The 112103-nt window shown below is 44.6% G+C and overlaps 2 protein-coding genes and 1 pseudogene across 4 annotated transcripts; all 3 read left to right on the forward strand.

Annotated features, from left to right (window-relative positions):
• Positions 1–14208: 14208 nt before the first annotated feature.
• MCM6 (minichromosome maintenance complex component 6) lies at positions 14209–54905 on the forward strand. The gene is given in 18 exon segments (XM_079783060.1): positions 14209–14402; positions 18482–18628; positions 26554–26664; positions 27294–27543; positions 29961–30126; positions 30409–30554; positions 31577–31727; positions 33488–33629; positions 37214–37355; positions 38531–38638; positions 40135–40290; positions 41990–42118; positions 45014–45175; positions 47544–47600; positions 47602–47680; positions 48758–48913; positions 51106–51245; positions 54392–54905. Coding segments are annotated over 18 exon segments (2466 nt in total). The 5' UTR covers positions 14209–14295; the 3' UTR covers positions 54509–54905.
• Positions 33654–37196, forward strand: LOC307106475 (NADH dehydrogenase [ubiquinone] 1 beta subcomplex subunit 5, mitochondrial-like; annotated as a pseudogene). Its single transcript has one exon. The product of its transcript is annotated as an NADH dehydrogenase [ubiquinone] 1 beta subcomplex subunit 5, mitochondrial-like (transcript).
• A 6004-nt stretch (positions 54906–60909) lies between the features above and the next one.
• LCT (lactase) lies at positions 60910–111605 on the forward strand (the record flags this gene model as incomplete). Of its 2 annotated transcripts, none has more annotated exons than XM_079781895.1 (17): positions 60910–61522; positions 71577–71656; positions 74087–74170; positions 77083–77185; positions 78695–78773; positions 82406–83132; positions 85846–86491; positions 88759–90309; positions 91417–91685; positions 95527–95817; positions 98070–98268; positions 99444–99646; positions 102542–102651; positions 104931–105065; positions 107720–107943; positions 108703–108930; positions 109527–111605. In XM_079781895.1, the coding sequence occupies 17 exons, from the start codon at positions 60910–60912 to the stop codon at positions 109745–109747; spliced, it is 5763 nt and encodes a 1920-aa protein (XP_079638021.1). In that variant the 3' UTR covers positions 109748–111605. The 2 variants fall into 2 exon arrangements, with proteins under 2 accessions (XP_079638021.1, XP_079638022.1); XM_079781896.1 differs by having other exon boundaries at positions 82409–83132; positions 109527–111604.
• Between the last annotated feature and the right edge of the window lie 498 nt (positions 111606–112103).

Below are 112103 nucleotides of genomic sequence, written 5' to 3' on the forward strand. Positions count from 1 at the left end.
CATGCTGTCTCAAAGGGTAAGAGAGTCTTCTTTTTTAGTGCTGCATAGTATTCCATGGTATAAATGTACCATAGCTTTTTTATCCACGCATCTACTAATGGGCACAGGGGCTATTTCCAGAGCTTAGCTATTATAAATTGTGCTGCTATGAACATAAGGGTGCATACATTCTTTCTGATTGGTGTTCCGGGTTTCTTAGGATATATTCCTAGAAGTGGGATCACTAGGTCAAATGGTAGTTCCATATTTAATTTTTTGAGGAAACTCCATACTCTTTTTCATAATGGCTGCATCAGTCTGCATTCCCACCAGCAGTGCACTAGGGTTACCTTTTCTCCACATCCTCTCCAGCACTTATTATTTGATTTGTTGATAGTAGCCATTCTGACATGTGTGAGGTGATACTTCATTGTCAGTTTAATTTGCATCTCTCTGATAAGTGACTTCGAGCATTTTTTCATATGGCTCTTGGCCATCTGTATGTCCACTTTGGAGAAATGTCTATTTAGGTCCTTTGCCCATTTTTTTATTGGATTGTCTTTCTTTTGTTAAGTTGTATGAGTTTCTTATATATTTTGGATATTAACCCTTTATCAGATGTATCATTGCCAAATATGTTCTCCCATATAGTGGGTTCCCTTTTCATTTTGTTGATGATTTCTTTTGCTGTGCAGAAGCTTTTTATTTTGATGTAGGTCCCATTTGTTTATTTTCTCCTTTGTTTCCTTTGCCCTAGGACAGTGATGGCGAACCTATGACACGCGTGTCAGCACTGACACGCGTAGCCATTTCTGATGACACGCGGTGGCATGCCGAGGATGAAACATTTGCTGCTCCTGAGGATGAAACATTTGCGACTAGAGTCTTGGAGTTAGTTTTTTCCTCAAAGTGACACACTACCCGAGTTATGCTCAGTTTTTTGGCGAAGTTTGACACACCAAGCTCAAAAGGTTGCCCATCACTGCCCTAGGAGATGTATCCATAAACACATTGTTACAAGAGATGTCTGAGATTTTGCTGCCTATGGTTTCTTCTAGGATTTTTATGGTTTTCCTGATCTATGTTTGAGTCTTTTATCCACTTTGAGTTTATTCTTGTGTATGGTGTAAGTTGGTGGTCTAGTTTCACTTTTTTTGCATTTAACTGTCCAATTTTCCCAACATCATTTATTGAAGAGACTGTCAGGATTTGAATCCTGTTTGTTTGTTTGTTTTGTTTTGTTTGTTCTAGTTTTATCAGTTGCTGAAATCAGACAGTTTCGGAACTATTTCTCCCTGTAATTCTATATATTTTTGATTCATGTATTTTGAAACTTTATTAGTAGGCATGTACACTTACGAATGTTAAGTCTCCCTGATGACTTGGCTGTTGCATCTGATGAAACCCCCCTTTGTAACTCTGGTAACTCTTGAAATCTGGTTTATCTGACCATAATATAGATATTCCCATCTTCTTGTGCATGTTCTATCTTTTAACCTAATTCACCTTTAGCCCATCTGTGTCTTTATTTTGAGTGAGTTTCTTATTTTGAGACAGCATATATTTATCCATTTTGGGTCTTATTTATCCATTCTGACCATCTCTACTTTAATTGAAGAGTTTATCACAAAAGGTTTAATGTAGTTATTTATATGGTTAGATTTGTATCACTATTATTTCCTACTTGCCTCCTCTGGTGTTTTTTTTTCTTCTTCGTTTTTGCTTGCCTGTCTTTTTTTTAAATGACTAAATATTTTTTAGAATTTTATTTTAGTTTTCCAATTGGTGTTTGAACTAAACTTCTTTGAAATGTTTTTATGCTTGCTCTCAAGATTATAGTTAATGTGCACTTAACTTTTACAGTTCACTTATAGGTGTTAATTTATATTTAAGGATTTTATATATGTTTATAACCATAATTTTCCTTTTTCTTTTTTTCTCTTCCTATTTGGATATCTCATTTCCAGCCTGGTTGGTTGGTTGGTTGGTTTTAGAGAGAAACATCAATTTGTTGTCCTACTTATTTATGCATTTACTGGTTGCTTATATGTGCCCTGACCAGGGATTGAACCCACAACTTTAGTGTATCGAGACAACTTTTTAACCAACTGAGCTACCTGGCCAGGGCCTACCAGCCTGGTTTTTGAAATAGTTTGTTTGAGACAGAGAAAACTTTATATTTAATGGGATAATGTTCATAGTATTCTCTAATGTCTTTAATCTCAACTTTTTTTAGTTTTTTGATCTTTTCTGTTCTGTTTTTTAGTTCATAAATTTATGCTCTTCCTGGTTTCTTTAAGGCTTTTCTCCTAGTTTGCTAAGTTTCAGTTTTCTTTTTTATTGTCATAGTTAATGAAATATATACTGACTTGTATCAAGTTTTGTGCTCACCATTGTTTCTTACATCTGTATATTTCCATCTGGGTTCACTTTTCTTCTTACTAAAGTACCTCCTTTAATGTTTCTTTAAGTTAGGGTCTGTTAGTTATAAACTCTAAAGTGTCCTGTACTCTTGAATAATAGTTTGGCTCAAGATAAAATTCTAGGTTAGCAATTATTTTCGCTTAGCACTTTGAAATATTAGACCATTAAATTCTCTTTGTTGCCTATGAGCAGTTTGCTGTCAGTATAGTTGTTTTTTATTTGTAGATAATCTGGCCTCTTTCCATGGAAGCTTTTAAGTTGCCTCTTTATCTTTGATATTCTACCAATTCTTTGTAATCTGTTCAACAGTTATCTTGCTTATTCAGCATACTTTTGGTCTAGGAGCCACATTTGTTTTCAATTATGGAAAATTATCTGCAAGTATTTCTTCACATATTGCTTATTTACCATTTTTTTCTTTCTCTCTCTTTTTAACTCCAAATAGCTAAATTTGGGATTCTAACTACTTATGTGTCATCCCAAAATTTCTACTTCTTTATTCTTACATTTTTTGGTGGCAGTTATGCCATCATTTATGCCTTTTGATAAATTCTTTATCATACTGTCTTACAAAATATTTTTGCCTATGTCTTATTTTATTTTTGTCCATTCTTGACATGTGTTCACATAGAAGGGATTATCACATGTAAACTCATTTGACCATCTTAAAAAATTATAATATGGAAGAAAATAATATTTAAATAATAAGTAGATGCTATCTCCTAGCATAGTAGTTTTCAAGCTAAGTTGTGGATATTTGCAACGGCTACGGGTGGTAGGCGTCATAGGAAGTTCTCTCTTTGCCTTTGCCTATTGCCTGGAACAACCAAGAGTTCTGCTAGGGCAGTCAAATTCGTATTGAGGCTCTGTCATGGATCATCTCTTGTATTGCATAACTTCCTGCATTTCAGGTTTTTTCTATTTCTCTTTAACATATTTCTAATAAGAGCATTTCTGAAATAAAACTTTAACTCAAGCTGAAACAAGTTTAAGACTTTAAAAAAACATTTTCCTTTAAGTGAATGTTTGCAAAGTTATACCTTTTGTACACTCTTCAAATCATTGTTTGTTTGTACCTTGATCAATTAAAATGAGGCACCAGACTCTTAATTATTACCCAGAATTATTGTTGCTGTTTCTCATAGATTAAGATACCATTGTGTCCCTAGAGCAAATAAATGTTCTAATTTCAACATCAGTAATCTTTTATTAAGGAACTATTTTTACAAATAACTTTTTAAAAGCTGATCTCTTCAAGATGTTCATCTTCCCTGGCAATTCAATTGAAACACCAGTGAGATATCAAACTGGCAATGGTGATAAACATGCTTATTATTTGCAACAAGATGGAGAGTTGGTAACTTCGAGGTACTGTTGTAGAATATAAACGGGCTCTCAGCCAGCCTTTCTGGAAACAGGTTAGCAATATGTATCAAAATGTGAATGTACATAGCCTTTGACCCCGCAAACCTTCACTCTGAGAATTTATCCTAAGAATACAGGTGCACAAAATGATGTTATAAGGATATTTATTGCAGTAGTGCTTATACTAGTGAAAAAAATTGGAAACAACCTAAATTTCCATGAATGGGGCATTAAATACTTTATCCATATTATGGGATGTTAATCATTAAAAAGCATAATATAGGCAGTCCTTGTTTTGCACAATTGTGGAGGACTCTAAAAATGACCATATAGCCCTAGTCGGTTTGGCTCAGTGGATAGAGCATCGGCCTGCAGACTGAAAGTTCCTGGGTTTGATTCCAATCAAGGGCACATGCCCAGGTTGCGGGCTCGATCCCTAGTGGGGAGTGTGCAGGAGGCAGCCGATCAATGGTTCTCTCTCATCATTGATGTTTCTCTCTTCCTCTCTGAAATCAATAACAATATATTTTTAAAAAATAAAAATGACCATATAAACCAAAACTGTGCAAAGCAATGTTAGTAATTAAAGGCAAAAGAAACAAGTTACTGTTAAACATTGAAGGAAGAACCTGCCATTGTTCCACATCTGGGTGTTGCTGTTTACCTTCCTGTGTGGAGCCTATGTCTTCATAAGCTTTTCAGCAAGTATATGTGGAACACTTCTGTTTCATGGTCAAGACAGGATCAGAGGCCATGAATACTAACAACAAATTGGTCTGTTTTATTCGGTCTTTTTTCATGACTATACTGCCTCGTCTTGACTTATAAGCAAAACCTAGAAAACCTACAAAAATGTGTTTTGTGGTTTATCTAGGAAAAATACAGAAAATATTGCTGTTATTTTTGGTTAAGAAAGTCAATTTTGTACAGTTTATTTCGATGTAAATAAGCTGTGAATTTGTTTAAAAAAATAGTTAAAGGTGAAAAATACGATTGTTCTATGACTTTTAAAACTTGTCAAACATTAAAAATTCTCTTAATATGGTTATAAATTTATAGGGAAATAAATAATAAAACTAATAATTATTTAGTACATTATAATTTAAAACAGAAGCATTGTGAATTAAAGTGCCTTATTGCTTTGTAAAAAAAAAAGTCTTGCCAAGAGAAATGTAAACAGTGCTTTGCTTCCCTTCTTGTCTCATAACTTTCAGTATGGAGGGACCATCTCTCCTGTTCTTTGGTGAATTGTCATACTCTTCCTAAGTCCATACATAACAGCTTCTAACACTTTATCCTTTTTACCTGGAATATCATGAAATATCTCCAAGCGTTCCTTCAATGTAAAGTTTTTTGCTTTTGTCACTTCCTCTGAAATATTACTTGTTTATGTCAATAAGTTCATCTTTACTAAGTTCCTCTGGCTGCACATCTGGAGTTTCTCAAACATTGGCAATATAAGCACTCCCACAGCCAGCTTACATAGTACATTGGATTCAAATGTCACGTATGGAGTTACCACTTTTTGTTTCTTTTCTGCACTTTAATCTGTAGGCCAATTTCTTCTTTCAATTGTCTGTTTTTGTAACAGATGAGTCCATCTTCATCAGTGGAAGACAAAGTGGCAACACACCTACACACTTTGCTGTCTGTGAACTGAATAATATGTGCAGTGACCAATCACTGACAGACTTGGGAAGAAGTGACATGATTGGTCAGTGATCATTATGAACATCTGTTATTTACTGCGTGATCTGTGGACTGAAGAGCTAGCAGTGAAGTTTGTACAGTTATTCCGTTAATATACCAATTTGTTAGGGGAATGGTGTAATTTAACAAAACTGTGATAACTGGAAGTTATACTTATCAGAACCATGCAAAACCAGGACTACATACATGTATATTCATTGTCATCAAAAGCTCTTCATGTGAACTGGACATTCTCTTTTCCCCTTTCCCCTCCCCACTCACTGCCCTTTTCCACTTTGCTGTGTGCCCTGGGAGGCTAACCTCATGGACTGCATCATCCAGGACCCTTCCCAATGGCTTCTAATTGGGTTTGTCATTGGAAGACACCACTAGGAGATCAGATGAGAGGAGAAGAGAAAGGTCAGGAGAGTTATTTTCCTTCTCTGCTGGGCCACATTTTGGGCCTGGCTTGTCTCTCAAGGTCACAGCTTTTTCCCAGGTCCCAGGAACTACTCCCTCTGTCCCTCAGGCCTAGAGGTGGTAATCGCTTCACAAAGTTGCTAGCTCCAGGGTGCTTCACCACCCCAAGCTTCCCAAACCTTTGTTCACGTCTTCTCCACGAAACTCCCTTCAAGCAAACTTCTCCTGAGCGTGCCATGCTTCTCACCTAGTCACCAGGCCACACTGTTCATGGCAAATCATGTGTACATATCCAAACGTGCATGTACTCAGAGTTCTGAAAGGAGATAAGTAGCAACATTACTTTTAACACTTTGTATTTTTCCTATCTGCTTTTTAAAATAAGAAAAAATATATAAGGGAAAGAAAAAAATTAATTTCATATATTAAAGGATCATTTTAGCTTCAAAGTAGTTATTTTTCTTTTTTTTTTATGCATGACATTCTCTTATGCAGGGGTCCTCAAACTTTTTAAACAGGGGGCCAGTTCACTGTCCCTCAGATCGTTGGAGGGCCGGACTATAGTTTAAAAAAAACTATGAACAAATTCCTATGCACACTGCACATATCTTATTTTGAAGTAAAAAAACAAAACGGCAAAAACACCTGCTTGTGGCCCACAGGCCGTAGTTTGAGGACGCCTGGTTTAAAGTATTACAAGTAGTAGTACATATGTCTCCTTTTTTTCCCCATTGACCTTCCCCCGGCCTGCCCTACCCCCCGGTACATGCCCTCACACCCCCCCCCCCCCCAGTGTCTTGTGTCCATTGGTTATGCTTATATGCATGCATACAAGTCCTTCGGTTGATCTCTTACCCTCCCCCAACACTCCCCAGCCTTCCTGCTGTAATTTGACAGTCTGTTCGATGCTTCTCTGCCTCTGTATCTATCTTTTTGTTCATCAGTTTATAATGTTCTTTATTATCCATAAATGAGTGAGATCATGTGGTATTTTTCTTTCACTGCCTGACTTATTCCACTTAGCATAATGCTCTCCAGTTCCATCCATGCTGCTGTAAATGGTAAGAATTCCTTCTTTTTTACCGCAGTGTAGTATTCCATTATGTAGATGTACCATAGTTTTCTAATCCACTCATCTGCTGATGGGCACTTAGGCTGTTTCCAAATCTTAGCTATTGTAAATTGTGCTGATATGAACATAGGGGTGCATATATCCTTTCTGATTGGTGTTTCTGTTTTCTTGGGTTATATACCTAGAAGTGGGATTACTGCGTCAAATGGGAGTTCCATTTTTAGTTTTTTGAGGAAACTCCATACTGTTCTCCACAATGGCTGCACCAGTCTGCATTCCCACCAGCAGTGCACGAGGGTTCCTTTTTCTCCACATCTTCGCCAGCACTTGTCCTTTGTTGATTTGTTGATGATAGCCATTCTGACAGGTGTGAGGTGGTACCTCATTGTTGTTTTGATTTGCATCTCTCGAATGATTAGTGACTTTGAGCATGTTTTCATGTGTCTCTTGGCTTTTTTAATGTCCTCTTTCTAAAAGTGTCTATTTAGGTCCTTTGCCCATTTTTTTACTGGGTTGTTTATCTTCCTTTTGTTAAGTTGTATGAGTTCCCTGTAAATTTTGGATATTAAACCCTTATCAGAGATAACATTGGCAAATATGTTCTCCCATGCAGTGTGCTTTCTTGTTGTTTTCTTGTGCTTTTTTGTTGATGGTTCAAAGTAGTTATTTTTCTAATTTAGCCAAATCTTTGTAGTTCTCAAATTAATTACTTTTTACCATTCAGCCTGCCATATCTGATTGAGGGTCTTTAAAACTGTTCTAATAAAGAAGAGTTGATCATGCAGCAATTCCTATTAAGGAACTGCTGAAGAGAGACAAGTTTCAGGAATTAAATGAGATTAGTTGTCTGCTGTCTTAGAACATGCTGTATGCCCTAACAGACGCCAGCATCTGGGCTGTCGCTGGATCCAATTTAGGATAGCTAACATTTCCAATTGAAGAAAAACCAATGACATACAAAGATAGCTTCATTACTACTCTGACTGGTTATCAATCAAAGCTCCACATATTCAACTTAGTATTTCCTTCAGAACTAAACCTAATTGAAAATTCCACTTGTGAGAAGCATTAAAATGCTAACTGCAAAGTTCCTTTTTGTATTCTTATTGCTGTCACCAGAATATTTAACAAGGCCAGCAGATATGGTGGCCGCTAAATATATACAAACTGGACTTTGAAAATGCTTTTGTGACTTTATCGTTTGAAATGCTTAAGGTGTGTTTTTTTAATGTTAGTTCATGTTTTTATTGATCCATATACAATTAATTGTCTTCCAGTTTGTTGAATCAATAGGTCAGATATTTGTCACAATAATACTCATCAAAGTAGCTGGCCATGAAATCTCCAGCACCACATTCTTCTGAAGGGCACTCCCGACCAAGACGACCGACTTTGCCATTCTCCTGCCCTGCGGTATTTCAGGACCGCAGCCTAGCCGTTTCCTCCCGGGCTTATTCTTCTTGGCGGCGGTGCAAGACTTACCTTCTTTTCTTAGCACCACCACGAAGTCTCAACACAAGATGAAGAGTGGACTCCTTTTGAATGTTCTAGTCAGACAAAGTACATCCATCTCCCAGTTGCTTGCCAGCAAAGATCAGTCTTTGCTGACCAGGAGGAATTCCTTCCTTATCCTGGATATTGGCCTTAACATTTTCTGTTGTAGCCGAGGGTTCAGCCTCAAGAGTGATGATCTTCCCTGTAAGGGTTTTCATAAAAATCTGCCTCTTGGCGGTGTTTACACCACAGATGGTGGATGGGAAAAGCTGAAATGAAGGTTTGGTTGGTTGGTTGGTTTGGGTTTTTTTTGTTTTAATATTTTTAAATATATTTTTATTGACTTCACAGACGAAGGGAGAGAAAGAGAGAGAGCTAGAAACATAAATGATGAGAGAGAATCATTAATCAGCTGCCTCCTGCACACCCCCATGGGATGGAGCCCACAACCTGGGCATGTACCCTTCACCAGAATCGAACGTGGGGGCCCTACAATCCGCAGGCCAATGCTCTATCCACTGAGATAAACCAGCTAGGGCTGGTTTGTTTTAAGGTGGTAAGAAAGTAAAACATTTCTTGAATGTTTTTAAGAAACCTATCATAGAAGAGCACCCTAAAAGATCAGTTCACTGGAATTTGCTCTTACAGTTGCAAAATGTACTGTGGGTTAAAGAGAGATTTCCTCCATAACATTTTTACAAATGCCCCACTTTTTATGACATTCAAAAAGTATAATAATAATAAAACCCTACTTTATTTTTACTTTCCAAGTCTAGAATACATGGAACTAAAATTATTCAACAGAACACTGTGCTGACCTATCTACATGGAGTGCTGTCAGGTTTGAGTGGTTCCTGGGACAGGAGAGGCTCTTACTCAGGTCCAGACTGTGGTTCAAGCAGCGGAACCCACAGTTCTAATGGTATCAGTGGTAGGAAAAGGCACCATGTGGAGTTTATAGGAGCCCTATCATAGACCCCTTAGCTCTGGAGCAAAGCTATGCCATCTGCATCAGAAAAGTGTACACCATTCAATAAATAGCCCTGGCTTGCTACACGGTTCTGGTGGAGATAAAGCACTTGCCGGTAGGACATCAAGTGACCACGCGGCCAGAGCTTCCCATTATGTGGTGAGTTCTATCAGATCCACCAAATTTTAAGGGCCAAAAACAATCCATCAAAAGACAGTGGTTAGTACATGTGGGGCTGGACAGGGATAGAAAAAAGGCTGGATAATCAGGACTCCCAAAGCCCCTTGTCATTACCCTGTTGCTTTGGTGCTTCTCAGCTTAAACTTATGGCCTGGGTGGGGAAGATAAGAGATCAACCAAAGGACTTGTATGCATGCATATAAACATAACCAATGGACGCAAAACTCTGGGGGGTGAGGGCATATATGGGAGTGGGGTGGGGGTGGGGCAATGGTAAGATATGTATACATATAAATTGGGGGGAAAAAAGAAACAATATGAAGTAACAATAAAAAAATAATAATAATAAAAAATAAACTTATGGCCTGTGTGGGGGTGGAGGGGACAAAGGAGACTCCCTTAGGACCAGCTGTAAAGTTGTGCTGCAGACCCTCTCAAAGAACCCTGCCAGCCCTATCCTGTTTGGCTCAGCCTGCGGACTCAGTGAGCACCAAAGCCCCACTAAATCAAATCCTGCTCCATAGGGGTGTCTCCTGCACAGCAGCTCTTCTGCTGAGTTGCAGCAGGTCCTCACAGCCAATTGGCCTAAGGGGTTAATTCCTCCTGGTGATACCAACAGCAATCAAGGCCCAACTACAACAGGACAGTGTACACAGACCACACAGGGATACACCTAGAGTGCCCAGTTCAGGTGATTGGGGAGACTGGGCCACTGGGCCCTACAGGACATCTACTACACAAGGCCACTCTACCAATTCCAGGAGATACAGCAGCTCTACCTAATATATAGAAACAAACAGAGGGAAGCAGCCAGAATGCAGAGACAAAGAAACATGTCACAAATGAAAGAACAGAAGGAATTTCCAGAAAAAGAAATGAAATGAAAGCAAGCAAACTACTAGATGCAGAGTTCAAAACAATGGTTACAAGGATGCTCAAGAAACTTAATAAGAGTTTCAAGGAACTTAGAGTTTCAAATAAATTAGTGAGAACAACAAAAACATGAAAAAGGACCAGTCAGAAATGAAGGATACACTAACTGAAATGAATAATTTACAGGAATCAACAGCAGAGTAGAAGATGCCAAGAATCAAATCAGTGATTTGTAATATGAGAAAGCAAAAAACACCCAATCAGAAGAGCAAAAAGAAAAAAAAAAGAATTAAAAAATATAGTGTAAGGAACCTCTAAAGACAACTTCAAGGGTACCAGCATTTGCATTATGGGGGTGCCAGAAGGAGAAGAGAGAGAGTAAGATATTGAAAACCTATTTGAAAAAATAATGACAGAAAACTTCCCCTACCTGGTGGAAGAATTAGACTTATAAGTCCAGGAAGCACAGAGTCCCAAATAAGAGAAACCCAAAGAGTCCCACACCAAGACACATCATAATTAAAATGCCAAGGGTTAAAAACAAAGAGAGAAACTTTTTTTTTTAATTGATTTCAGAGAGGAAGGGAAAGGGAGAGAAAGAGAGAAACATCAATGATGAGAGAGAATCATTGATCAGCTGCCTCCTGCATGCCCCCTACTGGGGATTGAGCCCATAACCCAGGCATGTGCCCTTGACTGGAATAAAACCCAGGACCCCTCAGTCCACAGGCCAGTGCTCTATCCACTGAGTCAAACCAGCTAGGGCCAAAGAGAGAATCTTAAAAACAGTAGTTAGTTACCTACAAGGGAGCATAAATACTACTGTCAGCTGATTTCTCAACAGAAACTTTGCAGGCCAGAAGGGAGTGGCAAGAAATATTCAAAGTGATGAATAGCAAGGACCTACAACCAAGATTACTCTACCCAGCAAAGTTATCTTTTTGAATTAAAGGTCAGATAAAGAGCTTCACATACAAAAAAAAAGTTAAGGGAGGGCCCAGCCGGCATGGCTCAGTGGTTGAGTGTTTTTTTTACAAAAGCTAAAGGAGTATTACTTAATGTAATTTAAGTGTTGAAGAATCTTCTTGAAGAAGAAAAAGAAGATAAAAAACATAGCACAATAAAATGGCAGTGAATACATATCTATCAACAACTGAATCTAAAAATCAAAATAAATGTACAAGGAATCTAATGAAGAAAAGAAACTGATGAATAAAATAGAACTATAGACATAGAAACATGGAATAGACTGATGAATATCAGAAGGAAGGGGAGGAGGGGACAGTAAAAGACTAACTAAAGGACTTATATGCAGTCGCCCTTTCCTCTGCCCTTTTAAGGTTGACTCAGTGCCTTAAGAGGCTAACACAGAAGGGTAAAGTTAGTCTCCATAAAACCCAGAGAACAGATGGTAAAACTCCTCTTGGGATCCTGTCTGGAGTCACAGCAAAAAGAAAAGAAAAAGAACTTATATGCATATATGCATTACCCATGGACACAGACAATAGGGTGGTAAAGGTCTAGGGTGGGGTGGGATCTGGGTGAAAGAGGGCAATGGGGAGATAAAAAGGGAGGGGACATCTGTAATACTCTCAACAATAAAGATATTAAATAAGTAAATAAATAAAATATGAATTTTCAGGCCTGGCCATAGGCTTTCCCTGGCAGGACTCACAGGGGTAAGCTGCCTTCTCCACACTAAGTGGATCACTGGAATTGATGGCGAACAGGGCCACTCCTTCCACCTCTTGAATCTCGGACCCTTGTATTCTACCTAACAGGCACCATGCATGTTACAATGGTTATTGATTTAGGGTTACATACCACATCCTGGAGGTGATATCTCCAGTGGTCATACTCCTCACATATTTATGTTCATTCTTTCCTGGGTCTCTTTTTCTGAGGCCCTGGGCAGAAGTCTTCTTCAGGTACCTCCTGTGAGACCTCCTTATAGAAGAGAGGAGAGAGAAACCTTGAAGATGGAATTAATACACAAAGCAAGTGAATCTGAGAGGTGCAAGGGTGAGCTGTGGTTGATGCTGTTGTTACTGCTTGGGGTTACCAGCTGGGAGATGACAAGAAGAGGAGATGAGGAGACATTGGTTTTTGTCTTCTTGAGGGAGATTTCAATCAAGAGACAAAGCGTAGAAAAGCAAGCAAGAATTTTTTATTGCAGCAAAAATATACTTAGGAGAGTGAAACAAGGAAGGGCATGGAAGAAGCAACAGATGAATGTAGGCTGGGCTGCGTTTGCTCACTGGGAAGTCAGAGAATAGGGGGCCTTGAAGACAGGTTCAGGGAGTTAGCCTGGACAAGCTGCTGCTGCCCGTTGCTGCCCTGGTTGCAAGTCTCATGAGGTCCCTTACAAGTTAGGGCATACATTCCTGTGGGGGAAGGAGAAGGGGAAGGGAATGTTCCTTGGAGGGATAGCACCCTGGGACTGAGCAGCTGCTGTCCATTGCTCCTCTGGTTGCAAGTCATATGCGGTCCCTTAGAGGTTAGGGCATACGTGGTGGGTGAGGGGGAACCTTCATTTTCAGGGGTTTTAAAGGCTGGGCATTTAGGGATTTAGGGGAGGTCTTAGGGTTGGATCAATAGAATAGTCATCAGCTTTATGTTGATGTACCAAAATGAGATTTATTCTCTTGTCTGTCCTTGGGTATGGTTGGCAAATAGCACTAATTGTATTTCTGTTGTCTCCCTGAGTAGGGTAATTTAAGCTATCTACCCTCTGGGGAGGAGTGCAAACCATTGACTCTCAAGTGTCCTTGGTTTAAGGAAGATAGGATTTACTAGGTGTCTGCAAACTGCTCTTTAACTATCTGTCCTAGTTTCCCCATTCTGCTTGTCCTGGAATTTTTCTAGCTTCTTACTATTCTATAACACTGTGATGTGCCACCCAGATACCCTCTTCAGAAGTTCATTGCCCACCAGCCACTGGGACTGTTGGCTGTTGAAGGCTAAAAGCCATAGCCTCTGGGAATTGCCTTTGACCAACATAAGCTGCTTCACTTAGTTACACTTCTTCCCCAAGGGCATCCCGCATTCAATAACTGGTTGATGCGGGAGTCAAAGGCCCAGTCCCCTTACCTTGATTTTCCCAGGTCAGCATTACCAGAATAACTATGCCAACTCTCCCCTGAGTACGCATCCCACTGGGGATCAAGCCTGCAACCTTGATGGACCAATCAAGCCTGTACATGCATTTGACCGGAATTGAACCTGGGACCCTTGAGTCCACAGGCCTATGCTCTATCCACTGAGCCAAACCGGCTAGGGCGAACCTGGGACCCTTTAGTCCACAGGCCTATGCTCTATCCACTGAGCCAAACCGGCTAGGGCTAGGCTCTTTTCGTTTTACCAGCTGGTGTACAGTTTACTTCCTCCAATTAGACAACTCAAGCAGGAGGTCTAAATCTTACTTGTTTTTCTCTTCCACAGAGCTTTACGCCTACTGTTCAATTGATATAAGTGGAATGATTTGAAGAACATTTAAAAAACCACCCAAAGACCCGGCCTTGCTCTAGAAACCAAATTCCCCAGGGACCCGACCACACTGCGCAGGCGCAAAAGCTGAACTCCCGCTTCCTTCGGGTCTTTGCATTTGGCGCGAAATCCCTGCGACGTGGGCGGGGCTGGGGAAGAAGCCGTGCTCATTGGGCAGGCTTGGCGCGAAATCGCCGATCCCTGCGCCACGATTGGCTCCGGCCGACGAGGAGGCGGGGCTGAGACGGCGGCGGCGGCGGCGGCGCGCGCAAAGCGGCGGCGGGGGAGACGCGACTAGAGGCGGCCGAGTGTGACTGCGGTGGCCCCTCAGCCCTAAGCAGCGATGGACCTCGCGGCGGCCGCGGAGCCGGGCGCCGGCAGCCAGCACGTAGTAGTGCGCGACGAGGTGGCCGAGAAGTGCCAGAAGCTCTTCCTGGACTTCCTAGAGGAGTAAGTCGCGGGCTGCCCTTCTTGGCGGAACTTCCCGAGCCGCCCCTCTCTACTTCCGGAGCCCGGGGAGCCCCGTGCCCGGCGCGTGGGGCCCGCGCGAGTTCGGAACCGAGGGGTCGCGCGCCTCGGGGAGCGGCCCACCGCCCACATGGTGCTTAACCGGCCCTCGGCGAGGCGCCTGGGGCAGGCCGGGCTGGTTTCCTGGCGTGAAACCCCGGCGAGCCCTTCCTCCAACTCTTCCTGTGCCCAGGCCCGTGCTGAGCGCTTTGCTCCCGTCACTCATTCCCGCCTCGGCGGTCGTGCAGCCCCAGGTTGCCTGTGCAGAAACCGGCGCGGCGGGGTCAAGTACCTGTCCAGCTGGGCCGCACGTTGGCAGGTTCGAGCGGGAGGCCGAGCTGGCGTTGGAAGCCTGGCAGAGGCCTGATGGGACCAGACAGCCAGGACCCCGGTGTTAGGGGCCCCGAGGACCTTGGCAGCCCGTGGCGCCTGGAGAGGAAAGGACTAGAGTGGACCCTGTGGTTTGGCAGGTGCTCGGGTGCGCCCTGCCCTGCTGTAAACGTAGCTGAACATGCTCCCGGCTCCCGCCATCCCTCCTTCTTTCCAGCCTCTATCCCCACCTTTTCCTTTCCCCTTCTGGGCCCCTGGCCTCTCCCAACCCCCTCCCGGGCTTTCCGCCACCGCCACCAGTTACTGCTTTACGGATAGTGCAGATACTCCCTTTTATAGCGTGGCCTCGGCTGCCTCCGGGATGACGTGTAAACACTGTGGAATGTCCTATGAAATTCTTTTTATTACTGTTATTGTTATGTAAAATATACATAGCATAAAGTTTACCACTTTAACCTTTTGTAAGCGTAGAGTTCGGTGGCTTTCACCTTATTCGTGCAGCCATCATCGCCATTCTCCAGAACTCTTCCTCTTCCCACAGTCTAACTCTGCACCCATTAAACAACAACTCCCCTTTCCCTCCACCCCCAATACTTGGCAACCTCCATTCTACTTTCTGCCTGTGAACTTGACAGTGCCTCATATGCTTGCAGTCACACGGTATTTGTCCTTTTGTGACCAGCTTATTTCACTTAGCGTGATGTCAAGGTGCATCCATGTTATAGCATGTGCCAGAATTTCCTTTTTATTATTTTTTACTTACTTATTTTTTAAATATATTTTTATTGGTTTCATAGAGTAAGGGAGAGGGAGAGAGATCGAAACATCAATGATGAGAAAGAATCGCTGATTGGCTGCCTCCTGCATGCTCCCCACCGGGGATGGAGCCTGGAACCCGTGCAAGTGCCCTGACTGGATACCGAACCCTGACCTCTTGGTTCATAGGTTGATGCTCAACGGCTGAACCCCGCTGGCTGGGCCAGAATTTCCTTTTTAAAACTGAATAGTATTCCATTACATGTATATAGCATGTATATACACATTTTGTGTGTCTTTTCATCTGTCCATGGACACTTGGGTTTTCACACTTTGACATTCGTGAGTAAGTCTGCTGTCCTCTGAAATTCTGATATACTTAAAACCGTAATTGTATTTATATTTCCCTACCTGTGGCAGTGTTATTTTCTGCCTGTCAGGTATTCATCCTTCAAAGCCCAGCTAGACTCATAGACTCACATCTCCTGTGAAACTGTATAAACCTTTCAGGCAGCACCAGTCCTTGCTTCCTTTATGTTCCCAATCTACCGTTTCCCATTATATCTGCTAATAAAACTTCTTATATATATCTTTACCTGTCAGCCACTTCATCTTCATTGTAAATCCCATCCTTAACCCCACCTAGCCACCACACCATATTACAAAGATTAGGGTTTTGTTTTAACAAATAATATAATTGCCTTCACAACCTTGCAGTTAACATACACCTAGATGCTGGGGATAATGATGAACAAGACAGTCCTTGTACTTTGTTGGAGAATAAAATGTTACTTCCTTTCAAAATACCAACTTTGGTTTGCCATTGCTTATGGAAAAAGCTCAAATTCTTCACAGCTCTTTTTCCGTTTCATCTTCCCCATCCAGACTGCTGTCCACGCTCCTCCCATACCTTTTCTGACCACCATGTATTTGCAGACATCTGTAGCTAGTCTATCTACCACGTCTTATCCTTTCGGATTTTAAGTCTATCAAGGCTAAATTTCCAGTGCCACCTTTTATATGCATGAGGCCTTTCTAGATGTTAGGTAGGATTAGTTAATAATCCCCTATCACATTTCTTGTACTTTTTTTTTACCTTTTCCCCTCTTTTATTTTATTATGGAAAGAACACACGAGGTTTACCTTCTTAACAAATTTTTAACTATACAATATCTTATTGTTGAATATAGGTACAATGTTAGATCATATTCATCATCTTTCTTGACTGAAACTTTATACCGGTTGATTAGCATTTTCCTCTTCCTTCATCCCCTGGCAACCACCATTACAGTTTTTATTATAAATTTGACTATTTTAGATATCTTGTAAGTAGAATCAAGCAGTATTTATCTTTTTGGTGATTGCCTTATTTCACTTAGCATAATGTCTTCAAGCTTCATGCATATTGACACATTGCAGAATTTCCTTTTTTAAGGCTGAGTAGTATTCAATGTATGTGTATACCACATTTTCTTTAATTATTTGTGATGGATATTTAGGTTATCCAGTACCACTTTTTAGTAGGAGTATCTCTTATGAAACTGTCAACCCTAGGATAGGAACATTGTCATTTTCATCTGTAGTTACTTCTGGTATAATGCTTTGCAGATAGATGATGTTCAGTAAATATTTAACAGAACATGCTGTATTTGAAGGAGGAATTGATTTTTGCTTCAAAAACTAATCTTCGCCCTAGCCAGTTTGGCTCAGTGAATAGAGTGTCGGTCTGTGGACTGAAGGGTGCCAGTTTGATTCCGTTCAAAGGCATGTACTTCAGTTGCAGGGTCCTCCTGGGCCGGGACCCTGGTTGGGGTGCATGCAGCAGGCAATTGATGTTTCTTTCACATCGATATTTCTCTCTGTCTTTCCCTCTCCCATTCTCTCTAAAAATCAATGGAAAAATATCCTCGGGTGATGCTTAAAAAACAACAACAAATCATGTCATGTTAAAAGAACAAAAAGCAGGCCCGGCTGGTGTGGTTCAGTGGTTGAGCATCGACCCAGAAATCAAGAGATCACCGGTTGGAATCCCAGTCAGGTCACATGCCTGGGTTTCAGGCTCACTCACTGCAGTATGGGGTGTGCAGGAGGCAGCTGATTGATGATACTTCACTCTCATTGATGTTTCTATCTCTATCCCTTAATACTTAAAGAAAAATATTTTTATTGATTTCAGAGAGGAAGGAAGAGGGGGAGACAGAAATATCAATGATGAGAGAGAATCATTGATTGGCTGCCTCCTGCACGCTCCACACTGGGGATCCAAACTGAGGATCGAGCCTGCAACCAGGAATCGAACTGTGACCTCTGGTTCATAGGTCAACACTCAACCACTGAGCCATGCCAGCCAGGTGATAAAAACATTTTTTTAAAAAAAAAAGAACAAAAAATAAATATGTTTGTATGATACTCCTTTTAGAAAAAAAACAAAAACATTTATTTTGTGTGTATATATTTATTTTTATTCTGGTTCATAAACCAAAAACACACCTATCAGTTTTCCCTATAGAAATTGAGTTTTTAGATTTTGACCTGAATTTCTTGGTTGAACATTTCCTCATTTTAGTTATATATAACAATAATAAAAGAATAGTTAGCATTTGTTGATTAGAAAATATTAAAACACAGTTTTTCTGTGTTCTAGGCTCTGCATAAAACATTTTACAGGCATTTTCTCATTTAATATTCACAGTAATCTTATGAGATAAAGTGATGTCATTATCTGCTTTATTTCATTTTGTTTTAATTTTTTTCAAATAGGAGAGGGGCAGGTTTAGGAGGATAAGTAACTTGCCCCAAGTTACACAACTGTGAAAATGGGCCTGTCTGACCCTAAAGCTGATGATCTTTAATCAATACACTGAATTACCAGGCATTTGGATTCTTTTTTTTACTGCCTAGTTCTTCAATTTAATCTGATTTGCATGTATCTGCAGGTTCCAGAACAGTGATGGAGAAACTAAGTACTTGCAGTTAGCAGAAGAGCTAATTCGTCCTGAGAGAAACACATTGGTTGTAAGTTTTGTGGACCTGGAGCAGTTTAATCAGCAACTTTCCACCACCATTCAAGAGGAGTTCTATAGGTATGGTATATTAATCTTCTTTCTGGGAGGCCAGTTCTGTTTGGACTGGAAGTGTTCATTAGTGAGGCAGAAGGGCAGCTGTGATAGAGGCCCTTTGATACAGCCAGTGGTCATGTTAGTATTGCTCTGAACTAACTTAGGCCCGAAGCTGAATATTTTTCACATGCAAATGTTGAAAACCTTTGCTTTCTATATAGTTTTCCTAAGTTTTAAGAGGACCATTTACTTTGTGTCAGGTATTCCATGCTATTGCTGTCATTCGATTCCCCACCCCTACCCACCCCATAGGAGTTTTGAGAAAGTGTGTGGATCCTGTCCTATCTATCTATCTATCTATCTATTTATTTATTTATTTATTTTTAATTTTTTAATAAATCTTTATTGTTCAGATTATTACAATTGTTTCTCTTTTCCCCCCCATAGCTCCCCTCCACCCGGTTCCCACCCCACCTCTGCCCTTACCCCCCCCCCACCCCACCCCCGCACTGTCCTCATCCAGAGGTGTACGATTTTTGTCCAGTCTCTTCCTGTACCCCCCACACCCCTCTCCCCCAAGAATTGTCAGTCCACTCCCTTTCTATGCCCCTGATTCTATTATATTCACCAGTTTATTCTGTTCATCAGATTTTTAATTCACTTGATTTTTAGATTCACTTGTTGATAGACGTGTATTTGTTGTTCATAATTTTTATCTTTACCTTTTTCTTCTTCTTCCTCTTCTTAAAGAATACCTTTCAGCATTTCATATAATACTGGTTTGGCGGTGATGAACTCCTTTAGCTTTTTTTTTTTTTTTTTTTTTTTTTTTTTTTAATAAATCTTTATTGTTCAGATTTTTACAATTGTTTCTCCTTTTTTCCCCCCATATCTCCCCATCATCCAGTTCCCTCCCCCCCGTTGTCGTTATCCATAGGTGTATGATTTTTGTCCAGTCTCTTCCCATACCCCACACACAGACACCCCTTTCCCCCTGAGAATTATCAATCCACTCCCATTCTATGCCTCTGATTCTATTATATTCACCAGTTTATTCTGTTCCTCAGATTTTTAATTCACTTGATTTTTAGAATCACTTGTTGATAGATATGTATTTGTTGTTCATAATTTTTATCTTTACTCTTTTCCTTTTCCTCTTTTTAAAGAATACCTTTCAGCATTTCATATAATACTGGTTTGGTGGTGATGAACTCCTATAGCTTTTTCTTATCTGGGAAGCTCTTTATCTGCCCTTCAATTCTGAATGCTAACTTTGCTGGGTAGAGTAGTCTTGGTTGTAGGTTCTTGCTATTCATCACTTTGAATATTTCTTGCCATTCCCATCTGGCCTGCATAGTTTCTGTTGAGAAATCAGCTGACAGTCGTATGGGTGCTCCCTTGTAGGTAACTAACTGTTCTTCTCTTGCTGCTTGTAAGATTCTCTCTTTGTCTTTTGCCCTTGGCATTTTAATTATGATGTGTCTTAGTGTGGTCCTCTTTGGATTCCTCTTGTTTGGGGTTCTTTGCGCTTCCTGAACCTGTAAGTCTATTTCTTTCACCAGGTGGGGGAAGTTTTCTGTCATTATTTCTTCAAATGGGTTTTCAGTATCTTGCTCTCTTCTGGCACCCCAAAAATTCGGATATTGGTATGCTTAAAGCCATCCCGGAGGCTCCTTATGCTATCCTCACACTTTTGGATTCTTCTTTCTTCCCACCTCTCTGGTTGGGTGTTTTTTTCTTCCTCATATTCCAGATCTTTGGTTTGACTCTTCGGGTGCGGTGGTCTACTCTGTATATTCTTTATTTCAGACAGTGTATGCATAATTTCTGACTGGTCCTTTTCCATTTTTTTGGTATTCTCATTTAGGTCCTTGAAGGTCTCTCCAAGTTTCTCAGCGGTTTTTAGAAGATTCTTGAGTAACCTTATAAATATGGTTCTGAACACTGTGTCGTCCATTAGTTTGCTTTCATCTATCTCTCCTACTTCTGACATACTTCGATGTCTCCACATTTTGGCTGCCTCCCTGTGTTGATGGAGTGGCTTTGTGTGGTTGGTGACCTATAGGGGCCGGTAGCTCAGTTTCCCCAATCACCCTAGGTGGTCGCTCTTGGTACCCCCCTTTGTGGGCTGAGTGGAAAGTCTTGGTGTAGTTAAAAGCCCTGATTGCTGTTGGTACACTGGGAGGAATTGACCTCCGGTCCAATTAGTTGTGAGGGCCTGCTGTGTCTATAACGGAAGAATTGCTGTGCTGGAGACACAGTAGGGCTTTGGTGCTCACTGAGTCTGCCTCTTGAATGTGTCCCTTATGAGAGTGGTTGAAATCTGGTGTCGTTCACACCGACAGAAAAGTCACTCTCACTCTCCGACCGATGGCCGAGAGTCCCGTAGGCATCTGGGTTCCCCCGCGTGTCCCCAGAAACTGGAGTTCAGAGTGGTTGGGATTGTTGGTATCACTGGCAGGAGTTGATCTCCAAGCCAGTTGGCTGTGAGGATCAGCAGTGTCTCCGCTGGGAGAGCTTCTGTGCTCAGCTTGGATGGGGCGGAGTCTCAGGGTGGCGCAGACAAGCTTTGGTTTCCCGTCTGCTCCGCCCTAAGAGGGCCGGTTTCTCCGTGCCCGAATTAATGGCTGCGCGCCTATGAGAGAAAGCAGCTTTCGAGCCTCTCCCGCTGCCTAACAGACCAGTTTCTCCCCAGCTGGGGCTGGATTTCATTGCAGACCGGAGGTTTTGTTTTTCTCCCGAACGAGAAATCCAGCCACTGGGAGGGCTGTGCTCAGCTTGGATGGGGCGGAGTCTCAGAATGACGCAGACAAACTTGGTTTCCATCCGCGCCGCCCTAAGAGGGCCCGTTTCTCCGTGCCCTAATCAATGGCTGCGCGCCTCTGAGAGAAGGCAGCTTTCAAGCCTCGCCCGCTGCCAAACAGACCAGTTTCTCCCCGACTGCAGCTGGATTTCAGTGCAGTCGGGAGGTTTTGTTTTTCTCCCAAACGAGAAAGCTAGCCACGCAGCGTCTGTTGCCCTCCCTCTCCGCGCGCGCGCTGCGAGCAAGCCTGCCGTGTATTCAGCCGCCTGCCCTTTCCGCGCTCACGGATCTCCGCACCTCCACAGCTCCTGAGGCTCAGCGTCCCCTTCTCTTTTTTCTCTAGTTGTATGTTTTCCACTCTGCCAGCTTTCCGGTGGTTCTGGACGGTGTGCGCTCTGTTTTTCAGTTGTAGTTTCAAAATTGTTGTGGTAGGCAACAATTAGGTGTTTACCTTATGCCGCCATCTTGGTTTCTGTCCCCTCCTTTTAGCTTTTTCTTATCTGTGAAGCTCTTTGTCTGACCTTCAATTCTGAATGATAGCTTTGCTGGGTAGAGTAATCGTGGTTGTAGGTTCTTGCTATTCATCACTTTGAATATTTCTTGCCACTCCCTTCTGGCCTGCATAGTTTCTGTTGAGAAATCAGCTGACAGTCGTATGGGTGCTCCCTTGTAGGTAACTAACTGTTTTTCTCTTACTGCTTTTAATATTCTCTCTTTGTCTTTTGCTCTTGGCATTTTAATTATGATGTGTCTTGATGTGGTCCTCTTTGGATTCCTTTTGTTTGGGGTTCTTTGCGCTTCCTGGACTTGTAAGTCTATTTCTTTCACCAGGTGGGGGAAATTTTCTGTCATTATTTCTTCAAATAGGTTTTCAATATCTTGCTCTCTCTCTTCTTCTGGCACCCCCATAATTCGGATGTTGGTACGCTTGAAGTTGTCCCAGAGGCTTCTTACACTATCTTCAAATTTTTGGATTCTTTTTGCTTTTTGCTTTTTGCTTTTCTTGTTGGGTGTTTTTTGCTTCTTTGTATTTAAAATCTTTGATTTGATTCTTGCGGTCCTCTACAGTCTGCTGTTGGATCTCTGTATATTATTTTTTATTTCAGTCAGTGTATGCTTAATTTCTAGTTGGTCCTTTTTCATATCCTCGAGGGTCTCACTAAATTTATCAGCCTTTTCTAGAAAATTCTTGAAAACCCTTATAACCATGGTTTTGAATTCTATATCCAGTCGTTTGCTTTCCTCAATTTCTGTCATTTGTGACCTGTTTCTTTGTCTCCGCATTTTGGCTGCTTCCCTGAGTTGATAGAGTGGCTTTGTGTGCTAGGTGTCCTATAGGGCCCAGTGGCTCAGCTTCCCCAGTTACCTGAGGTGGACACTCTTGGTGCACCCCTTTGTGGGCTGTGTGCACAGTCTTGTTGTAGTTAAGCCTTGATTGTTGTTGGTATCACTGGGAGGAATTGACCTCCAGGCCAATTGGCTGTGAGGGTCAGCTGGGTCTACGATGGGAGAACTTCTGTGCTGGAGACACCCTTATGAGACAAGACTTGCTTCAGTGGGGCTTTGGTGCTCACTGAGTCTGCCCCCTGAGTGTGTCCCTTATGGATCTGAGGAATTGTAATCTGGATGGTCCCACTTTGATCCTTGAGTACACTGACTCTTGGATCTCTAAGGAGGTGCTAATTTAGCCTCTGCCTGAAGCCACCCTGCAGGAGCTACGGAGAGATCTGCAGATTCCTCTTCTTTGTTTGGGTTTTGGAGGTGCCCAGATGAGGCCCAGCTGTGAAGCAGTGCAAGCTGCTGTGGGGCCTTGGGCCTTCTTTTGGATGTTCTTGGTCTCTCTGACTCAGATACAGTCTATTAGGTAAAATTTTAGATTTTAAAGGACCAGGCCATTCATATGCAAAAGCCTCTGCGCACAGCTTGGATGGGGTGGAGTCTCAGGACGGAGCAAACAGCAATGGCTTCCCATCAGCCCTGCCCTAAGAGGCCCCCGGGTCTCAGTGTCCCTTGGTAATCGCTGCAAGCACCTCTGAGAGAAAGCTGCCCTCGAGTTCCACCCGCTGCCAGACAGTCCAGTTTCTCCCCATATGAGTCTGGGTCCCCAGAGTCTCGCCCGGAACTGGAGTTCAGAGCAGTCCGGAGTTTGTGTCTCCCTGCGGGTTGAAAAAGACAGCCGTGTACCCAGTTGCTAGCCCTCTCCACGTGCACGCGCCTCCGTACCTCTGCACTTTACTTCCGCAGCTCCTGAGTCTCAGTGTGCTTTTCTCTTTCCTTCTAGTTGTAGAATTTCCACTCAGCCAGCCTTCCTGTGGTTCTGGATGATGTCCGTTTTGTCTTTTAGTTGTAGTTTTGAAGTTGTTGTGCAAGGCAGCAGTTTGGGTGTTTACGTATGGCGCCATCTTGGTTTCTCATCCTCTGGATACTGTTCTTAATCAGAGATGTCTTTACAGCAGTAACGTTGTTCTCTTAAAATTTAAATTTTTTTTCTGATTATAAAAGTAATATATAATGTAGAAAATTTAGAAAATAGAGAAAAGTAGGGAGAGTAAAATCATCTGTACATTTGTAATCCGCCACCCATAGTTAACTATCATTAACAGGTCTGTGCCAACAAAGTTCCAGGAGCCTTCTAGGTCTTCAAGTGCAGAGCTTCCTAAGGATCTCTTGACACATTTTTATGTATTTCTGCGTATCTGTAATTATTTGGATCATACTATCAGTAGAGCATCCTGTCCTTTTCACTTAACAGTATAACATTTTTCTATGTCATATAAAATCCTTTGAAAATATTTTAAGAGCAGATTGATATTTTTTTGGTAGAAATTAGTTATATTTAATAATGTAGGCTTCAATTTTGTTTCTGATTGCTACATAAAACGAGAAGCATTTTCTAACATACCTTTTTATTTGGATTAATAAATGTGACAGTCTGTATAAATAAAATTGGGTTAAATTAAATATTGTGGACCATTGTGAAAGAAATGGAGGCCCAGGAGTAAGGAGACACAGCCCTGTTCCTTTACCTGGTGAACTATGAAGTGGTGGAGGACTTGTCTTCATGTTTTTAGTCATATCTGACCATGAGGAATGGTTGGAGAGATAAGCAGCAGTTTATTGTGAAAGTATGCAGCGGTAAAGTTGTACTGACAAGTAAGAGGGAGGTAGAAAATCAGGGCTGGTGATAGAAATACCCATGCCCATACCTCATGCACGGGTCATGCAATAATTCTGTCTCATGAAAGCAGCTAATTTTTCAAAGGATTCCAGGTCCCTCCTTCAGCCAGGATGCAGCAGCTGTTGGGACTTCTATCAAGAGGACATGGGCCACTTCAGTCTAACCAGTCAAATGGACCATTTCTGCTGATATTTGATGTACACACATTCCTCCCCTGACCTCATCCATTTTTTAAAAAAATATATTTTATTGATTTTTTACAGAGAGGAAGGGAGAGGGATAGAGAGTTAGAAACATCGATGAGAGAGAAACATCGATCAGCTGCTTCTTGCACACCCTGTACTGGGCAACCAAAGTACATGCCCTTGACTGGAATCGAACCTGGGACCCTTCAGTCTGCAGGCTGATGCTCTATCCACTGAGCCAAACCAGTTAGGGCTCATCCATTTTTTACCAATCAAGAATTAAACCTAGAAAAATTAATTGTGGCCTCGACACCAAATGAAAAGCTGCCGTGGTAGATTGTAACTCCCTCCTTCCAGATTTTTCAGATAGAGTCTTCTTGGACAGAGAAGTGGCCTACAGTGTGGTTCTAAATAATTATTTAAAGACTAGAGGCCCGGTGCACGAAATTCGTGCACGGAGGGGGGGGGTGTCCCTCAGCCCAGCCTGTACCCTCTCCAATCTGGGACCCCTGGGATCGGGCCTAAACGGGCAGTCGGACATTCCTCTCACAAACCAGGACTGCTGGCTCCCAACTGCTCGCCTGCCTGCCAGCCTGATCACCCCCTAACCACTCTGCTGCCAGCCTGATTGATGCCTAACTGCTCCTCTGCCAGCCTGTTTGCCCCCAACTTCCCTCCTCTGCCGGCCCGGTCACCCCTAACTGCCCTCCCCTGCAGGGTTGATCGCCTCCAACTGCCCTCCCTTGCAGGCCAGGTGCCTCCCAACTGCCCTCCCCTGCTGGCCATCTTGTGGTGGCCATCTTGTGTCCACATGGGGGCAGGATCTTTGACCACATGGGGGAAGCCATATTATGTGTTGGAGTGATGGTCAATCTGCATATTACTCTTTTATTAGATAGTATAGAGGCCTGGTGCAGGAGTGGGGGCCAGCTGGTTTGCCCTGAAGGATGTCCCGGATCAGGGTGGGGGTTCCCTTGGGGCATGGGGCGGCCTGAGCAAGGGGCCTGTGGTGTGTTTGCAGGCTGGCCACACCCCCTGGCGACCCAAGCAGAGGCCCTGGTATCTGGAATTTATTTACCTTCTACAATTGAAACTTTGTAGCCTGGAGCGGGGCCAAGTCTCCTGCATGCTCCACGGCCGGCAGCCATTTCTGTTTGCGTTAATTCACCTTCTATAATTGAAACTTTGTAGCCTTAAGCGGAGGGTATGTGGAAAGCTTTGCTTTCTCCGTTGCTGTGGGCAACCCTGGCCTGGTCTCTCCATCTCCGTGCTGCTGCCATTCTGTTTGAATTTGTTTACCTTCTATAATTGAAACTTTGTAGCTTGAGTGGAGGCTTAGGCCTGGCAAGGGCATGCGGAAAGCTTGGCTTCCTCTGTTGCCTGGGAAACCTTGCTCTCTGTGGCTGTAGCCATCTTGGTTGGGTTAATTTGCATACTCGCTCCTGATTGGCTGGTGGGCGTGGCTTGGGCGTAGCAAAGGTGCGGTCAATTTGCATATTACCATTTTATTAGGTAGGCTCATGAGTATTCGGGCATAGCATTTTATATTTGGTATTTCTACTGTCTTAGATCTATTTTTGGAGGGATAAGAGAGGATTGAAATAGGCTCTCAAACCTGAACTAGATAATATAAGTATCCTGTGTAGTTAAATTCTAAGGCTTGGGTGTAACCAGATGAAATGACTTAGTCTCAGCTGTTGGCAAGCATGAAGGGGGAAGGAGGCCTTGGTAATAATAAGCCTCTTGAAGATGTCAGTTGATCTTTTTTTTGTTTGCTTTTTAGAGTTTATCCCTACCTATGTCGGGCCTTAAAAACTTTCGTCAAAGACCGTAAAGAGATTCCTCTTGCCAAGGATTTTTATGTGGCATTCCAAGACCTACCTACCAGACACAAGTAAGAAACCCTTCTTTGGAAGAAAAGAAACTTACCAAATAGTATAGGCATCACTTAATTGTCAGAAAACTCAGGAGGTTGTAGTCTTAGATTTGTAAAGTTTTGCCTAGTTATCCAAAAAATTTAGTTTTGGAGAAATGTATTTTTCTAGGGAGATAGGATGAGAAGTAAGTTAAGTGAAGCAATTTCTGAGTATTGTCTTATTTTAGAATACCTTTGAGGGATATTTGGGGGGAAATTAGTCAAGTGAGAAAATTTGAAAACAAACAGTCACAGAAATTCATGAATCTGTGGAAAATTTTGTCAGAGCTTAAATGGCATACCGTTTAAAGAACTTAAATAATTGTTTAAGAAATCGAAGTGATATTTTGAAAATAACTACTGAAATTACTTATAAAGTTACCAAGTTATTTAATATAAAATGGGTTTGTGCAGTAAAATGTTTCTGAACTTCTGAATTTTTCCCCCATGATAACTTTATTTTGAAAATACTTTAATACATATTTATTTAGAAATTGTAAATAAGCAAAAAATATTTGCATATAAACAAAAATATGATTATCCCGTTTTATAATTACTTATTTCTTTGGTGTGCTTTGTTCACCAATGGGACATTTATCCTTAAACAGAATTCGAGAACTCACCTCATCCAGAATTGGTTTGCTCACTCGAATCAGTGGGCAGGTGGTACGGACACACCCAGTTCACCCAGAGCTTGTGAGTGGAACTTTCCTGTGCTTGGACTGTCAGACAGTAATCAAGGATGTAGAACAGCAGTTCAAATACACACAGCCAAACATCTGCCGAAATCCAGTTTGTGCCAACAGAAAGAGATTCCTGCTAGATACAAATAAATCAAGATTTGTTGATTTTCAGAAGGTAATTATTAAATTTTTGTTAAGTTCAGATTTAGCCTATGCTAATAATTCCCTTCTAGGCACCTGTAATTATTATTTAAAAGCTTATTTAGACAGTGTTAAACTCGGTTTTTATTTTAAGTCAAGGATCATCAAATGTGACCACAGATTTAAGCCAAAAACTCTTAATGCAAATTTTGGTTATCAGTTTATAAATGTGTTTTAACCTTCAATAACCTGGATTGGAAGCCTCTTCAGGCTGTGACAAAACGTATTTGTTAAAGAATAAATAGTAATTATTACCAATATTAACTAGAGTTAAGAGGACTTTGGAGAAGTACAGACTTGTTGGTGTAAGACTTTGAGTAGGTGGTTAGGAGAGAGACGACATGAATAATAGGATAGGTGCAAATGGACATGTTTCTCAGTAGCAGTGAGGATTACCATGATTGAAGTAGAGGAGCCAAATTGGAGATTATCTAAGAGATGATTTGGTATGAGGCATAATGGTACTTGGAGCCTTAACTCTCAGATTTGGACCTATCTTAATAAATAAGGGAAATATATTTCAGAGGATATGATTTTTTTTTTATTTTTTAAGGAAGATTAATGGGACACTGGTTTGTAGTATTTAACAAGAGACTAGTAATTAGGCAGTTGTAGTGATTTGGGCAATAGTTGTTTGGTAGCAGTAGGTGTAGGGGCTCTTATCTCTGTAGGACTTAGTAACTCTGGGACATGCAAAGGGGAAAAAAAGTTGTAGCAGTTCAAGCATTAGAGCATGGAGGAATGAGTACCAGTCTAAAATAATATTTAATTCAGTTTTCAATCCTCACTTAGTATTTCTAATATTCTTATACTTGGTTTTTAAGAAGTACAATAGTCTATCAACAACTTTTGATAGGAGATACTTTATATTTAAAAAAGAACGTGATAACAACCCCATTGGGTCTTGGTTTGAAAAGAAAACAGAACACCTGTAATAAAGGATATTTTTGACAATTGGCGAAATTTATTTATTTATTTATTTATTTATTTATTTATTTATTTATTTATAAATATATTTTATTGATTTTTTACAGAGAGGAAGGGAGAGGGATAGAGAGAGCCAGAAACATCAATGAGAGAGAAACATCGACCAGCTGCCTCCTGCACACCCCCTACCGGGGATGTGCCCGCAACCAATGTACATGCCCTTGGGCCGGAATCGAACCTGGGACCTTTCAGTCCACAGACCAACGCTCTATCCACTGAGCCAAACCGGTTTCAGCAACAATTGGCGAAATTTAAAGTTGGACTGAATAATAGACATGGAATTAAATATTATTTAATCCTCTTGGTGGGATAAGGATATTGTGGTTACATAGGAGATTGTCTTTATTTGTAGGAGCTGAGTGCTTAAATATTTAGGGGTGAAGTATCTTGATACTTACATTTAAAATCTATACTAATAAAAGGGTAATATGCTAATTAGACCGGACATCTTCCGGACAAAGCCACGGTGGCAGGGGCCGAGGCAGAGGCAGTTAGGGGCAATCAGGCCAGCAGGGGGGCGGCAAGGGGTGATCAGGCCGGCGGGGGGGGGGGGGCAGTTAGGGGATGGTCAGGTCGGCAGAGGGGCAGTTAGGGGGTGATCAGGCCGGCAGGCAGAGGTGGTTAGGGGCGATCAGGCAGTCAGGCGAGCAGTTAGGAGCCAGTGGTCCTGGATTGCGAGAGTGATGTCTGTCTACCTACGGGATCGGGCCTAAACTGGCAGTTGGACATCCCCCAGGGGGTCCTGATTGGAGAGGGTGCAGGCCAGGCTGAGGGACACACCCCTGTGCATGAATTTTCTGCACTGGGCCTCTAGTATAATAATAATATAGTAAAAGTATGAGTGTCTAAGTAATGTTAACAGTTGCATTGAGATGGAGAGTATAAATTATGAAACACAGAACAGATATATAACTACATAGTCAATTTGAACAAAGAGGAAACAAGAAACAATGCTTTTTAATGAGAGAAAAATGAAGATTTTAAATAGATATAATCTTGCCCTAGCCGGTTTGGCTCAGTGGATGGAGCTTCAGCCTGCGGACTGAAGGGTCCCAGGTTCGATTCTGGTCAGGGACACATGCCTGGGTTGCAGGCTCAATCCTCATTGGGTGGAGTGCCGGAGGCAGCTGATCAATGATTCTTACTTATCATTGATGTCTCTATCTCTCATTCTCCCTTCCTCTCTGAAATCAATAAAAATATATTTAAATAAATAGATAGATAGAATCTTTTACCAAATTGAAAGGAGTTTTAGGGTAGATAATTTTTATGCTAAATGATGGCACATGTCAAAAGTGCAAATTGTAAGATAGTTTAAAATATGTAAATATTTGTGGCATTTAATTTAGATTGTATGACATTTGAACAAGATCTCTTATTCTTGGCCATTTTTCTTTGTTATAGGTTCGTATTCAAGAGACTCAAGCTGAGCTTCCTCGAGGAAGTATCCCACGCAGTTTAGAAGTGATCTTGAGGGCTGAAGCTGTGGAGTCAGCTCAAGCTGGTGACAAGTGTGACTTTACAGGGACGCTGATTGTTGTGCCTGATGTCTCTAAGCTTAGCACACCAGGTTGGTAATCTGAGGCTCAAATCTAACTAATTCTGTTACCTGAACTGCAGAGTATCTAGCTTCTTGTATCTTCCTTATCTTATTTTGGCCTACCAATCAAAGGGTAAACAGGGAAGTATGATGAGATTAAAGACTAATGGATTTTGTTACAGAAGGTACTGATCTGAAAAAAAATCAGTCTAAATGAAATCTTTGGATTTATAGGTTTTGTGTATTTGAGCAATTTTTACTTAGCACCTTCAATATTTGAGCTGTGAAACTACTTATCATTCAATCTTTCAGGAGCACGTGCAGAAACTAACTCTCGTGTCAGTGGTGTTGATGGATATGAGACAGAAGGCATTCGAGGACTCCGGGCCCTTGGTGTTAGGGACCTTTCATACAGGCTGGTCTTTCTTGCCTGTTGTGTTGCACCAACCAACCCAAGGGTGAGTCTTAGTAGAATAGCAAAGCTTGAGAAAGATGTCCCCCAAGGCTGCCACGAAGTTATAGGTTTCTGAAACCTCTCAGTTATCTAGTTAATGTTAGAGATATGGGTTGTTGAGATTTGATTTTTTTAAATTTTAAAATCAAATCTTTTCATGTCTCTCTGACAAGGAAAAATCTTGTTTTCATGTAAGAGCTCATTGCTTTAATAGCACTGGTACAAGTAATCCATGGTGGGGTTTATGTTTTTCAATTATCATGGTTCCTCTCATGCTCTTGGAGAAAGTGCAAATAGAAAGATTTAGTAATCTGGAAAGTAAAGTAAATTGCTTTCTGAGAGTGATGGGCTCTGTGTATTATAGTTGTTCAGAACTTGATCCTGTGTCCTGAATGGAAAAGCAGGTAGAAAGAGTTTGGAAAATCATCCAGTTTTGGAAAAAGAAATGAACATAATAACTATTCTGTCACTTCTTTTTGTTGTTGTTGTTATATTTTTCCATTGATTTTTAGGGAGAGTGAAAGAGAGAGGAAAGACAGAGAGAAACATCGATGTGAGAGAAACACATCAATTGGTTGCCTCCTGCATGCCACCACCTAGGGCCCAGGCCAGGTAGGAGCCTGCAATCAAGGTACATGCCCTTGACTGGAATCGAACCGAGGACCCTGTGGTCCACAGGCCGACGCTCTATTCACTGAGCAAAACCATCTAGGGCTGTCACTTCTTTTTGATCTTTGCATCATTGGACTAGCATTTTAGTATGGCTCATCTTGCCCATTCACATAAATTTAGATAGCAATATAAAACAGTGGTGGTGGCTTTTGTTTTTTTAATTCACAGGACAAATGACATACTCTCTTAATTAACTTAGAACTTACTAGTTGAGGATTTTTAAAAAACCTTTATAGTCAACAGATTCTGAAGTTGACCTCCCAGACTATAATTGTTTGTAGTGCAGTGTCTTCTCTTTCACGTTATTTTGACTGTTTCTGTACTAATATTTTTCCTTTCTCCTCTATCCCTCAGTTTGGAGGGAAAGAGCTCCGAGATGAGGAACAGACAGCTGAGAGCATTAAGAACCAAATGACTGTGAAGGAATGGGAAAAAGTGTTTGAAATGAGTCAAGATAAAAATCTGTACCACAATCTTTGTACTAGCCTATTCCCTACTATACATGGTAAGAGTTCTATCCATTTGTGCCATAAACTTGAAATTCAAGATAATGATTCAAGATAAAACAGCAACATATGATTTCTTAAAGCATACAAATCAAATCATGAAAGTTTTTTTGTAGGTTTAGAAGGTTTCTTTTTAAGTCATTTATGAAAGGAAAATATATGACTCCACTTAAAACGAAGTACCTAGAATAGGCAAATTCATAGAGACAGAAAGAGGTTACCTGGGGGAGAGGAATGGGGAGTTACTATTTAATGGATAGAGTTCCTGTTTGGTAAGATGAATAGCTCTAGAAATTGATAGGGATGATAATTATAAAACATAGTGAATGTACTTAATTCCACTGAAATGTACACTTAAAAATGGTTGAAATGGGGGGAAATGGTTGAAATGGTAAATTTTATGTTGTGTATACTTTACCACAATTTTTTTTAAAAAGAAAAAGGGATCATGTAGTCTTCTTTTTCTGACTTTAGGACAGAACTGGACTTCAGTATACTCCAATATGCTAGTTTAATATCTGTGGGGCTTTTTAAATTTTTAGAGCTGGAGATTTCTTGATGTTTCTTGGTTACATGTACATGTCTATACATTTGGTCGTTTCTTCTTTCATGTTTTTTTGACTCTTGGTTGCTAGCTGCTTGCTGTTATTAAAATCCTCTTGTGTGTTGAAGAGTATAACTAAATTTTTAGGTCTCATAATATAGTGGGTTCTTTCTTAGGTATATATTTTTTAATCATTACAATTAACCTGTTTTTCTACCTAAATATTTGATAAATGAAATTAAACTGAAATCCTTTATGTTAATAATTGTTTATGGATTTTAGAGTGTCTTCCTTTAATAATGAATAGGGTAAAAAATTTTATGCTGCTTCACTTTTCCCGTAAATTATTGCTTTGTAACAAATTATCCCAAAATTTAGTGGCTTAAAATAGCAAACATTATCTCATACAGTCTGTGGGTCAGAAATTGACAGGGGCTTAGCTGGGTGGTTCTGCTCAGTCTTTCAGGAGGTTTCAGCCAAGACATCAGCTGGGGCTGCAGTCATCTGAAGGCTTTTCTGGGGTCAGAGGATCCACTTATGAGTGGCTCACTTAGGAGGCTTATAGGTCAGAGTAGTGTTGGTTGTGGAATGGGTTTTTAAATTTTCTATGTTTAACAAGTGGTTTTTGTAAATCTGCCTAGCACTTCATTGATGGAATTCATAGAAAGTCATTTCTAAAGATCCATTGTTTTCTAATTATGCATTTCCTTCTTATATTGGATTTATATAGTTCTTTGAAGCATTTTGTCTAATCCCTCTGAGTTCAGTTAGCATGAATTTATATTCAGCACTGGTCACTGTTGGTAACACAAAAGAAGTAAGTCATGGACCATTTCTCAAACTGTTGATTGGCATGCCATTAGAAAGAACTAGCAAATATGATAGATAAGCTGAGGGGGACATTTATGGGGAGAGATATTTGAGGACTACCACATAGAGAAAAGCTTTGTATAAGGTAGTGGGACTTGTGATCAAGGAAAGCCTCTTAGAAGGGTGAGCATTGGCTGGCACCTGTGACACCTGCAGTATAGGTGAAGACATTGGTTAGGGGAATTCAAGTTCCAGAGCAAGAATCAAGATTAGGAGCCAGGTATTTTTACCTCAGTCTTGTGCTTTGCTTCACTTTTATCTACTCTTGGTTGATAAACATGCCTTTGGAATTTCCTGTGATATGTTTAGCTTCATGTTGAAAAATACCTTGGGTTTTTGTTTCAGGCAATGATGAAGTAAAACGGGGTGTCCTGCTGATGCTCTTTGGTGGTGTTCCAAAGACAACAGGGGAAGGAACCTCTCTTCGGGGGGACATAAATGTTTGCATTGTTGGTGACCCAAGTACAGCTAAGAGCCAGTTTCTCAAGTAAGTGTTTGCCCGTAGTAGTGCAGCAGGAAAAACTGTGCATAGTTCAGGCTCTGTGCTACCAGGAGTGCAGTCAGTGTGCCTGTACTAGAGCAGGAGTATAAATTAGGACTGTGTTGAATATGTAACTCACTTGGATTCAAAACACCTTAATTTTTTTTAATAGAATGTAACAATATTTTATAATTTTGGAATAGGGAAAAAATTGCCTGCAATCCTATTCCCATGTAGAACTCTTTTAATCTTTGTATAATGTCCTTGTATAATCTTTGAATACATAAATATGTATTTTCATTTTAATATACCCTAAATATTTTTCCATCTTCTTTACTTTCACAATTTTTTTTGTTGGTGTACTATAACTTACAAAATCATTTCCCTAGCCTGTCGTTTATTTTAATGATTATATAGATATTGATAGAGTGAGTACCATGATGTGTAGAACTTTTTATTTAAATTTTTTTTCTTTCCTATGAGTAAATTCCAACTATAAAATTGATGAGATTAAGAATACAAATATCTTTAAGGTTCTTAAACAGGACACACTTTGCCAAAGCAGTGCTATAAGCATGAGACATTTTTTGCCAAACTTATCAGCATGTGTATTGCAAGAACTTGTTTACTTTTAATTTTTTAAGAAACTTAGAGGTCAAAATAATAGCAACCCGTTTTGAGCACTGTCTGTGTTCTTGGTACTGTAAATATGTGTATATTATGTCTTATCCAACAGTACCCAGACCAACATGTATTGTCTATTTTCAAGGAGGCAAACAAAATCCTCATATTATGTCTATTCTTAGACCAGGCCAACACTATCTTGAACACTAAAGCTTTGTAATAAGTTTTAAAATCAGAAAATCTGAGTTGCCCAATTCTTCCAGATTGTTTTAGCTATTCTGGTCCTTTGAGTTTCTACGTGAATTTTAGGATCATCTTGTCAGTTTCTACAAAGAAGCCAGTTGTGATATTAATAGGGGTTGTGTTGAATCTGTAGATCCATTTGAGGTGTATTGGCATTTTTTTTTTAAGAGGGAGAGGAGGAGTAGCCATGGCGGCCTTGAGCTTGCTGCAGCGGACTTCGGTCACCGCTGACCATGCTCTCTGGCCACCGCCTGGGCACATGGCTTGGATCCAGGGCCTTTCTCACTTGGGGCTTTCCAAAGGCTATTGTTCCTGTAAGACACAGTGGAGACCATGAGAAAAGACTTATCAAACCTTCTGGATTCTATGATAGGCGTTCTTTGAATTTACTGAAATTCTACATTATGTTGACTGGGATTCCAGTAGTAATTGGCATAACTCTGGTGAATGTTTTCGTTGGTGAAACTCAATTAGCAGAAATTCCAGAAGGCTATATCCCAGAACACTGGGAATATTACAAGCATCCTATATCAGGATGGATTGCCCGAACTTTCTGTGATAGTCCTGAAAAGAATTATGAATGAACAATAGCTATCCTTCACATTGAAGCTGAAAACGCTGAATTATGGCTACAGGAGCTGGAAGTATGAAGATTAATGCGTATGAGAGACAATGGTCCCTGGTATCAGGAACTAACCATTGATAAGAGACTTGTTGATGATGCTCCAAAAACAAATTCTAACAACTGATTTTTTATTTCTCTAAATACAAAGTACATTTTCTTTATGGGAAAATAAAATAATAAATGTATTCTGTACTTTTGCTCAGAGTGATGAATAAAATACTTCCATTGCTCTGTTTCCCAGTGTTGGTTCAGACTAAGGCTTTTTCTATAGTGGATTTTAACTTTTTCAGCTTTGTGAGGCATAACTAACAAAAATTGTAAGATATTTAAAGTGTACATTGTGATTATTTGATAATATGGGTACATTGTGAGTGGCAGATTAAGGCTTTTGATTTGGGAGTTTCAGTTTCCTCCTCTTTTTTTTTTCTTTAAATATATTTTATTGATTTTTTACAGAGAGGAAGGGAGAGGGAGAGAGAGCCAGAAACATCAATGAGAGAGAAACATCCATCAGCTGCCTCCTACACACCCCCTACTGGGGACTCGCCCGCAACCAAGGTACATGCCCCTGACCAGAATCGAACCTGGGACCCTTCAGTCCGCAGGCCGACGCTCTATCCACTGAGCCAAACCGGTTAGGGCTCAGCTTCCTCTTTTAAGAGGTTTAAACAATTTTTTAAAGTTGGAGAAATAGGAATTTGTGAACTCCTTAAAGGTGTAACTTTGAAAGGTTAATGTTTTACTTAGTTGATAAATGGAAGTTAGAGCAATCTGAATATGTTAAGTATCAGGAAGTATAGTAGTTTATGTCAACATTGTGGACATCTGGATTATTCAGGGGCAACTCAGAGTTTTAAATTATACAAATATTGAACCAACTAGATAAAACAATAACACCTTAATAAACATTTTCAATGAACAAAAAAAGAGAGAGAGATTTATTGTTCTACTTATTTATGCATTCATTGGTTATTTCTTGTATGTGCTCTTACTAGGAATCAAACCTGCATCCTTGTTGTATCAGGATGCTTCAGCCAACTGAGCTACCCTGCCAGGGTGTATATTGGCTTTTAACAATATTGTCTTCTGATCCATAAACATGGGACATCTTCCCATTTATTTAGGCCTTTAATTTCTTTGAACAATGTTTTATAGTTTTCAGGGTATAAGCTTGCACTTCTTTTGTTAAACCTATTCCTAAGTATTTTAATCTTTTTGATGGTGTTGTTTTCTTTTCATTTTGGGGTTGTTCATTGCACATGTATATGAATGAAATTGATCTTTTGTCTCACAACCTTATAAGAACTCTTTTATTAGTTGTAACATTTTTGTAGATTCCATAGGATTTTCTGTCTATCAGATCATGTTATCTGCAAATAGTGATAATTCTTTCAAACTGGCTGCCTTTTGCTTTTCCTTGCCTAATTGTACCTGCTACACTTTTGAGTATAATGTTGAATAGAAGTGGTAGAGTTAACATCTGTGTCTCATTTTCCTAATCTTAGGGGGAAAGCATTCAGCCTTTAACCTTCAAGAATGATGTTAGCTGTGGGTTTTTATAGATGCTATATCAGGTTGAAGGAAAGTCTCTTCTATTCCTCATTTGTTGAGTTTTTATCATGAAGGGTGTTGGATTTTGTCACATGTTTTTTTCTGAAACCATTGAGATGGTTTTTATCTTTATTAATGTGGCATATTATTAATTTTTAGCTGTTAAACCAACCTTGCCTTTTTACAATAAATCTCAGCTAGTTTTATTTTATTTTTTAAGTGCAAGGCCTTCTAATAGATCATTATTGCTAAACTTTTATTATTAAAGACTTTTAAAGTTGATATTTTTGTCATGTATGAACTTCATCTTACATTTGACAGGAATGGATTTAAATCTATCTAAAAGGCCAAAGGAGAATGGCTTTATGTTCAGTCTGTGGTTTCATATTCAGTCTATTAGAGGTATCTCTGGATTGCTTATGATTAATGCCTTTCTCAGTTTTTAAAAAAATAAATTTAAATTCTTAATTGACAAATGCTGTTAGGTGATATTCCTGCACAGAATGTTTTATAGTCACATATTAATGAATATGATAACCTTGAATAGGCATGTGGAGGAGTTCACCCCCAGAGCTGTCTACACCAGTGGCAAAGCATCCAGTGCTGCTGGCTTAACAGCAGCTGTTGTGAGAGATGAAGAATCTCATGAATTTGTCATTGAAGCTGGAGCTTTGATGCTGGCTGATAATGTAAGAACATTTTATACTCTTGGATATAAAGAAATCAGACTATTCCCTACCATGTCAGTAAAGTCCTATAAGTTTCCATTAAAAAGATGTCCTTTAACCTTTTGCATTCAGATGTCGAGTGTGACTCGACATGGTTAGCATTAGAATAAAGGAATCGAGAAAAAAGCAAGCGAGTGCAAAGGGTTAAAAAGGGCATTTTTAGTAAATAATCTGTATTTGACATTGATTAATTAGATCTGTAAAGGCATGTAAGTTGTAGCTATATCTATATATATAAAAGGCTAAGTGACCATCCGACCAACCAGTAGGTATGATGTGCACTGACCACCAGGGGGCAGATGCTCAACACAGGAGCTGCTGAGTGACAGCAACTTTGCAGAGTGCCTTCTCACACTCTGGGACCCCTCAAGGGATGTCAGAGAGCCAGTTTTAGCCTGATCCCTGCAGGTCAGGCCAAGGGGTCCCACCTACCGGAAGCACTCTTCAAGCTGCAGCGCTGCCCCAGGTGCAGCCGGCCAGGGAGGGACCGTGGGAGGTTGGCTCCAGGGTGTGCGTGTCCGGCTCTTCTCTCCCAGTCCCGCCCCGCTGGCCTCCTTCTAATTAATTTCCTTTCCATCTGCACAAATCTATGCACTGGGTCACTAGTGTGCTTATAAACATTATGTTTCAATTTCACTCTTCACTTCTGCAGCCAAAAATCAATGTTGAAGTGACCCAAAATATTTTGATCCTGAGATTTACACAGGTTTTTTTTTTAATATATCTGTACTGATTTCACAGAGGAAGGGAGAGGGAGAGAGGGAGAAACATAAATGATGAGAGAGAATAATTGATCGGCTGCCTCCTGCATACCTGCTATGAGGTCAGGCATGTGCCATTGACCGGAATCGAACCTGTGACTCTTCAGTCCACAGGCTGACACTCCATCCACTGAGCCAAACCAGCCTGGCAAGGCTTTTATGTTGAGTAAAAGTGCAGTAAATGTAAGTTTTTAGTTTTAGTCTAAAACAAGTCAAAAGCACATGGTTCCTTCTAGCTCTGGGATCTACTGTACTCTAGTAGAGGGAATTAGGATTACTTGTTTACCTATCTTACAGTATAGGTGCAAACTTTGACTTTACTTGCCATTTGACACCTAAAAGGCAGTTCCTTATGCTAGATTTGTTTGGTTACAGGGTGTATGTTGTATTGATGAATTTGATAAGATGGAAGTGCGGGATCAAGTTGCTATTCACGAGGCTATGGAACAGCAGACTATCTCCATCACTAAAGCAGGCGTGAAGGTACATGTGTCCACTTCTGTTCCACTGCATCATGCCTTGTAGATTGATGTAGTTCTAGAGACATTCACCTGGATAAAATGCATTATTTCAACATAAAATGTTATTCGTTGAAATGGAAAACACAGCCCTGAGGATTATTAATCCAAATTATAGGTACTGTGAAAATGTGACGCTATGACAGAAAGTAGGGGGTTTTGGTGAAAATTTTAGCATTTTACAGCTCAAAATTTTCACAAAGCTTCTATATTTTTTGATAAAGCAGGTTTTCAATTATAACAAAAATAATCTAAGTGAAAATAATAGGTACAGTCATGTTCCACATAATGTTTTGGTCAAGGATGGACCACATATGTGATGGTGGTCCCATGAGATTATATTAGAGCTGAAAAATTCCTGTCACCTAGTGACGTCTTAGTCGTAGTAATATCTTAGCACATCACATTACTCACATGTTTGTGGTGATGCTGGTGCAAACAGACCTACTGTGCCGCCAATTGTATAAAATAGAGCACATACAATTATGTACAGTACATAATACTGGGTATTATTGTTTTAGAGTGTTCTCTTTATACTTATAAAAAAAGGTTAGCTATAAAACGGTAAGCCATACTACTCAGGCAACAGCCTCATACATCTTGTGTTTACATCTCTTGATTGCATCATCTTCTCATGCTTGATTGAATCTCATGTTGTTTTATACAGTAGGCTATACCATCTAGGTTTGTGTAAGTGCACTCTATGATCTTTGAACAACCATAGAATTGCCTAACAACTCATTTCTCAGAACCTACCCCCATCATTAGTGATAGAAGACTGTACAATATTGTGACTTAACATTCGAGAGAATCGAACTTTTTAAATAAAGTAATACGTTCAAGTAGTGAGGAAAATTTAAGCAGTACTCTAAAATATAAGGAAGAGAAATCTTCCCCTGCAACTCCCAGCACTAATAAATATTCAGAAATACCTGCTGAGTTTATGCCCCTTTTAGGAATATTTTATATAGAAACAAGCATAATACATATAGTTTTGTTCCTTACTCATTTAACGTCATAATTTTATTTTGGCAATCTTTCTATATTGGCACATATTACATCCACTTTGGGTTGTTTTTTTTTACTGCATGGTTTTCAGTTGTATGTACCCCAATTAGACACGTACAGAGTGATATTTGGGTCCTTTACAGCCTTTTGATTAAAAGCAATATTGTAGGTGTCCTTGAACACACATCTTGTACCTAGCTGCAAGATAAATTTCTAACAAGAAATCTCAGGCTTAATGGGTATGCACAGCATTTCGCCATCATCATATGGGACTACCTGTGCGCTGTGTGTTATTAGATTTTACTTTTAATGATCCAGTAGGTGAAAAATGATATCTTAGTATTTTGGTTAGCATTTATTTCATTATGAAAGAGATCAAGCATTTTGTCATATGTTTATTGGCCGTTCCAGATGTCTTTTTAAACCTATCACAATTCTTTCTTTTGTGGTCAGGCTACTCTGAATGCCAGAACATCCATTTTGGCAGCAGCAAACCCAATCGGTGGACACTATGACAGATCAAAGTCGTTGAAACAGAATATAAATTTGTCAGCTCCCATCATGTCCCGATTTGATCTCTTCTTTATACTTGTGGATGAATGTAATGAGGTAACCAACATTATCTATCACTCTTAGCTTATTTTGTTATTTCCAATATGAATAACTGAGTGAGTTAGGCTTGAATGTATAATCCTGAACATGTGTTTGCACTGATCTTTCGTTTCTCACCAATTGGGCAAAGGTGTATTAAGCAATTCAAAATAAAGTCACTTGAATTGCTGGTTCCACTTAATTGTTTTGAGGAATATAATGTCTTTTGTTTTTGCTACTGTTTGTTGTTTTTTTGTTTTAATTTTCAAAGGAAAAAGGACATGGTCAATATACAGATCTTATAACATAGAAACCCACACCTGAAACCTGTATGTTCATATTGACCAATGTCACCCCAATAAATTTAATAAATTTAATAAGAAAAAAGGAAACATTATAATTAATTCTCAATCATTCTCTTTAAGATTTTTATAAGAATTTTTTTGTTTTGTTAGGGATCTTTTTAGTAAGCATGAAAAAATTGGAATATCAAAGAAATTTCTTCCTTTTTTCTCCTCCAAATCAGGAGTCATTACTCTTCCTATATTTTCTCATAAAGTTGAGTTTGTATCACTTTTTCGCCTTGATTATAGAATAATTTGAAGATTGAGTGTAAAGTGGTGGATGTAGTTGGATTCGGACATGTTAACTATTAGAGTTATTTATACTTAATCTTAAATATTTAACAATACTGCACAGCTCAGATGGGCATAGAACTACAAAGTGACATTCTGTAGAAGCTAATATTATAGGCTGTACTGTTAATTACTGAGCATGGGGATCCTGTATTGCATTAGGCACAATGCATACTCTTGCTTACAGCAAAACTTTAAATATAATCTAAATAAAAGCTGCCTTCCATTAGTTTTTTATGTTTTGGTTTGTTTTTATCCCTTTACAAATCCATATAAATATTTAACCCATCTACCCATAGTTGGGAGTTATCTGATTTCATTATTTCTGTTGGTACATGATCCATTAAATTAGTTTTTTAACTGTTGGAAATAATTTCAGACTTACAGGAATGTTGCAAGAAATATAATAGTGCACATGGTACCCATATACCTTTTATTCTATTCACATATTAACATGTTGCCCTATTTGCTGTATCATTTGTTCTCGTTACATCTACATGGTTTTTCTGTATCATTTAAGAGTAAATTGCTTATTTTTTGTATGATTTTTTGTCAATATTAATTCTGTGATGATTACCTTTACATATTTACAAATCGTAATACAATGTAGTGGCCAAGACCATGGACTCTGAAGCTGGACTGTTCGAATCTTGGCTCCATTTCTTGCTGTGATATGGACTAGTGATTTAACCTCTCTGAGCCTCAATTTACTCATCTGTAAAATAGGGGTAATAACTACCTACGTAATAAGGTTTTGGTGAAGGTTGTATGAGTTAAGGCTTCTATACACACTTAGGCAATAGTGGCTGGCATATACTAAGGGCCCTAGAAATCTGCTATTGTTATTAAAGTCAATTAATTCCTTCAGGAATATTCTTGGAGTGGAGCAAAAGTAAACATTTTAATTTGGTTTTAAATGAAACTGGTACCAAACTTTCCTCAGAAACGTTGTACCTATGAATACATCTTTCAGTAGCATATTAGAGCTTATTTTTGCTATGAATAATTTCTTAATGCCTAGGATAGTCTGGAGTGGATATTGATGTGACTGATCAAAGTGATTTTGTTTTGTTTTGAATTAGGTTACAGATTATGCCATTGCAAGGCGTATAGTAGACTTGCATTCAAGGATTGAAGATTCGATTGATCGTGTTTATTCCCTTGATGATATCAGGAGGTATCTTCTCTTTGCAAGGCAGTTTAAACCAAAGGTAACCTGCATTTTTTATACTAGAATAGAGCATCATGGGTATATTTTAAATGGCATTTAGACAAAAGGGTTACATGGAGAAATCTGAACCTGTACTTGTTTGGGTTTTTTGTTTATGTTGGGGGTTTTGTTTGTTTAGAACTGTTTGTTTCTTCAGAGAGTTGAGAAAAGGGCATTTTAAAAATATCTGAATAATTCCATTTCTTTTCCTTGTTAGTTGCTAATAACAAGTTTTTGTGGGTGAAGAGTTTTATTTTGTTTGTTAATATATTTTTATTGATTTCACAGAGGAAGGGAGAGCAAAAGAGAGAGAGAAACTTCAATGATGAGTGAGAATCATTGATTGGCTGCCTCCTACACACCCTCTACTGGAGATCAAGCCCTCAACCTGGGCATGTGCCCTGACTGGGAATTGAACCTGCAACCTTATTGGTGCATAGGACAATACTCCCAACTGAGCCACCTGGCTGCGGCAGACATTCTTTTATTTTAACCATTCCTAAGAATCATAAAACTGTGTATGTGTTTAGTAGTCTACTGAGTGCTCTCATATCTTTCTCTGAGGAAAAACTTGGATTCCTCTGGATAATTATGAATGAACATGATTGTTATTTTATAGTAGTTGATGTAGTTCATTAGGTTGAATCTGCACTGGATCCAGGATAGTTACTTAATATTTATTTTTAAAATAAGCCTCCATTTAATAGCCCAGCTGAAGTGGCTCAGTGGTTGAACCAGGAAGTCACAGTTTAATTCCTCGTCTGGGCACATGCCCAGGTTTTGGGCTTGATCCCTGGTAGGGGGCATACAGGAGGCAGACAATTAATGATTCTTGCTTATTGATGTTTCTATCTCTCTTTCCTTCTCCCTTCTCTCTGAAAATCAACTTAAAAAATAATAATAATAAATGAATAAACCTCCAGTTGGCAGTTTCCTAAGATAGAGTATGGAAAGAAAAAAATTTTGGTTGATTCTAGGTTTTTACATATTATTGTCTGGCTTGATTTTTGGAAGTTATTCTTTTTTTAATGTGCCCTAAAGGTTGTAGGAATTGAACCAGCAACCTTTTGGTTAACAGGATGACACTCCAACCAACTGAGCCATCCGGCCAGGGCTTAGAAGTTATTCTGAGATTTTAATTATTTATCACTTTCACTTAGTTATCCTATGTAAAAAAAAAAAAAGCCTAGTATGCAAATAGACCAAACTGCAGGTGGAACAACCGGTTGCTGTGATGCGCACTGACCACCAGGGGGCAGACACTCAATGCAGGAGCTGCCCCCAGCCTGCAGGCCCCAGGGCAGCCAAGGCAGGTGACAGTGGGGGGCCCCTGATTGCCCTGCCAGTCACCCCACAGAGGGAGGCGACCAGCGGCGGCGGTGGTAGCAGTGGGGCGAGCGGGCAGTGCAAGGCCGGCCAAGGCGGGTGCCAGCGGGGGCCCCCCAATTGCCCTGCCAGTCGCCCCACAGATCGGCCCTGATTGCCGGCCAGGCCTAGGGACCCTACCCATGCACGAATTTTGTGTACCGGGCCTCTAGTTTATAATATTGGGATTGACTCTCACTGTCTCAGAAGAAGTTTAATGAGTTTGCTCTAACTGGTTTGGCTCAGTGGATTGAGCATCGGCCTGCGGATTGAAGGGGCCTGGGTTTGATTCCGGTCAAGGGCAAATGCCCAGGTTGTGTGTTCGATCCCCAGTAGGGGCCATGCAGGTGACAGCTGATCAATGATTCACTCACATCATTAATGTTTCTCTCTCCCTCTTCCTTCCTCTTTGAAATCAATAAGATATATTAAGAATGATCCTCTTATTTACTTAATTTCTTTTTTTGATCGATCCTCTTTAAAAAAACTAAGGGTTCTTTGTTATTATTTGAAAAGTAATAAGGTTTACTGAAATAGCTAGTGTATAATATATATGTGTATTGTCCTTTGTTCTTAAAGACAACATAAATTAATTTAATCTCAAGAATAGCCTGAGCATTAATTTGTTTAATGGGTTCTGGCATCCTGGGTGAAAAGATTACAACCTATCCCATTGCTTCAGCTTGTTACATATCTTCTATATATATAAAAGGCTAAGTGTCTGTCCATCCGACCAGTAGCTATCATGCGCACTGACAACGAGGGAGCAGACACTCAACGCAGGATCTGCTATGATGCACACTGGCCATTTAAAAATAAATGGCACCATGGACCTGGTGCTGACAAACCAACACTCGGCCTCCCCCAAGTGGGACACAGGCCCTGCCACCACCACCACTCCCCCACCACCCCCTATGGCACAAAATGCAGCCCAAGCCCAGCCCAGCCTGGAAATGGTGGCTGTGGACGTTGTGTAATGACATCACATAGCAACATCCGGCTTTCTCTCCCTAGCGACTAGCATCTTTGGAGTTTCTTCAGCCCAGGAACCCGACTTGCTTTGTAGCCAGGTGCAAACATTTTACAGTTTAACCAAATGTTTGTGAAACGTTTTCTCATGCCTCATCTCATTGATCCTCAGAGATGTCCTGGAGTAGGTAGATAGGAGACTCAGTAGAATCCTGTTTTCTTTTCATTAGCAAGATGTGAATAGCAATATTAAAATATTTCTTCTAATTAATTTCCTTTTAATGTGCGTGAATCCGTGCACCGGGACACTAGTCTTTTAGAAATTGTCATTTTCCTTAAATACTAATCCTGCTGCCTTCCTGTTTATAAAATAGTACATGGAATCCACAGGCCTTCTTAGTTTCTGTTGAAGGGCATTTCAGTGTTAATTCCGTGTCATTGGCTTCAAAGTTTTGACTTTCTCAGTTCCCCTAATGTCTCCACCTGGAAGGCTCTTAAACCTCTCATTAACACAGCTCCCGTCAAGTAGAAATGCTCTGACGTAAGTGATGTTCTGAAACAGATTTCCAGAGAGTCAGAGGACTTCATTGTGGAACAGTATAAACGTCTCCGCCAGAGGGATGGTTCTGGAGTAAGCAAGTCGTCCTGGAGGATTACAGTTCGGCAGCTTGAGAGCATGATCCGTCTCTCGGAAGCAATGGCTCGGATGCACTGCTGTGATGAGGTATCAAAGTCACTTTAACATAATGGATGGAAAGAGAAATTGATTTGTCAGCTTATAAGCAATTTTTTATCTTTGGTTTGGGACATACTAGCATTATATAACTGTTGAGTGCTCATAAGATATGTGACCTTGGGATTTCTCCCTTGAAGAAGGTTGCTGTCAAGCATTTATTGAGTGTAGTAAAATAGTAATGAGATAATCATGTTATAGATTATGTAATACTTATAGAGTGAGTTACTGTTAATGCTATTCATTCAAGAAACTGCTTATATATGCATTTCTGATATCCAGAAAGTTTGTATTTTATTTTAGTGGTAACTTTTATTATAGCTTTATATTATGCCCTTGCTTATCTATTGATTCCCTACTATGAACAGTGATAAAACCAGCATGTTTCATATTTCCTACTCCCCTACCTCTCAACCATCTAATTTTAGAAAATAACATCTTAACGTTTACCTTTGTGCAGTCAGATATGCTTACCTATCACTTGATTTATCATATTTTGACTGGTACAGATGAGAGGCAATCAGCACATTTATCTCTCAGGTCTCCCTGTTCTCTTCTGTTCCCTTCCCGTTTCTATATATCATTTCATCTGAATAATAGCCTGGCTTGATATACAACCTTTGACTCATATTTTCTTTTTTTGTGAATTTTTCTACTGTATCCTGACATTAACTGTTGCTGTGGGGAAATCTGAGGCCAGCCTTGATTAATTTTGCTCCCATAAATAACTTGATCTTTCTCTTTTTCCTAGGTATTTTTTTTTTATTTTTCTAGGCCAGTAAGTTTATTAGGATATGTCTTGATATTGACTGTTCTTAAATGACTTAGTGTCTTTGTTAATAGTTTTTTGTCTTTTTAAAAAATTGCTCTGCTGGGGTTTATCTTGTTATGGGGCTCATCTGGTTAGGGAGGGAGATTTAGAGAGACTGTAGGTTATTTAAAAAGTACTTGAAGTAATCACCTCCCCAAAAAAAACAAAAACAAAAACATGGACATGTCATTTTTCTTTTAAATAAGCTTTTTTTATTGAAGCAGAACATACGTATAGAAAAGTACAAAAATTGTAAGTGTACAACTCATTTAACTTTCAGTGAGCATGCCTGTGTAACCTAATTTCACTTAGCATAATGTCCTCAAGGTTCATCAATGTTATAGCATGGACAGGATTTCCTTCCATGTAACATTCCATTGTATGTATTTACCACATTTTTTAAATCCATCTATCAGTGGATATTTGGGTTGCTTCCAACAGTTAATATCTTATGTTTTAGATATTAACCCCCATCATATATATCATTTGCAAATATTTTCTCCCATTCTGTAGGTTGCCTTTTTTATTCTATTATTTCCTCAACTCAGGAGTTTTTGAATTGGATGTAGTCTCATTTGTCAACTTTATTTTTTTGTTGCCTGTGCTTTATTTTTATTGATTTCACAGAGGAAGGGAGAGGGAGATAGAAACATCAATGATGAGAGAGAATCATTGATCGGCTGCCTCCTGCATGCCCTATACTGGGGGTCGATCCCACAACCTGGGCATATGTCCTGATCGGGAATTGAACAGACCTCCTGGTTCATAGGTCGACACTCAACCACTGAGCCCCACCGGCCAGGCTGTTGCCTGTGCTTTTGATGTCATATCCCAGAAACCATTACTAAATCCAATGTCATGAAGCTTTTCCCCTGTTTTCTTATAGATTGTTTTTTATAGTTTTAGGTCTTTAATTTATTTTGAGTTAATTTATTATTTTGAGTTTTATTCTTCTGTATATGACACCCAGTTTTCTCAGCACCATTTGTTGAAGAGACTATCCTTTCCCCAATGGGTGGTCTTGACACCTTTGTCAAAGATTATTTGACCACATACATAGGTAGTTCCATTTTCATTGCTATGTGATCTATCAATGAATATATCACAGTGACTCACCAATTATTCTGTTAATGAATACTTAGTTTCCAATTTGGGTTCTTATGGGATATACATATCTTTTGATCATAGATGTATATATATATATATATACATTTCTGTTGGGTATATATATATTTAGGAGTGGGATTGTTAGGTCTTAGGTTGTACAGTTTAGTAAAGATTGCCAAAAGTGGTTTTCCATGGTGCTTTTATCAATTTATATTTCCATCAGCGACGAATGAAAGTTGTTCTACATTTTTTTTCAACATTCAATATTGTTGGTCTTTTTAGCCATGTTGGTGATTTTATGGTACTATGCCATATTTTATGTCTGTGAGAGGGAGGGAGAGTGTGAGTAAACAAAATATCGCTGTGATTTTGTCTGGAGAAAATCTGTTTGCTAAACCAAGAAGACTGACTTACTGATTTACCTCATCTTGATTGGTTTAGGTCCAACCTAAACATGTGAAGGAAGCTTTCAGGTTACTGAACAAATCCATCATCCGTTGTAGAAACACCTGATGTCAATCTAGATCAAGACGAAGAAGTCCAAATGGAAGTCGATGAGAGCCCAGATGGCATCAATGGTGAGACGCTTGTTTATAAATCTGTTCTGGAATTAGAGTCCAGAATGCCCTCTGAGATGCCATGGTGAAAGTGTACTTGTTGATGGTTTTGAAGTCTCTGTGGCAAAAGGGAAAAGTGGATATTGAACTGTAATTAACTGTTTACAAGTTAAAATTTAAGTAATTAAAATAAAAATGTATTCTTATAAGACAAAATACACCAAATGGTGATAGTGGACTTAATTCCCCAGCCTTATTTGTATTGTTATTTTGCTTTTAAATTAAAAACATTTTCTCAAATACATTAAAACAGAAAATCATCAGAATTTAAAGTTTTACATAAAAGAATAAAATAAAAATTGCATATAATATTATAGATGGATTTTAGATCATGAAATCTTTTTTTTTATTGATTTCAGAGAGAAAAGGAGAGAGAGAGAGAGAGAGAGAGAAACATCAATGATGAGAGAGAATCATTGATCTGCTGCCGCCTGCACACCCCTTACTGGGGATTGAGCTTGCAACCTGGGCATGTGCCCTTGACCAGAATCAAACCCAGGACCCTTCAGTCCACAGGCTGACTCTCCACTGAGCCAAACCAGCTAGGACTAGATCATGAAATCTTTATATCTCTCATCCTTCCCATTTCTTCTAACTTAGTTGTCTTTACTAATAGCACTTACAAATTTGCCCCTTTTTTTGTTTGTTAATCCTCACCCGAGGATATTTTTCCATTGATTTTTAGAGAGAGTGGAAAGGAGGGAGAGAGAGAGAGACATCGAAGTGAGAGAAAGACATTAATTGGTTACCTCCCTCATGCACCCCGACCCAGGCCAGGGAAGGAGCTTGCAACTGAGGTATGTGCCCCTTAACCGGAATGGAACCTGAGACTCTTTAGTCCGCATGCTGATGCTCTATCCACTGAGCCAAACTGGCTAGGGCTGCTTTTAATTTTTATTTGTAAAATTACTAAATACCAAATATACCTATATGTTTGTTTTGGAATTAGTATTACAATATTAGTCTCTGTATAAACATTTGATGCGGGGAGTTTGGGAGGAACAGAAGGAAGACTCAGGTGGTTGATGTTTCCCTTAGGTCACGCTGACAGCCCTCCTCCTGTGAATGGAATCAACGGCCACAGTGACGACACAGACCGCGATTCTGTTCCGAAAGCCTCCTTAAGGCTGGGCTTCTCCGAGTACTGCCGGATCTCTAACCTCATTGTGCTGCACCTCAGAAAGATGGAAGAAGGTGAGGCACCAGGCTCAGCATTTACATAAACCACTTCTGATTGCTAAAGATTGTGTTTTGTCAGGAGAGATGATAAATTGTTAGACAAAGCTTACCTTGGCAGGGTGTCAGCCTGTACTTTTCCCCACAAGTTCATTGTCAGACAAGACTTATGGTTTATTCTTATTAAATTGCCAATTTTAATAGTTTTGAAGCAGAATTTGGGATTCTGTAATACAAAAAGAAGTCCTTTATAATGTTTTTACAGATGCAAAATCACTATTCCTTACTATAGCTTTATTTTAAATGTATGAACTGAACTCCTAGGTTATTTATATTTCATAGGCAAGTAATTGAACTCAAAAGACTGTATCAGCACAAATACATCCCAGACTAGGAATGAACTCATTTCTCCATAGATAAAGTGTGATATCTGGACAGTAGTGCATTTCTTACCCGTAACTGCTTTCCCACAAGTAGAAGGAAAAATAATGAAATCAAGGAGTCAAGCTTAAAACTTTAATTGGTGATTGACCATCAGACATTTCTTATGTAAAAGTTCCAATATTCCGGCTTTTGGACAGATGCTGTCATCACAGCATCCTATCTGAGGTGGAGTAAAGGAAGACCAGAGACTGTCTTGGCTTACTAAGGTGTGAGCCCTGTAACCTCTGCTCTCTTTCCCCCGATAACTGGCCAGTGGGCGGGAGGGGAGAAGATAGTAAAGAAGCCACGAGGACAGACCAGGTGCTCCCTTTTCGTTTAAAAAGGTTTGGGAGCCTACATGTTCTTGTGTTCACATTATACTTTATTATTCTAGTTCTCTCGCGCACAACAAGTTTTAAACACGGCAGACCATTGATGGGGCAAAGATATGATTAGCACCCAGATAGTCTGCATTCCATGGATAAATTCTGCTAGGTCTTCCTTTCTTAAAAAAAAGAAAAAAAGTCACTGTTCACCCGGCCAATTAGATGTTTTAATTAAAATTGCAGAACCTATTGACGATGTTAAGCGAGTACTTACTGTACAGCCATAATAAACTTTTCAAAGGCAGTTGTCAGTAAAGCTAGAATTTTCCAATTTTTATTTTGCATTTGATTAGCAATTGCTAGAATCAAGACTAAGTAGACTTTTTTTTTTTTAGGTTATATATACTATATGTATATATATTTTTTTATATTTTACTGATTTCTTACAGAGAGGAAGGGAGAGGGATAGAGAGTTCGAAACATCGATCAGCTGCCTCCTGCACACCCCCTTCTGGGGATGTGCCCGCAACCAAGTACATGTCCTTGACCGGAATCGAACCTGGTACCCTTCACTCCACAGGCCGATGCTCTATCCACTGAGACAACCTGGTTAGGGCTAGGTTGTATTTTATTTCTGTGTTATAATATTATGCAGGTTCCAACTTTTCTTGGTGAATTTAGAATTCTGCTTTGGACTCTTAGAACCACACAGTTCAGTCAGTATGAATAGACCTTGCTGTGATAAATTGTTATTTTTTTATTTTGAGTAAATTCCTATGGTTTTGTTTTTTTTGTTTGTTTTAAATGTTTTTATTGATTTCAGAGAGGAAGAGAGAAGGAGAGATATATAAACATCAGTGATGAGAGAAAATCATTAATCGGCTGCCTCCTGCACATCCCCTACTGGAGATCGAGTCTATAACCTGGGCATGTGCCCTGATCAAGATTCAAACCCCGGACCTCCTGGTTCATGGGTTGACGCTCAACCACTGAGCCACAACGGCTGGGCAATTCCCATGGTTTTTGCTTCTCAGTTGACCTCAATTCCAGTCTTTCTTTTTCCAAAGAAGAAAAGTTATATTTAAGAAGTTTTACTTGCTGTTGTTTCATTCCTAATTTATGCCTTCAGTTGCTGTTGGCAGACATTCTCTTAGATGATGAAGCATAAAAAGGTGAAGGAAACACCTTATACTCTGAAATATTACTAGCTTTAAGACTTGTTTCTTATCATCTCTATTTAATTTGATTTTTCTCTTCAGGATAAAGTCAAGCATACAAGTAGTATGACAGGTATTTCAGGCTTATGCTGGAACATTGCAAATTTACTTCGGCAGATGTACTTTCTGACTGGTTGGTGGTTATCTAATCTGTACATATCTTGTGTGTGCAAACCCCCAGGATTGACAGTATAATTTGCTAGAAAGATAATTTAATCCTTTTTAAATGTATTTTTTGTTGCAGAAGAGGATGAGTCTGCATTAAAGAGGAGTGAGCTTGTTAACTGGTACTTGAAGGAAATTGAATCAGAAATAGATTCTGAAGAGGAACTTATAAATAAGAAGAGGATCATAGAGAAAGTAATTTATCGACTCACCCACTATGTACGTACAGAACTTCGCTTGCTTGGGTTTTCTCTTGTGTAGGTCCGTTAGATGTTCATTTATTTTGAATCATTGGGTCTAGTGAGAATTATGAATTGTAACAGAATTAACAGCATTTGATTGACTTATTTACTCTAAAAGCAGAATGTAAGTCAAATCTGGGAAGGTGGATTTAGGGTCTTATTATTTGAGTGTTTTTAACCTTTGTTTTCTCTCTCATTACTACAAACTTTCAAGCATCAACCACTATTACCTAATTTTTATATTTCACCTTCCTCAGATCCTTACCTTCATTATCCAGTTTACATTCTCATAATCACTCTTTTCTTTTACCTTCAACTTCATTCTCTGTGTTACTTGTTTGGCCAGACCCCGGTCTTGGTTAAATCTAATTCTTTATATCCATATCCAGGCATTTAAAAATATCTAGAGAAAAACATGCAACCATGTGCCCATTCTTATTTAAATGCATGCCCACAAGTCTCCAGTGGACAATTCTGTATCTTATAGACTTTACAGTAGCCCTGCCGGTGCTGTTACTTTTCCCTAGTCACTTCACTTTCCCACTCTGTTAAAGGACCATTATATACATACTTTCTCTCTGCTCAAATTAATTGACCCTTCTCAGTATTCAACCTGTCAGCAGCATTTGTCACAGTTGGTCTTTCCTCCTGGAAATACTTGTTCCCTTGGCTTCTGAGTCACCATATTCCCCTGGGTCTTCTCCTGTCTCACTGGTTATTTCTCTTTAGTCTCTTTTTCTGAATCTTTTTCTTTGTCACTTTTTAAATGGAGTACTGTGCTCATTCCTCAGACCTCTTTTCTATTTACATTCACTACCTAAGTGATCTCATTTAGTTCTGTGAATTTAAACCCAGCTGTCGATGATTCCCAGATATAAATTTCCAGCTCTCACCTTCCCTCTATACTCCAGATGTATGTGCCAGCTGTCTATTTGCAAAATAATAGGCATCTCCCATTTAATGTGTTCAAAACAATCCCCCTTCCCCCAATTGATCCCATTTACTCGGTTAGTTTAGGCCAGACACCTTAGAATCATTCTTGATTCCACTTTTCCCTCAAAACTTCTCTTTTAGCAGCAAATTCTATGAGCCTTGCCTTCAGTATGTGTATTTTCTGTTCTTTTCTCACCACCTTATGTCTGTCCCCCTTTCTGCCCAGTAGCTAGGCATCTTTTAACAAGTCAAATTATTTTAGTGCCCTCCCTTCCAGTTCTTCCCTTCCATTTAGAATAAAATCCAGTTGCCAATACCATGGCCTGCAGGAGCCTACACAGACGAGCGTCTGTCTGTCTTGTTCACTTCATTTTATTGCCCCTTTCTCTTCCCAGTCTACTCAGTGACATTGGCCTTGTCACGGTTCCTTTGACACACCAAACATGAAGGCCTTCGCACTCGCCCTTTGCACTTGCCCAGATCCCCTCCTCTATCCTGAAGGAGGCTTTTATTGCCCAGCCTGTTGAAATAGCCTCCTTGCTGTCACCCCCTTGCCCTGCTTTGTGGTTCTTCCTAGTGCTTATTGCCTGGTAGTATATTCCTTATTTGTTTCCTTTGTCTCTCTCGTTAGAAGGCAGGCACCATGAGGGCAGGGACTTTGTCTTGTTAACCACAGTATCCTCAGGTTCTACAGTGTTGCCTGGTGCATAGAGGGGTCAGATATTTCCTGAATAATTGAAATTTTCTGTTCAAATGGCAGAGATTCAATTGTCCTGCATTTCACTTCAGTGCTTACTATATAAATATTGTAGGTATCAAATCTGAGGGTTGTCTTATCTGAAAAGCTGTTTACCTGTGAGAGCAGATGAAAATGAGTGTATAATTTCAGGGGTTGGGGGGATGATGAGAACAGCTGTTCATATCAGAACTTAATAAATAATATATATGAAAATAAAGCTAATAATCACTCTATAACTGAGAATTGTCTTTCAAATAGTGGGCAGTGTTTTTGCACCAGGCCAGCCGTTCCCTCCCTAGAGCCCCCTGGGATCAGTGTAAGATAAAATTATCCATATGGAAATCCACATTGGGACACATTGCGAAATTAACTGATCTACACTGATTAATTTGACTCACTGCCTGAGCTAATTCACTGCAAAGACTAGAGAATTTGTACGGTGCTAATCAAGTGTTCTTCCTCTAAGGGTGTGTTAGTACATAGAGTGCTTGAAAGTGTCCAGTCCCTCTTAATGGCATTAGTCCTCATTCTGTGGGACTTTGGCACCTTCTTAGGATCAAGTCACTATTCTCTGAGTCCCTCCATACAGTCTTGGCTAGGAGTCCTTCTCATTTGTGGATATTTTAGGTTGATGTATAGGTACATCAAAGGCTTGAAATCTGTCATCAATATTTTTAAGCCACATGGCATGTTCTTTTTTTTATTATTATTAGCTCATAGATCAGAGTGAAATTTATCTTCAGATTCTACTTCTGATTTATGAATGGGTAGTAAAGAAAGTTCAATGATCAGTAATTAAAATTATCAAAATATTAAGTGAAACTAAATACTTTTATCAGAGTGATAAACATCAGAGTATTTTACACAATTGCAAATCTTAAAATTCATACATCTTGCCTTTTGAAGTTATATTTACAAGTACTTGATGTAGTAGGCCAGGAACCTTATTAAAATCACAATGACTGTTGAGCTTACTTACATATTCCTTAATTTTTCTTTTTTAAAAAATATGTTTTTACTGGTTTTCGAAAGAAGAAGGGACAGAGGGAGGGGAGGGGAGAGACAGAGACAGAGACAGAGATACATCAATTGGCTGCCTCCTGCACAACCCCCTGTTGGGATTGAGCCCAAAACTGGGCATGTGCTCTGATTGGAGGTCGAACCGGCCACTTCTTGGTACGACGCTCAACCACCCGAGCCACATCAACCAGGTCCATATTTCTTGATTTTTCAAAGGAGGTTTAGGGTGTGAAAAGGTCTATATCCTAATGGGGACAGGTTTAGCAGATCCTTAATAATGACTTTAAAGTATGGTCCTTTTTCTAAGAGTGTCTGGAGGGGAAATGAAAGAAAATGCTAGTAGCAAACACTCAGGAGAAGGGTCAGATGCTGTGTATCTGGCATGTCTCTAATACTGTGGAGACCTGAGGACGAATGTTTGTGCTTCACAGGATCATGTTCTCATTGAGCTCACCCAAGCTGGATTGAAAGGTTCTACGGAAGGGAGTGAGAGCTATGAAGAGGATCCCTACTTAGTAGTGAACCCTAATTACTTGCTTGAAGATTGAGATATTGAAAGCAACTAACCAAAGAAACTGCGGCCCTCTACCTCCTGGCCTGCCTGGAGCCTGGGGTCTGAATGGAGCTCTGCGAGGGAGAGGATGTTTCTGGGAGCAATGCTTCGGGAAGATTCTTTGTTGAGTAACGAACCAAGTTGAAGGTCCTGTGTGCCGCATTCCCGTCATACACTTCTATGCCACTGTGGGCTTTAGCCTTTGTTTAGTGTGCTTCTTATCTAAATGAAGTTGGAACCCAATAATGTGTGGTTTCGGTAACTAAGACCTTTGCTTTCATTTGTAGGAAAATGGCCCATTACTTTTATGGTATGTAGTATTTTATTGGGGAAATAACTTTCAATTGCTAACTATTGCAGTTTTTCATCAAAATAAAATAACTTGTTTTGCATTTGTCTTGAATTTATTTATACTCTTACTAGAGGCCCGGTGCACGAATTCATGCACAGGTGGGATCCTTCGGCTGGCTGGCGAATGGGAGGTTGGCCAGCCGGCGGGGAAGGACTGCGGGAGGTTGGCTTGGCTGTGGAGGTTGGCCAGCCATGGATTGGTCGTGCACCGGTGGGGTCCCTCAGCTGGCTGGTGACTGTGGGAGGTTGGCCAGCCGGCGGGGAGGGACTGCGGGAGGTTGGCCGGCCATGGGTTGGTCGTGCACCGGTGGGGTCCCTTGGCGTGTCCTGCTGCTCCTGCCTGCCACTCCTGCTCATCCCAGCCCTGCTGCGCCTGCCACGGGCTCGTGCCCAGTCCCGATCAGGAGAGGCTTGTGCCGCAGCAGTGCTTGCCAGCCGTGAGCCCTACGTCTGGCTCCTATTGGATAGCTGAGCAGTTTTCCCGCTGTGGGAGCACACTGACCACCAGGGACCAGCTCCTGCATTGAGCATCTGCCCCCTGGTGGTCAGTGTGCATCATAGCGACTGGTCAGCGAGTCGTTCGCTCATTCAATTGCTTAGGCTTTTATATATAGAGATTGATTCCATCTACTTGTAACTATGAGTCTTTTATTATTTTTTAAATATATTTTTATTGGTTTCAGAGAGGAAGGGAGAGAAACATTGATGATGAAAGTGAATCATAGATTAGCTGCCCCCTGCACGCCCCCTACTGGGGATCAAGCCCCCAACCCAGGCATGTGCCCTTGACCAGAATCAGTCTGCAGGCTAAAGCTCTGTCCACTGAGCCAAACCAGCTAGGGCATCATTACTTTGTAATAGTTTAACTTCTGTGCCCTAGGAGTTATTTTCTAACTTTTTTTTTTAAGGGAAATGTGTGATTTTATATATTATAAAACCATTTCCAAATTTTATGGCTTTCTTCCAGGTAAAAGTTATTGCTGTGTATGATACTAACTTCCTGAAACTTAGTTATGATCAGTATACTGATGGTGCAGTTTCTATTGTTGCAGCTTTTACCAGATGTCATTCTTGGCCTGTAGGGCCAGTTAGGGCATGTTCATATGTGGTATGTGAGTTCAATAATAGTAATTGCACTCTCCATTGGCTTGAAAAAGATAAGGTGGGGACGCTGGGAATAGAGAACCTGCACAGTTAGCAAATGCAGGGTTATAAGCTTCAAAAGTATGTTCCTAATTAATGAGGGTATTGGAGGCTGTTGGGATGAAGATACCTTGGGGTCTCAGACTTGCTAGTGAGGGAGCTATGAGATACTGCTGTAAAAAATGGACAAATGTCAGGCAGGACATTCAGTAACAGGTGTTAGGAAGAACATTCTAGAGAAAAGCTAGGAGACAGCAAGAAAGAGCCCTTCTCTGCACTGACTCCCACTCGATAAAGAAAATGGTGTTAAGAGGTCCTGAAAGAAGAGAAACGGCCTGACAGGAATTTGAACTTAATTTGATCCAATATCTGCCCAAAGGAAAATTTGAAGCTTAGGAAACATGAGTTCTGTTTTGATGAATCTCATCCCCTTTCCAATTCTACCATTAGTGGGAGTGCAGGCTCCAGAGCAAGGCGAGGTAATTACTACAAATGCAGTCAGAGTTCCTTTTTATATATATATATATTTTATTGATTTCAGAGAGAAAAGGAGAGAAAGAGAGAGAGAAACATAAATGATGAGAGAGAATCATAGATCGGCTGCCTCCTGCGCACCTTCTATTGGGGATTGAGCCCGCAAGCTGGGCATGTGCTCTTGACCGGAATTGATCCTGAACCCTTCAGTCCACAGGCTGATGCTCTATCCACTGAGCAAAACCAGCTAGGGCTACAGTCACTTTTTGTCCATCTGAATGAGTGCTTACATTTCCACATCACCCCCTCCCTCCACATGTTACTTGTCAGGAAGGTGAAATGGACAATGGCATACAAGATCTTTATGAAGGAAATTAGACAAGTGTCTAGTAAGTGGGTAGATACAACATAAATTTAATGTATTTTCAAATCCCAACAGATATCCATCAACAAGAGGGGAGTTCATAAATTTTTAGAAACATACAACTTAACAAGACTTAATCATGAAGGAACAGAAAATCTGATCAGACCAATTACTAGTAAGGAGATTGAATCAATAATGAAAACCTCTCATCAGCCTGGCTGGTGTGGCTCAGTAGTTGAGTGTCGACCCATGGACCAAGAGGTCACCAGTTTGATTCCCGGTTAGGGCACATGCCTGGGTTGCTGGCTCGATCTACAGTAGGGGGCATGCAGGAGGCAGCCAGTCAATGATGATTCTCTCATCATTATGTTTCTATCTCCCTATCCCTTCTCTCTAAAATCAATAAAAACATTTTAAAAAAACAAACAAAACAAAACCTCTCAACAAAAAAGTCCAGGACAGGATGGCTTAAATGGTGAATTCTACCAAACATTTAAAGAATTGATACCAATCTTTCTCAAACTCTTTAAAAATAGAAAAGGAGGGAACATTTCCAAACTCAGTTTATTAGGCCATTATTACCCTGACAACAAAACTAAAGAAGGTTGCCAAAAGAAAAGAAGATTACAGGCTAATATCCCTGATAATAGATGCAAAAACCCTCAACAAATTATTAGCAAACTGAATTCAACAATACATTAAAAGGGTCATATATCATGATCAAGTGGGATTCATTCCAGGGATTCAAGGATGTTCAATGTCCACAAATCAGCCAATGTGATTGATACTCCACATTAACAAAATGAAGGCTATCCTATGACTCAGAGATTTCACTTCTGGGTATATGTATATCTGAGGAAACCCAAAACACTAATTTGAAAGAATATGTTCATTGCAGTGTTATTTACAATAGCCAAGATTTGGAAGCAACTCAAGTGCCCATGAATAGACAAATGGGTAAGAAAGCTGTGGTACATATATGCAATGTAATGTTAGCCATAAAAAAAGTGAAATTTTACCCCATTTGTGACAACATGGATGGACCTAGAGGGTATTATGCTAAGTGAAATAAGTCACACAGAGAAAGAAAAATACCATATGATTTCACTTATATGTGGAATCTAAAGAGCAAAATTAATGAACAAATAAAATAGAAACTGACTTATAGATACAGAGGTCAAACTGATGGTTGTGCCCTAGCTGGTTTGGCTCAGTGGATAGAGCATTGGCCTGTGGACTAAAGGGTCCTGGGTTTGATTCCGGTCAAGGGCACATGCCCCGATTGCAGCCTTGATCCCCAGTGAGGGGGCATGCAGGAGGCAGCCATTCAGTGATTCTCATCATTGATGTTTCTATCTCCCTCTCCCTTCCTCTCTGAAATCAATAAAAATATATATTTCTTAAAAAATCAGCTTCATTTCAGCAAAACCTAGATTCTGATTGTTCTTTGAAGGAGTTGGGGATGGCCAGGATCTTGATGTGAAACACTTATCTGTAAAGATACTAGTATATGTACCCCTATGTTCATTTCAGCTTTATTCACAGCGGCTGAGACATGGAAACAGTGTCCTTTGATGGACAATTGGATACAGATACGCTACATATATTCAATGGAATATTGCTCAGCCATTAAAAAATTGAAATATTGCCAGTTGTGACCACATGGATGGATCTTGAGAGTATTATGCCAAGTGAAAAAAGTCAGATGGAAAAGGATAAGAACCACATGATTTCACTCATATGTGGGATAATACACAAAAAGCAACAAACAAACTCATTGATAGAGACAACAGAATAATGGTTACCAGATTTGAAGCTTGACGTCAAGGCCATCTTTAAAATTCCAGTAAATGAAATAAAATTGTTTCTATTACAAAAAATAGGGAAAGAGTGAATGTGTGTGTGCACACCAAGAAAACTCCAGGAAAAAGAATGCAAGGAGAGTCTATGTCCTATAATAAAGTGAAAAGTACTACCCAGCTATAGAAATTTAAATTGTGTGGTATTGTCACAGGAATGGATAATCAAGCAGTAGAAAGTCCCGAAATATCTATGTCTTTATAGATATTTTGTTCCTGATAAGGTAGCATTTCAAATAGTGGAAGAAGATGGCCTATTCAATAACATGTTAGAAATTGATAAGCCATGCCACACAATATACATACAGTTAAAATTCAAGAGGAGCTAAAGATGTAAAGATTTTTTAAAAATATATTTTATTGATTTTTCACAGAGAGAAAGGGAGAGGGATAGAGAGCTAGAAACATCGATGAGAGAGATACATCGACCAGCTGCCTCCTGCACACCCCCCACTGGGGATGTGCCCGCAACCAATGTACATGCCCTTGACCGGAATCGAACCTGGGACCTTTCAGTCCGCAGACCTACGCTCCATCCACTGAGCCAAACCGGTTTCGGCAAGATGTAAAGATTTAAAACAGGATAAGGAAATACAGTTTTGACATGAGACTTAAACTATGGTACCAGGAATGTACTTTAAAAGACACCATAAACCGTATTAAAGGACCGGGGAAAATTGTTTCCTATCATGTTTTGTTTGTTTGTTTGTTTTTAATCCTCACCTGAGGATACAGGAGAGAGAAACATGATGGGCTGCAGGTTTGGCACATGCCCTGACCCAGGAACTCAACCCACAACCTGTGGGTGTACAGGGGGATGCTCCAACCAACTGAGCCACCTGGCCAGGGCTCTATCATGTTTTAATATATGATATCCAAACTCTATTAAGAGTTTTTATTTCAGTAATAAGTTAAAATAATAAAAATGTACAAAGGATATAAATATAAATCTCAGAAGAAAAACAAGCAGCCAATTAACATGAAGAGCTACATTTTAAGCAGAAAAATAAGAAACCAATAAAGATAATATTTTCACTTTTCCAAGTGTCAAAAATGTCAAGTTTTATAACAAGTGTTAGCAAAGCAGAGAGATTTAAGCACACTTCTGTCTGTAGAATTTAAATTTGAAGAAGCCTGTTTTGGAAGACTATTTGTATTTCAATCAGAATTCTAAACAGGTATACCATTGGGTCAACTTAATTCCTAAGAACCTATGTTAAAGAAATAGTCACACATGTGGACAAAGATATGTAATGTATAGGTATAAATGTATATCTATATACATTTGCAACCAATTAAAATTAAGATAGAACCAGTGTTTAATATCAAGAGGTTAACTTATGTTACCTCCTTTCTATGGAATAAATGCTAAAAGGAGGTGGGTCTATACATTCTGATGTAGGCAGAGCTCCAGCAGCTATTAAGTGAAGAGAAGAAAGCAAGCTGAGGAACAATCATAATCCTGTGTTATGTATAATATGTTAAATTATATTATACATTTAAAATGTTACACACCTACTACATACGTTTGCATCGAATATATGCAGTAACAGCTACCACTGAGTTGCATTGTTCTAACCATGCTGAAGAATGACCCCATTGCATTCTCACTACCATCTACTTCCATTCTACAGGCGAAGAGGCAGGCACCGAGAAATTCAGTGGCTTTCTCCAGGTGAGATTTAAACCAGCTTCCAAACTCCCGAATTACCATTCGGCTGCACAGAGAGGGAAAACGGGAAGGAAGCAATGTTGAACTGCTTACACCGGGAAGAGGCGGGCGGGAGGGAAAGAATTTACAGGGATATTTCATATGTTTCTATATTATTTGAATCTTTTACAACATGTTTCATCACTTACTTACATATTTTTAAGGGGGGAAAAGTTTGGCAAGGGACTAGTTTTTGTTGTGTTAAGTAAACAAATTTTAAAATGCTTTGTAAGACCAAAAAAAAAATAAAAATGTGGAGAACGTGTTTTCCTGCAGACATTTTCCAGGTTCCTCGGCTGAAATCGTGCGAGGCATCTGAAGTTTTGCTATCTCTTACGGCGTTTGCATTTCTCCATATTACATTGGTGAGCCATGCACTGGTTGCATTATCACAGATCACCAGTTAAATATTAAGTGTTAATAATCACGTATTTTACAACCCCTGCTGTGGTTATAAAGTAAGGATTCCGCAACCTCCCAACACGTCCTCGAAAATGGAGCTGGCCTGGAATTTAGCCTTGTTGGTTTTCCTAAGGTTTTCGTGCTGCGGGCTGGGCTGGGAGCCCGATGGAAGCTTCATGTCAGCGGCCGGTCCTCTCACTGCGGACTCGCTGCCCGGCCCGGGCGGCGCCCCTGCGGCGGGGGACCCAGCCCCGGACGCCTGTCCCCGGCCGCTGCCCGCGCTCCTGCCGCAGCACCTGGGCCGCCTCCGCGCCGGCGGGGCCACCCACTACAAGGTGTTCCTGGCCTGGGCCCGGCTGCTGCCCGCCGGCAGCCCCGAGTCGCCGGACGCCGAGTCGGTGCGCTGCTACCGGCGCCTGCTGCGGGCCGTGCGGGCGGCGGGGCTGCGGCCGCTGGGGGTGCTGCACCGCGGGCTCCCGGGCGCCGGGCCCCGGGGCCGAGCCGCCGCCGACCGCTTCGCCCGCTACGCCGCGTTCGCCTTCCGCGCCTTCGGGGACTTGGTGGACGTCTGGTTCACTTTCAGCGACTTGGAGGAGGCGACCGCGGGGCTCCCCCACCAGAAATCAAGGCCCGCACGTCTGCAGACCCTCGCCGACGCCCACAGAAAAGCCTATGCGATTTACCACGAAAAATACGCCCCTCCCGGTGAGTCCGCCACCCCGACGGCTGGCACCGCAGCCTGTGTCCCCCTGCCCCCCCTTCCTCCTCCACGCGGGACGCGGCGCTCCCTCCCACTCCTCAGTCCTCCCGTCATCTCATTCATAGCGAGACATCCACTGTGTTGAGGTTCCCCGTGGAGACGGGCAGGGGCTCCCCCGCACAGCGCCCCGCTTCCCTCGGAAGCACCCCTGGCCCGGCCTGGAGCCTGTCCGTCATCCCTCCGCCAGTCCCGCCTTCCTGGCCGTCCGAGGCCTCGAGGCCGCCCAGCCTCCCACCCTCCCACCCTCCCTCCCAGCCGCCCACCCGCCCAGCCGCCCAGCCTCCCACCAGCTCAGCCGCCCAGCCTCCCAGCCTCCCAGCCTCCCAGCCTCCCACCCGCCCAGCCTCCCAGCCTCCCAGCCTCCCACCAGCTCAGCCGCCCACCCTCCCACCCGCCCACCCGCCCAGCCTCCCACCCTCCCACCCTCCCAGCCGCCCACCCTCCCACCCGCCCAGCCGCCCAGCCTCCCACCCTCCCACCCTCCCAGCCTCCCAGCCTCCCACCAGCTCAGCCGCCCACCCTCCCACCCGCCCAGCCGCCCACCCTCCCACCAGCCCAGCCGCCCAGCCTCCCAGCCTCCCACCCTCCCAGCCTCCCAGCCTCCCACCAGCTCAGCCGCCCACCCTCCCACCCGCCCAGCCTCCCACCCTCCCACCAGCCCAGCCGCCCAGCCTCCCAGCCTCCCAGCCTCCCAGCCTCCCAGCCGCCCACCCTCCCCCTTCCTTACAAAGCGGGGAACACCGTCTGGTTGAAGCTTGCGTCCCAGGGGGAGACAGACAGATACAAAGACAAACCAGGATGTGCTGACAGGGGGTGAGGAGAGCATGATTCCATTGTCCATATTCTTGCTTCGTAACTACCTTGAGGTTCTGATTCAGCGGGTCTGGGCGGGACCAGGGCATGCGTGACTTCGATAAGTTCTCTAGGTGAATCTGAGGAACACCAATTTTGAGAACCAATTCTGGGTTATGAATGCTTTCTTGTTTTTATTATATACCTGTAGTACATACTATATGCATACCTGTATATTCTACTTTATGAGTATCTTCTCATTTTATAGAAAGCATGATTTTCAGTGGTCTTATAGGTTCCCTCAATATGAATGGATCATAAAGTTTAAAATATTGCGCTCATTTTAATATGTGTTTAATTTTTACTATTGCAAATTATAAACATGCCTCTATATAAATGCTTGCCTAGCTTCTGACGAATTCTTTCTGATCGATTCCTAGAATTGAAATGACTAGATCAGGAGCTGTACATTCTTTAAGACCTTAGAGCATGTGGCTAAACTGCTTTCCAGGAAAGGTGTAATAGTTTATACAACAGTTATAAAAGTGTTTTTCTGACCCCGCTCAGCCGGTCAGAAAATGCGATTATTTGTATCACTGATACTTTGACAGCTAAAAACTGTTTTCTGCTTATCGTCTCCGTTTGCTGTATTTGACTATGGAGAGGTTACACTTTTTTTTTTTCTGTGAAAAGTGAAAGGAGCGTGAGTGTGGAAGGGGCTGTTTCCTATAGGATTGCGAGGAAGGCAGACCTCGGGCCACCTGGGGGCATCCTGGAGGGAAGGCGGGGGCGGGGGTGGAGGGGGTTGGGGGGAGCCCTGGACCTGGGGACCGGGACTCCGGGCGGAGGAGTGTGAGGCCCCTGCCGTGGGAGCCCGCGGTCTGTGGAGTGAACTGGGAACCCAGGGTGGGACGTGCGGCGAGGTAGATTTGAAACTGATCCTTGGAAAGCACGCTTAGGGGTGGGTGAGCCAGTAAGTGTTCGCTGGCTGCCCTTCTTTCTGCTGAAGAAACTGAGTAAAATGAAAGAAGGCAGCACTGAACTTGGATCCTCTCAAATAAAGGGACATCTGTCTTACCCTGAGGTCAGATTCCATAGAATTACTTCTATTATGCAATTATATATACATGTTTCTTTACATGGTTTACAGATTGCGTTTTTAATTTCCATCAGGTTCCTAAAGACTGTTTCTTTTTTTAAAGATTGTTTCTTTTTTAAACTTACATTTTCCTTCTTTTCCTCTTGTGCTCATTTTTCCCATTCTTTACTTTCTGTTTCATCACTATCACTAGATGATCTGCCCCCAGTATAATATGGGAAACAAAATTCTCTTTTCAATTTCTTTACTATTTTAAAAGGTGGTTCTCTCTCTCTCTCTCTCTCTCTCTCTCTCTCTCTCTCTCTCTCTTTCTTTTTTTCCCTCCCTCCTTCTCATTCTCCACTTCCTCTTAAGTCCAATCAATAGCCTGTTGTTCTTTTTAAAATATATTATTTAATATATTTTGGTTAAAAGCAAACTACAATAACAAATGCACATGGAGTGACCACTCAATCCAACAATAAAATAGAACACAATACCACTTCACGTCAACTAGGATGGCTGTAATAAAATAGACAGTAACAAGGGTTGGCGATGATGTGGAGAAATTAGAACCCTTATGCGTTGCTGGTGGGAATGACTGACGGTGCAGCCATTCTGAAAAACAGTCTGGCAGTTCCTCAAGTTAAACTTTAGAGTTACCAGGAGCCGACACTGCCTCTCCTGGGTATATATCGGAGAGTAATGAAAACAAATGTCCAGGCAAAAACTCGTTACCAACCTTTATAGCAGCATTATTTATAATAACCCTAATGTTCATCACCAATGGATAAACGAAATGTGACATAAACATACACTGGAATATTATTCATCCTTAAAAGGAATGAAGTACTGATACATGCTACAACATGATGAACCTTCAGTCGCAAAAGACTGCATATTATATGATTTCCTTTATACTCTATGTCCAGAATAGACAGCTCTACAGAGACACTAAAGTAGATTAGCAATATCTAGGGCTCAAAGAAAATGGTAAGTGACTGCTACTGGATACGCGGCATTTCTCTTTAGGTGACTAAAATATTTTGGAATAGTGCAGATAGTTGCACAGTTTTGTGAATATATTAAAAAACCACTGAATTGTATACTTTAAAGGGGTGAATTTTTTCAATTAAAGTTGACATTAAATATTATTTTATATTATTTTCAGGAGGGGTGATTTTTTTGCTACATGAATACATATTTTAATTTTAAAAATGTAAAAAAAAATAAGTGGGAGGGTTGAGGGTTTATAAAGCAAGGCAAAACAAACCACAACTTACATCTACTTGAATATCCCCCTATCCCATCTTTTATTTTATTTTTTTAATCTTCACCCAAGGATATGTTTTTATTGATTTTTTAGAGAGAGAGAGAGAAACATCAGCTGGTTGCCTCCCTTACGTGGTCTGACCAGGGGTTGAATCTGAAACCTAGATATGTGCCCTGACAGGGGGAATCAAACCTGCAAACTTCCCGTGCACAGGACAGTGCTCCAAGGCAGCTGAGCCACCTGACCGGGACCCTATCCCGTCTTTTATTCATCCCCTCCCCACCCAGCTTACCACTACGCAGCTGTTCTGTTTACCTTTTATTATTTGATAGCCATCCCCCCCCCAACCCCCGCCATTTGGTGTCCACAATGACTTAATAGGACAAGGCCGAACATTTTAAATTTAAAAAATGTTTAGTTACAGAACAGGTAGCAGTTTAGCAAATAAAGCACATTCCCAGTGTTTTTAAAAAATATGTTAAAGAAGTAAATTTCCATTTACTACTGATTAGAAAATACAATATTAAATGCAGTTCTGATACTTTTCTAAGAATTATTTTTATCAGAGTATGGTTTACATATAGTGAAATGCGTGATCTTAATTTTACAGTTTGATTAGTTTTGGCAAACACATCCATGTAACCCATACCCTTAGCAAGATAAGACTTAACTGCCCGGCCGGCATGACTCAGTGGTTGAGTGTCAACCTATGAACCAGGAGGTCATGGTCAGGACACATGCTCATGTGCAGGAGGCAGCCAATCAATGATTATCTCTCATCATTGATGTTTCTATCTTTCTCTCTCTCCCTTCCTCTCTGAAATCAATTAAAAAATATTTTAAAAAAGGCAGATATAATCTTCAAAATTGAAAAACACTCTGCTGTGTAAGAATTTTTTTCTTTTTAATCAACACTTCAACAAACTAACAGGCTTTATTTTATAGAACACTTTTAGAGTTACAAAAAATTGAGCAGATAATACAGTCTCCAGATGCCCCTCTCACTGAACCCAGTTTCCCCAATATTAACATCTTACATCAGTATGGTATATTTATTACAATTGATTACATTATTGTTAACTAAAGTCCATATTTTATTTAGAGTGCCTTAGTTTTTCCTTAATGTCCTTTTTCTATTCCAGGATCTCATCACATTCCATTTAGTTGTTATGTTGCTTTAGGCTATTCTGAACTGTGACAATTTCTCAGACTTTTCTTTTAAATTTTTATTTATTGATTTTGAGAGAGAGAGAGAGAGAGAGAGAGAGAGAGAGAGAGAGAGAAATTAATTTGTTGTTTCACTTATTTATGCATTCATTGGTTGATTCTAGTATGTGACCTGACTGTGGATTGAACCCGAAACCTTGGTATAGCAGGATGATGCTCTAACCAACTGAGCTACTCGGCCAGGGCTCTCAGACTTTTCTTGTTTTGATAAACTGATGACAGTTTCTGGGAGTCCTGGCCAGGTATTGTGTAGGACACCTGTTTTTAAAAATAGCTTTCTTGAGATATAATTAATGTACCACGCAATCCACCCATTCCAAGTTTTTAGTATGGTTTTTATTCTATTCATGTATGTGCAATCATCAACATGGTCAATTTTAGAACATTTTTATCACCTCAAAAAGAAAACTTGTAACCTTTAGCTATAACATCCCTACCCCCACATTGCCCTCCCCCATCCCTACCACTAATTAACTGTCTCTATAGAGTTCCCTGTTCTGGACATTTCACATGAATGGAATAATATAATATGTGGTCTTTGTGATTGTGTCTATTGGAATTTGTCTGATGATTTCCTCAAGGATAGACTGGGATTATGGGTTTGGGGGAGGAAAATCACAAAATAAAGTGTCATTTTCATCACATCATATCAAAGGTACATACTATCAACATGATATATGCTATCAATGTTAATCTTGAACACCTGGCTGAGGTAACGTTCGTCGGGTATCTCCCCTGTAAAGTCTCTTTTTCCATCCATTCTACACTGTCCTCTTTGGAAGGAAGTCACTACACACAGCCCATACTTAAAAAGTGGAGAGTTATGCTCCCTTTATAAATACTTCTATTTTGAAACTAGTTACAAGTAGAAACCCCGACTTTTTTATTTTTATTTCATTTTTTAAAATATATTTTTATTGATTTCAGAGAGGAAGGAGAGGGAGAGACAGAAACATCAATGATGAGAGAGAAACTTTGATCAGTTGCCCCTTGCACGCCCCCTACTGGGGATCAAGTCCACAACCTGGGTATGTGCCCTTGACCAGAATCGAACCCAGGCCCCTTCAGTCCACAGGCTGATGCTATATCCACTGAGCCAAACCAGCTAGGGCATACATACTTTTTAAAAGTTCTTTTCTAAACTTAACCAAGGAGGTAAAAGACTTGTACACTGAAAAATATAATACATTGCTGAAAGAAATTAAAGGGAAAAAAATAAATGGAAACACATTCTTTGTTCCTGGACTGGAAGACATAATATTGTTAAAATGTCAATACTACTCAAAGTGATCTACAGATGCTATGAAATCCCTATAAAATCCCAACGATAGAAAAATTCATTCTTCAATACATATGGAATCTCAAGAGACCTCAAATAGCCAAAACAATCTTGAAAAAGAAGAACAAAGTTGTAGGACTCACACTTCCTGATTCCAAAACTTACTACAAAGTAACAGTAATCAAAATAGTATAGTACTGGCATAAGTTTGGATGGACATATTAAAAAATGGAATAGAATAGAGAGCCCAGAAAAAAAGAAAAAAAAACACCTCACCTATACGGTCAAATGATTTTTGACAAGGGTGTCAAGACCAGTCAGTGGAAGGAGGGAAGGAGGGGAGGCAGTCTTCAACAAATCCTGGGAAAACTGAATATCCACATTCAAAAGAATGAAGTTGGACCCTTACCTTACCCCATATACAGAAATTAACTCAAAAGAGATCAAAGACCCAAACATAAGAACTAAAACTGTAAAACTCTTAGAAGAAAACATCGGGACAACATTGTTGCTGTTTTTTAGCTATGACACTAAAAGTGCAGATAACACAAAATAAAATAGATAAATTAGACTTCATCAAAATTAAAAAGTTTTGTGCATCCAAGAATACTATCCACAGAGGGGAAAAGCAACCCAAAGAATGGGAAAAAATATTTGCAAATCATATATCTGCTAAGAGATTAATGTCCAGAATATATTTTAAAAACTTCTAATTCAACAACAACAAAACAAACAACTGTATTAAAAATGGGCAAAGGCCCTGCCTGGTTTGGCTCAGTGGATAGAGCATTGGCCTGAGGACTGGAGAGTCCCAGGTTCGGTTCCGGTCAAGGGCATATTCCAGGGTTGCGAGCTCCATCCCCAGTAAGGGGTGTGCAGGAGGCAGCCAATCAATGATTCTCTCTCATCATTGATGTTTCTATCTCTCCCTCTTCCTTCCTCTCTGAAATCAATAAAAATATATATGTAAAATAAAAATGGCAAAGGACTTGAATTGATATTTTTTTCCAAAGAAGTTATGGCATGGCCAATAAGTACATGAAAAGATACTCTATATCAACAATCATTAGGAAATACAAATCAAAACCTCAAGATTTAAAAACACACAAGATTCCACTTCATGCCCATTGCGTACATGGCTACTATTAAAAACAAAGAAAGTCACAAGTGTTGGTGAGGTTACAGAGAAATTGTAATCCTTGTGCATCATTGGCAGGAGTGTAACATGATGTGGCCACTGTGGAAGACAACGTGGCAGTTCATAGAAATTACCATATGACCTAGCACTGTGGGTATATACCCCAAAAATGGAAAGCAGGGATTTGAACAGATATTCGTACACTCATTTCCTAGCAGCATTATTCACAACAGCCAAAAGGTGAGAAAAACCCAAATGCCCGTGGATCGATGAATAAATACACAAAATGTGGGATATACAAACAATGGAATATTATTCAACCCTGAAAAGGAATGACATTCTGGCACATGCTATACCATGGATGAACCCTGAAGACATTATACTACATGAAACAAGCCAGACACAAAACATAAATATTATATGATTCCACCTAGATGAGGGACCTGGAATGAGCAAGTCCACAAAGGCAGGGGGGCGGGTAGTGGTTACCAGGAGCTGGGAGGAGGGGAGATGGGAAGCTACTGTTCAATGGACACAGCGTTCCAGTTTGGGATGGTGGGCAAGTCCTGGAGATAGATGGTGGTGATGGTTGCACAACAATGTAAATGTATATAACGCCACTGAACTGTACACTTAAACGTGTTTCATGGTGAATGTATGTTGTTTATATTTTGCCACAATATTTGAAAAGTTCTTTTCTAACCTTTCTCTATGTCTTGTAAACCTGGCATCGGTGTGTTCAGCGTGCCCAGAGGAGCATGCCAGAGAGGATTCGGCGGAGCTGGAGGGAGGGGAGGAGAGGGACCGTCCCTCTCCCGGGAAGCGTGGAGTTGCACACAGCATCCTCCACCTGCACAATCTGGGGCGCCATCCAGGGTGACACCAGTTCCCCACCCACCCCTGGCAGGCGCGGCTGGAAGCACTGGCAGCTCAGTACTGCCCGGTCCCTGTATGGAAGCATCGGCCCGAAGGGAAAGGACCTGTGTTGTGTGGAGAACTGCAGTGGGTTTGGGGGGAACCCCTTCTCTTTACCGCGGAGACAGAAATGAGCTGACCCTTCAGAGGTCTAGTGATGCCTCAGGGGACAGGAATTACACAGAGCTATGCAGCGACGTACCCTGGCAAATACTGATTCTGAGTCCCGTGGGCGTAAATACCTATCTGTACCCACATTCAGCACAAACTACAGGATAAATCCTCTTCCACCAGAGAAGTTGCTCCCCTGTCAGTCCTATAGAAAACATGAGCGGCCAGCTTAGAGTGAGAATCTCGTCGTGAGGAGTCTGCATCTTCCATTGTTTTAAGAAGCGTGGTTTGTGCTAGCACTGGGAGCAGGTGCAAGCATAGCTATGCTGGGGAAGTTTAATCATTTTGTAGATGAGCATTTCTGGACCTTCCGGTGCATTTGTTCAGTCTAAATTCCAAAAACAGTTTGCAAAGTCAAACAGAAATGATTTGTGAGTTAATTGTGCTTAGGGATTAACTGTACCCTTGTTTCATTTCATTGGTCAAGAGATAGTACTAAACTGTACATTTTATTTATTTATTTTAATACATTTTATTGACTTTTTACAGAGAGGAAGGGAGAGGGATAGAGAGTTAGAAACATCGATGAGAAAGAAACTGATCATTTGCCTCCTGTACACACCCCATACTGGGGATGCGCCCACAACCAAGGTACATGCCCTTGACCGGAATCGAACCTGGGACCCTTCAGTCCGCAGGCCGACGCTCTATCCACTGAGCCAAACCGGTTAGGGCTAACCTGTACCTTTAAAGTGTGGAGCACAAGCTGAGAGCACATGTTCCGTGTGTGCTGATGTGACGATAGACCGCAGCGTGAAAGGCGAAGTGGAGCCATCGGCACAGTCAGTAAATTCCTGGAAACAGCGTTATCTTATCGGGACGAGCACTGAATGTGTCTGGGCGACAGTCCCTGCGCAGAGGGGTTCAAAGTCCCATTGCGCTCGTCGCAAGAAGCACTGGGGAGCTGGCAGCGGCTGCCGTGGTGGTTCCGTTGGCTGGGAGAACTTTCTTCCGTGCAGCACTCGGTCGGATGAAAGAGAGGGCAAGGCATGCCGTCTCGAACTGTGGCTCTGTTCCTTGTTTATTTAGCGTTTCCACGTCCTAGGCCTGAGCACCTGTCATGCACCAGTCCCCAGCGTGATATTTGCAGGGACTGAAGACGGGTTTAAGTTTTGCTGGTCAAGGAGCGGCAGAGAGCAATGCAAACAGCGAGGGCCCCAGCCCACGGCTTGCCGAATGCCCGGTTCCTGCCGGCAGGTGGTCCTGGTGCACACAGATTTGAGCCCCACTGTTAGGTGATCGAATGTCAAAGCAAGTGGGTGCAAGCCGCATATGTTTGTTTCTATCTCCCTGTCGCCCCCTCGGGACACGGGAGGGGCTGAGCTGGTGTTTGTACAGGGAACAGGGCCAGGGACAGCAGCTCCCTGAGAGCTCCTGCCTGGGGAGACGCTGAGGAAGCGGCCGAGGCCTGCATTCCTTGGAAAGGCTTTTACAGCTGAAACCGTTTGGCTCAGTGGATAGTGTCAGCCTGTGGACTGAAGGGTCCCAGGTTCGATTCCAGTCAAGGGCATGTACCTTGGTTGCGGGCACATCCCCAGTAGGGGGTGAGCAGGAGGCAGCTGATCAATCTTTCTCTCCCATCGATGTTTCTAACTCTCTGTCCCTTTCCCTTTCTCTCTGTAAAAAAATCAATAAAATATATATATATTTTTTTTTTTAAAGAAAAAATGAGCCCTAGCCAGCTTGGCTCAGTGGATAGAGCGTCAGCCTGCAGACTGAAGGGTCCCAGGTTCGATTCCGGTCAAGGGCACATGCCTGGGTTGCAGGCTTGATCCCCGGTGGGGGGTGTGCAGGAGGCAGCTTATCAATGATTCTCTCTCATCATTGATGTTTCTGTCTCTCTCTCCTTCTCCCTTCCTCTCTGAAATTAATAAAGAAATAAAAAAAAAGAGAAAAAAAATGAAAGGGTTTTACAGAGGCCCAGTGTCCACGGAGCATTCTCTAACGGGGCATTTGTAAGCTGCCTTATTTTCTAAAACCTTCCAGCTGGGGTTGAGCCGTGCGAGTGCAGATCTTTTTAAATGGGTGGACGTGGAGTAGAACGTTGATAGGAAGTGAGACCCCACGTGGCCTCCGTGGCCACGGGCTCCCGCCTCGCTCACCTGCTCTCCCCCCGTCGGTTCCAGGAGGAAAGCTCTCGGTGGTCCTGCCGGCCGAAGCCGCCTCGGAGCTCCTGCGAGACCCCGCCACAGCCTCCCTGGCCAAGGTGAGGACAGGCCTGCCCTGCCACAGCCCAGGAAAGCGCCATTTCATCCCAGACAACGAGCCGGGGCGTCTGTCGGCTTGACTTTCGCATCGTGCCCTGTGGCGTCTGCTCTCGGGACTCACAGTGACGTTCGGTGAAATCCCCTTGTTGGAGCCTCCGCTCCTGCTGGTCAGGTGTCAGCTTCTGCCGCTGCTCGCTCTGATTTCTTATCGAAAGAGTCAAAACAGCGTATCAGGAGGGAGGCCAGTTTATAGCCAAACAGGTACTGGGGCAGAGGGTTAGTTCTTACCAGTATAAGTAATGTGCCTCCTAGAGTCCCCATCCAGGTTTCTACCTCCTCTAATATAACTTCTATCTTTTAAACCTTATTTATTGCTTTTTTTTTTTTTCTAAGAGAGAGAGGGAGGGAGGGAGAGAGAGAAACATCAGTTTGTGGTTGACTCCTGTCTGTGCCCTGATGGGATGGAACCTGAAGCCTTGGTGTAGCGGGATGACGCTCTAACCACCTGAGCCGCCGGCCAGGGTAAATACCACCTTGAAACCGGGGCTTTAATAGGGACAGTGACACACCTGAGCAGGAGGCCGCGTGGGCCCTCGGAAGGCGGCTGCGCAGGTGGAACGCCGGCAGGAAAAGGCCGCGTCGGCAGTTCTTTGGCCCCCAGGGCGCGGCCCGTGCCAGACACCGGCTGGTATCTGCGCTACGGGAGGCCCCGCACCAGCGGCCGGCCTTGGGGTTTACGAGCTCGGAAACTTCCAGTCCAGACAGATAAGCTAGAAGTGCCTGCTCCAAGGCCGAGTGGGCGGCGGGGCGGGGACCGTCTGAACCGATTTACGAGGGGCAATAAGGGCTGTCGGCCGTGAGCTCGGAGACCAAAGTGCTCATCAGGGAGGTGCTGGTGGAGCAGCAGCCCTCGCCCTGGGCTCCCTGCCCTCATCCGTGCAGGTCCTGCTTCTGAGTTACCTTCCGAGAGCGCGGTGTGGCCCGGTCCCCTGCTGGGAGGTCGCACTCCCCTGAACTGGAGCGAACCCCGAGGGCCCTCCCTCGGGCTCTCCGCTGCCCTCTGACCTCACCTCATTTTCCCAGCCTGTGCCCCACTTTCTTCCTGTCTCCCGCACCCCTTCTAATCCTCCAGCCTTCCTCAAACCCCCCACCCCCCAACACAAGTCTCCCCATTGTTAACGTCCGTCCGTGGGAGGGTGCTCTTCATCAGGAGGCCGGCTCGGCCTGCTGTGGCCTCTCCCACCTGAAACCCTTGGCGGGCTGTTCAGCCAGCAGCTCCCAGGTTCTGGTGTTGATCCGAATCACCTCCGTGAGGTCCGAAAGGTGGGCGACCCTGGCCTGGAGGCTAGTACCAGAGGCTGAGGACAGTCCTGGGCCTTCAGAGGCCGCCCCCGTCCCAGGTGACTGTAACGGCCGCCAAGGTCTGAGGACCCGGTGTGGACTTTCCTCTGACCCTGCTGCGTGTCTGCCTTCCTGTGTAATGGGTGCGTTTGCTAACACTCTGCATTGTCTGCTTCTGTGAATGTGACTCCCCACCATTGTACCCAGCGCTGTGACTTTCGAGAGTAGAGCCTCAATGACGACAAGTTGTGAGGACTGGACAAAAGCAGGAGGCAGCCGTCCGAGCCCACCGCTCCAGTACCCAGTCTTTGTTCTTAGGGACAGATGATCCGTGGGCGGGAGGGGGGGGGGCGCGGGGGGGGAAGGGGGGGCAGGAAATGGCGTGCTGAGAAGGGCGGGGGAGGGAATCACAGTGTCTGTGTATGTGTTTAGACTGTGAATCTGAAGCTCTTAGCGTGCATGCAGGCCAGAGGCAGGCGGAGGGCATGTCCTTCCGTGGGCGAGGGGGGATGGGGCCGACCAGGCCGTGAGAGCGGTGTTCTGGGGAATAGCATGGCCAGGCGAGGGCCGCCTGGGGCGGACTTTAAACTGCGGCTGGAAGTAGCCAGTGGCTGTAGCCTCCGAGGGAAATAAAGCTCAGTACGCAGGGGGGTCTGCGGAGATCCCGGCGGGAGGGGCCGGCTCCCCTGCCTCCGTCCTGGCAAAGTGGGGCCACGTGGAGGAGGTGCGGTCCAGGGCGGCCCTGGCCTCCGACGCCCTCCTGGGGCTTACCTGCTCGGAGGGAGCCCGTCCTGTCTGGCATACAGTACTCCGTGCACTCGTTCGTTTACTCATATGCGATTATTGAGCGCTTACTGGGTGCCAAGCACTTTGCTGAGTACATAGGTGATATATCCCAGCGGCACCCAGCTCCTCCCAGAAACGCACACAGACTCCTTCCCCAGCTGCTCCTCCGCCCGCTTTTCCCTTGGGAAATCCCACTTGGGAGTATTCAGCTCAGTGACGGGGGAGAAACTGAAGAACGTTTCTGAGCAGTTCTTCATCTTGAAATCGCTTATCTCTGATGACCCTGTTTCCTCCTTTCTAAGGACGCAGTGGATTTCCTATCTCTCGATTGGTCTTATGATTGCCAAGGAGGGCGGAGTTTGCTGCAGGAGCTGAGGGAGCTGCAGGTGAGTAGGACATCTCCCCTCCGATGATGAGCGGCAGCAGCTCCTGCATTTACTGCTCGGGCTGATGTGTGCACTGAACGGCCGCTCACACTCGGTGGACCTGCTGTATCTGGGGAGCTTCCCGCCCCCCCCCCCCCCCCCCCAGAGCGTCGCTAGAGGACATGCGGAGGCTAGTCTTCCCGGGAAGGATGGTGAGGGTTGGCTGTTAAGGTAAATATTTACATGCAAGTCCTGCTTTCCTGTGTAGAAATCCACTGAGAATCCAAATTCTAGATTAACAAAAATAGTTCCTGGGTTTGGCTCCTGGTTGCACAACAATGTGAGTGTGCTTAATGCCTCTGAACTGAACTCTTACACCTGGGTAAGATGGTACAGTTTATGTTATGTGTATTTTACCACAATTTTTAAAAAATGACATTTGACACCCAGGTCTGCAAAATCAGATACCAGCTTTCTGGACTTTCTTATAACCTCTGACCCCTCCTTCCTGTCCCGGGTGTTGTTTTTCTCAAGTCTAACGATTCTGACTCCTTAGAGAGAGTATGTCAGGTGTCTCCTACCCAACTATTAGCTCCTCTCCTGGGCTTGGTCACTGCTGTGCAACTTCCTTGCTTAATTCCTGGAATCCCGACTGTTCCCCGTCCTGGCAGAGTATAATGGACTGCAGCCCAGCAGTTTCCCTCTGGACCTGCCGAGTCCTGGCAGTGTCCTGCCCTTACCCCCGAAGAGCCAGCTGCCCTCTCGCAGGCCTCATTCCAGCCTCTGCAGGTTCGGGCACAAAGCCACTCGCCTTGCCCTGTGCCTCCTGGTTTTGGTCCCACCACCTCCACCACCACGGAGATGGGTTGTCAGAGGAATTATTCATTTACAGGCCACACACATTAATGTGAAGGCTCAGTGCTGCAGCCAGGCGGGCCTCCATTTTTCCCGAGGCAGGAGGCCCGCCATGGACAAACCAGCATCGGTCCCATCCCCATATCTGTGTTTCCAGCTGGCCGTGTCGATGCTGCTGCTTTTGTTACCCGCACACAACATGATCTCCTCAGAATAGCAGGTGCCTTCACAAGACGTTTGAGTGCTAGCTGCTCGGGTTTCAGGGCCTGCTTACCCCGGGCACCGGGCGGGCACTTTTCCTCACATGACCTCCCCGTCTCAGCATACCTCACATGACCTCCCCCTCTCAGCACACCTGAGACCAAGCCACCGAACCAACGTCAAACACTGGGTCAGGAGCCTGAGCTGAGGTTGGACCTGGGCTTCCCCAGGACACCACAGCGCCTCTCAAAAACCAAAATAAGCCCAAGGGGTTGGGACATGCTCATCGGGGTGGCCCTTTTGAAAATCACATGTGGTCTTAGTCGTTTTGTAAGCACCTCCTAGGAGCCCGGAGCCTGCGCTGTGGGCCTGCTGCCAGGTTTCTGGGCCGCAGGCAGCTCCGTGGGGTCTTCGAGGCCTGCAGACGCCTGTGATGACTGAATCCGTGTCTCGTCTTCCTCCGGGAATTCAACCAGGGCTTGTTGCTCAGCTCGGGGCTGAGGCGCGGGGTGGGGGGCGGGGGAGGGGGGGTTGGAAACCCCGGGGTTAGCGGGCGCAGCACTTGGACATGCAGCAGAGCCCGGCTCCTCCGCTGCTGGTGGATGTGGGGTACAGTGTCCCTTTGTACGTGGACACATTCTCCAGGGGCCCTGCTCCCGCAGTGGCTGGACAGAGCTGTGAACCCTCAGCCTGTAACCCACCAGCCAGATAATAAACCTCCCTGGACACCTGCAGCGGCTCTTACTCCTCTGTCCCCTCGGGCAGGAATGACATCAGATGTGGCCTGGCGGCTCAGAAGCTGCCCTACGGTGCAGGATGACCACTCTGGCCACGCAGTGGTGGGGGGAGAACCGAGCTGGAGAGGGGACCCTCTGGGCCGTTAGTTGCGTGCCTGGTAGCATTTCCCAGTCACCCCACCAGGACAGGAAGGCAGTCGGGTTCTCCCCACGAGAGGGGCTGACGTATGTCCACAGGAGCCGGAATCAGCTGCCTCCTGCACGTGACCCACTGGGGATCGGGCCCACAACCCGGGCACGTGCCCCGACTGGGAATGGAACTGGTGTTCTCTTAGTTCCTGGGTCAGTGCTCAACTACTGAGCCACACCGACTGGACTCCTTTTATCTTTTTATTATGGAAGGTGTCAAACATCCAAAAGTGGAAAGAAACATATAATGAAGCCACCCCCATTTCAAAACCTAGCAACTTGTGGTTGATCTGCTTTCTTCTGTACCTTCCCTTCCCCCAAACCAGATTGTCTTAAAGCAAAGCCCAGGCATCCATCAATACCGTGGTGGTGGCACCTGACTGAGCTTCTTGTAGGGACACAGCCCCTGGCCAGGGCGCCCTGCCTCGTTCCTGGTCCTGACACGGTGCCTGGCTCCAGGCGGTGCCTCGGAGCCTCAGATGAAGTCAGAGGAGCCTGTCTGCTTGGTGGGGGTCAGTGGGGAGAGTGGCCTGTGGTGTTGAAAAGTTAGCTCTTGCCCTGACCGGTTTGGCTCAGTGGATAGAGCGTCGGCCTGCGGACTGGGAGGTCCCAGGTTCGATTCCAGTCAAGGGCATGTACCTTGATTGTGGGCACATCCCCAGTGGATGGTATGCAGGAGGCAGCTGATCGATGTTTCTCTCTCATCGATATTTCTAACTCTCTATCCCTCTTCCTTCCTCTCTAAAAAAATCAATAAAATATATATTAAAAAAAAAAAAAGTTAGCTCTTTCTCCCGCAGAGCCTGGAGTCAGCTCCCTGTATTAACTGGGGTGGCTAGAGGTAATTTCCAAAACCAGACTGAGTATTCGTAGCTTCCCATCTTGAAATAGCGGTCCCTGTTATCAAAAGACGTACAGTTTCGGTTCACTGGTTGGCCTTTATCTTTTCAGAGTATTGAGCCAAAAGTGAAAGTTTTCATCTTCAATCTCAAACTCCAGGACTGCCCCTCCACCAGGAAGAACCGGGCTGAGCTGCTCGTCAGCCTCTTCCAAGGTGAGTGGACCATCACTGGAGAGGCTTTGAGTGACGTTTGGGGCACTGATTCGGGGTGGGGGGGTGTAGCAGTCTTGAAAGTCTGGGGTTCCAATAGGAGGAGGACCCAAGGAGAGTTGGTGTGAGAGCCCAGCCCCAATGGCTTTAGTGCCCCTTGCCTTCCTGGTGTTGGTCCTTAGCTCCCATTGGCCCGAGAAAGGTGACAGGTTCTATTGAGGATGCCAAGGATACCTTGGTCTTATGGAATAAAGACCACCGGGCACCAGGCGTCTGGTGTAAGCATGGGAACTGCTCTGTGTCTGTCTGTCCACTCCCGTTACCTCTCTCTCCAAGGTTTCTCACCTCTGCAGCCCTTGGCACGGCTGCCTCTCTGCCCCCAGCCAGCCCCCTCTGCTTACCCTTGTTCATTTCCCCACTACCTCAACTTGCACTTGATCCTGGTGGGTACCTGAGCTGTAGGTCTAGGACCACCTCCTCAATAGCTCTGGTTCTTAACAGTGAATCTGATTGGTTGGCATGGTTCAGGAGGTTGCTCCTGGTCCAGTCAGGTCAAGGGAAAGGTGGGGTCTATTAAGGCACCAGGCGCTGAGAGCCACTAGACACTATAGGAGGGGCCAAGGGGCATGTTCCTAGTGCCCTGATAGTCAGTCCAGTCATCCTAAAGGTCAGAGTATGGGACAAGCCAGTCGTGTCCTTCCCACCACTTGTAACCAGTGCTGAGCTGGCTTCACAGACCTCATGAAACTTACCCGCAGATGCCACGTACTAACCCTCACCTAACTCACCTTTCACAGCATAGAAAGTTCTTAAATTCCATCCCTTTCTAAATGGTTAAAATGGTCGACTTTATGTTTAACATGTAGTTTACTACATTTTTTTAAACCACCCCTTTCTGATATTTGACCTCTAAATCAATTGTTCTCCATGTGTGGTCGCCAGACCGGCAGCATCAGCATCACCTGGGAACCTGTTGGACATTCCCAGGCCCACGCCCCCCTCAGACCAGAAACTTTGCAGGGGGCCCGGCCATGTGTGTTTCATAAGCTCTGCGGGTGATGCTGGTGCACACAGAGTCTGAGAGCCACCGTCCTAAGTCCTAAGTAGGTAGAAACCACTTCTGGCCTCCTTCAATCCTTAGCCCATGGACTTCTCCAGAGGGGCTTGGAGCCATTGCTTAGAGCAGTGATGGGCAACCTTTTGAGCTCGGTGTGTCAAACTTCTCCAAAAAAACTGAGCATAACTCGGGTAGTGTGTCACTTTGAGGAAAAAACATTATTTCGCAAATGTTTCATCCTCAGGAGCAGCAAATGTTTCATCCTCGGCATGTGGCTGCCTCAGCGGCCGCGTGTCATCAGAAATGGCTACGCGTGTCAGCGCTGACACGTGTGTCATAGGTTCGCCATCACGGGCTTAGAGGCTGGGTGTGTCGTATACGTGAGGAAAACCATTGATTGCATCATGTGCATTGTTGGTCTTCAGGTAGAGTTAATCCTTCTTCTTCTCTTACAGCCCTCGATAAAGACCAAGGGCTCACCATTGGGTCTGACATTAATATATTCTTGAACTGTTCATCAAGTCTCGAGGAAAGGTAATGTAGATTTCCTGTCGAACTATCCATAACTGGTATTTGCAGACTGCTCTGCCATTCTTTCACATGTGTGATCTCACGGGACTGTTGTCATCTGCCTCTCAGGCCAGTGATTAATTGTGGACATTTTAGAGGAGGAAGATGAAGGCTCAGAGGGGAAAGCAGGGAGAACCCGTCTCTCACTGAGTCTTACTCTGGGCCCAACACGGTTCTGGCTTTCTCACCCGTCATTGGGCCACCTTGCCGTTCACACACAAGTGCACGCAGCTGGGATTTGCACCCCTGCCTTCTAGTTTAAGACCCTGTGAGTTCGTGGCAGAGCAGGCTGGGAAGATAGATCTGAACATCCCTCTGAAGCTACGTGGTCTGAGCTGAGTCCTCTGCGTCTGTTCCCTCGTGGAAACTGTGAGACGCTTCCCCGTGAGGGGACCGTGTAGGTAGGGAAGCCAGCTGTTGCCGTGGACGGAAGCCTAACTCGGGGGTGTTCTCAGGACAGACTTTAATTTATCCTGGGGTTGCCAATAATTTCTTAACAAATGACCAAAAATTGTAAAAGACATCTTAAAAAATAGAGCAGATTTGAGGTTCTCCCCATGATTATAGGACTTCACCCACTCACATCCCAAGGTGCTTCTCGGGTGAGCGAGAAAAGGACGGTGTGGAAACCAGCCCTGGGAGTTCCCCAGAGCCCTCAACTCCACGGGGGTGTCACCAGGAGCTCCATGCACGGTGCACTAGGGAAGGGCAGAGGCATCACCTGGGTGCCCGGACCGTCAGCGAGAGCACTCCTTGTGTTCACCGCAGACGTTTCTAGCATGGCTCAGTCCAAGGTGGTAAGCTTCAGTCACCACCCCCTCTTTCTACTTTTCCTCTCGCAGCTCTTGGCTGTCCTGTGCTGATTCTCCTTCTATTGTTTAATCCTGTCATCGCAGTCCCAATCAGCAATTCACATCAACACCCTGAGCAGCTGCCACATGCCAGGCTCCGTGCTGGGAGTCTGCGCAGTGCAGTGGGCAAATAGGCTGGACCTGCTCCCTGACCACGCTTGAAGTCAGCTGGGCTATGTCTTCTCAGAAAGCAAAACTCAGCCCCGCTGGTGTGGCTCAGCAGTTGAGCATCGACCTATGAACCAGGAGGCACATGCCTGGGTTGCAGCCTCACTCCCCAGTGTGGGGCGTGCGGGAGGCAACAGATCAACGATTCTCTCATCACGGATGTTTCTGCCTCTCTCTCCCTCTCCCTTCCTTTCAGAAATCAATAAAAATATATTAAATTTTTAAAAAAGAAAGCAAAACTCAAGAGGTCATAATAAAAGGGGTACCTTGAGAGCTTAATGATTATAAAACCACGAGATGATACATGACACCAGCTCCAGGGGTCCCTTGATCTTTGCCTGAAGTGAAAGTTACACTGCCTGATGTTAAGCTGACAGTGAGGGTCCTCACCCAGGTGATGTTGATGGAGAACCTCTGCGTGCTGGGGGTGGGGGTGAAGGGGGTTCTAAGAGGACTAACATTGTTTTATCATTTGAGAGTTTTAGAGCTTGAGGGTGAGACAAAGAGGCCCATCAATGACTCTAACACAAGAGTGTGGCATGAAACACTCACTGCTCCCCACAGTGGGGAGAGAGTCTTATCTGGGATGTTCTGAGATGGCTTGGAGCAGGGGGAGGGTCGGCTGAAGGAGGAACAGCTGGAGGGGCTGGGCAGAGATAGAGGCTTTGTGTACTAAATATCTTCCCACGTTAGGCAAACCCAGGACTCCCAGCTCCAAGGTTTACGCGGCAAGTTCTGTTTTATCCAGGGGCGGTTTATTTATTTCTTCAAGACCTCCTCCCACCCAAGCTAGGACAGTCAGGGTCAGAGCAGCCGAGGCTGTGCACTGAGTGGGTGTCATCTGTGTCCCTGTTGTGTTCCAGAGTCGTGCATATGTTTTGGGTAATTCACAACTATAGCTCATCATTTCCCCTCACCCCTCTCACAGCAAATGTGGACGAGTTGATGCTTCATAAAACAGGAGGTGCTTAGTCAGGTTGGTAAGGCCCAGGCTTCCCTGAATGGAGGGAGGCCCCCCACAGCACCCCTGTCACTTCTACCAGTTCTTCATTCTGGGCCAGCCCATTAGAAGGGTCATCCCCTCTCCACATGCTGGCCCTCGGACAGGGAGATGCTCTGTACTCCACCCCATTACCCCAGTGTGTTCTCTTCTCCAGACCAAAATCTATAGCCATCCTTCCTCAAGGTCGCCCTCTGCTGGTGGAACTGTGCAGGCTCCGGCATGGCACTTTCTAGCCTGCCGGACATAACCCATAGATTGGGAAATCAATTTAGAGGTTTGATCTGAAACATTAAAAAACAAACGTTTTCCCCAAAAAATGGAAGGGAGGAAAGAATCAGACTTCATTGCTTATAATGAGAGCATTTTTATGTTTTATTTCAGATATATTTATTATTTTTTTTTAATCCTCACCCGAGGATATTTTCCTATTGATTTTTAGGGAGAATGGAAGAGAGAGGGAAAAACAGAAACATCGATGTGAGAAAAACACATTGACTGGTTGCCTCCAGCACGAGCCCCAACCAGGGCCCAGGTCTGGGGAGGAGCCTGCAACCGAGGTACGTGCCCTTGACCAGAATTGAACCCAGGACCCTTCGGTCCGCAGGCCTACGTTCTACCCACTGAGCCAAACTGGCTAGGGCCAGATATACTTATTTCTGAAATAAAACACAAAAGATATATGGACATAAATGTCTATACATCTATACACATGCATAGTGATATGTGTTTAAAAATACAAACACTACTCTACCATTTGCAAGCTATGTGATCAAGGAGAAGTTTTCATTAAAAAAAAAACAACACATACACCAAGATATGAGTTCATTTACATAAAGTCTGGAGATGGGCAGTCTAGAGTGGTTATAACCGCCAGGAATCCAGGCTCCTCTCTTGTTGCTTTGTCAGCCTGAACAAGGCTCCTCCCTCCTGGTGCAGCGTGGATACCTGAGGTCCAGGCAGCAGGAAGGGGCGAGGAGGCCGCAGCCGGGCTGGTCTCTGACGGCTACACGTCAGCAGAGGCGTACAGCAGTGTGATCATTGAAACTTCTGTGCCAGCTGCCAAGTAGCTGGTGCCAGTTACTCATTTCTCTAAGTCTCAGCGTCCTCCTCTGTAGGGGGGAGATAAATAATTATAGTACCTAGCTTACAAATGCATTGTGAAACTCAAATGACATAACATGAATACGTTTTTATCACAGGGGCCAGCACAGAATCCAGGCTCGGTACACTGACGTCAGCATTAGTATTACGTATGTTTTACAAACAATAAATTATAAGAAAAAAAAGTGTGGCTTGGAAACTGAAGACAGTTCGCAGGGTGAGCTAGTACAGAGAACAGTCGCATTGCTACAGTATTTGTGTTCACCCAGGAGCAGTGGCAACCCCACTAAGAAGGGGTCACAATAATAATTCCCCCGACCAGCCACTTCCTGCCTGTGACTTTGTGGACATGGCTTTCCACTCAGTGTGTCTGTGTCTTTACCGATTAAACACATTGTCACTGTCCGTCAGTCTGGGGGCATGTGTACTCAGAGTCATTACTTACGATGTCCTTTCCTGTCACTACGTCATAGCAGGTCTTGTCCCCTGACTGACAGCCTGACCCTGCAGGGCGCCCGGCAGTGGGGCTCGGAGACTGCCGTGGGCTCCTCGCCGCCCGGCTCTGCCTATCAGAGGGCCTGGGAAGCGTTCGCTCACCAGCCCAGGGCGGAAAGGGACGCTTTCCTGCGGGATGTTTTCCCTGAAGGCTTCCTCTGGGGCGTCTCCACGGGAGCCTTCAACGTGGAAGGAGGCTGGGCTGAGGACGGAAGAGGGGCAAGCGTGTGGGACCAACTCGGACCCCAGCAGGCCGCCACGGGCCAGGCCACTCCGGGCGTGGCCAGCGACAGTTACCACAAGGTGGACTCTGACGTCGCCCTGCTTCGCGGCCTCCGGGCTCAGGTCTACAAGTTCTCCATCTCCTGGTCCCGCATCTTCCCCACGGGGCACGGGCCCAGCCCCAACCTCCGGGGTGTCGCCTACTACAACAAGCTGATCGACAGCCTGCTGGACTCGCACATCCAGCCCATGGCCACGCTGTTCCACTGGGACCTGCCGCAGGCCCTGCAGGACCGAGGCGGGTGGCAGAATGAGAGTGTGGTGGACGCTTTCCTGGACTACGCGGCCTTCTGCTTCTCCACCTTTGGGGACCGTGTGAAGCTGTGGGTGACCTTCCACGAGCCGTGGGTGATGAGCTATGCGGGCTACGGCACCGGCCAACACCCACCGGGCATCTCCGACCCAGGAGTGGCCTCCTATAAGGTACTTCTCATCTTTGCAGCTCCTACTCGTCATAAGAAATAGGACATTTGGTAGGAGAAAGTAATTTTATCTTCCTATCAGCAAGTGTTTACTTTTTGTTTTTTAAAGGAAATCAGAGGGAGGGAAGGAACCATAGAGTGTTAATCACCTTATTTTGTCCAAGCACGGTGCTGGCTCTTTACAAATAGTCATGACATTCTCAGAGCAGCACTGATGGGTGTGACTACCTCCTCAGAGCAGCACTGATGGGTGTAACTACATCCTCAGGGCAGCACTGATGGGTGTGACTACCTCCTCAGAGCAGCACTGATGGGTGTGACTACATCCTCAGGACGGCACCGATGGGTGTGACTACATCCTCAGAGCAGCACTGATGGGTGTGACTACCTCCTCAGGGCAGCACTGATGGGTGTGACTATATCCTCAGGACACCTGATAGGTGACGAAGGTGGGGCTCAGGAGGAGAATCCATTTGGTCATGATGACATCACTAGTGGGTCAGCTAGAAGCCAGAATTTGAGCTCAAGTCTGTTTGACTCCAAAGCAAGTTTTGTGAGTCACCCAGGACTCTCAGTTGACGGAAAGTCCAACTTCAATCAAGCAGGTAGGGGATGTATGAGCTCAGGAAACTGAAAAGTCTTGGTTTAGGTGATCAGACCACAAACGATGCTGCCAGGACCCAGTTTCGCTTCTGCTCTCGCTCCCTTGTTGGCTTTATTCCTGGGCTGCCTGGTGGCCAGCTGGCAGCAGCCCTCTCTCACCTGTCAGCACCAGTGGGAAGCACACGTGCCTCTGTCTGTCATTCGCAGCAAGTCTCCCTGTGCCTCTGGTCTCTGTGTGAGTCACCTGGGTCACTGACAGGTTGGGTCCAGGTCCCAGCTCTACCCCTCAGCACAGTGGTTGAGAGGCGGGGAGCTGGGGAGCGGCACGGGTTGGCTTTCCAGAGAGCAATCAGGGTATCAGTTCAACAAGAAGGAGATGTATATAATGGAGACAAAATATAAAATGGCTTCCTTCCATCTTTTCCTTTTTCTTCAAAATCTCCCAGAAAACCCACCAGCTTTCCCTGGCAGCATTCTCCAGGAGAGACCTGTTAGCCTGGCTCTCCCCGGCCACACTTCGGGGTTTTGTTCTGAGGGGGGGTATTTATTGTGTCCCTTGCTAGGTCTTAAGGAGGACACACAGCCTATGTCCATGAGGTCTTAAAACCTTTGGGGGGAAATGATGCTAACACACATAAGAAAATTGGAAAACAATTCAAAATGTCTGCAATTAGCATGAGCTGGAAATGAATAAATGACTCAATAAATTGCCAAAATCACAGCACTTCATCAAAGTTTCCATCCTGCTCTTGTTCAGCAAGTACACCAGGAAGAGAAAGTAAACTTCTGAAGATGGGAGGTTTGGACCGTTCTGCGTGTCTCCATGTGAAACTCATCCAAACCTTTTCTCCTTAGGCTTCTTCTTTTTTTTTCTAAGCATACTTTAAAATATATATATATTGATTTTAGAGGAAGGGAAAGGAGAAAGAGAGAGAAACATTGATCAGTTGCCTCCCGCACACACCCCGATCAAGGACTGAACCCACACCCCAGACATGTGTCCTGACTGCGAATCAAACTGGCAGGCCAGGCCAAGGGACCCCACTGGTGCATGAATCCGTGCACCGGGCCTCTAGTTTTGATATGGAATTCTTCAAAAGTAAGTGTAGTCATCTTCAGATGAAAAAAAGGAAGGGGAGTGAGCAGTAGCAAGCTCTCCTCTGCACTCCCAAGTTTCTGCTTGTGTTTTACGTATATGTACAGTCTCACTTAATTCTCCTCTTTGTGGATCCGTAAGTACCTGCTTCTTACGGACTAGAGACCTGAAGTTAGAAGATTGTTTGAGCTTAATGAGCAAGTTAGTGACAGAGTCAGGACTTAAATCTAGGCATGTTATACTCCAGATACCCTGCTTTTGCCCGTCTTCTCATAGTGCTCCACCAAGGAGAGCTGTTGATCTTTGTAAGGCTATCAGTTAAGTCTGCAGAGAGATTCCTGGTGATGATGTTTCCTTCCTAGATTTTATTAAGTGGAAAGGAGAACAAGTAATCTAGGAAGAATTGTCCCCTCCTTTGTGTAGTAGCCAAAATGATCTCCACTCCCCATTAGTTGTTGACTAATAAGTCAATAAGTATTTATTGAGAATGGAGGCAGACTAACATTGTGGGTGACAATACAGGCCTGGAGTCAGAATGCCTGCATTTTACCCTCTCTGGATCTTGGTTTCCTCACCTGTATAGCAGTAATAATAGCTTGCCACATAGGTTATTGTGAGGATTACATGAGTAAATTCATTAACAATTGTTATTGTTAATATGGTTGTCGATGCTGTTACTATTTACCTCTCAGGGGTGGTGTTGACTTGTTGACATTGTTGTCCACATTGTTGATATTGGGGGCATTGGTGTTGATGTTGTTGCCATCAGCACTGTCCGTATTGTTGATGTTGATATTGTGAGCATCAGTCTTAACTTCTTGTTGACATTGTTGATGTTTTAATGACAGTGCTGGCATTAGTGTTGATGTTATTGATGTTGACATTTTCAGTGTTGCTGTTGTTACTAACTTGCTGATATTACTGACATTGGTGTTCATTCGTTGACATTATTGTTGACTTGCTATTGGCTTGTGGGTGCTGTTGTTGACACTGTACCTCCTTTCCTCTTCACAAGGTGGCTCACTTGGTCCTCAAGGCTCATGCCAGAGCTTGGCACCTCTACAACCGCCAGCATCGCCCGCAGCAGCAGGGCCGTGTGGGCATCGTGCTGAACTCAGACTGGGCAGAGCCCCTCTCCCCAGAGAGGCCTGAGGACCTGAGAGCCTCTGAGCGCTTCTTGCACTTCATGCTGGGCTGGTTTGCACACCCTCTCTTTGTGGATGGAGACTACCCAGCTGCCCTGAGGGCCCAGATTCAACAGATAAACAAGCAGTGCCCCAGTCCCGTGGCCCAGCTCCCTGAATTCACCGAAGCAGAGAAGCAGCTCCTGAAAGGCTCAGCTGATTTCCTGGGTCTGTCCCATTACACTTCCCGCCTCATCAGCAAGGCCCAACAAGACACCTGCATCCCCAGCTATGATACCATTGGAGGCTTCTCACAGCACGTGGACCCTGCCTGGCCCCAGACCTCATCCCCTTGGATTCGTGTGGTGCCCTGGGGTATAAGGAGGCTGCTGCGGTTTGCATCCTTGGAATACACAAGAGGAAAAGTTCCAATCTACCTGGCTGGGAATGGCATGCCCATCGGGGAAAGTGAAAATCTCCTTGATGATTCCTTGAGAGTAGACTACTTCAATCAATATATCAACGAGGTGCTCAAGGGTAAGCGCAGTGGATATGCTGGTGATCGGAAGGTGGGTGGACCTTTTTCAAGTCTTCCCAGTTTTGTGTTATGGGACCAAGACAGTCTCCCAAGTAAATGAAGCCAAAAAGTAGTATTGGTAGTAAGAGCATGAGTCCTTCACATCAGCCTCCTAACTCTCTCTCAAGTCCTCAACTCTTTGATCCCATATTCTTGTTCCCTTCTAAATTCTGCCCATTTGGCCCTTGTCAGTTTGGGTCAGTGGATAGAGCGTTGGCCTGCAGACTGAAGGGTCCCAGGTTCAATTCTGGCCAAAGGCACATACCTGGGTGGGGGGTGTGCAGGAGGCAGCCAATCAATGATTCTCTCTCATCATTGATGTTTCTATCATACTCTCCCTCTCCCTTCCTCTTTGAAATCAATAAAAGCAATATATTTTTAAAATAAATAAATAAGTAAATTCTGCCCATCTGAGTCCTGTCCACATCAAGCATCGTCGTTTTTTAATGCACTTATTTAACAAATATTTATTAGCTGACTATTATGTTCCAGACATTGTGCAAGACAGTAGAGGTAAAATATTAAACAAAAATTGTCTTTTCACATAGGATATTCACAGTCGACAGAGGGACACAGACAGAAAATTGCAACAAAGGGTGATAATGGCATTACAGGATGGTTTGAGGACACGTAAGATGGGACTCCAACCCATTAACTCTTCCTTCATTGCTCCAGCCACATTGACCTTCATCTCCTTTAACTGGCTATAAAAATACACAGCTCATTGTTTACTCTGATCCAATTAATCCACACCTGCAGTCTCACTCTTACATAACATACTGTTTCACATGTCTTTTTATTCCAAGTAAAAAGGAATGGCAAATAGGTTTCACCTTACAGGCCAGTCCTACTCAGCTGAGAGTGGCTAGCTGTCTGCCTAGCAGTGGTCGGCAAACTCATTAGTCAACAGAGCCAAATATCAACAGTACGATTGAAATTCCTTTTGAGAGCCAAATTTTTTTAACTTAAACTTCTTCTAATGCCACTTCTTCAAAATAGACTCACCCAGGCCGTGGTATTTTGTGGAAGAGCCACACTCAAGGGGCCAAAGAGCCGCATGTGGCTCGCAAGCCGTGGTTTGCCGACCACTGATCTAGAGGGCTGTGATGAGAAGATTTCGAGGCCTTGTCTAGATTCAAAGAGAAAGAATTGATAAGTGATACTTGCGTGGGCACTGCATTGAGGAATGGAGACACACATCCCACCAGGGAGGTCAGACCCCCTCTCTGTTCTTCACTTGTACTCCTCTCAGCATCAAGGTTACAGTTCTGTAATCTGCGTAACCTTGGAACCCATTTAAGACATTGCCTCAAGTGATCGTTGACACAGCTGTATGCAGTCAATCGACAGATACTTTCCTCCTGCGAGAACTGTGGAAACGGATGCACACCCTGAGATGTTAAATGGTGTGCCCAAACATGCTGTGAGTGCAACCGGAGGCCTCTTTCTGGCTCAGCTCCTCACTCTACCCACTAACCTGTGAGGCTTTTATTCACCAGAGCCTGGCACAGCCTGGAGACAAAGCAGGTGCTTACTGAATTACTTACTGAATGAGTGAGCAACCTTTCCTGCCTCGTATCCAATCAGTGTTTGTAGAGAGGCTGTGCGATCTGATAGAAACGAGGCTTAATCCTTTGCTGACTCCCAGGTGGAGCCCACAGCCATTGCCTTGCTTTGGCGCTGGTCCTGGGTTGCCCTGCTAGGCCGTCTATTTCCTCACAGTCCTGGAGTCCAGAGTCTGAAATCGAGATGCCGGTAGGAATGCTCTGCCTCCAGAGGTTCCGGGGACACCCCTCCTTGCTTTCCACCTTCCGGTGGCTCCAGACATTCCTTGGCATGTGGCTGTATCGCCCCCATCTCTGCCTCCATCTTCACGCGGCTTCCCTAGGTCTCTATAAGGAAGCCAGTCACACTTCTAAAGATTAAGTGACTTCTGTGTTCTGTATAAAACCAAGGAGTCCTGATACCAGCGGGTGGGGCACATTCTCTCCATTATTCATTTCAAGGCAAGGATGCTCCTTTGGACTGAGTGATGGCCATGGATGTGGCCTGATGTTCTGTGGGGTCTTGTGAATTTTCCTTATCCATTCTGAAGGAGCAAAGAGGTTAATGTTTTTGGAGTAACCCAAATCACCTCCAAAACTTTCATGTCAAAAGGAAAACCTTTAAAGAGCAAACTAACAGAGGCGTTAAAATAACACTACTGTATTTTTGTTCTTCCCCACAGCTGTCAAGGAGGACTCAGTGGATGTTCGATCTTACATTGCTCGTTCCCTCATCGATGGCTTCGAAGGGCCCTCTGGTTACAGCCAGAGGTATGGGCTGCACCACGTCAACTTCGACGACAGCAGCAGGCCAAGGACTCCCAGGAAATCTGCCTATTTTTTCACCAGCATCATTGAAAAGAATGGTTTCCTCACCAAAGAATTGAAAAGACCGCCACCACCCAGTACAGCAACTTTCCCCCCTAAAATCAGAGCCTTCACTTTTCCATCTGAGGTGCCCTCCAAGGCTAAAGTCGTTTGGGAAAAGTTCTCCAACCAGCCCAAGTTTGAACGAGATTTGTTTTACCATGGCACGTTCAGGGATGACTTTCTGTGGGGCGTGTCCTCATCAGCCTATCAGATAGAAGGAGCTTGGAATGCTGACGGCAAAGGCCCCAGCATCTGGGACAACTTTACCCACACACCAGGCAGCAATGTGAAAGGCAATGCCACTGGAGACATAGCCTGTGACAGCTATAACCAACTGAATGCCGATCTGAATATGCTTCGAGCTTTGAAGGTGAAGGCCTATCGCTTCTCTATCTCCTGGCCTCGGATTTTCCCAACTGGGAGAAACAGTTCTATCAATAGTCGTGGTGTTGATTATTACAACAGGCTGATTGATGGCTTGGTGGAAAGCAACATCTTTCCGATGGTGACACTGTTCCACTGGGACCTGCCCCAGGCCCTGCAAGACATCGGAGGCTGGGAGAATGCTTCCTTGATTGAGTTGTTTAACAGCTACGCAGACTTTTGTTTCCAGACCTTTGGTGACAGGGTCAAGTTCTGGATGACCTTTAATGAGCCCACCTACCAGGCGTGGTTGGGTTATGGCTCAGGGGAGTTTCCCCCAAATGTGAAGGACCCAGGCTGGGCACCTTACAGGATTGGCCACGCACTCATCAAAGCTCATGCCAGAGTCTATCACACTTACGATGAGAAGTACCGGCAAAAGCAGAAGGGGGTCATCTCCTTGAGCCTCAGTGCACACTGGGCAGAGCCCAAGTCGCCCGAGCTCCCAAGGGATGTGGAGGCAGCTGACCGCATGCTGCAGTTCTCACTGGGCTGGTTCGCCCACCCCATTTTCCGAAACGGGGACTATCCCGAGGCCATGAAGTGGAAAGTGGGGAACAGGAGTGAACTACAACACTTGGCCACGTCCCGCCTGCCAAGTTTCACTGAGGAGGAGAAGAGGTACGTCAGGGCTACGGCCGATGTGTTCTGCCTCAACACCTACTCCTCCAGAATTGTGCGGCACACAACACCGAGGTTAAACCCACCCTCCTACCAAGATGACCAGGAGACGGCTGAGGAGGAGGACCCTTCATGGCCGTCCACAGCACTGAACAGAGCTGCACCCTGGGGGATGCGGAGACTGCTCAACTGGGTCAAAGAAGAGTATGGTGACATCCCCATTTACATCACCGAAAATGGGGTGGGGCTGGAAAATGCGAAGGTGGAAGATACCGATCGGATATTCTACCACAAAACCTACATCAATGAAGCTTTGAAAGGTATGTGAGGGTTCATTGCCCCCTTACAAAATCTTCCAACATCCACATGTCGTGTGCCTGAAATGATTTGACAGAGTAGGTTACCAACAATGAGCAAGTCTCTGCCTTATGTGCTAACTCCATTATTCTTTCCCTGTCTGGGGTTACATTTCCCTTTGGGAATCTGAAAAAAGCTATGGTCGTCTCCCCAAATGTGCACACACACAATATCCCCATAAGAACATTTTTATGGGTCCATTCATCTATTATTGAACAACTACTGTTGGACAAGTTTTACTCTAAATCATAGGGAAACAGTAGTGAACAAAACAGATAACTTTCTGCTGACATGGAGCTTATATTCTGACTATTGGCCTGGTGCACGGATTCGTGCACATTGAGAGGAAATTAATTAGAAGGTGGCAGGCGGGGCGGGACTGGGAGAGACAGGCCACACCTGGGGTGGCACTGCAGCTCAAAGGGTGTCTGCGGAGTGAGCGGGGTGCCTCCAGCAGATGGGGTCCCTCAGCCTGACCTACAGGGATCAGGCTGAAACCGGCTCTCTGACATTCCCTGAGGGGTCCTAGATTGCGAGGGGGCAGTTCTCGGGTGAGGCACCCCGGAATCAGGCTCCCTCCTCTCTGGTTCTGGAGTGCATCACCTGAGAACACCACTGCCAAGTCACCACAACTCGGCAGCTCCTGTGTTGAGTGTCTGCCCCCTGGTGGTCAGTGAGCATCAGAGCTACCGGTCGGACGGTCGCTTAGCCTTTTATATATATAGATGGGTTCCATGCAACCCCAGAGGAAGAAACTGTTCTCAAATTCACATTTGTGTTTCATGTCTAAAGTGGGCTGAGACTCTTGAATTTGAAGCACATCCCTTTACCCCAACAAAAGAATTTGATTTTACCAAGATCAGTCATTAATACTTGTTTGGGGGCATGAGTGCGGGCAAAGGAACAAAGACACACAAGATGATCTGCCCATCAGGGACACGTTACCTGTGTGCACAAGTTGATGGTTTAGGACGACTGTCTTGAGTTGAGAGGCCAGTACTTGGCTGGGCTTCTTGGGGCCCTTGCCCGACTGGGGTAAAGCTCTTCTCTTTCCCTTGCAATGTTCCCAGCCTACAGGCTCGATGGCGTAGACCTTCGAGGGTATGCCGCGTGGTCCCTGATGGACAACTTTGAGTGGCTGAATGGTTACACAGTCAAGTTTGGACTGTACCATGTTGATTTCAACAAGGCGAGCAGGCCTCGCACAGCAAGAGCCTCCGCCAGGTACTACACAGAGGTCATCACCAACAACGGCATGCCGCTGCCCCGGGAGGACGAGTTTCTCTACGGTCAGTTTCCCGAGGGCTTCATCTGGAGCGCGGCTTCCGCTGCGTATCAGGTGAGGAGCGCAGGGCAGTCCAGCAACATCTGTTGCACACCTACTATGCGCCAGGCTCTGGGCTCAGTGCTGGGAAGGGCAGTGTGAGCAGGGGATTTTCATAGACTGTGGGAGGGAAGTGAGGGATGCCGTCGGGGGAATCTTGGAGGACCTCTTCCCAGATAGCCTGGGCTCTTCACCCCTCTGCCCCCCTCCCAAACCCAGGCAGACCAGCACAGTTACAAGGGCTGTGCTGAGATGGGTGTTCGCAGGCGAGAAGGAGCAGGTGGAGCCTGGGCAGACACACTTAGGCAAAGGCGTGAATATGAAGATTCTCTGCTGGGTGCTTTTCTCACCTGGTCTCCTCCAAGCAGGGAACATGGCTGTCATGGGTTTTTTTCTAGAGTCACCAAAGAATGGGTCATCGCTGCCATGGGGGTGGGGGGGTGGGAAGGGGCATGCGATTGGCCTAAGGTTATCTAGAAACGGGTTTCTTTTCTGATGTCCTAACATCCTACCATCACCTTATACGTGCCAGATGAAGCTTACTCATAGAGAAAATAGGAAGGTTTTGCCTCTTCCCCAGGGAAATAAAAGAACAAGCAAAGAGTGCCTTGCTCAGGCCTTTAGTTGCAGGTCCCTGCTTTACATCTTCTTTATTTTCTCTGCTACAGGAGGGGCTCTGTGTGCTCGGGGTGAGGCCTGGGCAGGGTCAGTGGTATGAGCTGGCCTGGCTGGGAGTGCCCAGCCCTCGGGTTTTTCTGGACGATTATAGCTGCTGAAAATATGTTCGAGGTGGGCGCGTGTTAGCAACCCCCAGATGACCACACCACCAGGTTAAGAAGGAAGTCTCGGGGCAAGTTCTGCCACACCCAGACATGTATTAGCCAAACACACAGAGACCGTTCATGCAGCCTATAGTGTGGACTGGAGGAAGCCCCGTTCTTGGTCCCGTCAGGTGCTCTGGCCAACACTTCACATGAAAGGTTCACTTGAGGAAATGCCGAGGTTTCCGAGACAGGCTTCTGTGGCTCTTCTTTCAGGCACGGACTCCTGTGGGAGGCCCCCAGCGTGGCCTGGCCGACGGTCTGGATGGGCAGTTCTGTTGTGGGCTCTCCTGTGCACTGTGGGGTGTTCGGCAGCACCCGGGCTCTGCCCACGGATGCCAGTAGGCTTCTCCCCAGTTGTAACAATCAACGCTGTCTCCAGACATTGATCAATGTCTCCGCGGGGACAGCATAGCGGCCGGGTGAGACCCACGGCTCCCGGGTTTACACCTGGACACAGGAAGGGACACAGGCAGGCCTGGTGGGTTCTTACCCCGTCCGTGCAAGGGCGGGACAGTCTTGCAAACATTTTAGTAACCACATCTTGAATGATTAAATTGGTGTCGGGGAGCAGTCAGCAGGCACGTTCTCCCCATCTGTGACGTCGAATATTCTAATGAGCCAAATGTGGGGTGTGAATTGAGAATGGATGAGCTGTGCCTACAATGTAGGCTTCCTGATTAGATGCCATCTGACTGGATTCTTTTTTAAAACCTTTTCTTTGGAAATCTGTTTAAACAGAGAAAAGTTGCAAAAACAGTAGAGGACTCCCATGTACCCTTTCCCACACTCCTCAACTGTTACCATTTTACCATTTTCCATATTTTCTCTCCGCATGTGCATGTGTGTGTGTGTGCACATTTTATATATGTATGAAACTGACTTTATCACCTGAATGAGCAGGTGTCTACCAGGTTTCTCTACCAAAAAATTAAGAAGTATTTTGTAGTTGTGATTTAGGGGGAGCTACTTGGAGACTATACAAATATCCTGTTTCTCATCAAGTTTCAACCACTAGCTTTAGCAACTGTTGGCAATTTTTGCCTGAATCAGTTATTACAATGATAGTGGACAAATGGTGATTTTCTAATTTCATCATTCCTTTATTTATTACTAGAGGCCCGGTGCATGAAAATTCATGCACTAGAGGGGGGGTCCCTCAGCTCAGCCTGCCCCCTCTAACAGTCCAGGAGCCCTCAGGGGCAGGAGGTGACCTGGTGATCAGGGGAAGGCGACGCCCCATCACACCTCTGCTGCTGCCACTGCCGGCAGTGCAAGCCTTGGCCGGCCCTAGTTACCTGAGCCTCGGGCGGCCCTGGGCGGCTGGGGGGCTGAGAGGACTGGGCGCCACCATCTTGTGGCTGTGGGCGCTGCCATTTTTGAAGGTGGGGCAGTCAATTAGCATATTCTCTCCTTATTGGCTGTGGGTGCCGCCATCTTTGCGATGGTGTGAGGGTCAATTAGCATATTTCTTCTTTATTAGATAGGATGTGGCATTCAACACATAATAATGTGTTGAGCTTTGCCTTTTATCCTACTTATGTTTTATTTATATATAAATGTGCATTGCTATATGGCATCAGTTGGTCTTACGGAGTCCTGTTGTATTCAGCGGGTGGCACTTTTGCTGTCATGTATTTAGATGCTCCAATCGCCCCACATTTTGCCAGGCACAGTGCCTTTTGAACATGGCCCAACCTTCTCTGAGCACTAGCCTAATTCTTTCTGGCATAAGGTGTTCCAGGTTCATCTTGTACCTCTTCTACACTTGATCTTAGCCAAAAGGCCGAGAAGCGATCTCTTGTACCTCTTCTGCTCAGCCCTGTCATCAGCTATTTCTCTCATGGGCCCTGGTTCCTTGTATTGGACAAGGGCACTTAGAAACCAAGATGTGGGTGCTAGGGAGTCCATGTGCACGCGCGCGCGTGCACACACACAAACACATGCACGCAGACACACACTTATATATGCTTCTGCATCCTCCTACATCTCCATGTATATTCAGGACCATGAGTTCACACTGATATCTCCACAGGGTTAATGCTAGCTTTCCCATTTTCTGTATTAATACTCCTTTCTCCAATGGTGAGGAATCTAGTCCTAATATCCTCAACGTAGTCACTTATTTGCTCATTCCCCCTGCATTCACTAATCTCCCAGCCACCGAGGCCACCTCCTCCACCCACAGCCCACGCAGGGTGCATTCCTGCCACTCTCACAGGAGCTGTGCAGGTCGTACCCTTGGTGAAAGCACCACACTGCCTTACCAGTCACATAATATCACACCGTGTATGCTGAAGTGTTCTAAAGTAAAGGACGGAAATCGCACCTGTCAGACTACCTGAGCCTGCAGGTAGGTGTTTGCCCGGTCGCTTGCATTCAGTTTCCCCTTAAGATGGGTGGGAGGACCAAAAGGAAGCACCAAAGCAGTGACATGTCCTGACCAGAGACCCTGCCCCCACGCCCGGCATCGCTGGGATTTGTTTGGCCATGATTGGGGCTGGGGCACGTGGTATTGTTCATTCGAACTGTTAGTGAACAGACGCTGTTATGGTAACTACTGGAACACAAGGATGACAGAATCAACGCCAGGCCATACAGTCTGTGGGGACGTAGGTGACAATGACAGGAAGCTGTAGGAGTTTAGAACTCAGAGGGAGGCCATCGAAGGCTCCCAGAGGACTTACCTCCTTCTCGGGACCTTCCTGCTGACAGAAAGGAACCTGTGAGGGCCCAGCTGGCATGACTCAGTGGTTGAGTGTCGACCTATGATCCAGGAGGTCAGGGTTCGATTCCCAGTCAGGATACATGCCCAGGTTGCAGGCTCAATCCTTGTAGGAGACGTGCAGGAGGCAGCCGATCAATGATTCTATCTCATTATTGATGTTTCCATCTCTCCCTCTCCCTTCCTCTCTGAAATCAATAAGAAAGAAAGAAAGAAAGAAAGAAAGAAAGAAAGAAAGAAAGAAAGAAAGAAAGAAAGAAAGAAAGGCGTGACTGCAGGACTTAATTAGGTTATGTCTTGTCATCTTGAGATCGAAGGTGCGTGGAGAGCAGATGGCAAAGGACTCAGTATTTGGGACACGTTTTCCCACACGCCACTGAAGGTTGGGAACGACGACACGGGAGACGTGGCCTGTGACAGTTACCACAAGATCGCCGAGGACGTGGCCGCCCTGCGGAACCTGGGGGTGTCCCACTACCGCTTCTCCATCTCTTGGCCTCGCGTCCTCCCGGATGGAACCACCAAGTACATCAATGAAGCGGGCCTGAGCTACTACGTGCAGCTCATCGATGCGCTGCTGGCTGCCAACATCAAGCCCCAGGTGAGGTTGGGCTGGGAGGCCTGCCCACGTGGGGGAGCCAGCTGGGCCAGAGAGCTCGTTCATCATTCATCGTGTAAACAAAAGCTGTTTTCAAATTTAATTTTTGAATTGTTAACAAAGTCACGTGAGAAGAGGTCAAAAAGCATAAAGGAGTCTGCAGTGTAGATTTTCCTTCCATTCAGTTCCTCTTTCTGTGAGACCAAGTTTGCTAGGTTCTCATGTCCTTTTGTGGGTAGAAGCCAGTGGATGTGTCTCTGTGTGTATATTTCTTTCCCCCTCTTTTCTCATGATGGTAAAATACTTGTTTTTTTTTTAAAAAAAATGTTTTTATTTCAGAGAGAGGAAGGGAAAGGGAGAGAGACAAAAACATGAAAACATCAATGAGAGAGAAACATCAATTGGCTGCCTCCTGCATGTCCCCTACTGGGGATTGAGCTCACAACCCGGGCATGTGCCCTGACTGGGAATTGAACCTGGTGCATGGGACGATGTTCAACCACTGAGCCACACCAGCCGGGCAAGATACTTGCTTTTATTTAACAACTAGAGGCCCGGTGCACGAAATTCGTGCACTGGTAGGGTCCCTAGGCCTGGCCGGCGATCATGGCAGACCGGGGCCTTCCTTTGTTCCGCGCTGCCCCCTGGTGGTCAGCGCATGTCATAGCAACCGATTGAACTCCCAGTCTCCTGGTCGAACTCCCGAGGGGACACTTTGCATATTAGCCTTACATATATATATATATATATATATATATATATATATATATATATATATATATATATATTTCTTACAGATACCGTATTTTCCGGCGTATAAGACGACTGGGCGTATAGAAGATTTTCCTGGGTTAAAAAGTCGTCTTATACGCCAGAAAATATGGTATTTTCATATCCACATATAGTTTCCTCTTTTATTTTTGTTATAGGAATTGTTTGCACCTTACCTCTCTAATTACTTCCCCGCTAATGGGCACTCTCCCGGGTGGCATTTCCACTCTTTTGCCACTATAACCAATGCTACGATGACTAACCTTAGACATACAGCCCCCATATGGGTAGTTTATCTGTAGGATCTGGTCCCAGGGGCAGAACTGGGGCAAAAGTGTGTGTATTCATAAGCCATGAGTTATTATGAATAACACAGAAGCTCATGTGTGGGACTTTGCCATCATCAAAATTTTCAAACGTGAGGCCTAAGAACATTTTCCTTTCCCGGCCATTTACGGTAACACGCGGGAGAGCGCCCATTCTGTGAAGCCCGGCGGCTCCTCTGTTGCGTGGTTGGGGATTATGCGTGGCGGCCAGAGCACAGCCCCACATGACAGTCCCTGTCCCCACCCCACTGTGATCTGGACGCTCCCCTCCCTGATAACACTGCAGGGACAAACCAGCCGTGCAGCGTTCCTTATGGTGCGTGCCGGGCGGGTGGGGGAGGCGGTGGCCGAGTGGCTCTCCTGCAGGACCCCCTGATCTGGGTGGACAACGAGATTCATCACGTACAATTCGGAACAAGGTCAGAGAGCACACGCCTCAGAGCCACGCCATTCTGTCCCCCTCGAGGGCGCTGAGACCCTGCAGGGAGGGCAGCGCGGCCGGGAGCTCCAGGGAGGCGGGTGTCAAATAAAGAGGAGCGGGTGGCCAGGCGGGCGTGCAGGGAAAGGCTTTTCAGGCAGAGGGAAGGGTCTGGGCGGACGGTGGGTCATGGCCCAGTGCAGACTGAGGGCAGTGGGGACCACAGCTTGGCCAAGATGGGGCGTGTCGGGGACTTCGAGGGGAAGGCGGAGAGAAAGGCCACCCCCTGAGCACGGCCAGGCTGCTCCTCCCCAGCCCCCCGGGAAGACGCTCCGGACACAGTGGGTGATGTCCCTTTACAGTCAAGTGCTCCATCCTCCTGGGACCCTCAGGGCCTCAGACCCTCGGCAGTGGGTCCAGGCAGGTTCTGATCCGAGAACAACCATGGCTCACACTGAAGAATTGTCGGCCTCATGCCCTGGGCCTCACAACAGCGTCATGAAGTGGAGGCCTTAGCGCCTGAGCCCAGAACAGTAGATGTGCAGCTGAGACTCGAACCCGGGCTTCTCCGACCCACTGCAGCACTGTGCCCGCCCCCGGCCGCCAAAGACCCGTCGAGCCTCCTTGGTCTGATCCTTCGTTCTCAGTGCCAGCAGCACACGTGTGCTGGTGCGTGTCTGGCACCAGTGGCTGCCTGTGCAAAGCAGGTTGATGGTCTGGCCGGTCTCGCTTGCTCACAGGTGACCATTTACCACTGGGACCTGCCCCAGGCCCTCCAGGATGTCGGCGGCTGGGAGAACGAGACCATCGTGCAGCGCTTCAGGGACTATGCCGACGTGCTCTTCCAGAGGCTGGGCGGCAAGGTCAGGTTCTGGATCACGCTGAACGAGCCCTTCGTCATCGCTCTGCAGGGCTACGGCTACGGCACGGCAGCTCCAGGTAGGGCCCGGCCTGGCTGTCAGCTGGGTGTGGCTTTCTCGGCCCCTGGGAGACTGAAATCGGGGGGCTTTGGGGGGGCCAGGAGAGCCCAGGGCAGGGCTCAGAGTCCCCGCGCTCGCTCAGGCTCCTGCCACAGCGGCTTCCCCTCTGACACCACTTTGGCTCAACCTGGATTTCACGGCGGAGCCTCCCAGGGCTGCTTTCTTTGCTCTGACGCTGCCGTTCCTCAGACGGGAAGCTCCCGAGTTGGGGACGTGGACTAATTGGTGTTGGGAGGAGCAACCCCTCCGGCTGTTCAGGTCCACGGTCTGTTTCCTGCGACCCCCAGGCCCCCCAGTTTTGGGTAACTCACTTGGCTGTCCTGCTCAGCCTGCCCTGACCCAACAGGAGGCTGCTCGAGGCCTTCCTGCCCGAGTGCTGCTGCAGGCAGGCCGGGTCCCCGCGGAGGGCCATGTGTAAATCCCATGTAGGCGATTCATTACTTTTCTAAGACAAAAAACCTTTTGTTCCCAAACACATTTGACCCCAAAAGCTCTGATAGGGACGGTGGGCCTGTCCTGCCTCTTCAGAGCCATCCGCTCTCCTTTCCTCCAGTCCTGAGCTTAGGAGTAAATCTGTGCTCATCTCTGTGACTCTGTCGTCACGTGTAAACGCTGGGAAGTCACGGGGGACCTTGGAGTCATTACCAGATGCAGCTCCCATGGGTCCTTGGTTGGCGCTTTGTTTCCCATTCCTTCGGCCCGAGAGGTGGCCTCAGACCATCGGCTCTCATCGGCTCCATCAGCTGTATTCTCCAACCTCTGCTTCCACAGTGGGCTCCCCAGAGTGCCCGGGTGTCAGCGCCCACCCGCGGCGGCTCCTCTGGGCACTTTGCCTGAGGCCCGAGCACTCTGTGGGGGAGGGGCGCAGAACCCAACATCCACCCAGCGCCTTGTCCGTGCAGACACGGGCTGCCGGGCTCCACGCGCACTGTTCCACCTCCTTCTCCCAGCAACTCCCAGGGAAGAAGCTGCAAGGCTGAAACACTCGCCCAAATACAGCCTCACGGCCGCTAGTAGGCAGTGGAGCCAGGATTTAAGTTCCATTCTTCCCCCAAACACGTAGCGGAAGTCTCTAGGCAGAGGTGACACTCCGGGCCACATTCCCTCTTTGCTGACATCCATGTGTGTGTCCAGGCATCTCCTTCAGGCCTGGTACTGCCCCCTACATTGCCGGCCACAACCTAATCAAGGCCCATGCTGAGGCCTGGCACCTGTACAACGACGTGTACCGCGCCAGGCAAGGCGGCCTCATCTCCATCACCATCAGCAGCGACTGGGCTGAGCCCAGAGACCCCTCCAACCAGGAGGACGTGGAGGCAGCCAGGAGATACGTCCAGGTCTGTTTGCCCTCCGGGCATTGTTTTTACTCTTCCCTGTTTCCTCTCCTGTCATGATCTCATGGGAATAGAATTAGATCGCGAAACAAAGCGTTAGGGTGCAGGCCTTGTTCTGCTATTATCTGACCTTGTGAACCTGGTAATATCACCTAACCTTGTTGGACCTTCGTTTTCTCATCTGTGCAGTGGAGAGGACCTACCTACCTCATAGGTTTGCTGTGATGAAAGTTCTTTGGGGTTATCTTTTAAGTCTTAAAGGTAATCTGTACATGTAGTCCTTGCTGGGTATAACATTGGCTTGAAGCTAACACACAGAAAGAAATTCTCTCCAGTGTCTGGTTTGACTACAGTAAACAGAACTAGGCTGCAATGTCACATACAACCTCTAGGTGTCACCATATGACCTTACTTCCTCAGCCTAAGGATTCCATAAATTGGGAACTTCAGACTCCGTGAAACTCGTGAGTGCCCCCCAATGTCAGGAGTTTAACATAAGGACATGCATCTCTTGGTCATGGAATTTTGCTCCTCGGAAGTAGAGAGACTAGTAGGCAGATGCCAACAACATGACTCACCCCTACTTCAGCCTGGGCCCTGACAAGAGGAGATAGAAACGAATGGCCCACATCGCCCAGTTTTCCTCTGGCTCCTGTTAATGTCTCTGGCGGGGTGAGAGGGCACCCGCTCCCAGGTTCGCCTCAGGAAGCATTTGGCTCTGAGGAGGAGCCTCCAACTGCCGCTCTCGGAGGAGACACCAAGGGCCTGGGTTTGTCAAACTCTTCACAAGAACATTTGACAAAGGCAGTCAAATTAGTAAATGAAAGTAGAAGCTTAATTTTCTTGTTTGCTAGCCAGCTTGGGGGAAAGTATTAGAACAGAATCAATGCATCCCTCATCCCAGATATATTGAATTAGAGCAATCGTTTGTTTTCTGAAATCCAAAGCCCAAACCTCAGGAAATGTTAGTCTCATTAGGTTGAGACACCTGCTGGCGGACTGTGGAACTGCAGCCTAGGACTGGGACACACCCTCTGGTAAAATCAGCTTTGAAGAAGGGCCCCAGGTTACCTCAGAACACGGGGAAGCCTCTTTTACCAGAGTGTCTTCCAAGCCGCAGCTCAGAAGGGAAGGCTCCCCGCTCCCCACCGTGAGGGGAGGATGTGGGAGGCAAGAAGCTCTCAGGACCCCAGCCTCTAGGCCTCATTCAGGAAAACAGATAGGAAGGCTCCCACTCTAGGACTGTGGATCCAGTGCCCATGAGACTCCATCCTCTGCCTGGGCACCGGGACAGCCTGGCAGCTCAGCCCTCCCCAGGAAGTTCTGTGTGAGCCTTAGATGCGATGATGGGGAAGGAGCCGCTCTGTGGTGGGAGGGACCGCAGCCTGGAGGCGGTAGTCTCCCCGCTCTCCCGCGGACCTTCTAAGGGCATCCCAGCTCAGTGCACCTCCCTTCTAGCTGCCCTAAGCGGGATGGCAGCTGACAAACCAGAGGAGGAGAAGAGGGCTTTGGGCACTTGAACTGCAACATGCAAACAGCCACAGAGATGAGGGTTTAAGAATGGGATTTGGGACAAGCAAGCAGAACAGAAGCAGACTCATAGATACAGAGAATATTTTGGGGCTTGCCAGATGGGAGGGGGCTTGGGGAATGGGTAGAAAATGTGAAGGGATTTAGAAGTACAAATTGGTAATTACAGAATAGTCATGGGATGTACAGTACAGCTTAGGAAATATAGCCAATAATATTCTAATAACGAAGAATGGTGTCAGATGGGTACTAGATTTATCAAAGTGATCATTCATAAGTTATACTAGAGGCCCGGTGCACGAAATTCATGCACGGGGGGAGGTCCCTCAGCCTAGCCTGCACCCTCTCCAATCAGGGACCCCTCGGGGGATGTCTGGCTGCCAGACATCCCTCTCAATCCTGGACCACTGGCTCCTAAATGCTCACCTGCCTGCCGGCCTGGTTGCCCCTAACTGCCCCCCCGCCAGCCTGATCACCCCCTAACCACCTCTGCCTGCCTGCCTGATCATCCCTAACTGCCTCCCGCCCCCACTGGCCTGGTCGCCCCTAACTGCCCCCCTGCCGGCCTGGTCACCCCACCCAGCCTGCTGTTCGGTCGTTTGGTTGCCCCTCACTAACCCCCCTGCCGGCCGGGTCGCCCCACGCAGCCTGTTCAGTCATCCATTCGGTTGTGACGGTCGCTTAGGCTTTTATATAGATAGATAAATGTCTAATCATGGAGTTGTACACCTGAAACATTGTACATCAACTGTAACTGAAAAATAAAGTTTTAATTTTTTTTCTCTTGAAATTGATTTCAGAGAGAGTAAGGGAGAGGGAGGTTGCGTAAAAACATTGATGAGAGAGAATCATTGATGGACTGCCTCCTGCATACCCCCTATTGGGGACTGAGCCCCCAACACAGGCATGTGCCCTGACTGGAAATTGAACTGTGACCTCCTAGTTTATAGGTTGACACTCAACCACTGAGCCACACCAGCCAGGCTAAAATGTTTTGTTTGTTTTTTCTAATAAAATAAAATGGCAACTACTAAATACCTAAAAAGAAAAGAAAAAGGATGGTCCAGCTGGTGTTGCTCAGTGGTTCAGCGTCAACCCATGAACCAGGTCATGATTTGATTCCCGGTCAGAGAACAAGCCTGGATTAGGGCCTGATCCCCAGTGTGGGGCATGCAGGAGGCAGCCGGTCAATGATTCTCTCTCATCATTGATGTTCCTCTCTCTCTCCCCTTCATCTCTGAATTCAATAAAAACATATATATATATATTTTAAAAAGAATGGGATATGGGAAGAATGTGGGGGTGGGGGAGTGTCCAGGGTCATACCTGCTAATGCGGAGGCTGCCTGTCCCCCACCCCCACCTGCAGTTCATGGGAGGCTGGTTTGCACATCCGATTTTCAAGAACGGAGATTACAATGAAGTGATGAAGACCCGGATCCGTGACAGGAGCTTGGCCGCAGGCCTCAGCAAGTCTCGGTAGGTCCTGGTGCCCCCACACTCAGCCAGGAGAGGGTCGGGAGGGAGTCTGGTCTGTGGGGCCAAACTGGAGCTCCTGGGTGGAAGCACAGTGGGGAGAGCATGGCTGTTGGGGTCAGAGAGGCGAGTCTGAGGCAAGTTCCTGTATCTCTGAGCTTCCTGCTTGCTGGGAAGATCAAACATGATTGTGTATGTGAAGCTCTCAGCTGAGGTCCTGGCACTGCTATGTGCTTGACGAAAGGCAGTTGTTGTTATTATTATTATTATTATTATTATTATTATTTATTATTATTATTATCATCATCAGCATCATCCTTCGGAATACCCAGGAAATCTATCTTCAAGGGCACCCACTTCTTATCAACCCACCACCTCACTCTAAGGACAAATTCCCCAGCTCATCCTACCCCATTCCATCACCTATGAGTGAATGTAGATAGCAATGGGTGATGGCCAGCGTGTTTGTTGTTTGGCCAGTAGGTGGCAATGGTGTGCACAAAGCAGTCCTACTTCCTGTCAAAAAAGTAATGGCAACATCAACAGCTAACATGTATTCGTCTTCTATTGGTACTTCTATTCCTATTTAAAGATAAGGCACAAATACTAAAGCAAGATCATCCAGCTATTAAATGATGGAGCTGGGATATGAAACGGGGCTGTCTGATTCCAGGGCCCACACAGGGTTTGAATCAACCAGCTGGGATTAGAGGTATGGGACGTGGATGAGGACGGAATGGCCTGGCCTTATGGAAACATATCCACAAGCTCCAAGGTAGTGCATGTTGTTACCATAGGTCAAAAGGCCTTTGAGTCCTTCCCACAAACTATCCCATAGAGCCCAGCTGTAAGGATTAAGTAATCCAGTCCCCACCCTTCCACCCATCCTGGCCTGGTTAGGGCAAGTCCTGCTAAGCAGGCTGTGCCTACTGGTCTGATCAGCCAATCTGGTCTCAAACAAGCAGTGAGCACTCCTGCCCATCAGCACAGCTTTGCTGAGTGCCAGGTCAGAGTCTGTGTAAAGAGGAGCCTCCAAGTCAGGCTCCTCACGTGGCCGACACACCAGCCGGGAAGTCAGCCACCCTCATCACTCCAGGGAATTCTATTCCCCAATTTGTTGATTCAGCGAAAGCTCAGAAGATGAGATCATGACAAGGCAGAGCACCAGCTGAGCTGGGCCTTGGCAGTGAATAGCATTTGGGAGCACAGAGGGCATTCATTCCATCCAAGAGGAATGCTGTGAGCACCAGCCCAGCGGTAGGAATGAGTGGGGCATGTGCAGTTGATGGGGGAGGGGTACTGGCCTAGCGACCGACCGTGGAGGGGCCGAGGCCACACGGTGAAGGGCCTGGAGGCCAGGTAGAGGGGCTCAGCTTTGATGCCATGGGCCCTGAGGAGCCACTGCTGGCTCCTGGGCATGGCTCCAGTGTTCTCCCAGCAGTCTCAGAAACCTCAGGGACGGAGGGTTTTGCTCCCCCAGGTTAATGACAGCAGGAAGGTCAAGATGAAGGTGTCAGCCGCCTAGCAGGGCAATCCCAGGCAACCCTAAACCAGCAGCACCGAGTCTGCCTGTCAGAGGCACCTGTAGGCATTTGGGCTGAGAGGAACCTGTATGTGTTGTATGCAAGCACATGCTAATCCAATTTTATAGGAAAGTCCAGAGAACATGAAAAATGCTCCAGCAAATGCTTATTTTACAAAAGCGTAGTGAGATCATGTGAGCAGAAAAATTCCAATCTCCAAAGTTCAAAAAATATAATCTGTAAAAATATTTCCCCTACTAATAAGGATAGACTTTGGAGAAAAGAGGCAAACCTAAGGAAACCACAACAAAAGCAGTACTTAGAAAGGGCAGATTATGGAAATACAAATTATAAAAGATAAAACCATAAGGGTTAGTCTTAAGGTATATGCCTCAGACGTGTCCTTGATTTCAGAATCTACCAGAGATGGTAAATGTCAGAAGTTGCATGTTAATTTTTGAAGGAAATAAAATAATATGTGTATCTGTGTCTGTGTCCCTGACCGGGAGGTTTATAAAAGAGCAGCTTTTACTTTCATTTGCCAACAGGAAGAGGGTCCTGTAACGGGAGGGGGGCGTGCAGTGGGTTACAGGGCGGTAGGAGCCTCGGTACCTCCGGCAGCACTGGCAGGGCCTCCTCGCCCCCGGGCCCTGCACCTGTCACCTGTAGTTGACAGCAGCCAACGCGGCCCCAGAACATTCTCCTCCCAAAGCATGGCTGCTCCTGAAGCCCCGCCCCTTCACGGCTCCTTCCCCTCAGGCTCCCGGAGTTCACGGAGAGTGAGAAGAGGAGGATCAATGGCACCTACGACTATTTTGGGTTCAATCACTACACCACTGTCCTGGCCTACAACCTTGACTATGACTCTTGGATCTCTTCCTTTGATGCAGACAGGTAAGACACCCAGCAGGGCCTCCAAGAACGGTCTTTGGAAAAGACAGTGGCCCCTCTGCCCACCTCTTGCTTGAAGGCCGGCGTGGCCCCGGAGAACCGCCTCCCGATGCCGCAGGTCCTGGGGTTCCTGCGATGAGTCCTGTCTCCCGAGACTCCCACTCAAACCCATCAGCCTGACAGTGATACACTGGCTTTCCAAGACGCCTCCCATGGAGATAGTCAGGCCTGGAGTTCTTAAATAACGTTTTTGAGAAAAACCTTTTTCTTCCCTTTTCCTTTTTTGTCAAATTTGTTTTACTTATTAGATGTATTTCAGTTAAAATAACAATAAGGTCTTTTTTTCTCCTTTTCGGAGTAATGGTCAAAGTATTATTTTTGTATTACACGAATAATACATGTTCACAGTGGAAACATTAGAAAGCAAGAATAGGCAACTCTTTAGTTTTAATCCTCACCCAAGGACATACTCCCATTGACTTTTAGAGAGAGTGAAAGGGAGAGAAGCATCAATGTGAGAGAGATACATCGATTAGGTGCCTCCGCACTCGCCCCACCCAGGGCCGGGGATCGAGCCTGCAACTGAAGTACGTGCCCTTGACGGGAACTGAACCCAGTACAGGCCAAAGCTCTATCCATTGAGCCAAACCTGCTAGGGCGGATAGGAAATTCTTGTGTGTCATTTCAGAAGTGTATGTGTGTATATGTATATTTACATTACATAGTTTGTATAGTATATATTTGTACCTGTATTTACTTGTTACAGAAAAACAACAGGATTAGCCCAGCCAGTGTGGTTCAGTGGTTGAGCATCGACCTATGAACCAGGAGGTCACAATTCGATTCCTGGTCAGGGCAAATGCCTAGATTGTGGGCTCAATCCCCAGCCCGCAAGGGGGGCATACAGGAGGAAGCTGATTGATGATTTTCTCTCATCATTGATGTTTCTATTTCCCTCACCCTTTCCCTTCCTCTCTAAAATAAAAAAAAAAAGTATATATTTAAAAACCAGGATTATATGTATATACACTATTTTGTTTCATTTCAATTTTTTAATTTTACTTTTTAAAGTATATTTTATTGATTTTTTACAGAGAGGAAGGGTGAGGGATAGAGAGTTAGAAACATCAGTGAGAAAGAAACATCGACCAGCTGCCTCCTGCACACCCCCTATTGGGGATGTGCCCGCAACCAAGGTACATGCCCTTGACTGGAATCGAACCTGGGACCCTTCAGTCTGCAGGCCAACGCTCTATCCACTGAGCCAAACCAGTTAGGGCCATTTCAATTTTTTAAAAAAATCTATGTTTTTATTGACTTTAGAGAGAGGAAGTGAGAGAAACATCGATCAACTGCCTCTTGCATGCCCCCTACTAGGGATCAAGCCTGCAATCTGGGCATGTGCCCTGACCAGGAATTGAACCAGTGACCTCTCGGTGTATGGGACATTGCCCAACCAACTGAGCCACACTGGCCAGGGCTGTTCCTTTTCTTTTGTTTTTTAAGTTCTTCTTATTATTATTACTAGAGGCCGAATGCACGAAATTCGTGCAAGGGGCTCAGCCCTCGCAGCCCTGGCTTCATCCGGCAGGTTGTCCGGATGGTCATTTGGCTGTTCGGTCTAATTAGCATAATAGCTCTTTATGATATAGGAATTAAACTTAGAGGAAGGGGGAGGGAAGGGAAAGATTTGTTGTTCCACTTATTTTTTTAAAAAAATATTTTTATTGATTTCAGAGAGGAAGGGAGAGGGAGAGACAGAAACATCAATGATGAGAGACAATCATCGGTTGGCTGCCTTCTGCATGCCCCACACTGGGGATCGAGCTGCAACCTGGGCATGTGCCCTGACCGGGAACCAAACCGTGACCTCCTGGTTCATAGGTTGACGCTCAACCACTGAGCCACGCTGGCTGGGCTCCACTTATTTATACATTCACTGGCTGCTGCTTGTATGTGCCAACTGGGGATCAAACTGGCAACCTTGGTGTATTCAGACGGCGCTCTAAGCAACTGACTACCACGCAGGGCTATTCTGTTCCTTTTCTATCAAGCATCCTTCCATCCCGGTAGTGTGAATCTTGTCCAGGTTCTTTCTTTGAAAACGAATGCGTACACCCCACTGTGTCCTGAGCCCACCATTCAGGCTTGGCAAGGGGGACTGAGAAGACCCCTGCTGGTCCCCAGTCAGGCACCCACTGGACTCGTGCTGCCTCACTGGTCCCCGGACGCCTCCACAGGGACCCGTGCTCAGCTATGGAATGCCCTCCATTCACTTTCAGCTGAGCAAGATAAACCCAGTTGTTGGTAAAACTAAATGGTTGGGATTTTTGTTTTTTAAAAAATTTGGATGTAAGTTAAATAACTGTATTTGAAATGTTTGACTCAAGACAGTCGAGCTTCCGTGCCTCCCACAGTAGGCGCCCCTTTGGCACAACCTGTTGCCCTCTCTTATCTGTCACTGGAGAGAGGGGCAGGGTCTGGGGCACTTGAAGCAGGTCCCAGCCTACTACCCCCTGTCCTCACACAAAGGGGTTGGTGCCTGTGGCACTGACCAGACGTAGGTGACTCAGGGAAGCCCGTTCTCCTGCTTTGTCTTTTGTGCAAAGGGCCTCTGGGAATTTACAAGACAGACTAATCTGTGTTTGAACTGGCAGGGGAGTTGCCTCCATCACAGATCGCTCTTGGCCAGACTCTGGCTCCTTCTGGCTGAAGATGACACCCTTTGGCTTCAGGAGGATCCTGAACTGGTTAAAGGAGGAGTACAACAACCCTCCGATCTACGTCACAGAGAACGGAGTGTCCCAACGGGGAGAAACAAGCCTCAATGACACTGCAAGGATCTACTACCTCCGCAGTTACATCAACGAGGCCCTCAAAGGTATGGCAGGCCCACCCTCCTCACGTGCACCCCGCACTGTGGAAACATCTGCTCACATCTGCATTCAGGGTGGTTTTGCACCCAGGAACCCCATAATGAGAAAGATGAGGCTTTTTACTCCTGTTGGGTTAGCTGCTTTGCTTTTTTCCCTTCCTAGACTTAAGCTCGGCAGGCAGACGAGTTGCCTGAATCAGCTAGACCTGAGCTCTCCGTATCCTCATTGATGTCTGAGGCCCCTGAACAGCAGTGCCCTCCTGAGGACGGTTTGGGCAGGGCTAGGAGGAATGGGCTTAGGGGACTGTCTGAAGGGTCTTTTGTTCCTGAAGCAGAAGTTTGAGATCACCAGCTCAGCAGAACTTGGGAGGAGACTATGACAAGGAAACAGTAACACTGGTGAAAGAGAAGGAGCAATGCAGCTGTGAAAACAAAAGATCAGGAAATCCAATTCCAGCTAAAATCTTTCCCAAGGGCCACTTACTAGTGTTTTCATGGAGAGCAGCACTGGTCTACCCATGTTCCTGACGCCCTTCAGGGCTGAGCCTTTCTAGAAAAGTGCTGATGGCTCTGCAGCTCCGTCCACAGAGGACCAGATAACAAACACTGCATGCAGTGCCTGGGCAACTTTCTCAAAGAGCTAAAGAAAAGCTGGCCTGGACTGCACATGGGGACTGTGGGAGAGCTCTGGGCAGCAGGGCCTCGGCAGGCCTGGGGGGAGGGTGTCTTATGCAGGAAGCTCATGCCGGGCCTCTCTTTGGACAGCTGTGCGGGATAAGGTGGACCTTCGAGGATACACTGTTTGGAGTGTGATGGACAACTTTGAGTGGGCCACGGGCTTCGCAGAGAGGTTTGGTCTACATTTTGTGAACTACACTGACCCTTCTCTGCCAAGGATTCCCAAAGCGTCAGCCAAGCTCTACGCCTCTATAACCCGGTGCAATGGCTTCCCTGACCCAGCCGCAGGCCCACACCCTTGTCTCCAGCCAGAAGGTGAGATGAGCTCTGGGAGAGACTAAAGCCAGAGGGAGGGGGTGAGAGGGGCCTTTTCCAGTCTATTTTCTTCTAGTTTATTCCCTCCTCTCAGCCTTTCCATTCCCTTCATTCATCAACCAGTATTTACTTTCTTTGAATGTTCTTAGGATGGAACAAGGCAATGTTACATCTAGAAACTAGGTCTGCTCTGGGAATAAATAGCAGGTCTAGAGTCTCATCTCAGCCCTGCCATTAACCTGCTGTGCGACCTTAGGCAGGAAACGAGGCAAATGTCTGGGCTGATGCAGGATCAAACACAGTGCCTGACATAATGTAAGATGACAGGATTTGTGAATGACTAAAAAAATATGGATTACTATACAAATATGAGACAATTACCTAATTTAGATTATACTCTAAATTGCTGATAGAGATGATTAAAAATAAATCTACTTAACTTCAGAGGCTCATCTGTCAGTGACAGGGATGTGCCCTCAGCAAGGCGCTCACTCGGGGCACCTGTGCCAGGGATCTAGCGTGGGCTTAAAACAGGTTAGCAAGTCCAGTAACCACATCGGTGCTAGTGTGAACCGCCCTCTGTTGTCCTCTCCTAGATGCTGGACCCACCATCAGTCCCAAGAGAGAAGAGGAGGTCCAGTTCCTGGGCCTGGCACTGGGTGCGACAGAAGCCCAGACCGCGCTGTACACGCTCTTTTCTCTCATGCTTCTTGGAGCCTGCGCTGTGGCGTTTCTGTCCTACAAGTACTGCAAGCGCTCCAAGCAGCGGAACACACAACCAGGCCAGCAGGAGCTGAGCCCAGTTTCTTCGTTCTGACCACGGACGGTACCACCTCCTCCAGTTCTGCGAAACAAGCCCAGTTTCTTTGTACACCTTTACCACCCACAAAACTCCCGAGGATCTCCCATTCCGCCCATACCAGAGTGCTTCACAAAGGCCTCCTGCGCCGTCAGATGCACCTGCAAGGATTTCAGTCCCTGATTAAAACGGGAATGTCTGCATCTTGCCCCAGGATCAGAAATTCATTTGGGCATTAGAAGACCCTGCAGCTGGCTCTTGTGCAAATGTGCAGATACTGAACTCATCCAGTGGTTCTGTGAGCCACTTAACTGGGCAGTTCCAAGTTGAAGAGATTTTAAAGATAGAAGCAGGAGTGAAAAACCAATCCTTTTTTCTAAGCAATCAACTTCATTGCATAGATGGAATCTCCTGCCCTCTCTTCAAGCTCCCTTCCAGCCTCATATCTTGTGTTTCTCAGAAAATAAAAATGGTGCCGTGACCTGTGTCCTATCCCCTATGAGAGATTCTCCTTGGGAAAGTAGGTACCAGAGAACTTATGAGGTCACACAGGCCATTAGGGATATCTAGGCTTTCCCACCAGACCAAGGCTTTCTGCTTACATTATATACTCCCTGGCAGAGAAACCCTAACATACAAAGAGATGGTCTGCAAATGATCCTTTACTCCCACCACTGCCACCTTCTATGTCCTTCCCTGTGTAGAGGCAGGCGTGTAAGGACCCAAGCATGGCCTTCAAGGCCTATGTGATCTCACCTGGGTTCACTGAGCCTGTTTCCCTTTTCCTCACTCTATCTGTGGTAGTTCTAAACTGCATGTAAGTCCTTGACTATCCCATACTCCTTTGTGTCCTTGCAAATACTATTCCTTCTGCCTAGGACGCCCTTTCTTCTGAAAATGCCTTCAAGCCTCAGCTCAAATATGTACTTTTTCCTCTATATAGCTGCCCTCAATTCCCCAGGCAGACACTCCTCCTACTTTGCTGTAAATACCCCAGGACCACATTTTATTGGAATTGCAAATTTCCCTGCTAGCAACTTCTTGAGGCCGAAGGACCATGTCTCACTGTCTCTAGCAAGCACATTTGGAGACAGGACATAGAAAGCACACCTGCTCCTTTGGTGTGTTTATTCGCAGAACATATCCAGAGTAGTGGTGGGAGCACAGGAAGATGTGCTCTTATTAATTCCCCTGTGCTCGCCTCTTCCCATGACCACATCACAATTATATCTAAGTTACAGAACCACCAGCATCGAGAACTATCTGAAGACTAGTTGAACAAAAGTCCTATAACTAAGGATATTAAGAAGCCATGTTGAGACTAGTAGGAGGGGTGGAAAGGGCAGGTCCCACACTCATTCTGTGGTGATTAAGGGAGCACTGGCAAATGCTGCTCAGTGGTTAGAGTGCCAGCCCTTGCACCAAAGGGTCATGGGTTCAATTCCCGGTCAAGGGCATGTACCTGGACTGCAGGTTTGATCCCAATCCCCTCTCTCTCTCCCTTCTACTCTCTCTAAAAATCAATGGAAAAAAATATCCTCGAGTGAGGATTAACAACAACAAAAACCAAACAAAAAATAATTGAGGGATAGCTTGGCTGTGGAAATACCCCTGAGGAGTGAGGGGTCTCAGCCCCACACAGGTATCCCCAGCCCCGGGCACCAGTACCAGAAAGGGGAATCCCTAGAACAGTGGTTCTCAACCTTTCTAATGCCGCGACCCTTTAATACAGTTCCTCATGTTGTGGTGACCCCCAACCATAAAATTATTTTCGTTGCTACTTCGTAACTGTAATTTTGCTACCGTTATGAATCGTAATGTAAATATCTGTGTTTTCCGATGGTCTTAGGCTCTACAGCAGCGGTTCTCGAGAACCGCTAGCAGGGTCGCGACCCACAGGTTGAGAACAGCTAGCAGGGTCGCCTAAGACCATCGGAAAACACAGATATTTACATTACGATTCATAACAGTAGCAAAATTACAGTTACGAAGTAGCAGCGAAAATAATTTTATGATTGGGGGTCACCACAACATGAGGAACTGTATTAAAGGGTCGCGGCATTAGAAAGGTTGAGAACCACTGCCCTAGAACATCTGGCTGTAAAAACCAGTGAGGATTTCGTCCGATCGAGACAGAGGGCTGCTGGAGACTTAGGCGCGCCTCTTAAAGGGGTGGGGGACACGCACAGACTTATCCGCACACAAACTTAATATGGGGCCACAGCACAGGGGCAGCAGCTCAAAAAGTGCCAGGTCCATATAAGAACTAAGTTGACTTACTTCAGAGAAAGGGCGGAAGGGGCAGGTGTCAGGAGAGAGCCTTCATTGTTCCTTTGCCAAATGCTCCTCTCCTGCGGCCAAGTAGGTTCAGACA

The sequence above is a fragment of the Cnephaeus nilssonii genome (genome assembly GCF_951640355.1).
Source record: "Cnephaeus nilssonii genome assembly, chromosome: 10".
NCBI lineage: Eukaryota > Metazoa > Chordata > Mammalia > Chiroptera > Vespertilionidae > Cnephaeus > Cnephaeus nilssonii.